This window comes from Macaca thibetana, chromosome 5 (assembly GCF_024542745.1).
Source record: "Macaca thibetana thibetana isolate TM-01 chromosome 5, ASM2454274v1, whole genome shotgun sequence".
Classification (NCBI taxonomy): Eukaryota; Metazoa; Chordata; class Mammalia; order Primates; family Cercopithecidae; genus Macaca; species Macaca thibetana.
This window is the reverse complement of record NC_065582.1, coordinates 150,836,633-150,980,811: the sequence shown is the minus strand read 5'-3', so window position 1 is coordinate 150,980,811 and position 144,179 is coordinate 150,836,633.

The following is a 144,179-nucleotide window of genomic DNA, read 5'->3' as shown; positions in this document are numbered from 1 at the left end:
AGAATCTTTGTATTCTTAATTTCCTTAAAAACTACTCATCTAGGCTGGGCGCAGTGACTCACGCCTGTAACCCCACCACTTTGGGAGGCCGAGGTGGGTGAATCACGAGGTCAAGATATCGAGACCATCCTGGCCAATATGGTGAAGCCCCATCTCTACTAAAAATACAAAATAATTCACTGGGCATGGTGGCACAAGCTTGTAGTCCCAGCTACTCGGGAAGATGAGGCAGGAGAATTGCTTGAACCCAGGAGGCAGAGGTTGCAGTGAGACGAGATCGCACCACAGCATTCCATTGGAGCCTGAGTACACAGAGAGAATCCATCTTAAAAAAAAAAAAAAAAGAAACTACCCATCTATTTATTTCTCATGTCTCCTTTCTGAAACGTTACCTTAAGAGTGAAACCCTCCTTGTTCATCTGTTAAAAGTTGTCACTTATCGTGCCTACCTACCTATCAATTACTTGCTTTCTTTTCATCATACTTATAACACCTCGTAGTTTGCTGTATTTATTTGACAACTCCTAATCTACTCCTGCTAAAGCAAAAACTCTCTGTGGGTGGGACTACGGTCTGTAAAAAGGAATGTCACATGTATTATAAATGATCCTGACTCTATGGACATAATTTAAAACACTAAGAGGCTTGGATATGCAGAAGAGAGGCCATAAAAGAAAGTATTGAGAAAGACTTTCTCTGGAGGCTGAACTTGGCTCAGGATTACTTCCTCTCCTGCAAAAGAATTTTAAAAGGCTCAATAATACATATATTAGGAAATCCGCCAGGGAAAAGTAAATGCAAGATGCACAAGTTAAAATTCTTAAGGTCTGAGGTTTCATTTAGAAGAAGAAGTCTTCATACCTGGAAAGGGGCTTTCAAATTAAGAAGAGTTTTGGGGTTAAAAGATATGTGTACAAAATGAGATAAAACTTGTTTTCCACGGTACATATTGCTATGTATGCACTTACTAAATATTTATTATACTCATTATTTATTTCATTGTAGTGATAAAATTCTATAACAAGATTTAGGTATGCAATTGTAAATTCTTCAATAGTAAATTGAAAAACATTGATTTTTAAAGAGAAAACTATATGTGTCATAAAACTTTATTTATTTTACAGAAGCATATTTTCTAAAATTACAAATCTATATTGCTGGATTCATTGTTCTCATATTTTCTTTCTTTTTTGAAAAATATACTTTAAGTTCTGGGATGCACGTGCAGAACCTGCAGGTTTGTTAAATATGCATATATGTGCCATGGTGGTTTGCTGCACCTACAACCTGTCATCTACATTAGGTATTTCTCCTAAGGCTATCTCTCCCCTTACTCCCAACCCCCCACCTTTTCAAAGTAGCTAATATCATGTGCATGGCTAGATGTCCGTAAAGACATCATGAGGTAGCAATATGAATGTAATAAACAATATGCACTGAACATATAAGCCTTTAAAAGAAATAAATTAGCTCAACTTTAAAACTCACAATTTTGCACAGGCACACAAATCAATACACTCTTTTCATCAAAATATCTTTATCATAACAAGTCTCCATTTAAATTTTTCTCAGAATTCTAAACTGATTTAAAACATTTACCAATTAAATCTCATGAAACTCTTCCAAGAAAGATTACATAGTAATAATGCTGACAGTTAAGAACTACAAATCTCTTGGCACAAATGACTCCACTAACTCAATGCACGGAGAGAGTTCACCAAACTTTAGCATGGTTTCTATTGTCCCACGACCACGTTCCTAGGATAATCCAAGCCCCCTCTTAAAATGCCTGCCTGAGAAAGTTTAGTGCTGCTTTTATGATTCAACTTGATTGGCCCAGAAGGTGCCTAGATATTTGGTCAAATATTCTGGATATGTCTGTGAGGGTGGTTTTGGATGAGGTTAACATTTAAATCAGTAGACTAGACTGAAGAAAGTATATTTCCCTCCCTAATGTGAGTAGTGGGACTCATCCAAGCAGTTGAAGACCTGAATAGAACAACAACAAACCAACCCTGACCCTCCCATGAGTAAGAGGAGAGTCCTCCTGACTGACTGCCTTGAGCTATGACATCGACCTAGTCTGCCTTCAGACTGAAACTGAAACAGGTCTTTTTGGGTCTCAGGCCTTCTGGCGTTCAGCCTAGAACTTACACCATCAATTCTCACAGGTCTTTAGCTTGCCATGTGCAGATCTTGGAACTTCCTAGCATTCATAATCATGTCAGCTGACAGTTGATTTCTTACATTATACCTCATATATATATATATATATATATATCCATTCATATTATAATATATATTCGATTGGTTCTTTTATTCTCTTTTCTCTGGAAAACTCTGACAAACACAGCTGCCAAAATAACTTACTGTTTGTTCCAGACAAAACCTATATATAGGCCTCTGGCCTTTCTTTTCTTAGAGCAGATACTTTAGAAAACTTGTAATTATAAATCCTTTCTCTGTCCTTTTAAGATATAAATTTCCTACTACCTACACATTATCTCCTCAAGGACCTGGGAGTCATCTCTTTAAAATGCAATAATCCAGGAAGATAGTTCTTCTATCTCTCAGTTCCTCTGAGAAAGTAAACCATAACAAACTCAGATGGCCCAGTCACATTGACCAACCCACTTTAACACCCTTTAATACTTTTCTTTTAGCACACAGGAACATTTAAAAAGTCTCTCACCATTTGTTTTGGTGGAATTTAGCCCAATTTACACTGACATTTTTCTCCCCTACTACAGTGGTCCCAGTGAAATCTGTCTCGCATTTTTAAAAAGTATCTAGTGATTTTTTTTTACACTGCTCAGTCCCTCTATCAAGCAGACATTGACCTTGGAAACGTGGTTAATAACATAAAAGGCAATGCAAAGTTATTCACAATTATTTTCAGCCTGCTGAACAAGGTCCCTCACATTTTCATTTTACAATGAGTGCCATGTATTATGAAGCTGGTCCTGAGAGTAACAGAAATTGTAATAGTACTGGTAGTACTGGGAGTGGCAGGAGGAGTACAGGGAAGAAGAGGAGGAGTGGCAGCAAAAGCTATTCACTTTATTAAACAATTTGTTAAACAATTGTTCTGGAACATGCTCTGGTCTAAGTGTTTTATTGGTAACAGCTTATTCAATCTACAAACAGTGGTAAGATACTATACAAATACAAATTCTTTTTACTGTTGAAAAACTAAGGCAACTACTCTAAGTGACAGATCTGACATAGGGAGACAATAGTAAAAATAGAATAGACAAAAAACAGATGAAAAAGGGTAGAAATAGAATCGAAAGGAAATAATAAAAGATTCAATTTAAAAGAAGATTCCATAACAAGTATGTTTTCTTGTTTTGTTTTATCTTCTTTTTGAATTAGGTAATTAAGTGGGTGGTGGAATAATAATTGAGATGGTCTTGAAGAATAAGATAAGCTTAACTTTATTAAACTGAATTTATACTAAGATGTCTAACAGATAGTTGGACATATAAGCCAGTGCTCAACAGAAAAGTGGATGCTGAGGAAAGAAATTAGGAAGAGGCTAGTAAGATGGTATTTGAAGCCAGAGGAATATATGAAATTCAGAAATGGGAAAAGAGGCCAAAGAAATAAACAAGGCCCCATTTAAAGATCTAGGAGAAGAGTCAGGAGTGGTGATTGAAAAATGGTATTTCTTTTTGAGGTTTACAGTGTTATTTAAGTTCAGAGAAAAAGTTTAAGTAAGCAAGTTTTCAAGAGTTCTAAATGTTGTAGAGAGCTCAAGGAGCAACGAGGGATTAACGAGAACAAAATATTGGAGTTAAGAATAAACACCAGTGACTATCAAGAGAGCAATTTCAGTGTAGTCAGAGGCATAAGCCAGGTTGCAAATGTTTACAAAGGCAAGAGAGGGAAGGTTGTTTGTTCTTTTCAGATATTTGAAATTGAAGAAGAAGAATAGGTGGGAGAGCAGAAAAAGTGGAGCCAAGAAAATGAATTTATAGGATCAGAAAGGTTTTGTCTTAATTAAATAATAAAGTGATAGACTTGAAAAGGCCAGAGGGCATTACTTATCGAGAACTGGTTACCCAATTCTCCAATAAGGAAGGACACCCCTTCCTTATTGCAATCTTTTGATCCCCCTTTTTATTCTCAACTCTTCAGGTAGCCATGAATCTTGTGGACTTGGCATTATTAGATGTTTTGGGTTGCGACTGTTTCAAACACATAATTTTAGCAGTTGGCTTTACCTTTCTGTATCTCATCTTCTAACTACAAAATTAATATAATCATAATAGGCTTTGCCTGGTCTGCCTCATAGGCTCACTCACTCAGAGTGTCCAAAGAGGAAACGTTTGTGAGATAGATTATAAAATGTTTAGGTAACATTTAAAAACTAAAATGTAATTATATAGACAGTTTTCTAATTAGTGACATTATTATTGTTTACTTTTTGCTCTTTAGAAGAATTCCCAAGGATAGCCTTGAGAGTTCTCTTCACTGTTCACCTTTAAGTGTCTGCCTGAAATTCAACCCCGACTGCATCTGGCAACATAGGAACTTCATTGTTTTTTCTTCTGTTTGATTATGCCCACAACCTAACACAATCTGAGTAGAAAAGAAGCAAAACTGCTAGCAAAATAGCTTTGGGTCACTTCTAATAAAAGTGGCTTATCATTGTTCATTATGTACATGAACTGCACCTTTATTTCCATTACTCAGGAATCCATTCGGATTTTTAAAGCTACTGTGTGCAATGGTTATCATATGATTATATGTGGCATCCATTTTTCTTCCTACTATATTCCCTTTTTACAATCTATAAGAGTCGTAAACTTGGAGGATTTTATTGGAAAGTCAAGGTGGCAGAGTTATGGAAATGACTCAGAAATTATGCTTCCCTGCCGCAACAATGTTGATTTACTTGTAATGCTAAACATACTCCACTAAGTCATACACAGCTCTTGGGAGAGGGTTGACTAATTAGCTCAGTGACTTATCCGCCCACATGCTCTGCTGATTCTGATACATTAAAACATTTTATTAGCTTGCAAGGTCAGAAAATCTTACTGCGTGGGTAGTATTTCTAAAAATGTAATGGCAATAGCCTGATGTTGGATCCTTTGCATCTGTAGATTGGCAATAAATCTTCAAAGATGAATAAACTCATATACTTATTTCTCAGGACTTTGCACATAGAGGTCTCAAGAAAGCCTGCAATGTTTAAAAAGAAATAATCATTGTCAAAATCAGATAATAAACTATTCATTTTGGGGGGTGTATTAGTCTATTCTCATGCTGCTATAAAGAACTGCACGAGACCGGGTAATTTATAAAAGAAAGAGGTTTAATTGACTCACAGTTCAGTATGGCTGGGGAGGCCTCAAGAAACCTACAATCATGGTGGAAGGGGAAGCAAACACATCCTTTTTCACATCACGGCAAGAAGTGCCAAGCAAAAGGGAAAAAGCTGCTTATACAACCATCTGATCTTGGCAGAACTCACTATCAAGAGAACAGCATGGAGGTAACCACCCCCATGATTCAATTACCTGCCAACAGGTCCCTCACCAGACTCATGGGGATTATGGTAACTACAATTCAAGATGAGATTTGGATGGAAACCAGACAAACCATATTGGTGGGAATAAATTGAGTTGTCTACTTGCATTGAATCTTTAGCAGGTAGAAAACACACAACTGAAAATTTAATTTTCAACATCACCATCTGTAATCACCAGTTTAGCACAAGTATTGCATTAAATTAGACTACTGTGGTCCATTTGAGCTGAGCGAATTACATACATCTTTTGATTTCCCAGCAATGGTTAAATCCTACCGTCAGTGTACTATATTCTTTGCATATAAAAGATGGCAATATTTATTTCTAAACAGATAATTGCCTTCTCTGCTAATCACTTATAATGCTTCACACTTCTGATTAGCTCTTTTTTTAACAACAAAACTTACTGAAACAAAAATTCTGTGGGACAGAGGAAAAAAGTAGAAATCAAAATAAAGTCATAGGGCAAATAAACAGTTAAGTGGGTTATTTTGTATGCAATCATAATAAATAAATTTGAAGCAGAAAATATTTAAGGGCTACATTTTGCAATCTTTCAATAAGTATTATGTGCTAAATAATATACCTTATGAGAGTACACAATGAGCTTTTTAAAAAAATTTGGATGCAAGTTATCACTTTTCACTTACTTTCTATAATCTAAACACTCTATGAAAAATATATAAAAATATGTGAACATGAGTAAAATGCAGAAACAATGAGTTATTAATTGCTTTTTCTTTCTTTTTTTTTTTTATTTTTTATTTTTATTTTTATTGAGACAGAGTCCCACACTGTCACCTGGGCTGGATTGCAGTGGCACTATGTCAGCTCAGTGCAACCTCTGCCTCCCGGGTTCACGTGATTCTCCTGCCTCAGCCTCCCAAAAAGCTGGGATTACAGGGGCCCGCCACCACACTTAGCTATTTATTTTTCTGTATTTATAGTAGAGATGGGGTTTCAACATGTTGGCCAACCTGGTCTCTAACTCCTGACCTCGTGATACGCCCACTTCGGCCTCTCAAAGTGCTGGGATTACAGGCATGAGCCACCACACCTGTCCTATTAATTGCTTTTAAAAGTTATTCATAAGATTGTGATAATTCTGTGAATAAATTCAATTCATTCCCCAAATCCTGGTCATTAGACATTTTCCTATGGCCAGTAATCACACTTTTACTGCCTTTTCTAATGTTTCCTCATTCTGCTATCTTGCATTCATAGAAAAATGAAGCAGATAATTTTATGTGTATATATATTCTTTTAAATTGTGCAATTTTGACAACAAATTATGGGTCACGAGGTGTGACGCACAAGAAGATTGCAGGTAATGAGAATGTCATAAAACTGAGTTCAAATGTAGGTTCTGCTAGAAAACTAGCTAAGTAACTTTGAGGACATGTCATCTAGATCAGCCTCAAATTTTTGAGCTGTTATTTAATAAGATTGAGTTAAATGATCACTCACATTCCATCTACCTCAAAAACTCCATGTTCTACATCCACTGACATGCAGAATTTCAGCACATTTGCAAACAAAATGTGGATGCATTAGTGCTGCATTAAATACTTACACAAAAAAAGGAGTAAAAGTCCTGCAGATGGGTAAAAATGCAAAGTCCAAAAAGGAAAACCAAGTAGCAATCAATATTTCCAAGGCCTATATCTCCTTTCTGGTACTTACTCACACCTTGCCGCAATTCCCAACCAAGTTAATAGATATGAACTGAAGATCACTATGTTCTAGTACACGATACTGTAATATCTATCTAAAAATACTTTTCCACTCCTGAAAATATTCCGTCTTATACCCATATAAATTTAGAAATGACAAATAGAAAACAATAATTATTCTCAAATGCAAAACGGCAAACAGTTTGAAAAATGGCCTAAACAAAGAATACACACACACACACACACACACACACACACACACACACACACACACACACACACCCCTGTGTCCTTAAGGACCTCGGAGTCTATTCTGATAATTATCCACTTACACAAAAATGTACACTAACAGTGATGAGAAAGTAGCAGCACAGAAGAAGGAGATGTTGCTCTGGAGTAGAAAAGAAAGTTTGCAGGTCCCCGATGGTCAATGACTTATGTTTTGTTCAAGCACGTAGTATAACAGCCATCCATTTCACTAGGATTTAAAGAATAAATATATTCAGTACAATGCCAGTTTACTATTTATGAGGGTTTGGCCACCTGTCAAGCTCCTTTATGGAAACCTAGCTCCACAAGAAGCTTCAAGAATAGCTTCTGCCTACACTAGGCAGGTCTGTGAGAAGTAAACTAGATATTCACCTCTGTATGACCGGGAGAAAACAATCAAAACAGAAGAAACATAACTCCTATTCCTATTTTCAAATCTCACTTGAATGCATGTAATGTAATTGATGAAACCAAATTTGCATTCAGAATCCTAGCTGCTAATATAGATGATTATAGTTTTCCAGCATCTGTGGTCAAAGGAGAATGGAATGGTCATCTACATAGCAATTTCCCAGCTACCATTCCGGAAAACAGATCCTAAAAGAAAATGACATGGGAGAGTCAGAGCTTTAACCTCTTCCTTCTTCCCACATAAAGTTTCTCTCATGTTTTTCAACAGCTGGTCAAATTCTGTTCTTGTCTTTCACACATTCGCATCAATATTCTACCTCTGCAGCAGTACTGTATATCAGGGGCAGGGCTTGGGATGTGCAGTCAGGGAGAAAACAGACTTGATCTCCCACTGGTGGTGTTTTTCACTTTCCTTTAAACTTTTTTTTTTCAGTTTGAAAACTGAGAACTCCTATTATTCCTATTGTTTACCTTTCTCTTTCCACTCTCATTGTTTGATATGTTTAGTGTGGTCTCCCTGTATGAGAAATTGTCACCAATCCAGTTATACGGGGATTTGTGCATTTTTCAATGGCCCCCTTGTCATTCTTTGATTAAAAGTGATTGCTCTCAAAGTTCAATGTTGTGACCACAGAGGAAGATCCAGTCAGCTCTGAACCAGGAAAGCTGAAGAATGTTGACAGAGAAGGCTCATGGGAAGGGAGGACACCTCAAATCAAAGGTGTTTAATAACAAGTGGCTAAATAAATGAGTAATAAAACCTGGATTCGTATTATAAGGAGGAACTAAGAGTTTCTTTATGTTTCCTTCAGTATTTAGTATATGTCAACTTGTGTAGTCATTCCTCAGCTCTTAATATAATACCTAGTGACTGATTAGCACTTAATAAAAGTAAGTTTAAAAATAGTGACTGTGAATGATCATTAAAAACAGGAACAAATTTGTTTTACTTGTGGGTGGAGTATAAATGAGATCTTGACTTTGGGATTTAAGGATGGAATAAACTCATCATGAAGTGTTATAACTAATTCTCTCTCTATGTCTCTGATTCTCTGCCAACTTGAACTTCAGATGTGCAGTAACCACTCATTCAGATGGAGTAACCATTGCTAAATAAACAAGAACACAAAAATGAAATAAACAAAAGGCAAAAATCCACAACAACAAATTTAACTACTTGCTGAGAAGCAAAAAATTACCAAGAGTTGGCAGTAGCTGACACTGTAAACTTGTTGATGTTACTATTATTTACAACAATCTACAATATATAGAAAAATGTTAATTTTTAAGAAAGAACTGAAATATATGAATTTATATTCTGTAGTCTGTAGCAATAAATGAGTGATATAAATTAAAAGATGAAAATTAATCAAAAGAACACAATTCCTTAAAAAATTGAAAAATATCAGTTACTTTGGCCCTCTAAAATCAGAATGAACAAAACACCAGAAAAGCACACTGCAAAAAACACTCTACCGGCCTGTCTTAAATTAATCTAATTATTTTATTCTCTTTTATTTTTCCCCTGGCTCAGTCATTAGTAGATGTTATCTTTGCCTATGGTGGGTATTGTTGATATCACTGTTTACAGTAAAGTTTTTTCTCTTAACGAGCATAAACAATTTATTCCAATATGATTTTTAAAATTTTCTCTATAGATAGTCAGAAAATCAGAAGCAGAAGCCAAATGTTACTGACAGAAAATATAAAGGAAAAAAGGCCAGTAGATTTTATAAGGAATTTTATAACTAAGTTGAGCATAAAAATAAAACATTAATGAATCTGACAATATCATTCTAAAAGAAGTAGACAACATGTCTGGCTCTAAAAGACCAACATAAAATATATTTTTCCTTATAATATTTCATAGTTTTCCTACAAAAGATAAACTCAAAGACAGTAAAATTTTAAAAGCTGAATTTCATTATATTCTTAAATTCTCTGTTGAAAATATTTTATATCAATGCAATGAGTTAATAGCATCTCCTTTAAAGTTTTCAACTTCTCAAAAGTACATTCAGGTCTTTCCTTGCCTTCAATGAAATAGGTCACTGAAGTTCTTTAAACTTAGTATTTTAGAGTTTTAGCCCACTAAGTACACTGTGCTAGAGTGTACTATGTATGGATATCCGGGAGTCTGTGAAATTCCAAAGTTAGTTGGAAATATTAATGTGTATTTGTATATGTGTATATTTTAAGAGAGGAGATCAAGGGTCTCAAAGATACTAGGACAGGGGGTGTGTGTGTGTGTGTGTGTGTGTGTATACAAAAAGATTGTGAGGGATTGGCTCCCATAATTATGGAATCTGAAAAGTCTCACCAGCTGCATCTGTAATCTGGACACCCAGGAAAGCCAGTAGTGTAATTCCAATCCAAGTTCAAAAGCCTGAAAACAAGAGACCTAATGGTCCTAGTCCAGGGGCAGAAGACTGATACAGCTTAAGCAGACAGGCTGAAAGAAAAAAATTCAACTTTCCTCTGCCTTTTGTTCTATTCATGCCTCATCCAACTGGATGATGCCCACCCATGGTGGGTAGGACAGTCTTTTCTACCAAATTAAATGCTAATCTCTTCTGGAAACATTCTCACAGACACACTAAAAAATAATGCTTAGGCACTCCTTAGCCCTGTCAAGTTAACACATAAAATTAACCATAACAATGTCTATAACACAAAAAACATTAAGAATCATTGAACAGTTTTTCAACTATACTTGCTTCTCTGAAGACTGAGTCACTTGATCTATTTTCTTTTAATCAAAAAAATCAGGTGATATATCTATACTCTTCCTCATGTGATTTCATTTACACTCATTGCCTGATTTTTAGTTTTGCCTTTAGTCATTTTCTCTTCTAATTATGCACACGCTTTTAAAATTTCAGCTGTCATCTTGGTTTTAGGTACTATTTTTCTAATGTTAAATCCTCTCTCTTTTTCTCAAACTCTGGCCTCTTTCATGAGCAAAAAAAAAAAAAAAAAATGCAGAATTACCTTTTACATATATTTACTGGCTCTTTATTCTCTTTTTGAGACGGAGTCTCGCTCTGTCTCCCAGGCTGGAGTGCAGTGGCATGATCTCAGCTCACTGCAAGCTCTGCCTCCCGGGTGGGTGCAATCTCCGCCTCCCGGGTTCACACCATTCTTCTGCCTCAGCCTCCTGAGTAGCTGGGACTACAGGCGCCCTCTCACCACGCCCGGCTAATTTTTTGTATTTTTTAGTAGAGATGCGATTTCACTGTGTTAGCCAGGATGGTCTCGATCTCCCGACCTTGTAATCCACTCGCCTCAGCATCCCAAAGTACTGGGATTACAGGTGTGAGCCACCGCACCCGGCCTTTCACTGGGTCTTTCTAAATAAACATTAAAATTCACCTACCCAAATTCCACCATGACTGCTTCATTCCCTGTAACAGGTAATGTCTCAATCCATTCAGTTTCTCAAGGTCAGCACTAAATCATGCCACCTTCTTCTTCTTTTTTGGAATGTGATATTTAGAAAAAAAGTTTGCTGAGTAAATGTTTCTTGGATTTGCTCCCTCTCTACATTGTCAACATCTAACTTCAAGCTCTTGACAATGCTACCATAAGAAACTTCCTCTTGAGTCTTCTCTCTTCTAAACCTACTCTGTTTTTCTTCTTCTTTTTTTTTTTTTTTTTTTTTGAGACGGAGTCTCGCTCTGTCGCCCAGGCTGGAGTGCAGTGGCCGGATCTCAGCTCACTGCAAGCTCCGCCTCCCGGGTTCACGCCATTCTCCTGGCTCAGCCTCCCGAGTAGCTGGGACTACAGGCGCCCGCCACCTCGCCTGGCTAGTTTTTTTGTATTTTTCAGTAGAGACGGGGTTTCACTGTGTTAGCCAGGATGGTCTCGATCTCCTGACCTCATGATCCACCCGTCTCGGCCTCCCAAAGTGCTGGGATTACTGACTTGAGCCACCGCGCCCGGCCTGTTTTTCTTCTAATGTCAATAGAATTAATTTCCTCCAAAGCAAATTTACTGATAAAGCATTGTTTTCTAGCTATCTTTAACTTCTAGTACTTAACCACACTGTAGTAGTTTTTTTATGTGAATATTTGTTTACCTCATTAGATAGTAATATTCAGTGTCTCATTTATCTTTCTAGTGGCTTACCTGGGCCAGCTAACAAATAATGTATACATAGAACTGTAGAAGAAATGATTGTCTGCCAAAATGTGTGCTTTCCCTTCCATATGGTTAATTTGTTGCTGAGAGATAGTTGCCTAAAGGTGGACTACGTTTCCCAGCTCCTATACAATGCAGGGGACTAGTTCTCGGCGGTGAAAGTTTAGCAGAAGTGGTATATAAATTCTAGAGCAGGAATTTTAACAACTTCATATTTTCTACTTTTGCTTTTGCCTTCCCCTTGCTGAATACAGAGTATTCCAAGGCACTGGAGAAAGAAGCAGCAAAAATATAGAACAGGTCTGTGTTCCTAAAGAACAATGTGGAAGTGAGCTACCTTTTCTGCCAGAAACACACTCACTGGAAAACGTAAGTGAGAATAAGTTTCTACTGCATTAGGGTATATTTGTTTAAGGTGCTGCAGTATCTAGTTATCCCAACTAGTATCACTAGGTAGTCAATAAAACATTTTGAAATGAATGTTTATAACCTACCTACAGATAATACAGTTGTGCAAGTGTGAAGACAGGAAAAAGGAAAGGATACCTCTTTTGCATTTCCCAAAATACTGTGGTACATTATGATTCAGGATTCGTTATATGTTATGTCCTTCAAATACAGAAGAAAATAATTATAGCATATTCCTTTGAAACATAATCCAAAATTTTCATTTTTATAAAATTTATCCATTTTAATAGTTTTTTTTATGTTAGCAGTAAATCAAAGTACTGTTTTGTTCAAGAAATAAATAAAAAATAATACAAATAATTAAAGACAGTACGGAAAATATTGACAACTAATTAAGGCATTGATAGCATTTGGATGAATGCCTAGTTAAAACTATCCAAAAAAAAAAAAAAAAAAAAAAAAAAGCCTAAGCTATTTGAGCAACCAAAATATGTACATTACTTCTTCATATAAATCTGTGTATCTTGGGGTTGTTTAGTTTGCCCAATTTATATGTCATTTTTTCCCATTTTTTTGTAGTCATTCAATTTATTTCATTAAAATTGAATTAGTGGGAAAAGAAAATTTAATCAAGAAGTTTTCCCTCCAGCACTCTTTCCCATAATGCATTAGAAATTTGTGAGATAAGATTTCTTAAAAATATCTGAGATGGTAATGAATGCGGAGATCTGTGTAGAACTGAGTTTTACATAGATATATTCATTTTGGTCTTTTTGAATATAATGCAATACATGGTCATAGTCCAATAATTACTCATATTTGTTGATCTTGTATCTGCAGAAGTTTAAAGTCTGTTGTCTACTTTCTCTTTGATAGTCAAAATGTGACTCATGGACCAACTGCAACAACATTTCCTGGAACTAACTGAAAATGCAGAATCTCAAGTTTCACCTCAGTTGTTTTGTATAGATGTTAATATTTGAGAAGCACTGCTTGAGGTGACAAAGAAGAAAAACTCAATGGACTGATGAGAGTTCTAAAGAAATTTTACTGCTACAAAATAATGATTTCTAGGGGTTAAATAAAACATTTCTTTAAATTGGGTTTTTTTTTGTGAATAACAAAAATAACAAATAACATAATTAATTATTTGCCCCATTGGCCTTTCAGAATTAGCATTAAGTTTCAGGAAAAGTAGGCAGGATTTTCTTCTTTGGGCTTTATATCAGTTGAGATGATTCCAACTAAAAGGAGTAGCAAAAAAGCACACCTGTGGTATTTTAGCTAGGAAGACAATCCTGAGAGTACAAATTAAGGCAGGTCTTTGAGGTGACTTAATCCAACATCTCTGGCTCCGTTTTGCTGGAGGTCTTCTTGACTTTTATCCTCCTCTTGGTGTAGCTTCATCTAAAAGCTAGTAAGAAACAGCAGAAAAAGTGACAGTTCTTGTGCATGGCAAAATCATATCTGGAAGAAATGAGATGGTCTTTCCCTGTGGCAAAAAATTAAGAATGGAAAAGTATTTCCCCAGAACTTCCCAACAAGTTTCTTCTTGCATTTTATTGGTTGGTGAGGATAACATGCTTCTTCCAAAATCAACTGCTGCCAACAAAGCAATGTGATTCATTCATTGGCTTAGATGAGAGTTCCTGAAAAAAAATGATTGTTGGGGCGAATGAAAGTACCTTTATTGCCCCGTTTTCTTGGAAAAACCCCTCCTCCTCCTTCTCAGGTTTCTATTTAATAAGGAAGGAGAGACATGAATGCTGAGAAGCCAAGCATAATATTTATCAAATTTATATTTCTTTTATTAGATTTTTCATAATTGTATCTTTCTCGTTTTGCTCATCTAGTCACATTGTCACATGGCCTTTTGACACTTCTTCTCATAAAAATGATGGCTTAAACGTCATGACACTTGTCCTCAATTTCCTCACTGTCCCAATTATGTCCAAGGCTCTACCCCTAGCTCTTTGGAGGAATGAATCTCTTTTTGTTTTTATTTGTTTTGTTGTTGCTTCTCTCAGCATAATTACTACACAAGAAGGTCTGCTGAGGCCATCAATGTAAGATAATCTACATGCCCAGAAACATCTATCATCTGCATTTCCCACTGCAGAAGAATGCTCTGATAGAGGGGAATCAGCTATTAAATAAGCTGAGGCCAATACGTAACATACCTGGTGAGGTGAGATGGGTTCTGTTGCATTTTAGATGACCAGCTTGTTTGTGCTCCCTCCAATTATTGAAAAATACTTTACATTGAATAATACCAAAACAACCTAACAATCCTATCTTCTCTTTTAGGTATAAATCTGTCACACAGAAGACAAAGAACATAATTGAAGCACAGCCTCAGATTTTTCTGAAATCTCCCTCAAACTCTAGAGTCAAGAAAACGAGTTTGTTTGTAACAGGACGGCTGCAGAGACAATTTTGTTGCTGTTGATATCTTCCTCTCTGTCAGTAAACTAGGACTTGTATTTGCTTGCTTAAGCATATGGCATAGAGTAGGCCTTCAAAATACATTTGTTCAGTAGAAGAATTCTGATCTTGAGGAAAATGGCTGACAGTTTCATGTATTTTTTAAATGATCTGTGAATTTTGCCTTAAAAATAATGATCATTGCTACATCCTCTCAACTATGATCAGAAGCTAGTAACAACTCAGTAAAGAATTTTTATGGTATACGTCTATCTTCCTCGCACCAAAATTACTTTTTTCTTTTATTTTATGACTTAGAATTAATCATAAGTTTGATGAACAAACCCTAAACAATAAGTGAAGATATTAATTATGAAAGAGTTTGAGCATGTCAATTTTCACTGAAATTTGCCTGATACGAGTAAAGAGTAACGGCTTGTAAGTGAAGACTATATATCATATATGTGTCCTTTGTATTTAATATATGTAAATGAAATGTCTAATAAATTGCTGATAACCACAGTGCTTCAAAATATCAGAAAATTGTTTCCTCTTTGAGATGTGATCATTCCTCCATCTCTCCCGATGCTCTTAGCTTTTCCCTGCTCAGTCAATGTGTTTCCCCTGGAAAGTTTTCCCACTATACAAGTCCATAGTATTATGTGTGTGGGAGTGGGTATTTCCATAGCCCTTAGTGACTAGATATTTGTCTCTAATGGTTTTGTGGAATTTAAGTTATATCTGAAATCTTCTTTTGCAGATATAACTTCAATTCCTCAAGAGCATTGTGAAATCCACATACTTCCTTATATCCCACACAGGTGGGAGCATAGGATAAGTACTTAATTTTAAAAAGTTGATTTTTAAAAACTAACCAAAATTTTCATTTTCATTCCTTTATCTCTAACTAAATGTTACATTTTAAAAATATGGTAAAAATTATTAGATTTTAAAACGATCTGTTCCACCTTAAAATAACCTCTTTATTTCTAACCTTAACCCTCTGATGACATGATTCAGTGATGACAAATCTCTAGCTCTCGTGTTGTATGATTATTATTCTGCTTCCTCTAGTGTCCAATCTACTAGTAGTGACAGCAATAATTTGATAAACGTATCTAACTACTATATGCTTTTTCCAATGCTATTTTATGAAAACACCTCCAACAGTTCCCAAGTCAAGTGAACCTATTAAAGATACTTAAATTATGCGTATTATATTTCAAAATATGAAAATATAAATAGAACCCCACTATGGCACAGCTCATTACTAATGCAGATCTCATAGCAAAACAGCATCCCTTGAAATACCAAAATCCCATAAAATAAAATAACGAAAGACAAGACATTTACGCAGCAAATAGCCTCATCCCTTAAAAAAGCAGTATAAAGTGTTAAATGTGAGGTAGAACTGGTACTACCAAAATTTTGTTCTTTAGAGCCCTAATCTAAAAGCCATTAGTAATGATACCTTTAAAAATGTGGTGTTTATGGAAGACTGGGAAATGTTTGAGCTAAATTTCTCTGAGTGGATTCACTTAGTATATTCCTTCCTGAGATGTACACAGAAAGGAAACTGTCTTAAATAGGTTTAAAATTTTGGAATAAAACTTTCTAATGTATTCCTGCACAAAGGAATATTTTCATGGAAATCCTATTAACTAGTAGAGGTGTTTTGAGGGACATTGACTGGGGAAATCCTGAGGTAAGTAAAAGGAATTTGAATAGAAAACCAAGAGAGCTAATTTCTATTCTTAGCTAAGTAGCTCCAGGGCTTAGGAATTCATGCAATTACAGAAGGACATACCATGCACGTTTAGTTCCAATTAAAATAGAATCATAAATGCATTTCATCTGAGAATTAAAAAAATATAATGCTGATATTTCTGTTTGTATGTGTTCAGCTTCAATAGCAGCAAACCAATTTCAAATGCTTATCCTGAGGCTTGAACCATGATCACAACGGTTTTACCAAACCAGGACATGTTCTTTTTTCTTTTCTCTGCTTTGTCTTCTGCCGTGTAGAGCTCCTCTCATGGTCTCAAAATGCTTTCTCCAGCTATTAGGATGCATAAGTTCATCTTTCATATTCTGTGAATATGGGAGAGTATCTTTATTTAAAAATAGTCAGCAAATTGTGAGATGTTTTTCCAATTAGATTAAGTCATATGCCTTCTATAAGGTAATCACATTGGCCACAGAATGGAACGCACTGATAGGGTTTATCCTAGCTCACAGGTTCTACTCCTGAGAACAGGAATGCAATTAGGTACCTCCATGTTATAAGGGTCTTTTTAATGACAAATGAGATTTTGATGAATGGAAAAGGATGACATGGATACACAGGTGGAAAAAAATGTATCCTCTTTACTAAAGGAAAATGCAAGGAATATTAAAATTTATAAAATTATAAACTCATAAACCTGTACACATACATTTGTTTATAAATTTATAAAGTGATACAAGCTTTAAGAGAGAAGGGTAATAAATAAAAACAACCAAGTGAGCCTAACTTAATTATTGAAAACATACACATGAATACTTGTCATTGCTATTAGAAATGTCTTTTGGAAAAACTGTTGTCCTTCTTTTGTAAGTTAATCAAATCACTCTCTTATAAAAAACTAATTTGTGTTTTCTGGAAGACATCATAATCCCTATAGAAATTGGATAATTACTGATTTTTATCTGAAATTTAATTCAGGACATAGTTCCAGACGGTAAAAACACAACTATCAAATGAGATGGGAAACTGTCTACTATTTTTTCACAGGCTTAAGAAAGCACACTTGATTTTTCCAATCAAATGTTAGTTTCAGACTTTGGGCAGCCACTTATTAACTGTACATTAGTTGTCAGTATCACATTAAATAAAGAGACATGCACGTTTTTGAATTGAGAAATGTCAACACCTAACAGAGGTTGAATGTTAACAATAAGAGAAATTTTACTTATGTAAATTCAACAAACACAACACAGCATTTATATATTGAATGACACCATATAGAAAATAACAAAGAATTTTGAAAGATATATCTCTTTTGTTTCAAGAAATGAAAATAATAAACAGTGCTTATTTATGCAGTTTGTCATTCTTATAGGAAGAGGTCAATAGTATGAGTTCCAGGAAATTGCGAACTTTCTGATAATACATATCTTTAAAACCTAGATGAAAGAACACCCTACTCCTTTTCTTACCAGTGAGGTACGAGCCTAGAGATAGTTCCTGGTGGTAGGAGAGCCTGGCTTAGCCATTCAGTCTTTCACAGAGACAGTTGATATGGTGCCAATTATAAGTAAAGCGCTATACTCATTTGGCAGTAAGCACCCCCCAACTTCTTTCAATCACAATGCAGCTTTACGCCCTTCTTAGTTAGAAATTCTCAAAATAACTACTTTGAAAATTATTATAGCACAATGCATTTTTTAATACTTTTTGTTTCTTAGCCTGAATACAAAGAATCCTGAGAAAGTCTGTTCTGAATGTTCCAGTCCAATTTATTTTCTGATCTCTGTATGACTCAACTCTGGGCCATGCCAGTCTGAGACTCAGTCAAATGCTGGAAAAGCTTCTTCTGGACTAAAGCACTTCAATGACATCTGTTAAAAAGAACTACATTAGAAGACCTTTATGTTCTGTAAACTGCAATGAAAGCGGAATTATTTTCAACTTACTGTATCTACTTTGATGGTGGGTTGGAGTGTCACATACCATATTTAACCTAACACAGCAATTTGTATTCAGCACTGTGCTAAGTGTACTAAGGTCAGAGAATAAATGAAAATGCTATTTTCAAGGAGTCTGCACCCTGGGGTGACAATGTTACAAAGTGAAAATATGACAAACAATAAAAATAGTAAAAATGCTCAATTGTACAGTTCGGGAGAGCTACAGGCATACTAGGCTACAAGAGTCACAAAAAGGTTCATAAGAAAAAAAAAACAGACTGACTTTTATCATTAGGCACAATTGCAGCATAATTTCCCTACTATTGCTTTCCTTGCCCCCACCCCACCATCCCATCTTTATTTTGCATTGTCTACATAATTTAGCAAAGTGACAGACACATACAAGATGCTCCATGAGTGATTGTAGCATGGATAGTGATTAGGAACACCTGATATATGTGTCTATTTGAGGGTTAAACATTTTTCTACCAATAAAATAATTGTGCATTTTCTCATATCTCCAGCAATCAATGAAATGTAATCATAATTATGACTGTGTTCTCATTCTATGGTCTAACAATGTTTATGATATATTCTACAAATCCTCCTTCAAACTCAGATGCAATCTTAATAATAAACAGTATAAGCACCAACGATTAATTAGGAAGATGAAAGAAATATTATCTCTTCAGAAAAATTCTGTCTAATTTTGGATAGAAATCCTGTCTAAAAATGCTATTTCTCTTCATGGAAATATTTCTCTACTTGGAAGGTTCTAATTAACATTAACAAGCAGATTCTGTGTCAAGTTGTTATGATGAAAACAGGGCAAAAATACATTTTTTTTTCTTTTCTACAGAAAGAGGATAGGCATGCTTTCCTTGTTACCATGATGGAAATGTGTCCGATATTCCTGTTTGTGTACTAACCATAACATATTTCAATGTTATCCAGAATTGGGTGATCCTTCAACTGTGTGATAAGCCCATTCTGTTTGTGCATATGAGCATGTTAAAGAAATGACTAATATAAATCAATGGAGAATGAATTAAACAATAACATAGCAGGTAAGCTAGTCATTTAAATTCCCTAGAATAGCTCCCAGTGAGTTGTCCATCATTCACTGTTCTTTGCAGTTAAGTGAAATATTACAGTAAGCATCTTATTTTTAAGGAATATCAATTTTCCTTTACAAACATATTTTATTTTAAAAAGAGCAATAGTTTGTGATATATGAATAATAAAAATACCAGTATCATCTCCACTTTGCCTTCTGTTTTTCTTCTACATATGAATATGAGAATAATTTGCATGAAAATAAGAGGAGACTAAAATTATTATGCATCATAATTTTCTAAGAGCACTCTTTGGTTTTCAGATTTAGATTTAAAAGCAATAAGCAGAGAGTGTAGATAAAAACAAATAGGTAATTTTCTACATCTCTTGTCTTAGTACATTCCTGCTGCTATAACAATATACCTTAAGCTGGTTAATTTAAAAACAACATATATTGATTGCTTACAATTATGGAGTCTGAGAAGTCCAAGATCAAGCTGCTGACAGGTTCAGTGTCTGATGAGGGTGGTTTGTCTGTTTTCAGATGGTGCTTTGAACACTGTGTCCAGAGAAGAAGAGTGCTGTATCCCCACATGTCAGAAGGGAAAATATCCTACCTAGTTTTCTCCAGTTCTTTTATAAGGTTACTAATTTGATTCATAAAAGCTCCACATTCATGACTGAATCACTTCCTAAAGTCCTCACCTCTTAAGACTTTCACATTGGCAACTCAGTTTCAACACATGAATTTTGAGAGGCATGTTCAGATCACGGCACCTCTTCAGCACAGAGCTATTCTGTTCTTGAATTTGGTTGCTTCATATTATGAAGATTTCAAAACTTTACTCGTTTAATTGATGTTTGAAATACTCCTTTTGCAAAAGTTTGTTTCGAAAGATAAGGATTTGGGCTCTTCCTTCTAAAGACAGTTTTAAAGTTTGCACAGGTATCAAAATTGTTCAGTTTGAGAAGGAAATTTCTGATCAGGAGTTCACCAGTTTTGCTCTAATGTCACCTTTTCTGATATTTCTAGGAATTGGGTTTCATGGCTTGACAGCACTAAACAAAAGTGACATAAAATGTAAACTAGTTCAACCATTATGGAAAACAGTATGGCGATTCCTCAAGGATCTAGAACTCGATGTACCATATGACCCAGCCATCCCATTACTGGGTATATACCCAAAGGATTATAAATTATGCTGCTATAAAGACACATGCACACGTATGTTTATTGCAGCACTATTCACAATAGCAAAGACTTGGAATCAACCCAAATGTCCATCAGTGACAGATTGGATTAAGAAAATGTGGCACATATACACCATGAAATACTATGCAGCCATCAAAAAGGATGAGTTTGCGTCCTTTGTAGGGACATGGATGCAGCTGGAAACCATCATTCTTAGCAAACTATCACAAGAACAGAAAACCAAACACCGCATGTTCTCACTCATAGGTGGGAACTGAACAATGAGATCACTTGGACTCAGGAAGGGGAACATCACACACAGGGGCCTATCATGGGGAGGAGGGAGGGGGGAGGGATTGCATTGGGAGTTATACCTGATGTAAATGACGAGTTGATGGGTGCAGCACACCAACATGGCACAAATATACATATGTAACAAACCTGCACGTTATGCACATGTACCCTACAACTTAAAGTATAATAATAATAAATAAATTAAAAAAAAAAATTCGAAATGAGAAGGTCACAGTTTGTAATGCACTCTTCCATACAGCGTGAGACTCGGTTCCTTTCGTTATTTGTATAGTTTTTCCTGCATATAACCTTCAGAGCTCAAACCAGTTGAACTTTCAGGTTTTGCTGATATTTTTTAGAAGAATTGTGTGGAGACTTTTTTCTCATACTAGAAGGCCAAGGAGTTTATTTTCTTTATAGTATTTTTTTAAACATTTTTTCTTTTTTTGTTACAGACTGGGTAGAGGCGTTCCATTGAGTAGTTAAAAGTTTAGACAAAAGTTAGCCATCAGTGACAAAGTTTCTTGTAGATTTTTGATTCTATTCTATCGTTCACCAGAAAATAGCTTTGTAAGTTTTCACTCCAGCTATTGAAAAGGAAATTTACAAATTTCCTAGGACAAGCAACAATAATAACTAATATTCACATATATATATGTGGGTGTGTGTGTTGTGAAATTTACAAATACTTTCATAGTCTGTATTTTATACAAAAACATAATTACCACAGAACTTTTGCTGCAATAGGTATTATTACAATCCTCATTTTACATATGAGCATGTTAAAACTCAAAGGAAAACCTGACCAAGTTCACAAACTGATAAATGAAAGAGCTAGGAATGAATCCAAACTTTTTATATTCCAAGTTTTCAAAGTTTTCCACTCCAACCCAGGCCTTTCATGAAGTCAACTTATCCTTGTGAAATGACTTTCTTACAATATATTAAACTTGAATTGCTAGTTTAGCACTTTTTATCACTGTTAGTATCAGTGAATATGTGCTAAGTTGTATCCACAGTCTGTAACATACACACATACACACAATTATTAAGGACTCTTTAAATGTAGATACAAGTACAGCTACAAAAACACTTGTTTTAAGAATAGGAGTCTTGGTTACAGAACAAGAGAGCCCTCAGTCATTAAAATACTAAATGTCATGTTTTATTATGTAACACTTTCATATCAAAACATTCCTGATCATAGCCCAATAAAACTCCGGGCATCTTCCTCTGAATTATTCAGTCTTTACTGTTTTTTTTTTTTTTTTTGCTCTGAACTGGAGGGTAAAGCATAATTCAACAACTAATTAGATGTGGTCTTCTATTTCTCTCTTATGCTTCATAAGTTTTTCATCTTTCTGACTAGATTATAAGTACCTTGAAAGAAGAGGTTGTCAATAACTCTTTTTTTATATTCTAAAGATTATTTAGTATAGATCATGGTGCGTGTTAGTATCTAAGTAAACATGTATAATTTGTCATATCACTAAATAAAGTATTTTAATGATCTTTTGTCAGTTATTATAAACAGATGATAAAGTATGGTTTTAAGTCACTCTCCTTGATGGTTTATTACCTGTAATTTAATCTATAGCCAACCATATTCTCTAGATATATGTGGTCCATCCCACCATAAAACATCTTGTACCAAAAATATACTAACGTGGAACTGTAACTTAATATAAACTAGTTTCTTTTACTTACATGAGAAATCAGTCTTATAATGAAAATCCACTCCTGACATATCTTAGACATGTTGTGGAGCACATAGGGACTACAGTTGCGTTTGAAAGTTTGAAAGAGGCTACATTCAAAGGGAATAATGCTGGGAAAGGGAGTCTGCTTTTCCTTCATTGTTGAATGCCCAACTGAATCAATTAGGATATTTTTGTTGCAAATGATAGAATGCACAATTAAAACTGCTTTAAGACATGTACTGATTTGTCTGTATTTCTAAAAAAAAGTCCAGAAGTAGAGCTAGTTTCACATATGGTTACTCCATTTCCCACACTATCTCTGTTCCACTCTAAGAATGGAATTTATTCTCAAGCAGACTTTGGTCATGACAGCAAAACTGTTGTACATTTTCAGGCATGACAAATGTACAACATGGTATTCTCCCACCAAATAGAATGAGGTTTGGACAGATAATACAATCTTTCAACTGATTCCTGTGCTTAGGGAAACACCAGAAGCTGATTGCCTTGGAGAGATGGGATTCTTGGCTGATTAGTGAGTACAAATTAGAAATCAGTCCCAATCTGAGGTTCAGTTCAATTCCAACCACAATTCAGAAGTACGAATGTTGGAGAAAAAAACTCACAATGACTTCTACAAATACCAAAAAACTGATCATTTCCATAAATAGATCATAGACTTTCACATAGGTTAGTTAATAGTAACCTCAATAAATAATGATATTGTGAATAACAAAGAATAACTCTGAGGCGTGAATATTTATTTATTTATTTTTAATTTTATTTTAGACTTGGGAGTACACATGCAGATTTGTTACAAGGGTATAATGGGAGACTTTGAGTCTGGGGTATGAATGATCCCATCACCTCGGTAATGAGCATAGAACCCTTGCCCCTTTCTTGGAGTTCCCACTGTCTATTGTTGCCATCTTTATGTCCCGGTGTGCGCAATGTTTAGCTCCCACTGATAACTAAAAACATGCAATATTATGATTTCTGTTTCTGCGTTAATTTGCTTAGGATAATGGCCTCCAGCTGTATCCATGCTGCTGCAATGATATGATTTCTTTCATTTTTATGGCTGTGTTGTAATCCATGGTATATATGTACCATTTTTTCTGTATCCAGTCTACCATTTATAGGTGCCTGAGATGATTCCCCTGATAAGCATATGAGTGCAGCTGTCTTTTTAGAAGAATGATTTATTTCCCTTTGGGTATATACCCCGTAACGGGATCACTGAGTCCAATGGTAATTTTATGTTTAGTTCTTTGGTAAGTATCCAAACTGGTTTCTATAATGGCTGAACTATAGAAATTTTTTGCATTCCTACCAACAGTGAATAAGTGTTCCCTTTTCTTCTCAACTTCACTAACACCTGTTATTTATTTACTTTTTAGTAATAGCCATTTCAACTCTATAAGATGGTATCTCATTGTGGTTTTGATTTGCATTTCTGATGACTAGTGATGTTTAAAATTTTTACATACATTTTTTGGCCACTTGGGTGTCTTCTTTTCAGAAATGTCTGTTCATTTCCTTTGCCCACTCTTACATGGGATTATTTGTATTTTGCTCAATGATTTCAGTCTGTAGAATCTGGATATTTGTCTGATGCATAGTTTCAAATATTTTCTCCCCTTCTCTCTATTGTCTCATTACTCTCTTGATAGTTTCTTTTGCCGTGCAGAAGTTCTTTAGTTTAATTAAATTCTATTTGTCTGTATTTTATTTTGTTGCATTTGCTTTTGGGATCTTCGTCATAAATTCTTCACCTAGGCCAATGTCTAGAGGAGTATGTGCCAGGTTTTCTCCTAGGATTTTATAGTTTGAGGTTTACATTTAAGTCTTTAAGCCATCTTGAGTTAATTTTTGTATATAGTTAAAAGACCGAAGTCCAAGTCATTATTCTGCATATGATTAGCCAGTTTTCTTTGAAACATTTATTGAATAAGGCGTCTCTTCCCCACTGTTATTTTTGTTGACTTTGTCAAATATCAGTTGGTTGTACATATGCAGCTTTATTTCAGGTGTCTCAATGCTGTTCCATCAGTCTATGTGTTTATTTTTGTAACAGTACAATGCTGTGCTGTTAACTATAGTCTCCTAGTAGAGTTTCAAGAAGAAGTTTGATAACATGATGCCTGTTGCTTTATTATTTTTGCTTATGATTGCCTTAGCTACTTGAGCTCTTTTTTTTTTTTTTGGTTCCTTATGAAGTTTAGAATTTTTTATTTCTGTGGGGAAAAAAGGCATTGGTAATTTGATAGAAATAATATTGAATCTGTAGATTGCTGTAGATTTTACATTTTAATAATACTGGTTTTTCCAATCCATGAGCATGGAATGCTTTTTCCATTTGTTTTTGTCATCTGTGATTTATTTCAGCAATGTTTTGTAGTTCTACTTGTAGAGTTCTTTCACATCCTTCATTAGATGTTTTCCTAGGTATTTTATTTTTGCTTGTGTGTGGCTGCTGTAAATGGGATTGCATTCTTGATTTGATTCTCAGTTTGAAAATTATTGGTGTATAGATATGTTACGGTTTTGCACGTTGATTTTATATTCTGAGATTTACTGACATTGCTAATCATGTCTTGGAGACTTTTCATAGAATCTTTAGGGTTTTCTAGGTGTAGAATTATGTATCGAACAAAGAGAGATAATTTAACTTTCTCTCTTCTTATTTGGATGTCTTTTATTTCTTTCTCTTGCCTGACTGCTTTGGTTATTATGTTGAATAGGAGTGGTGAGAATGGGCATCTTTGTCTTGTTCTACTTGTTAAAGGAGTTGCTGCCCACTTTTTCCCATTCAGGATAATATTTGCTGTAGGTTTGTCATAGATTTCTCTTAATATTTGGAGCTATATTCCTTTGGTGTCTAGCTTGTGGAGGGTTTTTATCATGAAGGGATGTTGGATTTTATCAAATGTATTTTTTTCTGCATCTATTGAGTAGTTGATACAGTTTTCTTTTTATTTTTGTTTATGTGGTGAATCATTTTTTATTGCTTTTTGTATAGTGAAACACCTTTGCAGCCCATGAATCAAGCCCACTTGATCATGGCAAATTAACTTCTTGATGTGCTGCTTAATTTAGTTTGTTAGCATTTTCTTGAGGATTTTTGTGCCAATGGTCATCAGGGATATATTTTTTGTTGTTGTGTCTTTGTCTGATTTTACTATCAGAATGATGCTGGTTTAATAGAATGAGAGAGGAATCTGTACTCCTCAATTTTTTTGGAATAGTTTCAGTAGGATTGGTACCAGCTCTTTTTATACCTGGTATAATTTGGCTGTGAATTCATGTGGTCTAGGGATTTTTAGGATGTATTGCTAAGCTTTTTTTTTTAAATTACTGATTCTATTTTATTACATTTATTGGTCTGTTCAGAATATCTATTTCTTCTTGGCTCAATCTTGGAATGTTGCATGTTTACAGGAATTTATCTATTTCCTTTAGATTTTCTAGCTTTGAGTGCATAGTAATCCTTGAGGATATTTTTGTATTTCCTTGGGATCAATTGTGATGTCATCTGTGTCATTTCTGATTATGCTTATTTGAGTCTTCTCTCATTTTTTCTTTGTTAATCTAGCTAGCAGTCTATCAATCTTATTTATCCTTTCAAAGAATCCACTTTTTGTTTCATTGATTCTTTGTACTTTTTTTTTCAGTCCAATTTCATTTAGTTCTGCTCTGATTTTAGTTATTTCTTTCTTCTACTAGCTTTGCATTTAATTTGTTCTTGTTTCTCTAGTTCCTTTAGGTGCCAAGGTAGAATGTTAATTTGAGATTTTTCTGTCTCCTTGATGTAGATATTTAGCACTACAAACCACCCTCTTAGAACTGTTTTTGCTGTATCCTAGAAAATTTTGCATATTGAGTCTCCATTTTAATTTGTTTTGAGAATTTTTTTTTTATTTTTGCCTTAATTTTATTGTTTACCCAGAAGTTATTCAAGAGCAAGTTATTTAATTTCCAAGCATCTGTGTGGTTTTAAGAGTTTGGTATTGATTTCTATTTTCATTCTACTGTGGTCCAAGGTGATGCTTTATATGATTTTAATTTTTTTTGAATGTATTGAGACTTCCATTCTAACCAAGCATGTGGTCAACCACAGACTATTTTCCATGTGCAGATGAGATAAGTGCATATTCTTTGGTTGTTGGGTGGATTATTCTATAGCTGTCTATTAGGTCCCATTGGCCAAGTGTTCAATTACAGTCCAGAATTTCTTTGTTATTTTTCAAAGACATGATTATCCTATGCTTCACACTTTAAAATTTGAAAGTATGAGGCACTTTATTCATAATAATGATAGTAATATCAGAGATAATCTCAAAAACTATCAGTGATAAGAATTTTAAAAATTCAATTGAATATAAACATTTCTAAAGTAAATATTTATTTTAATTAATTAATTATAATCAAGAAATGATATGCCCATTTTGTACTTGAAGAGACTGTGGTTGAGTGTGACTGAGTGACTTGCCAAAGTTCATGCAGCTAAAACTGGGAGCAAAATAACACAGACACAGACATTGTAAATCTAAATATTCTTTTAATCTATTACATCAGACATAATAACTGCATAAAAAGCAGAAGCTAAAGTATAACTCTAAAATATTTAAAGTTTTGACAATAGGATAAGAATAAAAAGGAACAAATACAAAATGCATCACTTATCTATCACCGCTCTTGGATTCTACATTAAACTTCATTATGTCGTTTTCTACTCAAGAACAAGGAAATGAAAGCAGGTAAATATCAGCCTTTTGATTTAGTATAAGGTTGAGAATGAAGGAAGGGAAAAAATAGATGAGAAAAGATACCTATCACCACTCATGAGGAGGATTTTTTAAGGTGGTGATGCTGATCATTTGCTTTCTGGCTACAGATATATGTACAAATGGAAATGGGTTGGGTTTATATCAAAGCAAGAAAAGTATCTTAACTCCTGTTAAGAGACAGAAAATTATCAGTTTCTACACATGTGCAGGTTCTCTATCCTTCATGCTGCAGTTTCCTGTTTCCACGACCTCCCTCCTACCTGAATATCTTAAAGTTCTTTCAGTTTTTCTCTCTTGACAGAGTCAGTCCCAGCAGCAAACGTGGTTTACTTCTTTCCCATCTTAAAATAAAAATGTTCCTCACCCACTATCCTATTCCAGCTACTGACTTTTTTCCCCTGCATTCCTTGTATATAACCATTGCTTTTAATTTTTCTCCACCCATCTTGTTTTGAACCTTGCATATAAGACCAGAGACTCTAATATTCCACTGCAACTATGTGTCTCATGCATTTCTTCCCTTCTCAATCTCCTTTCTTAGTATCTCTTCATTGCCCCAATAACTATGGATTAATATGACTTTATTCACACTCAGCAAACACTTCTATTCCTTTGTTATGCTTATTTCCTTATTCTAACTTAGGGATGCTTATCAAACTCAGCCCATTACTTTAAATATCACCTATGTACTAATTACTTCAATGTTTTTATCTATACCCAGGGACTAGTCCCTGAAATCCAAGCACATAAATTCAACTACCAACATTTGTTCTATGATGTCCACATTCCTGACATCCTCACCTACCTCCAAACTTGCTCTTCCCACAATCTATTCCTATGTCAATAAATGGGAACTTTATTCTTTGATAATTCCGTCTATTAGCAAACCTTCTTAGTTCTTTAGGACAAAAATAGCTATTAATTCTGCTTTGAATGTTCATCCAGAGACATATAGTATAGCCTGGTCATTTACCTCCTTATGTCTCTTCTTAAATGTCACCTTTCAGTGAGACTTTCCTTGATCATAAAGCAATTAATATTGCTAAGAAAAAAAAAAGTGTTACTTGCTTGTTTATTATTGACTTCTTCCAGTTATAATGTAAATGCCATGAAAAAACTATATACTTCTTTTTTGTTTTTCTCCTTTTGTATTCTGTTTCCAGAATAATGTCTGTCATGTAGTAGATTTTCAGTAAATATTTTTGAATAAATATACAATTATATCTCTGTAATACTGAAATTTTTTATGTGTTTTTTTTTTTTATTTTTAGGGTTTGGTTATAGAAAGTTCCTTGTAGATTGCTGATCTTATAGCTCTACAGCTTACAGTACAAGGCACTGAATAAAACAACTGTTTGATTCATATTTAGAGAATGTAAGGAAGATGAAATTGAGGGAAAAGAGACTAGAAAGAGAATAATTTTAACTAGAATATAGGCCATTGCTTGTGCTTTAAATCCAATATAGGGTTATAGGTTACCAAAGAATAACCTTGTTTATATAAATAAAACTTTAAAATTTCATAGTCTGTTTATGCAAATAGTCAATGTGATCATGATTAGTACTCTACAGCTGGTTTGACTATATTATTTACTGTCTAAGCCAGGATACCTTTAAGTTCTAAAACGAACTTTTAATTATTTAAAATAATTAAAACTATATACTTTTGAAATACTTACTTTTTACTGAAAACGTGTTGTATTATATTGGTAAGCTTATGTAATACTTCTGCTTAAAATTTTTTTTAGAGGCTGGACACAATGGCTCACACCTGTACTCCTAGCACTTTGAGAGGCTGAGGTGGGGCAGTTGGCCTGAGCTCAGGAATTCGAGACCAGCCTGGGCAACATGATGTAACCCTGGCTCTATTAAAATACAAAAACTTCTCCAGGTATGGCGGCACATGCCTATGGTCCCACCTACTTGGGAGGCTGAGGCATGGGAATTGCTTGAACCTGGGAGTTGGAGGTTGCAGTGAGCCAAGATCGTGCTGCCCTTTCATACCTGTGAAAGCAGAGATGGAAGGAAGGAGGATGTAGACAAAGCAAAACTCTGAGAAAGTCTAGGATAGACTGCTGGAGTCACCAAGCAAAAGTCACCCATTAGAGGATCCTGCATTGAGAAGAAATGACCCAGTTCTAATCACCCAAATGGGCTTAGTTATTGACTGGTGTGTTAGTCCGCTTGGGCTGCTATAACAACATATCACAGACTGGGTGGCTCAAACAACATTTATTTCTCATAGTATGGAGGATGAGAAATCCAAGATCAAGATGCTGACCAATTTGGTTCCTGGTGAAGACTCTCTTCCTGGCTTAGAGATAGCTACCTTCTCCCTGTATTCTCATATAGCAGACGGAGGGGGGAGAGAGACACAGAGAGAGGGAGGGAGGGGAGAGGGGGGGAGAGAGAGAGAGAGAGAGAGAGAGAGAGAGAGAGAGAGAGAGAGAGAGCGCACTCTGGTGCTTCAACTTACAAAGACACTAGTTATATCAAATCAGGGTCCTACTATTAGGATTTTATTTAAATATATGTATCTCTGTATAGGTCTTATCTCCAAATATAGTAAAATTGAGGGTAAAGGTTTGAACATATAAATTTGGGGACTGGGGAGACACAATCCCATCTGTAGCAGCTGGGTTATCTCAGTGACCTCAGCATGAAAAACACACCAGATCCATAGGTGTGTCAGCTGAAGGCTGTGAAACACCTACACTCCTTGAAGCAGTTTCTCTCAGAGACAGCAGTGAGTGGTCTGAACTCTTTTCACTAAAAGTGCTGAAGCATCTGTAAACAGAGAGTCAATACACTCGATGGACAATATTCTAAATTCTACTTTTGTATTAAAATGTATAAACATTTTATTTGCAAAATTTTCATGGTTAATACTCCTTGCCTCCATTCAGAGTAGCTTTTGTTGACAAATATATTTAATAAGACAAATTCATCAAATAAATTACATTTCATCAAAGTTAGATTTATAAAATTTTCATACAGACACAGAATATAAACAAACCTGCACGTTGTGCACGTGTACCCTAGAATTTAAAGTATAATAAAAAATTCATCTAATTAAAAATAAGAGTTCTATAAAAGACACTTTCCATAGGTCCAGATATTTCAAAGTGCAATTATAGAATTCCAAAAATAAATTTTACACATGATTTCAGGTGTCATCAGTTAATTTGCAGTTCCTGCTTTCATATTTTATGCAAAAATGTCAATGCCTTTCTGTTAATAAGCTTTGTTTTTAACAACTACATATTGCTTGATTCATTCAATACTATAACAAAAGATCCCCAAATTATTTTGACCGAAATGCAAACCAAATTTAAAAGATATGTTAAAATGTCTAATATCATTTTAGTACATAGGTTTTGCTGAGTTATTCTATATTCTGTTTATAAGCCTTTCTAAAAGTCAAATATTTGTAAAAACATGTTGATGGCCATCACCAAAGAAAGCGCCTGCTTTCATGCAGACATACTATTTTGCATTACACACCAGCTTTGTTTTAAAAAATGAGTAGTTCACCTGTTCTGTATGTGTATTTATGTGTGTGTAGTATCATGACCTTGTCAATCTTGACAACTATAGCTTCTATGTTGATTGGTTGTATATCATGTTTTGTTTGGAGACAACTATAAATTATATGTATACCTCAACCAATTCAAAGTACATTTCTGCTCCATAGGAGTCTTAATTTATTAAAGACATTGCTTTCCAGCATGATAAGTTGTTCAAATAAAAAATGGATCCTTATTATCACTGTTAAAGCAAATAATTTAAGAGAAATTGCAATAACAACATATGTTTCATCTTCAACACAATGGAATTCAAATATATATTCCTTGAATTGAAAAATCAAATCATTGTTAAAATTGTTAGCTGATGTTAATTAGACGTATCTAATGACATATGTAAACTTGGCAGCATTTAATTGTTTATAAAATTAGTTATGAAGCCACTAAATTCTTCTAATAATGTAACAAAGACATTAATATGTATACTCGCTCACTTTGTTATAAATGTACAAGATATTTGGAATTCTAAATTACCAAATTGTGTTTAGAAAAACAGTCTTCTGATTAAAATGAAAAGTCATGGTTCTTAAAAATGATGTTAACAAGAGCTGATGAGGTTGTATCTTTTTTGAGCACAGTTTTCTGTAACTTGCGAACATGGCACTGATGCTTCCTCACAGATTTGTTTCTTTTGAATTTCATGTGATTGGCAACATCACTATGATCAAATGGTGGGTGGTAAATGTCAAAAAATATTTTTGCAAGTTGCATATTCATCTTGAAAAACAGCAATTCAGTATCTTAACATATGACTAAAAATGCATTTCATTTGTATTTAGTTCAGTACTGCTGAAAGGGACATTGAGTTAAAAAAATTTTAAGTGTTACCAAAAAGTAAATAATAGCCACTTGATTCGCGCCACACAAAATCCCTCTAGCAAGAACATTCAGACTGGCTGGGTGCGGTGACTCATGCCTGTAATCCCAGCATTTTGTGAGGCCATGGTAGGTAGATCACTTGAGGTCAGGAGTTCAAGGCCAGCCCGGCCAATGTGGTGAAACCCTGTCTGTACTAAAAAAATACAAAAAATTAGTTGGGCCTGGTGGTGCGTGCCTGTAATCCCAGTGACTTTGCAAGCTATGGCAGGAGAATCGCTTGAACCCAGGATGACAAGACAACTTGGTCCCTATTGGTCCCTATCTTATGCACATATTTCAGGAGTACTAAACATATCATTATTTCCCATGTTTAATGTTGACGCTATTAGTTGGCAGTCTTCCTGAGTCTCTCAAGCCAAGCATGTACTATGACACAGCTAGCTGGTATAGTGGCAAACAAGAACATGAGCATCAAACACTTCACCTACTGCTACCCCGAGTTGGGAGTTAGCTGACTCTAGCTTCCTTCTTGTGTCTGAATTCATTTCATGGCATCCAGAAGTGTCTGGCAGGCTGCCCCGAGTAGGAGGTATTGGTCATATTACACCTGGGAAAGCATTAGGAAAAGACAGGGAAGCTATCTCAGTTTTGTTATGTTTTTCACATTTAACTATATTTAAAGTGAGTTTCCTGTTCACAACACATACTTTTCCACACAGTGCTAGAAAACACGACAGAAAAAGCCAGAAGTACAAAATGAACACTAACCAAATGTATCCTGGTTTATTTTAATACAAACAGTAATACTACCTTAAAATATGGAATATTTGGAACAAATGCCAGGATAACAAGCCCAAAACAATAATTATGGTCCCTTCACTTTACTGCGGCAGTAGCTGTTTGAGATCACCCTTCATTTTTTTCATTCTTTTATTCTTCAGCTGGTAATAGGCCCAACTCTTTTATTATAAATGTAAGCATGGGGCCCAAACCCGGCCAATCACAATCACCAGGGATGGTAATGTTATTCTTGCTAGGTCAGTCAGAATCTTCCATGAGACTTCGTGTTACAGTTATTGGGAAAGACTATCCAGTCCCATGAGGTTGACAGTAGGGGAGAGACAGAGCCGGGGAGAGCTAACATTATTTGAATCCTGAATCCAGTCTTGACTGGCCCTAGTTTCCAGGATGAAAAATGATGTGTGATTTCATGTTACAACTAGTTTGTATTTGGTCTTTTTGCATTTTGAAATGACACCTAAATACAAATAAAGAGCTATAATTCCCCCTTTTGCAAGTAAAGTTACTAAAAAAATGGGAATAAAAATAGATTCCAGCATACATTTCCTGGTAAACTGAATTTATATAAACAGAACACTTTTTTTCTAGTTTATGTGTTTTATAAAATCAAGTACATACAACTAAAATAAATAGATCATTTCTTAGAACAAAATAATAAACTCAGTAAAACTTTAAAATTACTTTAAATTAATAACTTTCTGGAAAACATTAAATTTTTGAAATATTAAGAATCCTTGAACGTCCTTCAATAATGTTTTCAAAACGAACGTGCCTCAAGTATACTATGTATCACATTGTAGCTCTCTGTCCAGTACACTGCTGTCATTACAGAGATAGCAATGTCTAAATCTTTAACTAACAAAATAATTTGGTTATGACTAGGGATATTATTTTGGGAGTTCCAGCATATGCTAGGTCTTTAGATTCCATTAGTTGATCGTTTTTTATCTCTTGAATTCATTGCTATAGCAGAGATGTGAGTAGTTATGAATTATGACTGGATAAGTGAAACTGTCACCATACTTGTTCAATTGCTCCTATGATGGTATCTAGATGATACTAGATTATAATCAGCATCAAGGGAATTTTTGAAATGAACAACAAATCATTATGATTATCTGGAAGAGACTGTTCACATATGAATACAGTCTGTTCCTTTACCACGGCAATGGTGGGAATGTTTATGTGTTCATTCTATGGCTAAAAGTTTGGCAGCTTTGTGCAACAAATTGTAAAGCCAAGCACTTCTCTCCTTTCCATCTTCCCACTCTAATTTACTGCATTCATTAAGTTACCAGTAGCAGCAATGAGCAAGCTTCTAGAAAAGTGAAACATGCTACAGGACAGTATCCCCAGTTTACCACACTTAGATCCTGGGTTGGCAGATTGTTTCATCTCACATATCAACTGCGCTCACCCGGGTGGTGGTGCCATCACGATAGGATAGTCAAGCCATATCTGATCTCAAAAGAAAGTGTGTCGTCATTGAATAGAAATTCTACTCTGGATAAATGAGGAAGGAAACAGCAAAAAAAAAAAAAAAAAAGAAGAAAAAAAAAAAACTGTCGTATACTCTACCTATACTTTACCTAGAGGACTCACTCCTGAGATATTTCCACAAGTTTAATTCTTAACTAATGTGTTTCAATATCCTTGGGTAGGAGGACACTCATAAATCCAAGGCTTAAAATATCCATTGATTCCTCATTTAATTCAGTCTAATACCTACTGGTAACGTGTACTTGTCAAGTGTGGGGTTACTGCCAGATATTATTCCATGATAGGAGACACAAGAATGGACTGCAGATTGGCTGAATCCTGGACTGACTAAGAGATGCTCTAAGAAAATTGAAGTTCATGTCGCTTTGTCTTTCAATAAAGAAAGACAATTGCTGCAAAAGGTTTTGTTTTGTTTTGTGTTTTTGAGACGGAGTCTTGCTCTGTCGCCCAGGCAGGAGTGAAGTGGCGCTATCTCTGTTCAGTGAAAGCTCCGCCCCCCGGGTTCACGCCATTCTCTTGCCTCAGCCTCCCGAGTAGCTGGGACCTCAGGCACCCGGACCGCGCCCGGCTAATTTTTTGTATTTTTAGTAGAGACGGGTTTTATCATGTTAGCCAGGATGGTCTCAATCTCCTGACCTCGTGATCCACCCACCTCAGCCTCCCCAAAGTACTGGGATTATAGGCATGAGCCACCGTGCCCGGCCTGCAAAGAGTTTTTGCAGCAATTATTTTCCCCTGAAGGGTAAGTACATATGAGACCATTATGGTAATATAAGCAGGAGTTACAAAATGTTAGGAAAATATTTCTTAAAAAAAAAAAAAAAAAAAAAACACTGAAAGAATGAACATCAGAGAAGCTTTCCACACTCTCACCTTTAAGCAAGATAGATTATTCATAGCTGCTTACACCTGTGGGGGAAGTTTAGGACGTTTTCCTTTCTGAGAGTGCTCTGTATTACCACTGGGTTTACTAACCCTAAATTTTATATCCTTTGCTATTTAAAAAAAACTCACTCACTGTTTTTGCCTGTACCCATCAATGCAATCACCATCTTATTGTGACAAATGGAAATGGGACAAAAAGCCATATTTTTTCCATCATCTTTCCAAAAATATTTAATTTGTTCTCTAGAAAGCAAATACAATAAAAATATAAAAGTTAAAATAAATAAGAAAACCAAAATATATTTCAAGATGTGTTAATATATAATTAAGAAAATGATGCAAAAGATACAGTATTCTTCTTAGCAACAGGCATCAAATTTGGCTTCCAGTTTTCAAAGTTGTGTCAAAGCAAAAATTGTACCAGACAAAGTTAAGCAGGATGGGAAGAATTTATTCAAGTTGTAGCAACAGTGGAGAGAGACTGAACTCAACTCCTCCATGAAACAAAGGTTGAAAGTGTTTTCAGCAGTGGGATGAGCTAGTAGAAAAGTACCAGAGAACTTTACAAGAGAGGTTGGCCAATGGGATATGTGGAACACATTGAGTTATTCCTGAGTTTGCAAGTATGTTTCTCTGTGATCAGGCCATCTGCATTTGCCAAATGATATTCATAGAAATTAGGCATCTAAACTCCCAAAGAATTGAGAGATAGACCATCTCCTTTAATATTTATATTTCAAAGAGATAGTTCCAGGTCCTGCAAAAAGACATTCTCTGGTTTATAAACTGTCAACGGTTGGGAGAAGACTTATGCACATTAAAAGGACAGAGAAAGAATTTATAATTGCAGCAGAGGAATGACCTAAAGGTGAAACTTATAATTAATAGAGAAGCAGACCATAAACATTTGGTATATTTGCAGCCTGGCTGTGTGTTAGAGAAGGAAAGAACATTCTCAGGAGAGGAATTCAAGTATACTGCAGAGCAACCACTTGCTAGAAGCATTAGCACAGATAAAAGGGAGCCAGATGCTAATAGTCAAGACAATTGGAAGAAAGCCCCCCAAGGGTGGTTCAGAAACCTTTAAGGCTGTCCCTGTCATCACAGGCCCAGAGGCCTAGAAGGACAGAAACGTTTTGGGAGAATGGACCCAGACAACTGTAACCATGGCTTGAAAGATACTAGGCACTGCTGCTGCTCCAGAAAATGAAAGCTATAAGCCTGGATGGCTTTCAGTGTCTGGAGTTGGTTCCTTCTGGTGGGTTCGTGGTCTCACTAACTTCAAGAATGAAGCCGCAGATCTTTGCAGTGAGTGTTAGAGCTCCTGAAGATGACATGGACCCAAAGAGTGAGTGGTAGCAAGGTTTATTGTGAAGAGTGAAAGAACAAAGCTTCCACAGCGTGGAAGGGGACCTGAGCAGGTTGCCGCTGCTGGCTGGGGGTTACCAGTTTTTATTCTTATTGGCCCTCCTGTGTTCCATTTCTGTGCTATCAAAGTACCCTTTTTCTCAATCCTCCCTGTGACTGGCTACTTTTAGGATCCTGCTGATTGGTGCGTTTTACAGAGCACTGATTGGTGCATTTTACAATCCTCTTGCTAGCTACAGAGCGCTGATTGGTGCATTTTTACAGAGTGCTGATGGGTGCATTTTACAATCCTCTTGTAAGAAAGAAAAGTTATCCAAGTCCCCACTCTACCCAGGAAGTCCAGCTGACTTTGCCTCTCAATCCTCTCCTATACAGAACACCCTAACTGCTGTTGGGAATTGGGCAATGACCATTCTAGCTAATTCCTGCTGGATGGGGCAAAGGAGTGGCCCTGCAGTTGTAGCGTCCTCCACAAGAGAGCTCTCTAGGCCAAAGGGCCAGTGAGTGGGTCCAGGGATCCTCAGTAGAAGTTGTGAGTTGAGCTCATTTGGGGTTCCATTTGTAAGACCATCTGTAGCTTGATGGCCTCAATCCTGTAGGAAACAAATTTGACAAGGAGGTTAAAAATACAGGGCCAAAAGGCGAGTAACAGCCAGATGAGATGGTTGTTGCAGGACTTAGAAAGGGGAGAAGCCATGTCGCCCAGCTCCAGAGGTTGGTATAAGAGTTTGAAAGGCGTTGTCTGATTTCAGAAGCCTTTTCCTGTAGGTACCGTCTCTTACTATCCCTGACTGGTTAGTGTAAAAGCAACACTCTTCCCCTAAGAAGATGCAAAGTCCTCCTTTCTCAGCAGTGAGGAGGTCTAGGCTTCAGCAGTTTTGGAGAGTCACTGCCACCAAAGTGTCTATTTGGGTTTGTAGAGTAAGGATAGATTTTGTTATTTCTTGCAAATTGTCTGAGAAATCCTTTGACAGTGTGTGTAGTAGGATAATGAAGTAGATAAACTGGCTATTCTGGTTCCTGTAGCAGTGGCCATTCCTAACCCTATAAATAGGAGTATCAGTTGTATGGCCCTGTGCTGACTGACTCGAGCTTTGAGGGGCACTGATAGGATCTGATTTCCTTGGGCAATGTCAATGTTGGGACTTAGGAAGACTAAGGTGCAGATGCCTGTCCAGTTGGTGGGGAGGCAGATATAGGTTGAAATTCCACATAAGAAGAATATGCCTTGGCTGGGTAGACGGAACTGGCTGTGTATATTAAAAAGGTGTGTGAGTTTGTTGTTTTCATTTCCCCATACTCCTAGAGTGTTTGCCAAGATAGATCCAGTGAGTGGCTGGAAAGGGGTGTTGGGAGCAAACTGAGTGGCTCCCTGTGTTCTATCTTCCCATTAGGGGAAAAAACATTTTTTATCTAGTAGGAGCCATTCAAGAGACTGATTGAAAGAGAGGATGAGAAGGCATTCACTAGTGGTGGGGTGCTGCTTCAGAGGGTCCCAGGGTGAATGGTCATGCAGGGAGTATGTTTGCTATTATAGAACCCGGACTGTTTGTTAAGCAGGGAGGAGGTGATGATTTTGGCGGGCCGTGAGAAGTGGACAAGCCGTTTGAATGGAGCTGTTTGGGTGACTTGGAAGTTACTATGATCAGCTGGGGCTTGAAGTTGTAGGGTGTAATTACAATGATGGGATAGTAGGTGCCCCAGGGCAGGCCTGATAACAGGTTGCGTTGGATGCATAAAGGGGCTTGGGAAGTTAAGATGGTATTTGTGGTTACAGGGCCATGTGTGAACTTTGCATTGCTCATGTAATAGGTGAGGTTGGAAATGTAAGAGTGTAAAAGCTGGATTGTGCATCCTGTTTGGGTATTTTTAGTCCTATCAGAGATGGGGAAGTCAGCTAACAATTGTATATTTGGAAATTGTAAAGGATCTTTTCCTTCATAATGGGGGTGATAGGTTAAGTTAGTAATTAGGACTTTAACCACTTCCTGACCCTTCTCTGTCTTGCAAGGGAAGGCTTCTATCCAATTTGAAAAGGTATCAACACAGACCAACAAGTATTGAAATCCCCTTGACTTAGGCATATGGGTGAAGTCTAACTGCCAGTCCTCTCCAGGATAGTGCCCTATTCTTTCTTTCCCCAGAGTGGCCTTATGATGGACCAAGGTATTATTCCTTTGGCACACCTCACAGGCTTTGACTACTTGTCTGATGGTCTGGAGGAGATTTGGCCCTGTAAACAGGGATTTGGCCATTTGATGAGTGTTCTCAATACCCATATGAAAAGTTTGGTGGAGGGTCTTAAGTATTTTCCACTGGCTGACTTTGGGTATGAGTATCTTTCCCTCTTCTGTCATTAACCACCCTGAGGGGAGAAAACTATGCCCCTGTGAGAGTCCCCGTTCTGTTTTGGTTGGGAAATACTGGGGCTTAATCTCTTGGAGAGGGCTGTTCAATATCAAGGGTCCTTCCATAGGTATTTCTAATAGGAGGTTCCTCCTGGCAGCAATATTGGCCTCAGCATCTACCCAACAGTTTCCTTCTGCTTTTTCTCCTTCACGTTTTCGATGGCTTTGGCAATGTAAGACTGTCAACTCCTTGGATTTTTGCACTGCGTGCAATAACTTCATGATTTCCTTGTGGTACTTAATGGGGATCCTTCCAGAGGTTAGGAACTCTCTGTCTTTTCATATTTCATCATGGGTATATAGAATTAGATAAGCATATTTTCTATCTATATACACACTTATTCTTTTTCCCTTTCCCAGTTCTAAGGCGTGGGTAAGTGTCACTAGTTCTGCTAACTTGGTGCTGGTCCCTGGGGGGAAGAGGCTTACTTTCAAGCACTATTACATCACTAACTATGGCATAACCTGCCCTTTGTATCCCATTTTCCACAGATGAACTTCTATCAATATATAGGTTAAGGTCAGGATTAGCTAAGGGGACTTCTAAGAGATCCTCTCGGGTGGCATAAGTCTGGGCTACAATTTGTTGGCAGTCATGCTCAATTGGTTCCCCATCCTCTGGGAGAAAAATAGCAGAGTTGAGGGCTGTACATATTCATATTTGAAGCACCAGTCCCTCAAGGAGTAGCACCTGGTATCTCAGCAGGCAGTTGTCTGATAACCATAAACTTCCTTTGGCACCTAGTATGCCATTTACATCATGAGTAGTCCAGACAGTGAGATCCTTTCCTTCTATTATTTTGATAGCCTCTGATACTAAGATGGCCACCGCCACAACTACCCACAAACAGTGAGGCCAGCCTTTTACTACCACATCAGTTTCCTTACTTAGGTATGCCACTGGTTGTGGGGTTGTCCTGCGAGTCTGAGTAAGCACTCCAAGAGCTATTCCCGCTGTCTGTGGCATATAAAGAGAAGTTTTGTCCTGTGGGAAGGCTTAAGGCTGGGGCTTGTACTAGGGCCTGCTTTAAGGTTTTGAAGGCTGTTTCTGCCTCTGGTTCCCATTCTACTAGGTGAATATTTGCCCTCTGGGTTTCCTTGATTAGAATATAGAGTGGCCTAGCCATGTTGCTGTATCCAGGGATCCATAGTCAGCAAAAGCCAGTGATCCCAAAGAACCCCCCAACAACTGTTTTAATGTCTTAGGGTGAGCATAAGCCAGTATAGGCTGTATTCATTCCTTGTAAAGGGCCCTGGTTCCTCTGGCTAAGATTAGGCCTAGATATTTGGCTTTTTGTAGGCAAGGCTAGGCCTTCAAGTTAGACACCTTGTACCGTTGATTAGCTAGAAAGTTCGAGAGATCTAGAGTAGCCTGCTGGCATGAGGCTTCCAAACTTGTAGCCAAAAGTAAATCATCCACATACTGAAGGACCAGAGTGCCTGGACTTGAGAAGTGGCCTAGATCTGGGGCCAGTACCTGACCAAACAGATGAAGGCTGTCCCTAAACCCTTGGGGCAAGGCCATTCACGTAAGTTGGGACCTGTGGCCTGTGGGACCCTCAAAGGCAAAGAGAAACTGGAAGTCAGAGTTCAGGGATATGCAGAAGAAGGCATCCTTGAGGTCCAGAACACTGATCCATTCTGCTTCCTGTGGTATTTGAGAGAAGCAGGGTATAGGGATTGGGTACAACTGGATATAGAGGAATTACTGCTTCATTGATGAGTCTAATATCTTGCACTAGTCTCCACTGACTATTCGGTTTTTGGACTCCTAGAAATGGGGTGTTGCAGAGACTGGTGCATTTTCTTACAAAGCCTTGAGCTTTTAAATGTCTAACAATATCCTATAATCCTTTATGAGTTTCAGGCCTTAAGGGATATTGCCTTTGATAAGGAAAAGTGGTGGGGTATTTTATCCTGAATTGGACTGGGTGGGCATATTTTGCCCTCCAAATTGTACTTCCAATGCCCAGACTTCAAGGTTGATTCCCTCCTCAAATAGAGGACAACAAATGGGTAACTTGTTCCCCATATTCATGTCAATAATAGCTCCAGCTTTGGCTAATATGTCCCTCCCTAATAAGGGTGTGGAACTTTCAGGCATAACAAGAATGGCATGTGAAAAGAACAAAGACTCCCATTTACAACTAAGAAGGTGGGAGAAATATCTGGTTACAGACTGTCCCAGGATTTTGGTGGTAATGGACCTTGAGGACAACCGTATGGGGCAGGAGATTAACACTGAAAAGACCATACCAGTGTCCAGGAGGAAGTCAATTTCCTGGCCCCCAATAACCCTAAACTTACCCAGGGCTCAGTGAGGATAATGACATGAGCTGGCACTTGCCCTGGGCACCCTCAGTCCTCTTGTTGGATCATCTGGTTGGGGGCTCCTGGACCAGAGAACCTTTGTCCTCTGGGGCAGTGCACATTCCAGTGACTGCCTTGGCATAGTGGACATGGGCGAGAAGGCAGCTTGTTTCTCATTGGACAATCTTTTTTAAGGTGTCCTTGCAAACCGCACTGATAACAAGCCCTACTGGGTGATTGTCCTGCTCCATTTTCTGTCCTCTCTGAACCAAGGTTTGCTTGTCTGAGGGCCATGACTAAGGCTGCAGCCTTCCTCTGATCTCACTTTTCTTTTTTGGCCTGTTCCTCTTGGTCCCTATTATAGAACACCAAGGTTGCCAGGTTTAATAATGCCTCCAGATCTTGTTCAGGGCCCAGGGCTCGCCTTTGGAACTTTCTCCTGATATCTGTGGCTGATTGGGTCATAAACTTATCTTTTAGGAACAATTGATTCTTGAAGGAGTTGGGTGACAGGGGAGTATATTTGATTAAGGTCTCCCGTAGCTGCTCGAGAAAGACGGAATGATTTTCTTCCTTTCCCTGAAGTACAGTGGACATCACCGAATAATTCACGGGCTTTTTCTTAATCCTCTTTAGTCCTTCTAGAGCACAGGTCAACAGAAGTTTGTGACTCCAGTCCCCATGATCTGAGTCTAGGTCCCAGTGGGGATCAATACTTGGGATGACTTGCTGTCCAGTAGGGAATTTGTCCCTTTCTTCAGCTGTCATTCTATCATTTGCTTGACTAAGATACCAGGTATCTCCAAACTCTCGGACGGCAGCTAAAGCTGCATTTTTTTTTTCATTAAAGGCCAGGGTCTGATCTAACAATAGCATGATATCTCTCCAAGTGAGGTCCAAGGTTTGCCCTAGATCCTGTGGGACATCTATATGCCTGTAACGATTATCTGAAAACTTCCCCAGGTCTACCTTGATCTGCTTTAAATCAGAGAGGGAGAAGGGGATATATACCCAGGTTGGGCCAAATTATCCTCCCCCTACAGCTTGAAGGGGATATAACCGATAGCCTGGGGGTTTTTGTAGTCCCTTCTAGATTTCTTTGCTCATTTCCTTCTGGGTGGGGGAGATTAGAGGAGGCTTATCAATTAAGAGGAAGGGGAGCTGTAAGGAGGCTAGGATATAGAGGTAAGCTGAGAGGTCCCCCTGTGGAATGTAAATTGCAACTTTTGCATAGTTTTGGATTATCCTTCAATGAAAAGAAAGTTTGGACATAAAGTATTTCACTCCATTTGCCTTCCCTCTTATAGAAAAGATCAAGCTGCAAGACAGTATTATAATTTATACTTCCCTCAGGTGGCCATTTTTCCCCATCAGAGAGAGAATATTGGGGCCAGGCCATAGTGCAGAAAAAAATAAGGCACTTCTTTTTCAGGGTTTGCAGGTCAAATTAGTCCCAATGACTTAGAATGCATTTCAAGGGTAAGCCTGTTGATGCCTGAGTGTTTGCCATATGAAAGAAAAAGCTGCCCATGTTTGCTTGTTTGTTTGTTTGTTTTCCCTGCCAAAGAACCCACAACAGTCCCTGGACCCTGCTGTTTGGAATAGTTGTGCTCACCGAACCAACAGTGGAAACACTAGTTTTCCTCCTAGATCACAAAGAGGACTGAAGAAGGTCAGATTTAGTGGCCCTTACTGATGCATTCTCAAAAACCTGTTAGGGTCCTAAGCATTTTCTCCAACAGAGATAAGGTATTGGGACCTTATCCTTGTCCTATAAAGATGATATGCCTCAAAATGGAGTGGAGGGCCTTACCCTGAGGGACGGAAGGGATCTCCAGGGTTGGAATAGAGACGCCTTTTGTCCTCACTTCTCATCATATGAATAGGAAAGATATCCCCCAAAAGGATATCCTAGCTTCCAGAATACCCTTTGTTAGGCCTGTTAGTCTGAGGAGGGATCCTAAAATTCCAAATGGTCTCCCCACTCCGATGGGGCTTCAGGCAAAAATTATGTCTTTCTGAATGGAGAGCCTGGGTGCCTAAAGAAGGGAACAGAGTTCCAATATTTAAGCTAGGAATCATTCTTATAGAAGAAACTAGAAGGGCACCAGAGACAGGGAGTGGTTTTCAGAAGTGGGACTAGCCTCAAAGAAGAGAGGCAGGAGGAAGTTTTTCTGACAGGTGTTAGGACACAGTAGACAAGGGTCCAGATAGAATAGATGGATGAGTCTCTCTTGGGCGATGTAACTTTGAGAGTTCCACTCATGGCTGCAGGGTCAACCAACTGTTTGTCAGGACCCTGGAGTTGAATGGCTTTCCTCTCTGTTGACCCTCGGCTCAGCCCAGAAACACAGGAAAGGCAGAAGCTGGTTCCAGGTAAACTAATGTTCCCAACTCTGAAGAGTCAGGGTTTGTTAGAGAGTCCTTTCCCAAAAGCCTGGCATGCATGTCTTTAGTCTGGCTGCCATGCTAGTCGCTTTTAACTGGCTGACAGGTGTCCAGTTAAAAGCGTTTAATTCTGAATTCTAGCCCCTGAATTCTAAGGAAAAATAGGACAGAATAGCAAGTGAAAGGGGTCTGATGGTACTCATCAAGTGGCAAAATCCTGGACAATCCCCCAAGATGTTGTGTCCAGAGTTGGTTCCTTCTGGTGGGTTCGTGGTCTCATTGACTTCAAGAAAAAAGCCACGGACCTTCGCAGTGAGTGTTCCACCTCTTAAAGGTAGCATGGACCCAAAGAGTCACTCAAAGAGTGAGCAGTAGCAAGGTTTATTGTGAAGAACAAAAGAACAAAGCTTCCACAGTGTCAAAGGGGACACAAGCAGGTTGCCGCTGCTGGCTGGGTGTTGCCAGCTTTTATTCCTGTATTGGCTCCTCCCATGTTTTGTTTCTGTCCTATCAGAGTGCCCTTTTTTCAATCATCCCTGCCATTGGCTACTTTTAAGATCCTGCTGATTGGTGTGTTTTGCCAAGTGCTGTGCTCTTGTAAGACACAAAAGTTATCCAAGTCCCCACTTGACCCAGGAAGTCCAGTTGGCTTCACCTCTCGACATTATGTTAGATCTGCAGGAGCCCAGAATGCAAGAGTGGTGGAGACTTGGCAGCTTTCATCTAGATTTCAGAGGATGAATCAGAAAGCCTGTATGCCCAGACAGAAGCCTGCTGCAGGGTTAGAGCCCCACAGAAAGCCTTTGGTAAGGCAATGCTGAGCTGAAATGTGGTGTTGGGGCTCCCACAGAGAGTTCCCACCAGGATAGTTCCTAGGGAAGCTATGGAAATGAGGCCACTGGCCTCCAGACTCCAGAATGATAGAGCTACCAGGAAAATACAATCTCAGTCTAGAAAAGCCACAGGTGACCAGGAGTGGGGGCTCACACCTGTAATACCAGCACTTTGGGAGACCAAGGTAGGCAGATCAGTTGAGGTCAGCAATTTGAGACCAGCTTGGCCAACGTGGTGAAACCTTTTCTCTACACACACACACACACACACACACACACACACACACAAAAGCAAAAATTATCTGGGTGGGTGGCAGGTGCCTGTAATCCCAGCTAACCAGGAAGCTGAGGCAGAAGAATCACTTGAACACTTGAACCCAGGAAGCAGAGTTTGCAGTGAGGCGAGATAGCACCACTGCACTCTAGTCTGGGAAACAGAAAGAGACTCCATCAAAAAAAAAAAAGAAAGAAAGAAAAGAAAAGCCAAATGCATTGGATGCCAACCTGTGAAAGCACCCACGTTGAAACAGCACCAGAAAAGCCATAGGAACAGGGCTGCCCTAGGCATTGAGAACCGACCACTCAACATCAGTGTAGCCAAGATGGAGGATATGGAATCAGTGGAATTTTTTTTTGGAGTTTTCAGGTTTAATATCTTCCCTGCTGAGTGGGGTCTCTAACCCCTTTGTTTTGGCCGAATTCTCCATTTCAAAATAGGAATGGTTATGTGATGCCTGTACAATCATTGTATCTTGGTTATAAATAACTCATTTTTGATTTCACAGGCTCATACCTGTAAGAAACTTGCCTTGAGTTTCAGAAGAGACTTAGGACTTTGGACTTTTGAGATAATTCTGGAACAAGTTAAGACTTGTGGGGACTATTGAGAAAAAATGATTGTGAGAATAAACACACTAAGGCACATGGATACTGCAAATATGTTTGCAATACCTGCTCTGCCCCAAGGATACTACGCAAATATTGTCTCATTTATTCCTCACAAAACTGATGGGCTTAATTTCTTTAAGTAATTTTTGACTCTTTAAAGGTACAGAAATAGTTGTAATACTTTATTTTAGATACTTTAAAGGCTTGGCATGGTTAAATCACTTGACTTAATTTATATACTATTACATAGTCAGTAAATGGCACTTGGATTTGGAACTACAGTCTGCAGACTCTAAATCTGCTTGATTCTTTTTACCATATTGGGCTAAAGTTATCCAATAAAATAGGGGTCCTAAAATTATATAATTTTAGAAGAAGGCTGGTAATATAAATATGGGATGTTGGCCATGTATAAGACAAACGATGGGCTATAAGAAATATTCTATTTTCGCTCTGACACAGAAAGAAGAACAATAGCACAAGTGCTCTAATAACAATTGACAACGGGCCTCAGTATTAGGGTGCAATAGGGATTGGTAGGAACTTTGATGAACCACAGGGAAGGTGACCTCAACTCAGTCAATAAATACTATGTTCAAAAAAAAGATCCACTGATATCAAAACTTCTGATGTTTTTTCAAGAAAAGTGTTATCCACACATATAAGTGGAATCTCTCAGTTCTAATTAAGAATGAGATATAAATACTGTGTAGGCCAACACTGTATGAGTCAAACAAAATACATCTGTGGACCATCTGTGGCCCTCTAGCTGCCAGTTTGCAACCTCTGATAGGAAAACATACTCAGTATAACACTTAAATGTGTTAAGGGCAAACACAGCACAGGGAGCCAAGAGAGGAAGGAATGGGATAAAAGAGTAAAATGTTTCCAAATGAATTTATTCTTCTTCTCTATTCTTTTTTCCATTATTTGAAAAACAGTATATAAAGCAATGAGGAATACCTTTAAAGGGGAAGGTAAACCCTGTTCAACAGACTGTTTAATAAATTAAGAATCATTGTATCATACTTAGATATATTTTTAAAATGTGTACTCCATTCTAGAAAGTATAGCTAAACAAAAACTGATATAGTGGAATTATCCTGTTATTTAATGTTTTCGGTAATTTCATTTCAAATTTAGACAAAATTATAGAAATGGTCTGTGTAACTCGAAGATTCCAAGTTGACTTTAAATGACATGGGTGTTTTTCTCAGGCTGATTGTACTGCAGATAAATTTATGTAGGTATACAGATGTAAAAGAAGTAAATGTATACACACACACACACACACACACACACACATACACACAGAGAAAGGTTACCCTCCAACAAATTTTTAACATTTAATCCTGTCATATTCACATGGTACTTAAAACTTTAAATGTACGATTCTGGCATTGTATATTCTATACAATTTAATATATGAGACAGTGTGATATCCTATAACAAATTTAAAATTAGGATACAAATGTAGATGGGCGCATGGAATAACAAAAAGAACATGAAACAATGATTTTTTTCTGCTGTTGTTCACACTCTGCCTTTTAAGTCCGATCATAAACTCCATAGTGGGCTCTGTATTGTTATTGAGATTATATTCTACCAATAATATTCATTGGAATTCTAGCTGCAAAGAATAGGTAAAATATATGTCCCAGAATTTCAAGTTTTTGAGAAAACATTTGCTTTATGGATGAAAAACCAACTTTGCTCTTAGGTTTAGGGAGAAATGAAGCAGACTCATATCTTGGCTCTGAATTATTTGTGAAAAAAATCATGCTTATGGTCTCAAGATGGCAGAACTACATTACAGTGTAAAAATAAAGCTAGCAGTGCATTTTCTTTTCCATGAAGACAGAAAATATGTAAGCATCCTGGTTTCCAGTTTTCCTTTTATGAAAATAATAGCTCAATGCTACTTCAAGGTTATATTATTTAAAAGATATACTGTATGTGCAAACAGAGTGCCTGTGAAACTTTTCAAAACATATGTCTAAAACAGAGCTGTTTAGTTTGACAGAGTTTCAAATGCCAAGAGATTGTGTTGAATGCAAAATCAAGTTCTGAAAGTGATGAGCTGAAAGGTAGTTGGATGGGATTGAATCTTGACAAGGTTCAGCACTTCTTTGTCTCAAGATGACAATCAACACATCCAAGATTCCTCTCAAGGTTTTCTAAGTGTTGCCTTGGGACTGTCCATTGAGAAGCTTTTTGGTCTAATGCTTATATACTACACAAGGTAAAATATACAAGGTAAATCTTTGTATATTTTTTAGTCACAAGTACTATATCATTGTGCAATGTATTACATAGATGAAATAATTGAACACTCAAATTCTAAGAGATGAAAAATGCGCCAAAGTGTTTCATTTCATTGAATACACTGATATGTATACTCTGATAGTGGCCATAGGTGTGCTCATTAGTGAAAGCTGGATAGAGAATGCGAAAATGTACAAAGCATAATCCAGCCACACTTTGAATGGACTTCAGAAAAACAGAATCCTTTCCTGTGTTTCACTCTCCTGTAACTCCAGAACCTACCAGTAGGCTAGGAAAATAGTTAAACCTTAATATAGACTGGTATATAGATAAAGAAATGATTGACACACACACAAATCATAATTTAAGATGTGTTATGTGCACATAAAAGATCTAGGGGAACTGATTTCTAATCAGCATTGATAGGCCTGCGGGTAACAAGCCAAAAAAGTGTTGAATCTGACTCCAGGGATGTGAGGCCAAGGAATGCCCAGCAGCCACACCTCCAAATTCAGAATCTGTCATTACTTCATTTCCAAATACCTCATCAAGAAGCATAGATTAAGATGTCAATGTTACTTTATATTTAGGCCTTAAGTTTGCTCTGTTAGCAAAAAATAGAGTAATACAATTTCCATATGAAAAGGAGGACTAGCCACATTGCTCATTGCTCATTGCTCTAGCTAGAGATGTCTAGACTGTGCACCATTCTCTGAATTTTCCTTGGCTCCCACCAGGTCCACATTCTTTTGTCAGAACATGAGGATGTAATTTTTTAGCTTACCTACTAGATAGTCCTGGAACTCTAATCTATGAAGTCCTAGGATGCCCTGAATCATGCCAGAATAGACATAGATGAATGGACCTTTGTCCCATTAAACTAGAATATGATCTGTTTCATTGTTTTGCACAGTAAATGTGTGATGGAAGGAATAAAAGGGAGAGAGCAAGGGAGGCAGGGGAAGGAAGAAAGAGGAAAGGCAGAAAAATAATTACATGAATTGGTTGAACCAATCACTACAAAACACACTTTTTGCAAATATTGTGTTATCATGTATTTAGTAAGAAATTTAATTTGATATATAAGGTAGAGTGCTATCCTATGAAGAGTTTAGGATTAAGATTTATTTGTTTATTCCCAGGTCTTCTTGTTGGCTACCTGTGAGAATTTAGAAAACTTAATGTCTCTGAATGCCAGCATTCTCATTAACTTGATAAATATAAGCATATCCATCTGAAAACATTGTTGAGGGAATTAAAGAAACTCATCTATGTGAAAGAGATGGGCTGGCATCTCACCAACATGCATCTCTCATTTGTGTATAATATTGAAAATCCAAAACTTCTCAATTTATTTGACTTCCATAAATTTTCCACTTATGACTTCATATCTAGACCAATTTGTACCTCAAGTCTCTGAAGCCCAATTATGGAGGATGAAAGCTAAGGATATGGGCTTGAAATATAATCAAATTCTCTTAAACTACATTATAAATGGTGAAACAGCAGCAAAAACACACCCACTCTGACCACAGGCATCTAATCATCCTTGAAGATAACGAGATTTACCTGGGAAGTTTATCTGGCCCAATAAAGCAATTTTTCTCCAGCTAAGTGTAAGGAATTACATCCATTAGTAAGTAATCTGTAAAAAGAGAAACAATTTAAGTTGCGATGTCTGATTACTAGAGCTATGCTAATCTTTCAATTCCCAACTCCGTCTGCTTTACAACGGCATCTCCTTTTGCTCCATATCTGTTTCTCTGTGAAAAAGGAAAAGTGTTCTTTACCATGCTTTTTTTCTTCCCTCAGCCAGTGCCAAAGATCAAACATCCTGATTTCTCTTGCAATTTAATGCCACTTCTCTTGTTTCCCATACCTATTTGGTCTACTTCTATAAAAGGATGTAATTGCCTACGTAGTTGGATATGAGTGGTTTTGAGGGACAGTCCCTCTGTAATCATGACATTAAAATATTGTTTAAAAAATTAAGCATAGAAAATTATATTTTGTATAGATGAGAGTAATTTTTTTAGCTAAATTTGTTGCAGAGTAACTCCACTGTATATTAGCTTTTGTGAAAGTTTAAAGAAAATGAGCAAAGACCAATTGAACCTCAGACAAAATTGAACCTGAGATATAAGTACTGGAGACTAGAACTGGCAACACAAAACATCAATCAACCCCAGGACAGCCTAACATTTAATAAACTATTGACATTGATGCTCATACGAGATTTCCAGGTTCATAATTAAACAAACAAAAACTGAGCTGAGATGATGCCACACCGGGATCCTTAATTATAACTTTCCCTTTCTGAGGTCAAACAAAACATAGTAGTTTAGAACAACCATTATGTTTTTGAAGTCTTACATTTTAATTCTAGCTTCACCAGGTACTAGCTGAGAGACCTCGGTCAAGTGATTTGATCTAAAATCTTAGTTACTCATATGAAAAATAATGATCCTAATGGTAACTTTCTTATAAGACTGTTGTAAAAATAGAATTAAACAAAACATAATAAAGTGTTTGGTGATTTAAGTGAGCAGGTTAATTATAGACAGACTGTTTCTTGGTGAATTAGGTTAAAGGAATGAGAAAGAACTATTTCCAATGTGGGGGCATATCTACCATTCAAATTAGAGAGTTTATGTGGAGAGTTTTTATCCCTGGTTCATAGTATCATCAACCATATCAAGTAGGAGACAAGCTTTTCTAAATCCTTTTTCTATTTCATAGCAGAACAACCAGTTCATACCAGTTTCTTTAGACAGGGTACAATGGATCAAACTGTACCATTTCAAAATTAAAATATTGAGGTTATAACTCCTAGTACCTTAAAATGTGACCTTATTTAGAAATATGGAGTAGGGTTGGTCCCTAATTCCACATAAGTGGCTCCTTATAAAAAGAGGTATTTGGAGATAGGCATGCACAGAGGAAGATGAAGGCAGAGAAAGTGATGCAGAAGTCAAGGATCACCCAAGATTGCCAGCAAATCTTCAGAGGCTGGGGGAGAGGCTTGGGACAGTTCCTTCCCTCACTGCCCTCAGGAAGAATCAGCCCTACCACAGCTTCATCTCAGATTTCTCTCCGGGACTGAGAGACAACAAATTTCTACGTAGTTCAGGTACTTTCTTATAGCAGCTCTAGAACGTCCTATGTAGAGTATAACTTTCATCTTAATTGAAAGCAACTTGTATTGGCCTAGAATTATTCTGCTTTTTAACATACATTGCCCATCTCTACTCTCATTTATTAGTAACATTTCAACTCTCAGAAAGTATATGTATCAGTCAACATCCCAGTAAGCAACAGGCAACATTCACAGCTGAGATTTTTGTGAAAATGAAAGATCTGTCTACAAGAGGTATAGACAAGGCTAAGGAAAACCACAGATAAGTTGAGACACCCAAGAAGTAGCAATAGCAATCAGCTGATACCACCCCCCACCCCCAGCACTGATAGAGAAAGAAGAGAAAATGGAATCACTAAAGCCTAGGTCATAATGTAAATGTTACCAGGCAGAAGCCACCCCTTAGCAAGGCATGGCCAGAACCACATTGAATCAGAAATACAGCTGTAGGAAAAAAATACTCTGAGCTACAGGAGTCTCCCATTCGCTAATACCAACCAGAAACTAGAGGGAAAAGAGTTCCAGGTGATGCAGATCATAGGAGTAAGCCTTCCTGGGAACAGAGCAAGACAGAGCTGGGCAGAGAACAGATCTGAGGGCAAAGGGAAGAGAACAGGAACCAATGTCCATTATGACCCTTGGGGCTATAAGTAATAAATTGCCAAATTAAAAGTGTATTAAGCAAAATTTAATTAATTTTTTTTATTTATAGAAAATGTTTGATTATAGAAAATTTCAGAGTTGGTTTAGCAGCTCGACCATACTCAGGTAACTAGGAACTATTGTGGTGCTAAATTTCAAGAGTCTCCTAATATTTTCTCATGATTGAAGAAGACTCGCATTTCCAAACATCACATCATTACACAAGTGAGCACAACTACAAAAAGGAGACAGTTAGTGAGCTTTCTCCCTTTCTTTTGAGAGATAGTCTTTCACTCTTTGCCCAGGCTGGAGTACAGTGGCACAATCATAGCTCACAGGAGCCTCAGACTCTTGGGTTCAAGGTCTTTCCGCATCAGCCTCCTGAGTAGCTCAGACTACAAGTGCATGCAACCACAACCAGCTATTTTTTGTATTTTTGGTAGGGACGGGGGTCTCGCTATTTTGCTCAAGCTGGTCTGCAACTCTTGGCCTAAAGCAATTTACTTGCCTCGGCCTCCCAAAGCATTGAGCTTACAGGCATCTCCAGCCCTCAGCTTTTTATTTTACTTCTCTCTTTTTCTAAGTATGGTAATTTTTCCTGGAACAGTCCCCTTTTATCTTATTGGCCACATATGGGTCACAAAACTACCAGGAATCCTAACACTAGCAAAAGGAAATGGAAACATTATGATTGTTTTAAATTAACTATTCATCTCCTGGGTCAAGTGACTCCTTCCTTTAGGAAGAAGCTGACCATATAACCAGCTCAGCTGAGCACAACAGAGGAGGGATTTGCATGAAAAGGCGATCATCGTCATGTTCCCTTATTTCCAAATCCTAAGGATCCTAACTCCACTACACTCTCCCAGTACTGACAGCACCTTCAAAGTCTCCTCTTTCTCTTTCCACAGCTCTGATTCTGCTGAGGTTCCACCTTAACTTTCATCATGAGTCTTAACTTTGCAGCCAGTCACCTTACCTATCACTTAGCCTGTCTGTGCCTCAGTTTACTCATTGAATTGAGACACAGTATGATTTTAAAATGTGATTGAGTCTTTCCTCATCATCATAGTGATACATAGATAAGTGGGAATATATTGAGTCGAGGTAAGCTTCTGCAGTAAGACCAGAGATTTAGCTCAAGAATTAATATCAATATTAATTTTTTAACAAATGAATATTAGTGATAATATAAAAATCATTTCAAAATAAGTGTCAGAAAGCCTGACTTTAACCTCATTTCCTACTTACTTGCAGTGTGACCTTCATTCAGGAAGAAAAGTCTCGTAAACTCTCTGGGCTTATTTCTTCACTATTTAGATGAAGAGGTTAATTTTGAGTTTTAACCTTACAACTACCTCACAGAATATCTATGAGCGGTTTATGATGTTGATTACACTCTGAAATTTAGGATCAATACGTAATGGTAACTAATATTTGTTTAGTGTCAACATATTAAATGCTTCTGGGGTGGAGGTGAGGCAGAATTATTAATTGTCTTTGCTAATTCCCTTAAAGTATGAACTTACACCTCCTTTGAGATTTTTCTCTATTCTTCTTGGTGAATATTAATACGCTAATATACTAACTAGAAATATGACACATGCTCCAGTTTCATAAAGCACAGCTAGCCTAGGTGGTTTATGTTCATTTTCACATAATGAGCCAATCTCCTGACACCAGTTGGTTGCACACTTCTGCAGGTGATCACAATACCCACTGAACAGCAAGAGAGATTCCTGTCTTTAGAAAACGTAAAGTCATAGAGTCACAGCTATTATTTCCACACATGCTCCTCAAATCTGACAGATCCACAGCAGTCAAATTTAAGTCTTTAGTGTCTTGAAAATGTCATCTTCACATTTTCATTTTGGAGAAAAAGCTAACCTTAGAACAGTTTAAATAATTGACTTATATAGGTGCATTTTGTGTTTTAAAAGCATAAGAAAGTTCAAAATGTTCTCAATTACATGTTCTTAAGGTTCTCTGAGTAAATATACCTCCATTTCTGCAGAGTTTATAATACTTTTTAAACTATTAAGTTATCAGATTCCCCAAATTATTCAAGAGAAATATTTCCTTCTTAGATTTGTCCTTAAGAAGATCAAACAATACTTAGTCTCCCTGAGGAAATGACAATTGATCCTTTATTTTCACATGAAACCTACTAACTTTAAACAAGTGGGTAAGTCATTTTAATATTTTCTCATCAGAAATCTACATTAAAAATAAGTATGAGGATAGCTTTAAACATCATTTGGTATTTACAGTAGACAGCTGAGGTGCCATCATTCTCCACAATAAGCTTAGAAATATGTATTCTACATTAGTGGAATATTAGATAAATAGAGTTTTACAAGGTGAGGGAATCTATTTATTACATGTGCTTGTGAGAATACAGCCTATGTAATCTTCAAATGATAAACAATTTTAAAATACTAAAGCATGTGCACTATTTTATCACTGATTTTAGACACATTTAAAAGCCTCTATGTATTCAACCTTTGCCTTCAATAAATTCACTTATTACATACATGATTAGAATTTTTCCTTTGGAGATATTTCTCAAACTTAACCTTTATTTTAAAAAACCTACTACCACCATTAGGGCTATTTAGAGCAAAGAATATACATCTACATCTACTATGATTTGGACTTAATTTATTCACTAGAATCTTTCCTTTCAACCACTTTTCCTTTAGGAAATAGGGTGAGCCTATTATGTCAGAAATATTCTGAATCCTTTGATAAGAGGGACAGATGTGCCTGTTTTATGCATCATGGACTGAGGCTGGAGGTCAAGCTATGAAATTTTCTGTAGTTGGATCAGGTCACTGGTCACTAGTCCTGATGTTGGGAGGGGTAAACAAATAAGATTAGAACTCAGTTTTTTGATTCTCCTTTCAAAACCCTTTTCACATTATTACTCATATGGTTTGGCTCTGAGTCCCCACCAAAATCTCATCTTCAATTGTAATCCCCACATGTCAAGGGAGGGACCTGGAAGGAGGTGGTTGGATCATGGGGGGCGGTTTCCCCCATGCTATTCGCATGGTAGTGAGTGAAGATCTTATGGTTTTAAATGTGTTTGGCAGTTCCCCTTTGCTCTGTTTTACTCTCTCTCTCTCTCTCTCTTTTTCTCCTGCCACCATGTAAGATGTGCCTTGCTTCCCCTTCACCTCCAGCCATGATTGTAAGTTTTCTGAGGCCTCCCTACCCAGGTGGAGCTGTGAGTCAATTAAACCTCTCTCCTTTATAAATTGCCCAGTCTCGGGTTGTTCTTTACAGCAGTGTGAAAATGGACTAACACAATTAGTAATAGAGTTCTTCTGTCTCCCATCTGAAATTATGCTTGTCTTAATGTCCCTTCCTTCTTTGACTTCAAAATGAGTTAGTATTTCAACTCAGGAGGGTAATATTATCTTGTCTGACTGTAATAGAATTAGAACCCTCTTATTGTGTTTTATCATCAAAGACTTGATATGCCAAAGGTAAATCTAAATTGAAACATGGTGAAAGCAATTGTAACAAATGTGGAAGACCCATTGTTTTCCTGAGTGTATCACTAGACATTCAGAATTTATGAGAGAGCAGAACTTGAATAACCTACCATATTATATTTCCAATGAGAACGTTCTACAAAGGAAGATGTCATCTGACACACAACCCACAAAACGATGCTACCAGAGTTTGCCTCTGCCCAAGAAAAATGGAACTATCGCTTCTTCACTTATCCCAGTTATTGTCTCATTCATTCATATACTGCCAGAAAGTGTTCTGAGCACCTTAAGGAGGTACTCTGAATCAGTTCTTTACTCAAGAATAGAGATGACTCATACACTAAGCAAATGTGGGCCCTGAAAATTGTAGTGAGAGGCACAGAGCCTAGTGCAGAGGGAGAATCAGATTATGTGTCCCTGGCCCACCAAGCACATACCACAAAACGCTCCTCACTTGTGCATTTCGAATAGGGGAGAAGGGTATGGGATGGCCCCACCCCTCTGAGTGTGTTTCACATGCACCTCCCTAGCTCTTTTTCTCTTTCCTTTCTCTCCTCACTTTCCAAATTCCTTTTAAAAAATCTGTTTTTGGTATCCTTCAATAAATTGCAAACATCAGTATTTTTTTTCTTTCAAATGTCTTACTAATTTCACATACTTGGTTTTTGTCTTTTGTGGTTTTCCTCTAGCCGGCACCTTTCAGAATTGCCTAAAAATGTGACGTCTGTTCTTATGACTACTTGCTCATTCTGAATAAGCTGAAGTGAGCGTGTCCTCCAGCTTGCTAAGAAGCATGGGAGGGAGAAAACAATGGCAGAGTGACAAAGGGTCTAACGCTTGGCTATGTTTGTTCTTCCTATAAATTCTTGATATTAAAGTCATCTATCCACCAAAAAGGTTGGTTTCTTCCAGAGAACCTTATGTGGCCAATGTAAATCACATTAATATACTAATTATCCACATTGAGTATTCCTTGCAAACTAGTGTACTCTTCTAATGAGCCTATAAGAATATGTATACACTTCTTGACTTGGTCAATATTACATCTTTTCCTCCTTCACTGTCCTCACCAATTCCTGTTGATTTTTTCTAACAAATACTTCTCAAATCCATCTATTTATCTCCATTTGCCCTTTATCTTCTCCACAACTATGGGAGTTCCTCTTAATTTGTTATCCAGTTTCCTCTTACCATGTTACGCTACAACTGTGAAGTCAAGGAAACAATCCTCCAGAATGACAAGTCTACTCAGGATTTTTGACCTCTACAGCAAGAAGTTAGTGTCCACCTACAAAATTTGGGAAAATGTCCATGCAAGATCACTCTCACTTCTGACACCAACTGCAAGTTTGGTAGGTAGCCGAGGTTTCCCAGAGAAGCAGAACCAATAGAGAGTTTGTACACACACACACACACACACACACACACAAACACACAAACACACACAAGAAAAAGAGTGAGAAGGAGAGACAAAGAGAGAAAGCAAGAAGGAGATTTTAAGAAACTAGCTCATACAATTGTGGAGGCTTGGTAAGTCCAAACTCTGAAAGGCAGGCCAGAAGGCTGAAGAGCCATGGTTTGCAATTTAAATCCAAAGAAGTCTGCTAGCAGAATTTATTTTTGCTCAAAGGACGTCAGTGTTTGTGTTATTAGGACCTTCAACTGATAGGATGAGGCCCATTCACATTATGGAAGATAATCTTACTCAAAATTCACCAATTTAAATCTTAATCTCATTCAAAAACCACCTTCACTGAAGTATCCAGAATAATGTTTGACCAAATATTTGGGCATGATGGCACAGCCAAACTGACACACAAAATTAATCATCAAAGGGCTTCACACAAAACCATCCTCACATTCAATAATTTACTAAAAAGGTGCATAGAACTCACATAAACCTATTATACTCACAGCTACATTTATTGTAGGCAAAAGATGTAGAAAATCAGCCAAATGAAGAGTTGAATAAAACAGAGTCTTCTCAGAGTCTCCTTAGAACGTGTTACCCTCTCAGTATTAATGGGTGACAATATGCATGATGTATTGACAACCCAGGATGCTCACATGAGCTTTGAAATCCAGAGTTATAATTAGGGCTTCATTATATAGGCATGACTTATTGATTAACTGCCCATGTTGTTAAAGTCAGTCTCCCTGAAGGTCAGGCTGATACCACATGGCCAAAGGATACCACTATAGGTCCTATCATTATCATAAAACCATCAGATATGGTCCACAAGGACCCAATGTAAATAGCAAAGACAATCCTGTTACTCAGGAAATTCCAAGGATTTAGAGATCAACTGAGAGGAGTCTAGGACAAAGGCCAGACCACTTTTGGGATGAAGCCAATTTCCTTAATACACACTGTTCACCTTCATCCACACTTCACTCCTTCTAATCAATGTTGCTGTTTACACCCGGCTGCCAGACTAATGTATCCTTCATGGTTACCTATTTGTCTCACAGCAAAATGTCATACACAATTTGGTTCCTATTTCATTAGCCTAATTTTGAGTTATGTTCCTGCTTCAGTCTCCCAACCACAGTTATGCTGTCCTCCTTCAGTCCCTTTATCAGAGGACTTTTACAAGGGCTGATTCCTCCACCTTAATTATTCTTTCTCCTTTCTGCTTAGCTAACTAGTACTTCATACCTCTGGTTTATTAGCACTAACTCTAAGTTGTAGTTTTTGATTATATAATTAAAGTTTTCTTTCCCACAAGATCCTCAGCTGCATCAGGCAGTAATCTTTTTCTTTTTTTTTTGGTTTTGCTCCTTATTTTATCCCAGTATTCGGTACATAATAAATATGAATTAATAAATGCTTACTTTACTTGACAATGAAGATGAAGGCATATGCTCAAACTGATTCACCCCAGTTGCAGGAATATGCCTTGATGAATAGACTTATTCTCCCCATCAGCACACAAATATCTGTGGCAAACCCAAGTTCAAAGCTTTGTGCAATACAAATTTGTGTTATAGAAAACATCACTCGTGGGGAAGATATTCAGAGACACCATGCCACACAACTAGAAGTAATAAAGAAATGAGCTCTGTTGTAAATGAAACTGATGTCGATCTTTTATTATTTCAGGTAATAGTAGCTAAACTGTCTGCAATGTTTCATTCAAATACCTATAAATGAACTAATATTATTACATTTAACACTGATTTGAGTTTGCTTTCTGTTTAGGACCGCAGAGCTAGTGAGGCACAAGTCGACAACAAAACTGCCAACAAGAATCCACATGAGATTTGGGTAATGAGTTGGGCTGATCAGAACATTCTCTCATTATTTGTTTGCATACACCCTGGTGTGTCATCTCAGAACACACGTGCAGAGATGAAGAAAGCATGGCCTGGTTGTGTGTTTGCTTCTTTCTTTCCAACACAGATGCTTGGCAGCACTCAGGAGACAGGGCATTGCACTAATACTGTGCCACGTTTGTGTTTGTGTTTATCTTCAAATGCATCTAACTGGTTTGAAGCCATGAATTTTTTGCCCATAATTACAATTACAGCTCTGGGTGACATTGTGGATAGCTTGATATGTTTCTAAAAAGGAAGGAGAGTTTGCTTCTGGGAATTAGTGGGTGAATATAATGATTCTGGAAGCAACAATATGTATCATAAAGAATCCAAATCAATATTATTATGGTGGAACCTGGTATGTTTGTCACTATTTTCTTTTCAAGCAAAAAGAAAAAAATAAAAACTGGGACAAACAGCTAGCACTTGCACAAAAACTAGAATTCCAAGTGCAGAGGTTCTTTCCAAAGACAGTAGAAAATAGAGAACTTAAGGAATATATACAATGAATTCATCACCCAGTGGAGACAAGTTGCATTGCCCATACCTCTAAACCCCCAGAAACATGAATTCTTCTCCAACTCTCTACTTATCTTCCAAGTGCCATACACTTGAAACCCCTTATAAGGAGGAAAGGGCACAGAACTAAACTGAGGATAGATAAAAATTATAAAATTTAGGTATGTAAACCTTTTGGGGAGTTTAAATAGGTACATCTTCAGAATCACTGAAATGTGTGCTTTAAAACTAAATGACATTAATCTGTGCCACATGTCTATTGTATGCTAGGTGCTGACCAGCTCTATTATTTTCTCATTTTGTAGAAAAATAACTGAGCATTGAAAATATTGAATAACCTGTCCAAGGTGGTAAAGAAAGTAATAAATGAAAAGACAAAATACAAAAATAGGTTAGACTTTTTTCTAACCTATTTTTATAGAAATTGACCTATTAAACTGTCCTACCTTTGTATAATTGAATGAGTATGACTTTAGTGCCCAGCTCCGCATCTGATATGTTACATACACAAAATGTTTATTGAATCAATGAAGAAATAAAAGAAAGAATAGTTGGAATAATAGAAAAATACAAGGAGGAAGGATTTAAACTTCTGATAACTTAGAAAAATGACTCCAAAATCAGAATCCCTATTATGCATTTTCCTTCTAATTTTCTATAGCTAATTTATACTGCATTGGAACATTTTAACCAAACCTAAATTTCAAAAAAGCATTTGCAGATGCATGTATGTCATTAAGCATCAAACTTTGTGACATTTACATGAGCCACTACCTTCTTTTTTTACTTTTTTTCAACTTCCTGACTTGGAATTATATTAGAAAAATGGAAATAACTGGACATCTGAGTTTTTCTAGATTTCTAACTTTATTTTTCCGGTGCATATGATAATCTTAAAGTTAAATATCTATTCTATACATTTTTCTTCTAAGCAGTGAAGTAATCCAAAAAGGGAAAAGTCTATTCTCACAGTTGAATGTTAACATAACCTTGTTTATTATTTACATATTTTCTTATGGATAGATCTTTATTCCTTTGGATAAATTGATATCTACGTTTCTGTCTCTCTTCTCTCTCTATTTCTCTATCTCACCTTTATTGTTTTCCACAGAGTAAAGCCAGCTTTGTAATTTAAAATTAGAGAAGCTGTAATTTCTGAACAGAAAACACCAGCATCCTGTGGACCTGACATGTTAGAACACACTTTCCCACTCTTTTTTCTCTCCCAGTCAAACTTCCTTGCCACACTCCCTGTTCAGGAGGGCTTTCCACCTGACTCATGGGTCAACTTGAACTAAGTTTTAAATTAATGCTACCATTTGTAATTTAAATTAGTTCATGGATGCTTTAATCTTTGCCATTCAATGTAGTTTGTGAATGTCTTAACACAAATAAGTGGCTAATGTGACAGCCCCAGGAAGATGAGAGTCTAAAAGGAGTGGTCAGAGAACAGAAGAATGGATCAGAAAAGAGATGCGTTAAATGAACCGATTTCCATCAGAAGAAATACTTTCCTCACAAAAGAAAAGTTATCCCAGAGAATGACATGTGTCAAAACTTCTAAAGCTGGGCAACTTGTGTTTTCTGATAACCCTAGTCTTCCTGCTTTCCCACTAAACTTTAAAATGTTTTTCTTTTCCATTTCTGGAGGCTGTTATAAATCATTTTATAGATCAGGGAAGAAAGAAAAAAAATTACCAGCAGCACTTTTTCAAATATATTAGAAACTATAGAAATTCTCAAGATATGCATCAGTCTAAAGAGTCTAGGAAATTACTTCTCAAAAGTAACCACTTACAAGTGAACATTTGCTTTCCTAAATCACTAAGAACCAACTTTATTGAATCAGATGAAGCAGCTCTTCATTTTTTTCTTGTTGATCAGAATTTCATTAAGTTGTTCTTTAATGCTCCATGACTTCGTTTGCTCTGGATTTACATTACTCAACCATATCCCCTAAGCTTAATTAAATTTGTTTGTTCATGCCTTGAGCACTTTTCTCTGTTCTGCAGCAAAAATAGGTAAAAATCAAGGGACACTCACTCATCTGTGAAGCTGTCAGTCCATCATAACTTGAATATTGATTTGGGGGAAGGTTGTGACATTCCCTAGGTGAGCATGTCAAGTTTGTTGACAGAGAGCTCTCTACTTAATTGAATATGATGTCTGTATGGGAAGTGATGAAGTATGTCAATGATGTGTAAGTTTTCTCTCTCACTGTGTGTGCAGTAGAGGGTAATGATATTCCATCATGTGCTGACCAAACTCCATACGCCTTGTCGTATTACTTCAGTATTTTTTTCCTTTAAAGACCTGGGAGCAATACAGTTATTCATCCAAGAGATGATTATGCATTAAAAAAACTTGAAGCATGAAATATCAGATGGGGATAGTCATAAATGATTTGCCACATGAGTAATAACTTTAATTTGGTCGCTAAACTTACAGCGTAGTTTTACTCATCTGTAATATGGGAGTAATGATCATCCTTCCTGTCATTAACTACTTCTCAGCAGTGTTGTAAAGATTAATTTGTGTTCCTAAATGGTTTTTCAAATGAAAAGTGCAGTGTAAATGTTAGTTTCATAAGCATAGCCCCTCTTGGCAAGTGCTGGCTTTGTCTTTGATTAACATTTAAAATGCTGTATAAGGAATTAAATTTTGCTTGGACAATAACAGAGGAATATTTCTAGTTAGTTTAAAGAGACAGTTAAGTATAATTCAAGACATTACCAAACATAAAACAAAAAGTTTAGCTGCATCAATTTAACAAATATATTGCCTAAATCATTACTTCGTCATTTATAGGTTTCTGATTTAAAAAAAAAAAAAAAAAAAAAAAAAAAAATCTCTGGCTTTCAACCTAACAAATTGCATTGCATTGCACTAGTAAGTTATCCAAATTAGCCTGAAACCATTTCTTCGGCTAATACATGCAAAAACATTCCAAGGTAATATTTTATACTCTGATTTCTCAGGTTTTCATTTGGTTCAGATGTACATTTAAATGATTGCTCACTCAAGTCTCTGGCTATTTCATATCTGGCAAAATTATAGGGTGCAGATTCACATAAAGATGAATAAAAGTAGGAGAAGTAATTTCTTCATGAGTTGGAAACTCTGGTTAAGCATTAACATTGCTCTACTGCTAAGTACAGACAGGATGTTAAGAAGCTGCAGCATCTAAACAGCCTAAGCTTCAACTCCATTTATGAGTGAGGGAATGTCAGTTAATTTTTCTGCCCTCTTGTCAGCTTTGCCTCTGTGAAAATGTTCTTTTCTAACTTTCCTCCTACCTTTCTCTCTGCTCACTCTTTTTTAGTCTTTCTTTTCCTAGATTCTGCTCAAACTGAAGATTTTATACAGTATCTATTTTGGCATTTAAAACACATCCTCCACAACACCTGAGAACTGTCTCTCAACATTGCCACTTGCATGGGCCATAGGCTTCTCAAACTCGTCACGAGAAAAAGTGAACTTAGTCTTTCTCTCACCTCCTGGTCTTTTCCTGCTCTGTCCTAGCAAATGACACCCATATCTTACCAAAGACACCAAGATGTCTTTGAAAATTTCTTATCATTAATTTCTTGAATGCATTTTTATTGACTATTCACTGTATACGACGAGTACTGTGTAATGCATTGAGCAAAATAAAAACAGTTCCTGTTCTCAGGTAGCTCACAGTCTAGCGAGAGAGATATATTTTAATAAGATAATAAGGATAATAGCTAGTCTGGAAGAGGCAATCAATGGGATTTTGTGACAACATTTAAGACCATGGCACCTGGTAAGGCTGAGCTGAGGAAGTGATGACTAAATATAGATCTGAAGATTGGGAAATACATAAAAGAGTGAAAAGAAAGGCGAAGAGGGAGAAAGGGTTGAATAGCGAGGGTATTTCAGACAGAAGAAAGAGCATGTGCCCTTTTCCCCTCATCAAATCAGACCCCAAATCATGGACCTCTAAGCCAGTTCTCTCTAAGGTATCACATGTGCACACCATTTGCAATCTCCACCTCTACCACCTCTTTTACTTTCTATCATCATAGCACTACCTTCATATGCAAGCCACAAATGCTTATATATCCTCAATATGTGTATCTTCCCCCTTCTAGAAATCCTTTAAAATCTCTTATCAAAATCCAGTAGAATTCTGATAGCCTCTTAACTCTCTTTCTCCCTTTACTTCTTCTCTACAAATATTAGTATATTCTGCTCTAAATTCTCTCCTCTTTGACAATGGAAATTCTGATAGTCTCTCAATCTTCAATCTTCTCTAGGTTTGTTAGATGATTAGTTTGTTTTTATTGTCAAAGATGTACAGAATACACATAATTCCTCATACAATGGAGAAGAAAGAGAAGGAAGAATTTCAAATACCGTTACTTATTTTTCTTTAAGTGGAAAGGACACAAGTACATACTTGGTTCTTTTACTTCTTAAAATGGCTCAAATTTAGGTGCATACATTTTCCTACGTATCATGAAGTTGGAAAATATCAATTCTTTATAAAACTTTACTAGTTTTACTTTATGACAAATGGAGAAGATACGTTTTATTATAAAAAAGTATTTTAACCTTCATTTGAACTTAATGTTGGCATGTTATACCTAAGAAGAAAATCCAAACCTCATAAATGAATTACTCTTTCTAAGAAAGTGGACAGAGTTTTGCATTGGAGAAATATAATCCTATCTTACCTCTTCCTATATTCTCCATTTACTACACTAATATTCTGGCTCAGCTTTTGGAAAACACATTGCATATTCTTCCATAAGTCAGGGAAGATGCATAAAAATTCAGAAGCAACCTTTATTCCACTCTAGAGCTTTCAAGATTTTTAAACTATAGGAACTATTTGTGTCCTGAAATTCCACTAGAAACAGGAAAAAATAAACAGTAACAATTTTATAGTTCATGGCATATGTACACTCTCACTTAATTTCCAACAATCAACTGGGATCACTTTCAATATTTTCATTTTATAAAAGAAAATTACAATTCAGAGAAGATAAGAAATTTGTTCCCAGAACTCATATTATTAGTTCAAGAATTAAGACCAGAATTGGTTATCCGTTCTGATGCTGAGTTCCCCTAGGATTAGTCAACAATAGCCTTGGGAGTCATACAGGTTGGAAGTTGATACAGTTTGGATCTGTGTCCCCACCCAACTTTCATAACAAAATGTAATTCCCAGTGTTGCAGGTGGGGACTGGTAGGAGGAAATTACATGGTGGGAGTGGATTTCTCATAAATGTTTTACACCATCCCTCTCAGTACTGTCCTCGTGGTAGCAAGTGAGTTCCCATGAGATCTGGTTGTTTAAAAGTTTGTTGCACCTTCCCCCTCTCTCTCTTGCTCCTTCTCTGGCCATGTGACACCCCTGTTGCCCTTTCACCTCCTGCCATGATTGTAAGTTTCCTGAGGCTTCCCAAAATCCCAAGCAGATGCCAGTATCATGCTTCCTGTATATCCTGCAGAACCATAAGTCAATTAAATCTCTTTTCTGTATAAATTACCCAGTCTCAGGTATTTCTTTATAGCAGTGTGAGAACAGAGTAACACAGAAGTCAGCTGGTTAATTGGCTTTGACTATTACTTTATCTTTGAAAATATCCTACTTGCTGACTAACACATCACATTTTGGGGGCCAATACCTCTAGGAGCCCAATTCCAACATTTTTTTCATTACCATCTAGTTTTCCAATCCATTTAACTGTGCACAATAACCCCTTATAGTCTCACTTTTCCCCATACCTTGTTCAGTTCCATACCCATCATTATAATCGGTATGGCAGAGACAACTAGAAGTCTTCGAAATTTATTATACCCATCTATAGCAACAAATGTGTAGCTGAAAAGCAAGTATCCACCCAGGAATTACTTTCCTTAGGTATACTGGAAGTAAGTGTGGTCATATGATTAGCTCTCTCCAGTAGAATGTGAGGGAATGTAATGTGTCTTACTCTTGAAATGATTTTTTAATTGTTTTTTCTTTTCTTTTCTTCCCCTTGACCTAATTAGAAGCATTAATAAATAAATAAATAAATAAATAAGTCAAGGCCGCTGAATCATCTAATGGGAAAGAGACACTTACCTACCTGATATGTGTATGAGAAATAAATTATTATTTTTTGGTTGAACCATTATGTTAAGAGTCTACTTAGAGCAGTTTAGACTATCTTAGCCAATATATGCCTCCACACGCTTCCCACCTCTCCCTCAGTCATACTGATGTGTCTAGTTCAGTCCATGTTTCTGCTTACTCCTTCTGGGAACTAAACAACTGAGCATATCTCCAGAAAATTAAAAAAAAAAAAAAATTAAAGAAAGGGAACACTAAGTTACCTCACATTACCTGGCCTCTCTTTACATGGTGAAATCTCAGTTTCAGTGCTAGCCCAAAATGTTACTGTATAATTCCAGGAGGTATATCCTCTCTTATTAGCTGACTGCTTCATACCTGCGCTATTCTCAACTTTCAACATTCCTCCCACCACAATTTCACCTGATAATCTTGGTTTACTTTACTGAGAAAATAAAGATGCCAACAGAAAGCTATTACAACCTCCCATCATCAAATCTGTCGGCCTCATTGTATCTGTGCTCAGGTTTTTCATTGCTTTCCCTCCTTGGTAGAACTCTTATTCTCTTACCCAAGCTAACTCACCAATCCATTCAGACACCAGTTCTCTTCAAGGTCACTCATGGATCATGGATTTTACTTTCAACCTTCAACCTAATCAATCTTGTGTGTACATATTATAGGTATTATTATATTAAATATATATTATAACTTGATATAATATATTAATATGTATTTGTAAAATATATACAAATTATTTATATCTTAAAAATTTACCTCTTTTCTCTTTAATTTTCCTTCATATACCTTTTCAATCTTCTGTTCTATTTTAAAGTGAAACACTTCTAATTCTATTCTTCTTCTCTCTTGAATCTGCACCAATTAAAGTCTTATCTCCAACTCCTAGAGTTGTTATTATAAAGGTTATCAATGATTTCCACGTTGGCTAAATCTATTTGTCAATTTTTAATCCACTTCTGCCTTAATCTATCATCTATATTTCCTCACTGCAATATTCTTAAAATGCATTTTTTTTTTGTCATTTGATTTCTTGGATACCATATATTTTTATTGTTTTTTCTTTATATCACTGTCTTCTGTTCCTTACTTTTCTATTCTGTATCTTTATTACTCCTATGTCTAAATATTAGAGTGTCCCAGGAATCTGTCTTTAGATATCTTCCCATCTACACTATCTAACTACTTAAGATTCTTAGATGATCATATCTTGTCCCATGAGTTTAATTACCAATTTGATGCTTAGAAATGCCCAAATTTGCATCTCCAACTAAGAACTGCCTAATGAACTTCTAACTCATTGCCTGTTCAAAATTTTCTCTTTAATACATAATATTCAACACTATAAATCTCAAATTTAGCATATACAAAATATAATTCAACCTTTGCTACAACCTGTTCCTCCTTCAGTCTTCCCCATTCCAGGAAGTGACAACTTCATGTACCTTGTCGTTTAGGCAAAATCCTTTTGGTCTCACCCAGTTTCTTCATTATACCACCAAATCTTGTTAGCTTTACCTTAAAATAAATGCAGAAACAGAATATTTTCCACCATATCCACTGCTCCTGTTTCAGCGCAAGGCAGCACCATCTATTTCCTGGTTTGTTGAAGTAGCTTCCTAACTGTTCTCCCCAATTCTGCCCTCATCTTCTTTAAGCCATGGGTAATATTGTCAAGACATAAATCAGATTATGGTCTTCCCTTGCTTACAACACTTCAGCAGCTTCCCACCACACTCATAGTAAAAGCTTAATTCCTTAAAAGCTTTATATGATCTGGATTTCATAACCACTATGATTTAATCACCTGTTTCCCCCACCATAATTTAGCTCTAGTTTCTCTGGTGTTATTGTCCTTCCTCCAGCAGGCTTGGGTACACTACCATGTCTGGGTTTTACACTTACTGTTTTTTTCTTCTCCTAGAATGCCTTTCCCAGTATATTTATGTGGCTTGGGCTCCAATTTCCTATAAATATCAAGAAAGAGCCAGTGCCTCAAAGATGTTTTTCTTGACCGTCCTACAAAGAAAACCATATACCACTTGATTTCTCTTCCTTCTTTCTTTGTCTTTATAAACATTATTGCTTCCCAACTTTTACTTCTTTCATTTTTGTTCTCTCAACACTACTTTATAAGCCTCATGACAGAAGAACTTTGTATACTGTCTTCATTTTTATATTTCTAGCCCTAAGAACAGCATCTTTCACAGAGGATATACAAAATAGATATCCATTGAGTGAATTAACGATCCTCTAAAACACATTATGAAAGCATCAGGAACAGTATCAACAACCATAAGTGAGGAGTATTGACTTTGTCAAGGGAATTTTTGTCAAAATTTATTCAAAATGCTGTCTTTCTCTAACTACATTTAAATATTATATCAGATTTGGGGGTGGGGAAAAATTCTGAAACAACTCCCTTGATGATTTTGCTATAAATATCTCTCTCCCAGATTTGTGAAACTCTTGAGCTCCCACGAGCTCCACATAGCATAATTGTCTTCATGGAGCTTCACAGTCACCAAAGAGCTACTTTTGACATCAATTAGTGAGACAGAATGAGTTATGAGACCACAGTTAGTATGAAGGTTTAGAGTAAACAGTTAATGCATTATAACTCATCTGGGAGGATGTAGGTAAATGATGGATAGACTCAAAATGCCTAACAAACTACTCTGCTGAAAACTACTGAAAACAGAGATCAGAACAAACCTTAAGCATCCCTGAAGCACCAACATAAGCCAGGAAGTAAGGTTTGAGAAAGTGGATCTATGTAAGCGTACTTTAGTATAGCCATTATAATTCTATGTAAGAAACTCAAGCGGATGGTAAATATAATTTAATTTTCATTTCTGAATTAACTTGGAATATAAAGCTCCACTTCATTGCTCTGCAGAAAATAATCTTATTTCTTTTTGTGTTCTACATCCTGTTATTGAAACTGATTTCAAAATCCTGGGTCTTTGTATAATAACAAGCTATGTGGTAGAGTTGAAATTGAATGATCAATTGAATTCATTACATTTACTCAATGTAACCTGTCAGGCATCAACTAAGGGTTAAATCTTCCTGTTTGGCCAACTCTTAGTGTTCTATAATTTTCAGCTTTTTAGGTCTTGCAGCTCTTCAATCAATCTGGTAAACAGGTAGCATTTTGCAGTTTTAGTAAAAATTCTAATGTGTTGTGGAGAAACATTTCCTAGTCCCACTTCTCTGCTGTTCTTAAACAAATAAGAGTTTATTTGCAACGTGCAGAATATCCTATGCAGCTGTTTTCCTAAACACACTGTGTTCTAGGGCATGCACTTCACTATTGTGTGCATCATCACTATTATGCTGCATTTGTACTTTTCTCAGAATTTCTTAAGGCTATCTAAAGTTAGGACTTTCTAAGTATATTGCGAAGCCATATTCTTGGGGACCCAGCTCTCCTCTGATCTTATATCAAAGATCCTGTGGGATTTACAAAATTCTTTTTTCCTCTAGATCTTTCCTGATTCCCAGATTAGAAACCTTTACAAATCTCAGAGACAAAAAGTTTTGATCTAAGTCATCACTTTTATCATGTTTACCCCAAAATATAATGTCTTCTAAGTCTTCTGTGTCTCCCGACTCTTTATATTCTCATTCTTTTTAAAAAATATATGCATTTCTTCCTTGCCAAAACAGGCACTATCCAAAAATCATCAAAGAGGGTGGATTGGGGATGGTAATAAAAGGGAAAGAAAACTAGTAACAACAGCAAGGTGTACAAATAACATTTCCAAAATGCACTATTTTGTCACATAGAGGAGTATGGAAGATATAACAATGATAACCTGACTTCTTATGCTCCCAAATCTCCCTAAATATTGCCTCCTCATGTGATCAGTGCTTTCCTTGTCATGCCCTCACACTTACCTGGGAGTCTGTATGTATCTTAATGCTGAATTCTTGGAAAAATTCCATACAAATGCGAAAATGAATATCAATAGCCTACTTTTCCTTGGGAAAGAAATAAGAAATTTATATAATAAAATGATAATTTGGGAAATATTTTTAGATGAGATGCTATGGAAGAGTGAGAGATAAACCCGTAGAATAGATATTTGGGAATATACAGGATTTACGCTGCTGCAGATAATAGTATACAGGTCTAAACATCAGACTTAATCTAGTTATGCAAACACAAAGTGAATGGGCCTATGTTAGCCAGCATCAGTAACTCCTATGACTATCACAAAAAAATATTCTCCAAATATAAATGACTTGACACAATAAAAGTTATTTTTCATGCAAAACAAAACATGGATGTTTCTAGCTGGGCTTTGTCCTGGTGACTTGCTACTCAGTGGTCACTCAGCCTCAGGGATCCAGGCCACCTGTATCTTGGATTCCACCATCCTCAATATTCAATCTACAATGTTGATGCATAAGACAAGGATTTTTACTGTGTCAAATTGCAAATGGTACACCCCACTTTCACCCTCATGCCAGTGGAAAGCATCACTTCTGTGGCCCACTTAGATTCAGGGGTTAAAACATGAAGTCCTCTGGTGATGAAATTCTTTGCTGAATGCACAGCGTTATCTGTGCGCCAGGACTTTTATGAGCAACTCTTTGTATGACAGAAAGACAGGGTAGAGCCTTTAATAAAAATTAACTCTCCTGGTGGCAACAGTAACATCAAACTAAAGGCTAGATTGCCAGTGAATAAAGCATTAAAATGACTGATGGCCAGGAATTTGCCTTGCTTGTCATTTCCACCCCTTGCTGATAATAACAACATCTTGGAACATGAAAGTATAATGGGCAGCAACTTGCCAATAAGTATTAAGTGTCAAAGGAATAGAAATCAGATAAAAGGACAGGCTCAAACCAGTAGCCTAGGTTTAAATTCTAAGCCCTCAAAAACAAACTTGTCTGGAAGAACCATATATTCAACTCCTGATTAAATTTTTCTTGATGTTGTTTTTGTTTATTTGAGAAGGAGGCTCAATTTGTCAACCAGGTTGGATTGCAGTGGCGTGATCTCAGCTAACTGCCACCTCTGCCTCCCCGGTTTAAGTGATTCTCGTGCCTCAGCCTCCCAAGTAGCTGGGATTACAGGTGCCCACCACCACACCTGGCTAATTTTTTGTATGTTTTATAGAGATGGCATTTCCCCATGTTGGCTAGGCTGGTCTCAAAATTCTGACCTCAGGTGATCCACCTGCCTTGGCCTCCCAAAGTGCTGGGATTACGAGTATGAGCCACCGCTCCCGGTCCAAATGTATTTTTATTTGAGAGATTCTCCCATCTTTTATGAACTTTCCCACCATGCTCTATGACCATCACCATACACAACGACACACACACACACAAACATACACACACACAAGCACACACAAAGATAGTGGAAGAAGGAAGTCCAGGTTTGTGGGAAAGAGTAAAGACAAAAAATTAGGAGGTGTGGACTTTTTCAAGTAACACTTAGAAATGGAAAGAAAAATAGCAATGAATTTTTTAAAAATCAAAACAAAAAAATCCAAGAGTTTATTCTTCAGATTTTTATTCTTGGATTTAAATTTAGCTTTTAAAATGTTCCTGCTCTAACAGTTTTGACATTTAAAACAATAAAGAACTTTTACAAAGTTAAATGTTTTCTGATACATTTTAGGCACCCTGTGTGTTTTGTGAATGTCATAACGCATTAAGTCCCCTTCACAGATGTGCAATTTTATCCTCTTACTGTGGCTCTTAATGCAGTGAGTGCTTCAGGGAGCACAAGGTAGTGCCTGGGGGCCTGGTAAGGAGTGCTCAAATCCTTACAGTTGGGTTTGAATTTTAATACTGTTTCATTAAGAAAAAGCCTGTCAATTAGTGTGGTATTGACTCTCTTTTATTTTGTTTTTACAAGACCCATTTCTCAAAAATTTTCATCCATAAAATATAGTCTTTTAGTTAGAAATGTGTTTAAAAATTAATACCTGAAAAACAGCATTTTATCATATTGCTTTCATTATATGACATAACCAAGTGTGTTGCTAGGCAACTAGCTACAGCTTTTGGAAAACTACATACTTTATAATAGATTACTTCAGAGGCACCTTTTCAAAACAAATAGAATAGAGTTATCTAAAAGCATCTTCTGAAATCCTGTATAGAAAATGGCTTTTTAAAAAAGCCAACATCTCCAAAACTAAGAAAGGGTTGTTCCTATTATATAGGCACTGCAGTTTTCGACAGTTTTCACTTAGTAAAAAGAGAGGAGAGAGAGGAGAAGAAAACGTATCTTAAATTCCTGTCTGCAAGCATCCAATCTGCTAATGAAAATATTCACTGTAAATTATTCATTATATTCAATTTGTATTTGAATATTTCTTTGGTGAGAAAAAAACTACAATCATTTGAAAGGACTTAACTAATGAAAAATAGGCTAAAATAAATTTTTAAAAAGTGAATTGCTAGTGCCCTGATTCTGGCTACTGGTTTCCTGACTGCTCGCTTACATACAGAAGTGATTATCTAACTTAAAAGAAACAACTTATGATGATTAACATGAGTCAGTAATCGTTTAATTTGGTATGAAGGGCATTATTGCATTTGATAAAAGTTTTGAATACATAACATCTGAAGTCTTTCAAATTTGTGGCTCTATAAAATGTTATATTTTATTCTTTCACAGGATATTTAAAATGGTAAAATAATCCATATTAGCTGTAGAAATTCTGGGAAACATACAAAAGAAAAGATTTGTCACTTACTATATCAAAATATAGAAAATAATTGTAATTAATTAACTTGTAATTCATTGCAAGTACAATTGTAATTGCTATTAATATTATAACATAATATTTTTGGACTTTTTCTATATATTAATTTGCATTGTTTTGTTTTCATTGTTCTATTCACCAAAATCATACTTAACTATATATATAACTATATAACTATATATAACTATATATACATAACTATATACTATATACTATAACTATAGTTATAGTATAACTATATACTATATATAACTACATGTAACTATCTATAACTATATATAAAACTATATATAGTTTTATATATATAGTTTTGTATATATAGTTATATATACATATATAGTTATATATATATACACATATAGTTATATATATATATAGTTTTGTAGCTTACCTATTTAAATTAACATTATATTGTGGCCACTTTTTTATGTGTATCACTTTTTTGAAATATATTATGGAGTAACCGAGTGACTGCTCACCATATGCCTATACTGTAATTTATTTAGTTATTCCACTATAGCTAAAGTTTCCCACCAATTTTTCATTATTATAAATAATGCTGAAATGAATGTCCTTATTCATAAATCATGATCCATATCTCTGTTGATTTCCTTAGGGTATGTGGCTGCAAGTGAATTTACTGAATCAAAGAGTACACATTGTTTTAAGGCTAAACATACATATTTCCAAGTTATTTTTCATAAATCAAAAAAGAGAAAGTTTACTTTCTTAAAAGTCCAACAACAAAAGGTGGAAGGGATAGCAAAATTTTATTGACAAAGAAAATTACTAAGTGCTTTGCCAGTTTGGGGAGAAGGGGAGAAATAGCGAATTACATATTGTGATTTTAGTGAAACTATTTTTTTAAATATTTATTGTCTTGTTTGTGCATTTGGGTCCTTTGTTTTTCAATTAAAGGATTCATCCTTTCATTTTTCTAATAATTTCATAAGTTTTTAGTCTACACTTATTGAGGTGGCATTCTTCATAGAGCTAGTGTCAATTTGGACTTTTCTCAGTGTAATAAAATGAAGATTTAAAGATGTTGAAAAAGACCTGGTTAGGTCTTTCATATCTCATGTTAGAAACAGCTATCTACTGTTGGCTATCCAGCCAAAAATCATGTTTTAGAACCTTCCTTACTTCTAATTGTTTTCTCATTTTTAGTACTAATTTGTTCCCCCTTCTGCCAGTTGGATGGCAATGATGAGGGACTTTCAAGGATGGCAGAGTGATAAGACAGAAAGTGTTCTAGTGTCTGCATCACCAAGTGAAAGAGTGGCAACCAATGACAAATAGCACCCTCATTAGATTGCCGTTTGTGGGAAAAATAAGATTCTAGAGTTATGTCTCCATTCAAAATCAACAGAATATACATTCTTCTCATCATCACATGGCACTTACTCTAAAATTGATCACATAATCAGAAATAAAACACTCCTCAGCAAATGCAAAAAAAACTAAAAATAAAGCAGTCTCTTGAACCACAGTACAATCAAATTTGAAATCAAGACTACTAAGAAATTCACTCAAAACTACAATTACACAGAAATTGAGTAACCTGCTCCTGAATAACTTTTGGGCAAGTAATTAATTCAAGGCAGAAATCAAGAAGTTCTTTGAAACTAATGAGATCAAAGATACAACATACCAGAATCTCTGGAACACAGCTAAGGCAATGTTAACAGGAAAGTTTATAGCACTAAATGTCCACATGGGAAAACTAGAAATATCTCAAATTAACAACCGAACATGGACTAGAGAATCAAGAGCAAACAAATTGCACAGCTAGCAGAAGACAAGAAATGGCCAAAATCAGAACAGAACTCAAGGGGATGCAGACAAGAAAAACCATCTAAAACCCAGAAGTTCATTTTTTGAAAAAATAAAATAAAATAAAGAGACCACTAGCTAAACTAATAAAGAGAAAAGGAGATTCAAATAAAACACCATCAGAAATGATAAGTGGGATGATACCACTGACCCCACAGAAATACAAACAATTATCAGAGAATATTATACACAACTCTGTGCATATAAACTAGAAAATCTAGAAGAATTGGTTAAATTCCTAGACACATAGACCCTCTCAAGACCGAACAAGGAAGAAATTGAATCCCTGAACACACCAATAACCAGTTCTGAAATTAAAGCAGTAATAAAAAGCTTACCAACCAAAAAAAAAAAAAAAAAAAAAAAAAAAAACTAGCTGAATTCTACAAGATGTACAAAGAAGAGCTTGTACCATTCATACTGAAACCATTGCAAAAAATTTAGGAGGAGAGACTCCTCCTTAACTAATTCTATGAGGCCAGCATCATCCTGATACCAAAACCTGGCAGAGATACAAGACAAAAAGAAAATTTCAGGCCAATACCCTTGATGAACATCAATGCAAAAATCCTCACCAAAATACTGACAAACCTAATCCAGCAGCACATCAAAAAGTTTATCCACCACAATCAAGTAAGTTTCATCCCCGTGATGCAAGGTTGGTTCACCATACACAAATCAATAAATGTGATTCATCACATAAATAGAACTGATGACAAAAACCACCTGATTATCTCAATAGATGCAGAAATGACTTTCAATAAATTCAACATCCCTTCATGTTAAAAACTCTCAATAAACTACGTATTGAAGGAACATAACTCAAAGTAATAAGAGCCATATATGACAAACCCACAGCCAACATTTTACTGAATAGGCAAAAGCTGAAAGCATTTCCCTTGAAACTGGCACAAGATCAGGATGCCCTCTCTCACCATTCCTATTCAAAATAGTATTGGAAGTTCTGGCCAGAGTAATCAAGCAAGATAAAAAGTAAAGGACATTCAAACAGGAAGAGAGGAAATCAAACTATCCCTGTTCACAGATGGCATATCCTATATCTAAAAAACCCCATAGCCTCAGCTCAAAAGCTTCTTAAGCTGATAAGCACTTTCAGCAAAGTCTCAGGATATAAAATCAATATGCAAAAATTACTAGCATTCCTATACACCAACAACAGTCAAATTAAGAGCCAAATCACAAATGAACTCCCATTCATAATTGCCAAAAAAGAAAAAAATACCTATGAATACAGCTAACAAAGTAAGTGAAAGATCTGTACAACAAGAACTACAAACCACTACTCAAAGAAATCAGAGATGACACAAACAAATGGAAAAATATTTCATGCTCATAAATAGGAAGAATCAATATTGTGTAAATGACCATACTGCCCATAGCAATTTAGAATTTCAAAGTTATTCCCACTAAACTACCACTGACATTCTCCATGAAATTAGAAAAAGCTATCTTAAACTTTATAGGGAGCAAGAAAAGAGCCTGAATAGCCAAAAGAAATCCTGAACAAAAAGAACAAAGCTGGAGGCATCATGCTACCTGACTTCAAACTATACTACAGGGCTACAGTAACCAAAGCAGCATGGTACTGGTTCAAGAACAGACACATAGAGCAATGGAACTGAATAGAGAACTAGAAATAAGACTGCATATCTAAAACTATCTGATCTTTGACAAACATGATGAAAACAAGCAATGGGAAAAGGATTAACTATTTAAAAGTGGTACTGGGATAACTGGCTAGTCATATGCAAAATACTAAAACTGGACACCTTCCTTATTCCATATTCAAAATTTCACTCAAGATGGATTAAAGACTTGAATGTAAAACCCAAAACTATGAAAACCCTGGAATACAACCTGGGCAATACCATTCAGGACATAGGCACAGACAAAGATTTTATGATGAAGAGGACAAAATCAATTGAATGAAAGCAAATATTGACAAATGAGATCTAATTAAATTCAAGAGCCTCTTCACACAAAATAAACTATCTACAGAGTAAACAGACAACCTACAGAATGGGAGAAAATTTTTGCAATCTATGCATCTGACAAAGTCTAATATTCAGCATCTATAAGGAACTTAAACAAATCTACAAGAAAAAAAAACCATTAAAAAGTGGGCAGAGGACATGAACAGACGTATCTCAAAACAAGACATACATGCGGTCAACAAGTATATGAAAAAAAGCTCAACATCACTGATCATTAGATAAATGCAAATCAAAACCACAATGAGATACCACTCCACACCAGTCAGAATGACTATTACTAAAATGTCAAAAAATAACAGATGCTGGCAAGGTTGTGGAGAAAAAGGAGTGCTTATACACTATTGGTGGAAGTGTAAATTAGTTCAACCATTTTGAAAGACAGTGAGGTGATTCCTCAAAGACCTAAACACCATTTGACCCAGCAATCCCGTTACTGGATATATACCCAAAGAAACATAAATCGTTCTTTTATAAACACACAGACACATGTATGTTCTTTGCAGCACTATTCAGAATAGCAGAGACATGAAATCAACCGAAATGTCCATCATCAATAGACAGGCTTAAAAAATGTGGAACATATACACCATGGAATACTATGTAGCCATAAAAATAAATAAGATCATGTCCTTTACAGGAACATGGATGTAACTGGAGGCCAATATCCTTAGCAAACCAACAAAATAACAGGAAACCAAGTCCTGTGTGTTCTCACTTATAAGTGGGAGCTAAATGATGAGAACACATGGACACATAGAGGGGAACAACACACACTAGGGCCTATTGGAGGGTGAAGGTTGGTAGGAGGAAGAGGATCAGGAAAAATATCCAATAGGTACTAGACTTAATACCTGGGTGATGAAATAATCTATACAAGAAACCTCCATGACACATGTAATTTACCTGCATGACATTCTGGAGTTTTGTATCTTCACAGATTCTTAGGTCTATTTGTTGTAGTAGCTTCGTCTAGTTGACTAATGTACTGCTAATCTTTATTCCCTGAGCAGCATTCATGTAAATACCAGGATTTATTTATCTTGGGCAAAACCAGAATTGTCTACCCATAACCTACGGCCAATCTCTCAAATCACAACCAGATAGCAGCCTCAAAGGAGGAAGGTGTTCTGACTCCTGTATTATTTCCCCTGGGATAGGAAACATTAACCATTGTGACCACAAATCACAAATTTCTTACCTCGTTTCATGTGAGGTCAACAATGATGTCCACTTGTACATTTTTGTTTGTTGGACTCATATGAGACCTTAAAGGAGAGTCAATATTCACTCAAATTTTAAATAGGGAGCAGAAAAGAATGACATCATTTTTATGGAATCTTTGGAGACACTATATGTTCTTGCGCCTATTGTGATTTGTTACCTTCTGGGAACTTTTTAACTCATACACAATAGTCACAATTTTATTTCCCACACCCCTATCAATTGTCCAAGGAAAAGAGAAGAAAAAAAAAAATCAGTTACATAGTAGAGGGAGGATTCTCATTCCTTTGAGATATTTGATTGGTTATTTTCCAGAACAAATGGGAGCTGTGCTAAGCTGTATATAAATGTTTACCTGACAGCTGCATTTAAAAACAAACAAAAGACAAAAAAACTGTGCTGAGCTTTGTAAGTGTTTTGATTCCTAGACCCCAAATCTAAATTATTTTACCAAAACTCTGAGATGAAGCTTAGGGATACATATATTTAATAACTTGCCCAGATTATTCTAATGTGCATTTATTATTTAAAAATTATTATTTAAAAATGATTTATTAAAAATTAATGCTTCATTATTTAAAAAATTATCAAGTAATTAATAAATTATTGACTTCTATTTATTGAAAAGTCATTTTACTCTATTTTTATTAAAATAATCTTGTTATGAATTAATTATAATATTTCCCTTCAAATCTCCTCTTGTAGAGATCTATTGACAAACTTCTCACTACACTTTATTGTATTTTCAGTAATTGTTTCTATATTCCTTTTTTCTGGTTTTGGTGTTCATCACATTTTTCAAATCTACATCATCAACTTCCCTTCTTGAGAAATTTATTTTGTTGCCTGTTCTCATTAGCTAGATATATCTTCAAATTATTTTAGTGTGAACTCTTAGGAGGTATAATTTTCATGTCCTTGAATGTCAGCAAATATCTTTCTCCTGCCCTTGCAAATAAATGATGGCTTCTCTGGGGATAGAGTTCTTAGGCCTTAATCTTTTTTTTTTTCTTTTTAAAACTGCTGATGTTGATCTATTGATTTCTGACCCTTAGTGATCAGGAGAAAAAAATATCTAACACCAACCTAATTATATCCTTTGAAGGCAACCTGTCTTTTCTGCTGGATATATGGGGTGTCTATTTTCACTCAATTTGCTTGGTACTCTGTGACCTCTTTTGATCTGATGTCTAAATCTTTCTTCAGATCTGGAAACTTTTTTTTAGTATTTGTTTGATGATTTTTTTGTTTTGTTTTGTTTAATTCTAAGTACCACTATGTTGGTACTTCTCAATCCTTCACCAAACTCCCTCAAATCTTAGTCTCCGCATGGAAACTTTTTTCCTGCAAAATTCAATCAAATGATTATAATCTCTTGTGACATAATGAGATGTGTATTTGGTATCTGCCTCTGGTTCCTGACACAGAGCTCCTAAAACTTTGGTAATTTACTGAGTGATAGGGGTGATAAGAGCATTTTTGTTAACAATATTTGATCTTTGTCCCCGGTTCCTGACAAAAGATCTTCTAAGCCCCTTGGCATCTTTGAAAAGATAAGAGTGTCTTTTGGATTCTAATGAATGTCTATTTGCTGGGGTCTCTAGACAGCTTCAGGATGGAGGTTGCTTGAAGGAAAGACCAAAGCAATGCTGACACTTTCAGTCCCACACACCTATCTCCAAAGAGGGCAGAGGCACTGGAGACTTAGCTAATCACCAATGGCTAATGATTTAATCAGTCATGTCTATGTAATGAAATCTCTATAGAATCTCTCGAAATGATGGGTTGGGAGAGCTCCAGGTTGGTGAACACATTGACATATCAAGAGGATGGCACTCTCCAACTCCACTGTACAGAAGTTCCTGCACTCAAAACACGTTCAGACTTTTCTCTATGTACCAATTAATCTTGCTGTTCATTTTTACACTTCATAATTTTACACCTCATAATATCCTTTGTAATAAACTGGTAACATAAGTAAAATGTTTCTCTCAGTTCTGTGATTCGTTACAACAAATAATAAAATATTGTTAGTAAAAAGTAGGTCATGGGAACCCCAAATCCATAGCCCAGTCAGAAGTAAGTGTTGGTAAGCTGTCATAGAGACAAAAGTGACTCCATCTTAGATGCCAATCCAGCATATTGACATCTGAATAGCCCCAGTCCCATAAACGCCTCCTTGCTTCTACTTTATTTGTAAGAACAAAGAAAATCGGTGTCACCGTACACATTACACTCTGTGACGCACACAGCATTCTTGCCTGTTCTGGAGGATTGCCTTAAATTGTCTTGCTAGAGTACTTATCCCCTTTCCTAATGGGATACAAGCCTTGCATCTGGAGAGTAATGGTGCAGAGATCAATCTGCTTTGCAGCCATGCTTCTGTCTGTAGGATCCCCAAAACAACACCCTATACCAAAAAACTGGATATGTGCGCCTCCTTCTTTGGATTCTCAGCCCTTTTGGTACTTGAGGGTTGCTTTGCTTATACAGCCCTTTCACAGAACAAGTGGCGAATCAGCAAGGAGGGGTGAGGAAACCTAAGTCTGGGTAAGAGGAAGGAACCATCTGCAGGGGATATCCTGAGGGGTGGGGGCGAGGCACGGTTAACTATATAGGGCGGTGTTGCCTGTTTGCTAGATGCCTATGGACTGCTGCATGAGTACGGGGATGCCTTGAAAATGCCAGAGGGTTTAGAAATCTTGTTAGTAAAAAGCCGTATGTCCCTCTGTGATAAGAAAGATCACAAAACATCCACAACAGTGTGTTTGCCACTGTTAGGGGCTGTGCAAGTGGCCACAGAAGCACAGGTAGTGGCTGAGGGGAGTGTAGGAAAGCTGTAGAAAGAATTACCCTTAGAAAGAGCTATGAGAACTTCCACATCTGTTAGTGCCTGATTTGGCAGATAAGCTTTAAACTCAGGAGGCACCATTGGAAACCAGAGCTTGCTGCTTTGTATGGCTGGGAGGGAGAAAGCTGTGCCAGTCAGAAGTGCAGTCTGCCCTTGCCAAACTAGAGTAAGATGCAAAGATCTGAAATTATTGGGAACCAATTAGTGAGTCACATGATGACACAGAGGTTAACTCAGAGGTGGGAGATAATTATCCTCTCCTTTTGAGAGCAAAAATGCTCATGCGCCAGAAAGCAAAAGCCCAACACATGCAGCCCTGGGCAGGATTATTGGGCATAGCAAAAACTTTTAAACAGCTGCTGAGAGAAAGCTTAGTTACATGAATGGTGTGACTATGGGACACCAGCGGGGATGGCATCTCCCTAGCAGGAAGTAAAACTGAACAAATGAGACAGAGTGCCCATCTGGGAGTGGCATGGCCCCCTGGTGGGGAAATTTATGTATGAGCTCTGGAAAGCCATTTCTGATTTTGGAGAAACTAAAAGGGAAGAGAAAAGGTTACTAAGGGAAAAGGGAAAAAAAGGGAAAAAGAAAGTGTGCTGGACTGAAAAAAGGAGGTCAAAAAAAAGACCCAATTAGGATTACTAGGAAACAAATGTGATATGATTTGATCTTAGCTGGAGTAGATAAAACATACACCTACACAGGCAACCAAATGTCATACAAGTGGGTCTTTGGAATACCCTGACTTCCAATTAATAGTTTAGGCCTTTTCCCAGAGCCCCACTAGAGGAGGGAGAAGGAAAAGAAGAAATTCCATGTAGAATGACTTCAATTTCTGAGTTCCAGGGGTAGACTGCTACCCAGTCTAGGTACTAGGGTGGTGCCAAGGTTGCCTCCATGCCAGGGGAATAGGGGGTTAACAGAGACTTCATGTGGAGCTCACAATCTATTGGAATCCAAATAACAAGCAGAGAACTTCTCTTTCATAGATAAAGTGACTTTAGGAATTCACCTTGATTCATGGCAATCCAGACAGACACAGCAAACAGGCAGCAGGTTATCGGTGCCAAGCAATTGAAATGAAACAAACTCCCCTCCTCCTTGGTATCAGGTGGTGGCTCCCAACTTATTATACTGTCTTCATCTCACCTATTCCAGAAAACATCTTGGGTATGGACGTCCTGTTACAGTGCAAGCTACAAACATCTGTGAGAGAATTTTGCCTGTGGATTCCAGCATTAATGGCTATTTTAAGAGGGAAGCAATATGTTAACCTGTACCTCTTCCTATTCTATGGCATATGATTAATGTGAAACAGTACCATCTCCTTGGTGGGACAGAATAAATCACAGCCACCTTACAGGAGCTGGGGAAAGTTAATATTATCCAGCCAGCCCAAAGCCCCTTTGAGTCCTGGATGGCCAGTAAGAAAGCCAGATGACACCTGAAGCATGACAGTAGACACATGAACTAAATAAGGAAGTTCCAAAGATACATGCAGCTGGGTCTAATATAACTCAAGTGATAAAGCAAATAATACAAAATACAGGAACTTACCATGCTGTGTTAGATTTGGCCAGTGCCTCCCATAGCATCCCTTTACACACTGACTCACAGGTATTACATTGATGATACTATGCTAACTCCTGAAGACTCGTCATTGTTATGGCAACAGGCAACAGTTTAATGCCTTGTGCATCCTTCTCCAATTTAGAGGATGGGCCATCAGCCTGCCAAAGATCCAGAGCCCAGGGCCAGCCATAAAGTTCCTAGGGGTTACTTGGTTAGGTAAGATATGCCTTATCCTACACACACTCATTGACAAAATACAATTTCTTCCATGCTTAAAACAGTTAAATGGTTACCAAGTTTTCTAGGTATTTTGGGATATTGGCAAGCTTTTATTTCGCATTTAGCTCAATATTTGCATTCCCTATACTGACTAGTAAATAAAGGACCTAGTTGGTGCTGTGATAAAAAACAAGAGGAAGCATTTGAGAAGGCTGAGATATTAGTGGCTCAGGCACAAGTCTTGGGTTCCTCGCTCCCTAGATTACCAGTCTCTTGCGATATGACCATAAGCCCTGATGAGATTAGTTGAGCACTCGGACAAGTCTAACATGGGAAAACAGTTCCGCTAGGATTCTGGCCACAACTATGGAAGGGTGCTGAAACCCACTATTCCTCTATTGAACAACAGGTCCTGTGGATATACAAGGACTTATAGAAAGTTTATCAGAAAGTTGAATCCATAACTGCTACTTTGCCAGTAACAGTGAAGACTGTCTCCCTATCAAGAGCTGAATAGAAGGGAACTTTGTTCCTTCCATTCAGTTCCTTCAGGCTGGCCTCAACCATTGCCCAAGGCTCCACTTTACAAAAGAGGCATGAACACCTGCAACAACATATTATCCAGCCAGCTCAAAGCCCCTTTGAGTCCTGGATGGCCAGTAAGAAAGCCAGATGACACCTGAAGCATGACAGTAGACACATGAACTAAATAAGGAGGTTCCAAAGATACATGCAGCTGTGTCTACTATAACTCAAGTGCCCTCTCCACGAGTCGCTTTGGAGATGAATTGCAGTAGAAAAGCAGACCAGCGCTGCCCTTATTGTGGAGCTCCCACAGGAGAAGCCTCCAATGGTACACAAAGACATGGTCCGGCCCCCATTCCTGAAAACTCTTGTTACTCAGATGGGTAGAGCCTATGTGCCCCTTGTGTATGGGGGGCAGTAGCTGTACAATCGCAGACAGATACCCTCTGGTTTGAGATGGGAATGCAGCAATGCAGCCAGTGGGCAGAACTCTGAGATGCATGGCTGGTTTGTACCCAAGAGCTGTGGCCTATAGTTCTCTGCACAGGCACTATGGCAGTATTTAAGGGTCTTGCAACATGGCTTGCCCAAAGGGCCCGAGATGACTAACATGTATTTAAGAAACCCTTATGGGGAGCTGCCATGTGAAAAAATCATTTGGGAAGGCTACAAGAACATGTGGTGAGCCTAATTTTGTATCATGCTTTAGCACATTGGCTAGATTCATCCCCTGGTAACATGGAGGCTGATTCCCTAGCAAAAATTAGAACACTGGCTCCCTGGCAATCCTCTGAACTAGCTGATTGGGTACATAAGCCTAGTGGGAACTGCATTGTTTGCATACTTTGCATGGGTGGCCAAAGGTTTTGCCTCAAGCCATTAGAAACCCCAACTCAATTGAGGTGAATATAGGGCTGGCACCACACCAACAACATGGGACCACCACAGAGGAGGGCCTCTTAACCACAGTGGTAACGAAGGACCAACCAGATGCATTTCTACCTGAAGTGATAAAAGATCAATAGCAAATATTATCAATTATTTGGGATGTCTCAAGGCTTTGAGGGAGGGGAGGGGATACTTGAATGGAGATTAGACTGGCAACACCCCCCAGGTTGGATAGGGTATTTCTTGTCAGAGAGTAAAGAATTCCCCGGCCAACTAAAGTGGTCTCCATTGATCCTGTTTGAGTCTGGGCCAAAACGCTCCACATACCAGTACACTGAAACATAGCTCCTTTTAAAAGGCACTCTGATCAGCCATTTGACATGACTCTTTGCAGCCCCTGTCACCTTAAAAATATCACTGGCACCTTCACCCCTCAGGTAAATTGTTTGGTGTGTACCCCCAGCCCATAATCAGGCTGCCTCTGTCACAACTAACAGAGATGACACTACAGTCATCTTGTCTGATGGAGAAGAATTGCCCCACCAAGTGCCTACTAAACGCTGGTATTTTCTCCCATAGTCTTCTGCTTCTGTTACTGCTCTGCCCTATAACAGGTCTCTTTGTTTGAGCCTGGGGAACATGGTGGAAAAAGACATTATTAATTCTTATAGTCTTACACTTGGCATGAGTATCATTGCCTGTTATTGTTTACATTGTTGCTTTGCCCCTGCTTGCAAGTAGAAGCCAAATTGATGCAATGTGCGCATGCTATTGAAATGACTACAGCACCACTCCTTTCAGGAGGTATAGGGACTGTTGCAGAAGAGCTAGGTGCCTGAGATTGTAAGACCCAGATTAGAGGGTTGAAGTGCAGAGACAAAAGTGACTACATCTTGCTCCATCTTGAATGCTAATCCACCATGTTAACTTCTGATTAGCTCCAGTTTCATGAATACCTTCAGATTTCTACTTCATTTACTCCCCCTAGGGTAAGAACAAAGCATGCTTGATGTTTTCATACATATTGTAGGCTATGATGCACATAGAATTCTTCCCTTTTTTGGTGGGTGACCTTTAATTGTCTCGCTGGAGCAAATTTACTGTTTCCCTATGGTATGTGGAGTATACCATATGGGTCTGCAGAGTAACAGTGCAGAGATTTATCTGCCTTGTGGCTGCCCAAGACAATACTGTTGTCTGTAAGTTTCCCAGTAAAACACTGTTTACCGACAAACTGGATTTGTCTTCTTCTTCTTTGGTTTTCAGCTCCTTTGGCATCTGGGGTCCCTTTGCATGGTATGGCCCTTTCACAGAACACATGAGGATCCAAATACTTGTGATTGGTGTCTGAAGTTGAGGGCAGTTTTTGAAACTGAGCCCTTAACTTGTGGGGTCTGTGCTAACTATGGGTACTTATTTTATCAGAATCAAATTAAATTGTAGGACACCCAGCTGGTGTCCACAGAGAATTTTTAAATTGCTTGGTGTGGAAAACCTACACATTTGGGTATCAAAGTGCTATGAGGAGAGTAGCAGTTTTCCTCTTGCCTCCATTAAAAAATTTGTCATAATAGTTTTCACAAGAATACTTTATTTTCTGATCTTAATGTTTTTTTCTTTTTTAATGTTAATATTCTAGATTTTATTGCAAATAAAAATTAACTAATTCATTTATTAGGCTCCTCGTATTATTTTTAGTAAATTCACTCTGTATCTACTCTGTTCAATAGATTTGCCTCCAATTTTTATTTTTCTGTTTTGTTTTTGTTTTTGTTTTTGTTTTTTGTAGAGACAGAGTCTTGCTCTGTCGCCCAGGCTGGAGTGCAGTGGCACTATCTCAGCTCACTGCAACCTCCACCTCCTGGGTTCAAGTAATTCTCCTGCTTCAGCTTCCCAAGTAGCTGGGACTACAGGCGCATGTCGCCACGCCGGGCTAACATCTTTTGTATTTTAGTAGAGACAGGATTTCACCGTGTTGCCCAGGCTGGTCTCAAACTCCTGAGATCAGGCAATCCACCTGCCTCAGCCTCCCAAAGTGCTAGGATTACAGGCGTGAGCCACCGCGCCCAGCCTGCCTCCAGTTTGTGCTGTCCAATCATCCTAAAATTATATTATGTATTTACTGTACTCAAGTTTAATTTCTTTACCTTATTTGTTTTTTACTCAATTCAGCAGATGTACTGCCTCTTTTATAACTTACAAGCCTGTCTTAACAAAAGCCAGATGCATGAAGTTCCTGATTTTCCCCATGCTAAAAACAAACACTCCATTTTGAGCCATTATGAAAGCATGTACATTACCCTTTTTAATGTTTATATTGATTATTTTAGTAATATTTCCAATAAACATAAAACAATGTTTAATAATAATCTCTGAGAAACTTCTTTGAATTTTTGACAGTAATGGACAAGGCATTATGGGTAAAATTTGATGGACTGAGATGAAGACCTGAGCATTGCAGAATTTTTTATGTTCAGTTACCAACTACTTTATTCAAACTTAAAAAAAAAAAATCGGCACTCCGTAATTCCTCACTTTCCTGTATAATGGTTTTTAGAATTTACATGAAGGATGTTGCTTACATATGCTAATTTTTATTAGCATTTGTAATTGAAAAATAATACTCTGCAAGTACTATTTTTCTAAATATTTACTATTATTAAATTCTATTTTAAATCTGAAGATCACATTTAGGACAGGTATGTAGACCCCTGAATGGAAGTACCAGATGGGGTCAACAGTGAGTGCTTGGTGTATGATTTACTTACTGCCTGTTGCTCAAGTTTTCTAATATTAATTATATCTGCCAAAACTATCTCTATATAGGTCAGGCTTCTCCAGAAAAATGAAATCAATAGGCTGAGAGTGTGTGTGTGTGTGTGTGTGTGTGTGTGTGTGTGTGTGTAGAATAAGATTTATTGTAAGACATTGTCTCACATTATTATGGAGGCTGACAAGTCCCAAATTGCCATGTAGGTTAGGAAGTGGAGACCCAGGAGACTGAAGGTTACCGATAAGTCCAAAGATATTTTGCCAGAGAATTTACACAAAGAGGCTGTTTTGTTGTTGTTGTTCTGTTCAGGTATTCAGCTGATTGGATGAGACCCACTTCATAATGGAGGGCAATAAACTTTAAGTTTACCAATTTAAATATCAATGTCATAAAAAGCATACTTTAAGTTGACACATAAAATTCATCACCATAATATTGTATGGGAAAAATCACTATATAGAGTCCAAAGACTTAGGTTCAAATCCTAGTTCTATGACATGTTATATGATCTTTGTCAACTCAGTTAACCAGTTTGAGTCTTCACATAGTTTTGTATAAAATAAAAGTTATAATATCTATTGAATTGTTGTGAGGATAAAATAACACTGAAACATAGAATGCAGGATAAAACTGAATAAAAAATCAGAGTTTGAAATTTTTTCTGCAATACAAAAAAAAAAGAAAAAGTACAAGTTGATTTCTGGAGGATATGGAAAAAGAATAGGTAAGGGAAACATGATATTAGTTGACTTTCCATAAGTTTCCATTATACTCTCTCACTTAGTTAATTTTACGTTAATCAGCAAGGCAATTTCTAAATGAGGCACTGGGTACTAGTTAAGAAAAGTGTTATGAAAATAGATCTGGAATAGTGTTTGATATGCTTTGGCTGTGTCTCTGCCCAAATCTCATCTTCTTGAATTCCCATGTGTTGTGGGAGGAACCCACTGGGAGGTAATTGAATCATAGGGGCGAGTCTTTCCAGTGTTGTTCTGGTAATAGTGAGTAAGTCTCACAAGATCTGGTGGTTTTAAAAAAGGAAGTTTGCTTGCAAAAGCTCTCTTCTCTTGCCATGTGAGATGTGCCTTTCACCTTCTACCAAGACTGTGAAGCCTTGGAAGTGTAAGTCCAATAAACCTCTTTCTTGTGTAAATTGCCCAGTCTTGGGCATGTCTTCATCAGCAGTGTGAAAACAGAGTAAATTGGTACCAGTAGAGTGGGTCGCTGATGAAAAGATACTCGAAAATGTGGAACTGATTATGAAACTGGGTAACAGGCAGAGACTAGAACAGATTGGAGGGCTCAGAACAAGACAGGAGAAAATGCAGGACAGTTTGGAACGCCCTAGAGACTTGTCGAATGACTTTAGCCAGAATGTTGATAATGATATGGACAATGAAATCCAGGCTGAGGTGGTCTAAGATAGAGGTGAGGAACTTGTTGGGAACTGGAGCAAATGTGACTCTTGTTATCATTTTGCAAAGAAACTGGTGGCATTTTGCCCTTGCTCTAGAGATTTGTGGAACTAAACTTAAGAGGGATGATTTAGGGTGTCTGGTGGAAGAAATTTCTAAGCAGCAAAACATTAAAGAGGTGACTTGGAGGCTGTTAAAAGCATGCAGTTTTAAGAGGGAAATGTGGCATAAAATTTTGGAAAATTTGCATCCTGACAATGCAATAGAAAATAAAATCGCATTTTCTGAGCAGAAATTCAAACTGGCTGCAGAAATTTGCATAAGTAACAAGGAGCCTAATGTTAATCACCAAGACAATGGGGAAAATGTCTCCAGGGTGTGTCAGAGACCTTTGCAGCAGCTGCTTCCATCACAGGCCCAGAGATTTAGGAGGAAAAAATGGTTTCCTAGGGTGAATCCAACATCCCTATGCCTTGTACAGTCTAGGAACTTGGTGCCCTACATTCCAGCCACTCCAGCTGTGACAAAAAGTGGCCCAGGTACAGCTTAGGCTGTTGTTTCAGAGGGTGGAAGCTTCAAGCCTGGGAAACTTCACATGTGGTTTCAGCCTGCAGATGCACAGTAGTCAAGAACTGAGGTTTGGGAACCTCTGCCTAGATTTCAGAGGATGTATGGAAACACTTAGATGCACAGGCAGAAGTTTCCTGTAGGGACAAGGCCCTCATGGAGAACCTCTGCTAGGGCAGTGCAGAAGGAAAATGTGGCATCAGAGTCCGCAAACAGAGTTCCTACTGGGACACCATCTAGTGGAACTTTGAGAAGAGGACTACTGTCCTCCAGTGGTAGATGCACAGACAACTGGCACCATGTCCCTGGAAAAGCCAAAGACATTCAATGCCAGCACATGAAAGCAGCCAGGAGGGGGCTATACCCTGCAAAGTCACAGGGGTGGAGCTGTCCAAGGCCATGGGAGCCCACCTGTTGCATCAGCGTGCTCTGGAGGTGAGACATGGAGTCAAAGGAGATCATTTTGAAGCATTAAGATGTTACTGCCCCACTGGATTTTAGACTTGCTTGGGGCCTGTAGCCCCTTTGTTTTGGCCAATTTCTCCCATTTGGAATGGCTGTATTTACCCAATGCCTGTACACCCATTGTGTCTAGGTAGTAACCAACTTGCTTTTGATCTTATAGGCTCATAGACAGAAGGGACTTGCCTTGTCTCAGATGAGACTTCAGACTGCGGACTTTTGAGCCAATGCTGAAATGAGTTAAGACTTTGGGGGACTGTTGGGAAGGCATGATTGGTTTTGAAATGTGAGGACATAAGATTTTGGAGGGGTCACAGGTGGAATAATACAGTTTGGCTGTTTCCCCACACAAATCTCATCTTGAATTCCCATATGTTGTGGGAGTGACCTGTGGGAGGTATTTGAATCATGGGGACAAGTCTTTCCTGTGCTGTTCTCATGATAGTGAATAAATATCATGAGATCTGATGGTTTTAAATAGGGGAGTTTGCCTGCACAAGCTCACTTCTCTCGTCTGCCACCATGTGCGATGTGCCTTTCACATTCCACCATGATTGTGAGGTTTCCCCAGCTACATAGAACTGTAAGTCCAATAAATTTCTTTCTTTTGTAAATTGCCCAGTCTCAGGTATGTCTTTATCAGCAGCATGAAAACAAACTAATACAGTGTTCAAATCCCAGCACTTACAGATACATGCAACCAGTAATGAGCCATTTAACTCCTCTAAGCCCCAACCCCCTCATCTATAAAAGCAGAAATAATAAGTGCTTGTCCTCCATAGAGTTTTCATGAAGATTTATATGATAATGCATAGAAGCACTTGTCAAAATGCCTACTGTATAGAAAGAGTTTAGTAGGTGGTAACTCTTTTCATTACTGTAATAAATATTAATAGTTAGGCCTTGTCTTCTTGGTCTATGAAATAAACAATTGCACAACACATACATCTATTAAAATACTAGATAAACATTGAAAAATTATAAGCCAGTAATTCTGATATTTTTATTTTCCAAGAGTCATTTTATATAAAATCTAAAATGTGATAAAAGCAAATACGAGATATTCATTGTTATTGGATTTCAGCACCTCATGGGAAATTTTGCTTAAATCTGCACAACCTCTCCACTGTCAGCCTCTATTGAATTTCAAGAAAGTTTTTTTTTTTTTTATTAACTTTGTTTCTGAAGTTTACTAATAAATAGATTAAAGAGCCTAAATCAAAAATATGGCATTCTCAGGGGCAAGATTCTAAAAAGACGTGAAATCAAGTTTAAACTGTGCTTTTAACAATTTCCTGTTGACAATAAGACTTTACATTTAACTTATTTTAACTGTCAATACTTGGTGTTAATACACGTGTGTTTGTGAGGAGGAAGAATAATTTGGCATTAGGTTAATAAATGATTGGAAGTCAAATCTGATCATGTTAAGTTACTAAAGTTACAAAACAAAGACAGAAATTTCAGCATGCAAAATTGAGCTTAAATCCACAATTAAAATGGAAAAATGATTAACAAACATATCATACGTAATGTTTATAAACCTTTTCAAAAGGTTTGGCTATGCAGAGAACAAACGTATAGTGGAAATAGACCTCTTATCTCTAGAAAACACATTTGTTAGGCTTAGAAACAAGATATAAATTATGTATACCATTGCTGCAATGAAAAAAAACACAATTGTTGCTTGAAAATTTCATTAAATTGTAAATAAATTGGAGTTAACCCCTGAGTTGATTACTTATCTCAGGCATGTGGGGAATGCTTGCCTGATGAACAGAATACAGGTAGGCAGTATTTTGACATTTTATCCAATTTGAACATGGAAATCATATGTATGAGGGGTGGAGGTGCATAATAGAACTAGTTAAAAAGAAGTTCCTAAACCAACACCTATGCAAAAAGAATCAAGTAGAAATTGGAGGAATAATATTTGTGTATTTTCTTTCAATAAATCAAGCAGCAAAGCACCAAATGATCTGATGTGTTGGCTCTAGAGATCTGATGTGAACCAAAAAAGCTGTCAGTTTGAAAATTGATTATAAGATACTTGAAATCACATCAAAAATGAAAAAGAAGAGATGGCAATTATCTGGAATCTTGGGTCAGCCTTGGATCTAATTTATCACAAGCATCTAGCTGTGTGAAACAATTAAAAGGGATTTTATATTTTTTTATTTCATCTTCATCTTATAAAAATATGGTTGCCTATTTTTTGAATAACTAAAATCAGAGTGCTACAGTGATAATCTCCTTATGCCCTGAAAAACATAGAAGATAACTGCCCCAATGAAAAGAGCTTGTGTTAAGTCACCTACTAAAACAATCACATAGGGATTTGTTCCTAAAGTGGCAGAGCATAGAATTATATCAGACACTCAGACATACAGTATAAAGATGTAGTCTTGGCCACCAATTTCTGATACATTTTTCTATCTCCTTTGTTGCCAGGATACAAGGCCTCTGTGTAATCTCTGGACACCCGCATTAATACATTACAGTTCTTACCTTAGTCCTGCTTTTCTCCTTCAGGTTGATCCCGTCCAAGAGGGTCTCTCCTCTTTGTCCTCTTACTGAGTCCCAGTTAGTCTGAATAGAACCTTAATCTGTTTGGTACTGGAGCTCTCCCATAATGCATAATCTGGAAGCTGAGGATTCTCCCTCTTGCTTATCCTAATTCCCAAATTGAAGAATTGCCTTAAACCTCTACTCCTTCCAAAATTAACGGTACATATCCAGACAAGTCAATTTTCCAAGCGTCTTCTTCCTATTCTGTTCTACTGTGATTAGATGATATGGACCTGTATCCTGTATCCATAGGTCCATATCATCTAATCATAGTAGGATAGAATACAGAAATGATAGATGTAAATCTGGAGTCTGCTATTTTTTTTGTAGAACTTCTTGTCCTTTTTTCATTCCCTTCTCTCATTTTTCCAATTTCCTATTGCATCTAAACCAGCTCTACCTTTTGTTCCTCAAATGTGCCTTGAATGTCTTTCATCTAAGGTCACCTCAGTGTACCTTTGCTCCTTGTTCATTTATTCGCTAGAAATTCTGTCACTTTTCTCCCCCACTGATTCACTTAATTTTATGTAACAACTCTGCAAAGCACTTACTACCTGCTACAGTTTGAGAGTTGAGTGTATCTCATAAAATTCATGAATTGGAAATTTGGTCCCTAGTGTGGCAGTGTTGGGAAGCAGGGCCTTTAAGATGTGATTAGGTCATTAAGGTGGATTAATGTCACTCTTTAGAGACTGTGCTAATTCTCCTGGGAGTGAGCGAGTTCTCGCTCCCGCAGAACTGAAATAGTTACCACAAGGGAGGGTTATACGTCAAAGCCATCACCCATGTTTTTCCTCCTTCACACATGTTCACCCTTACTTCCACTTTTCTGCCATGACACAGTATGAAAGCCCTTGCCAGAAGCTACCACTATGCCTTGGACTTCCCCGTCCTAGAACCACGAACCAACTAAACTATTTTCTTTATAAATTACCAGGTTTCAGGTATTTTATCATAGCAACAGAATCATATCAAGATATTGCCTTCCTAGAATTATTACAGCACTATGTAATCTTGTTGTATACCTTTTCCTGTATATTTTCTAATCGAAATCAAGCATCAAAAGGTTGACTTTCAAATGCAGGCATTCATCTATAATCTTTTTGAAGACAGGTGTCTTGTGTTACAATCAGGTATTAACTTTCTGTTTTTACTGTGCACTGCATGTAGGTGACAATAATGTCTAAAATGAACTTCTATAAATTTCTTCACAAATGAGTAGTATGTGAAAGCAACACTGAAGATAAATTAATTTTCCAAAGAAAACTTTAATTTTAAAACTGTATTTTTCTGTTACTAACACTGAAACTAATGTTATAAATCCCCAAGACAAAAATTAAAAGTCTCTCATTTGTCTAAAACTCTCATTTTGCTTAATTTACCTTAAGTTACTTATGTAAAAAAAAAAGGAAAAATGCTAAACACATTAAAAACTAAACAGGTAAAAATAAGCTTTTAATTTTAACCAATAGTACACATTTACCTTGTTCTATTTGCATACTCGAACATTTTATTATTAAAATTATGTCACAAAGGGAATCTACTAAATGACCATTGAGGCAATTCTTCACTGAAAGTTTATGATTCTACAACATAAAGCACGATTAATTAATAGTTATTAACAGTAATTGTCATTATCTCATAACCAACACAGCATGCTTATTTACTGGGGAAATAAAACACAAAGTAGGAGAAGAATGACTCTAGGCAAAAAACACATTTGCTCATGTTAAAATGGCTGGGAAGAAGATACACGTTGAGGTCTATGTGACCATTCAGAACACTGTCTCCAAAATTTGTTGGCATTGTGGGTATTTCTAGTAAGTCATAGCTACTCAATCAAGCAGGCAAAATATGTAATGGGTGTATCTAAAACAGATAGAATTTGAGTCAAGCTGTCGCATAGTCCTTATCGTGGCAGTTCTCATCATGAAGTAAGAATTCACTAGCCATCAGACTTGTACTCAGGAGTGGGGTCCTAATACCTAGGAGGAAAAATACCTGGTCATAGTAAGGTAAGAATTCAGAAAACAAAGAAGACTTCTAACAACTGTCAGAGATAGGCAGCAAGAGATAAAACTTAGAAAGAAAGAATAATACTGAATTCTGAATCTTGAAGGATAATCAGTATTATTTTCTTATTCATCATTGACTAAGGTCTGGAATTAGGACAATTAATCAAGGCTCAACTATAGGGACCCACAACCTTAGAATAAAGAGACACCAGGACAGGGAAAAATATAATTTTATTCAGAAATATTGCCTTTGGGATATCATTTCTGTTGGGAAATATCCACTTAATTTTTCTTTAAACTTAATGTGATTTGGAAGCTGACATTCAGATTTTCTTGATAAAAGTGAATTGTGTTTCGTGTTGACAGTTGTAACATTAATTTTTCAAGAAGTGTTTTTCAACTATTGATCAGATTTCAGTGGAAGAGAAGTCAGGTTTCCTATATATAAACCTACATTTTTATGAACATCGTGGTTTCCGTTTTGTGTTGTTAGTTGTTTATAGCAATTTACTTTGAAATCTTTGAAGATTTAACAGATTTTGTCCTTTTAAAGTTTTTTCACTTCTGATTTTGTCACATCAAACATGTTAGAAAATGTTAATAAAAGATGAATATTTCATTTTAAGTCTTCTGTTTCACTGCAAAAACATAATACATACTTTAGAGTGAAGCATCAACTAATACAATATTTTGAGTGTCCTGACAACATCAAGACTGAAGATTTTATTGTCGGAAAAAAAAAAAAAAGCATAGTAATCTATCATCAAGAAATCGAAGTTCTTACCCTGATATATTATATTGGGCGAGACGCTTCCCTTCTCTGTGTTTAACTTCTTTTTGGTGGTAAAAGAATACCCATTTCCTGCCTGGCCCGATCACAATGTTGTGGTGAAATGTATATGAGATATTAAAAAATGACTTAAAAAGATAAACAGAAAGTTTTTGCTATTATGAGAAATCTACTCACCTTAACACTGAATGCTATGAAAGAAGCTGCAGAGAACACCACCTCTCAGCAATATATATAGTTAGAATTGTACTTTTTGCTGACTCTAAGGGATCCATGCTTTGCTATGGCATAGAACAAAGAACTCAGTACTGAAGTTGTGGTCTAGGCAAAAACAAATTCACCACTCTACTTTGCTTCTTTGTTTTTTATCTGTGTTCCTGTTGTCACCTGTCTTACCTATGTAAAGACTATCTATAATAGAAAACTCTTCCTTTTGAACCCACAGAAGATATCAACAATTGACCCCAGAATTCATTGCCTTTGAGTCCAGTATCAGAATTCTTCAAAACAAGACATAACATATGACTATTGACAATAAACAGAAATTTACATGCAAGACAAAGACTACTTGCTACTCTTGAGCTAGAACTTCAGTCATTTCTAATCTTCCAGTCATATGGATACCTTTTAAGACTGGCCTCCTGGGGTAATGCCTTTGCTGCAGAATTCACGTTCTTAATGAAAACGGGGATTTGAACTGGTTGAATAGGTTGTTTCCATCTTGTAGTGGAGAATGATTAGCAAAGTAAAATTAAAAACAATTAGCTTCAGCACATCACAATGATCTCTTCTTGTTCTGATCATCTGCAGAGAAAATTCGCAGGCATAATTTTCCAGTAAAAGAAAACCACAGAGATTAACAATAAAAATGAGGTGTACAGATTCTGATTATGTATCTTTTACTCTGAGTGCAGGCTGCAGGGAATTGGTAGGAGGCCCAGGATACATATGGTAATAAAGGGCAGAGGAACTCAGCTCATGGAAGTAAAATTTAAAGCTCTGAGTCAATAGCTGTGTAAAGATGAAAGAGGATTATATCGTGGAATGAGGAATACTTAGCTAAGAACATTATGTTCATCTCTTAGGGAAAAGATTTTCCCTTTTTAGATTTCAAGCACAGCTTACTTAAAAATATCAGAGTGAATACTATAGCCCAGTAAGAGATAAATGCAGGAGAAGGGCGTGTTCCACTTATTTATTGCTGTATAACAACCCACTCCAAAACTCAGTGAATACAACAGCAACCATTGTATTGCATTTCATTGACTGATAAGCCCGGATTTGGGCAGGGCATGGCTGGGTAATTCTTCTATTCCCTTTTATCATACTTTAGTTGGCATGAACAGGGTCATTCAGTGGAATTCAACTGTTGCCTGGGTGAATCTGGAGAGCACAATACTGCTGGGTTGGCTGGAAGGCTGGGCTCACTTGGGCACCTCTCTTTCTCTCCATATTGTCTCAGAGACTCTGTACATGTCTTTCCAGCAAAATAGTTGAACAACTTGTGTGATGGCTTCCGGTTTCCTAAAAACTGGGTCCAGAAAATGACCCAGCATTGTATCTCATACATTGTAATGGTCAATCCCTCACAGAGCTTACTCAAATTCAATGGAGGGGACTGGCTGGGCAGGGTGGTTCACATCTGTAATAACCATGCTTTGAGTGGCTGAGGGGGAGAATCACTGAGGCTGGGAGTTCAAGACCAGCCTGAGCAACATAACTAGACACCATCTCTTCAAAAATAAATATAGAAATAGATACATAGATAGATACAACTGTTGTTTTTTTTGTTTTTCTTTTCTAAACAGGGCAATAGACTCCATTTCTCATTGAAGGAATCTCAGAAAAAAATGTGACCATTTTTAACTGCCACATAAGTAGGATTTTTTGGAGCACCTCTTTTTGTCTCATCCTTTGGAAATCACATCCCAGTCCTCAGAAAAGTTGCCGTTCTGTTGTTGCTTTTGTTCTTTTTAAGAAACCCATAAGAAGATTACTTAATTTAATAATAAGATGCTCTATGTTAAGCTTCTTATTTCAGCCAGTCTGTCTGTCTCTCCACATTATCACCCCATAACTTCCTAAACCAAAGTAATTTGTTTTAAAAGTGCCAGTGATCTAGGCTGACTTTCTGGTAAACATTAATATTATGTGAGAATGATTTGAAAAAGAGCTCCCTAGACCAGAGACAGTAAGATATGGTTTCTATTTTTAGATCTATTATGACTTAGAATGAACCTTTTAGCCTCTCTGATTCTTGTTTTGATAATAAGCTCTTCACACTCTAAACCTTAGAAATATGGCTAGTAATAAGGTCATGTATATTAAAGTCTTTTGACTTTTATGTATGAAGAAGTATTATGATTGGAATCATCAAAATTCCAATTTCAAACATTACTGGTTAATATATGCAACTTCAAAAAATAAGTTAAAATGTCCAAATGGGAAAATGCATTAAAAAAACTGTCAAGCATGATGTAGTCTTCATGTTTTTGTCTTATTGTTTCCAGCTCTGTAATTTCTTTTTGATTCATTGCATTCCTTTACGTTATCATGTCCTGCTGGTGTCCCAGGATCTCATTTTTTCCAAGGTTATGCCAACATACCTTATTTTGTTTACTCTTGACTTATTTTACTTATCCTATCTTACAAAATGAAAACTCTTACATGTAGCAACTTAGTTTTCAGTTTAATAATTAAGTCATCGGGGGGAGAGATTGCATTGGGAGTTATACCTGATGTAAATGACGAGTTGATGGGTGCTGACGAGTTGATGGGTGCAGCACACCAACAGGGCACAAGTATATATATGTAATAAACCTGCACATTATGCACATGTACCCTAGAACTTAAAGTATAATAATAATAACAATAAATAAAAATAAAAATAAATAAATAAATAGAAAAAAAATTAAGTCATAACTATTTTCTTGCATTGAAGGTGACAATTATTTCTTTTCCATAGTTGTTTTTATGCACATAATAAAATTTTATTTAACAAACACATTTTCTTTAATTAATAAGATTGAGAAGGAAATGGCAGAAACTGATGTTCCAAGGCATGGTATTACTATCAATTCACTGTAGACACATCCAGCAAAAATGATTACTTGGAAAGTTTTTTAAAATGTTGTTTAAAAATTAGATAAATATTTTTATATAACAATTATTTTTCTTGAGTGTTTCTTTCTGTTTGAAGCTGAAAACACCAAATTCTCCACAGCCAAAATTTCTCAACTTCGTAGGACCCTCATATCTTAGTCTAAGAGATAATGGGATATCTCCCATGGGATGCCTCATTGATGCCTAAATTTAATGGTGGAGAAATGTTGTTATCATTATTGTTCAATTGGACAGGTAGTAGTTGGTTGGATATGTATCATGAAATGATCCTGGAACACTGTCTCTCATTAGGTAATGGCTAGCCCTCTTACTCATTTTAAGTTTGACTCATTTGTCACCCAATAGGACTTATTCTGACCAGGCTTTGTAAAATTAAAACTCATCATGCACATGCACACATTTCAGATCCCTCTTATTCTGCTCTACATTTTCTCTTCTACAGTGGTGCCTAGCAAATTCTAGGATTCTGTATAATTTATTTATTACGTTTTATTGTGTTTTCCTTGTCCTTTCTATAGAAATGGCATGCCATAAATGCAAAAGTCTAGAATTATGGAAGAATTATTAACTATGCTTCATAATCATCAATAGCTTATGCTTTATAAACATATAGTTTCAAATACATATGAATATTATCAAAGGGATATTACATTTATTTGTTTGTTTTTTTCTAATGATTATTTTCATGGCTTCAAAAAAAAAGGGCTCATCCTAGACTTGGCAAAGAAAGTAAACAAAATGATCCTGCAATATCTTAGGCCAGAAAGAAAGTAATCAATCAAATACAAATGAGGTCATATCCATCTAAATCATATACAAACCAATTTGCTGTAACTTTCATCAGTCTGCTCTGAAAGAATTTAAAGGTTCAACAAGAATACTGAATTTGACTTGTGGTTTAAGCTCTGATATCCAAAAAGCTTGGAATTCACCACTCCTATTCTTAAAACTAGAAAAAAGGATACAAACTGAAAATTAATAACTTTTATTGGACCTATCAGAGAGCTGTGGTTACAGAGCAAACTGCTACCAATGTCCAGAGACAGATGAATCCAGAGAGTCCACAACCAAGATCCTTTTATTTATAAAACATCCTCAGGAGCCATGAACTGACAGGGAAATTTAAATGGTAATTCTGACAAATTCCTAGAAGCTGAATGTGGACTAGTGTGAGAATAAAAAATCTCAGTGAACCACAGTCATAGAAAGGTCCTCACACTTTCATGGACAAAACCTTCAGGAACGGCATCAGGACTTTAGGGTAAAGACCAGAGACAGGTCCCCTGCTGGTTCCTGTGTGGGGAAAAGTGGAATCATTGTGAAATATTCTCAAAGCCTTCTCCATAACAAAAACCTACTTTGCAGAGAAAAAGACTACCAGAGCTTCATTCCAGCTGGGAGAAAATCCTTCCTCACACTCCGGTCCCTTTTAGCCTCCAGGAAGGCTATATATATAAGGGGTCGGGGGAGGGCATAATTAGTAGGTGTCAAGGCTTCAAGAAAAATTGATTGGAAATGCTGCAGCCAGAGAAGTGAGAAAAGAGCTGGAGTGAAAAATAAGTATTTCTACTAACAAAACAGTTATGAAGGTCACAGCCCAGAGACACATGTCTATGAAAAGACTGAGACTTAATCATATAATACAGAACCTTTCCCCTTCCTAGCATCTTGCCACCACAGCAATAGGGCACCATCATAAGAGAGTTAATTACAGCTATAAGAGCTGCAAGGCACAGGCTCTCTCATGGAAAGAGTATGTAACCCAAAGTTAAGATGAGTGGTATATGCCAGAACACAAGAGAGATTTGAAAGCTCTGGCACCTGTAGTCACGGAAAGCATTAAACAGCCAATTCCCCACCTAGATCTTTAGCGTGAGGTTAACATAAATCCTCACACTAAAAATCTATTTAGCTCAGTTTCTTTTACCCAGTACATGTCTAGCTTTCAATAAAAAAATCATAAAGCACCACAAAAGGCAAGTAAAAATATAATATGAAGGGATAAAGCAAGCATCAGAATCAAACTCAGATATGACACAGATATTAGAATTATCAGACATGGCGTTTAGAATACCTATGATTTGTGCATGAAGAGTTCTAATGAAAAAAGTAGACCATGTGCAAGAACAGACTAGTAATGTAAGCACAGAGGCAGCAAATCTTCGAAAGTCTCAAAAGTAAATGCTAAAATTTTTAAATTTGTAACAGAAATGAAGAATGCCTCACATTGCCATCAGTAGAACACGAAGAAAAAATTCATGAGTTTGAGGTTATGTTGAAATGCAAAAAGGAAAGGGAGTTTAAAAAAAGATCAGAGCATCCAAAAACTATGGAACAATTTCATGAAGTATAATATACATATAATCAGAATTTCAGGGGAGAAGACATAGAGAAAAAAGTAGAAGAAATATTTGAAGTAATCATGGTGGAGAACTTTCCAAAAATAATGGCAGACATGAAATCACAGATCCAAGAAACTCAGAGAATACCAAATCAGCAAATGCCAACAAAACTATACGTAATCGTAGCATTGTCAATCTGCAGACAAATAAAGACAAAGAAAAATTCTTAATAAAAAAAGGAGAAACAATATCTTATCTACAGAGGAAATTATGCAGGTAAGAAGAAAGTAAAGAAGAATATTTAAAGAGTTTAAGAAACATACACACATACATAAATATAACTTATAATTCTATATCCAGCAAAATTATCTTCAAAACTGAAGGAAAAAAGACTTCTGCAGACAAAAACTAAGATAATTTATTAACACCAGATCTGCCTTGCAAGAAATGTTAAAATAATACTGAATTCAAACAATTAAGTCACATTAACGTATGAAACCCATGGATTCAAAATGAGTCCCCTTACACACATACATACAGACATATGGGTCTCCACTGAAAGTTCCTAAGGTATGAACTCATTATTTTGAAAACTTAGCAATAAAGGGAACAAACCAATTATTTATACTACCTTGCCTGAACAAACTCTATTTCAAGATGAGAAAATAGATGAGGTATAAACATTCTTTTTTAAAGAAGCTCTTCAGCTAATAAATGCAAAAGACCCAATAGAAATGTAAAATTATCAGCTTGTACCACCTAATGAAATAATGGAGTTTGACAATAATGATCCAGTAAAACCACTGAATAGAATTTGACGAGGAATTTTGTGAAAAAGGATCATTTAGCATTGTTAGAACTCATCAGCTGAGGCATCCCTAAAAGTCAGACATTATTATATTATGTAACTTTTGATATGTTATTATAGGAAAAATGTTTGTTTCCCCCACTAATTGAATCTAAATCTAATCAAACGTCTAGATCTAAGTACCAGTTTTGAAGTGACATGGGTGACAGAAGAATAAGATAAATGACATCACTAGAAGCAATAAGCCAGCTTTAAGTTATGCTACAAAGAAAAATGACCTGATATATTCAACAAACAATGACATAAAAAAAAAGAAATATATGTACGTTATTTGGATCCTGATCTTAGCAAATTAACTTTAAAATAACAGCTTTGAGACAATTAGGTCAATATAAATGTGGATGATTATTAATTGAATTAAAGAATTAGTTTCAACCCTGTGTAATAATATAATATGAGTTTGTCTTAAAAGACTCTCGTCAGTAAGATGCAGGATGAAGAACTTCTGCCAGCAATTACATGGTATGTGGGATTAAAAAAAATACTTTGGCTTAAGGAAACAAAGAAAGTGAGAAAAGTATGGTCAATGAAACAAGACTGTCAAAATTTTAACAGTTGTTGTAGCTAGATTATCGTTATATGTGGAGAGTCACTTTTCTGCTTTATTTTTTGTACGTTAAAAATGTTCATAATAAAAGGTTTTCTAGGTGATTATTTTAATAAGAAACTTGGAGTAGTTATTGATTTAATAAGAGTTTAAGGGTCAACATACAACTCACATATGGAGGCAAAAGGCTGGTTGCCTTATAGCACTGAGAAGCCTGAAAATGAAGGCAGCAAATTTTACCCTTTTATAATATGTGAATATTTGAGAGCTTGAAACAGCCATAACATGTTATCCATGTATACAGTTTAGTTGAAAATTACATGTGAAATTCACCAAAATAAGAAAGTTCATGCCCTTCTTTAATTAGTACCTTTCTTGAAGGAGAAAACTAACTTAATAAGAGATCACTAATTAAAGATGTGATACTTTTTTAAGCTTTACTCCAGGTACTGGCAATTATCTGGGATATAACGGAGAAGAAATGGCCTGGGTGCCTATAACAAAAAAGAAGGTATATAGTAACTGATTCCAAAGGGTAATTATAGACTATTAAAGAAGAGGTTTTTATTTAACATTTCATTTTAAAAATAAAGTATTATTTTCTATAAATTAATTAGGAAAAACACATTTCATAAGTCAGAGTAAAAAAAAAAAATTCTGAAGACAGTTATGAGCTTCCCTGATCAGAATATAAAACAAATTCAGGACACATAGAATTACTGACATTACTGATCATCCTAAAGTATTCAGAAAATAAAGCTGGAAATTCTTGTGATAAATTTAAGCAAAATGTTATGAAGATGTATCCCAGAGAAAAGATAAACAAGAAAACCTATAAAATAACTTACCTAATAAACATCCTAGAAGTCCATATTGAACAAGACCAGGTTAAAATGAACAAATTATTTCACATGCTTTCTAATTTATAGTGAAAAAGTCAGAGACTCTAATACAACTAGAATCTATGAGAAGAAAGGGTATATATATACACACATATATTATATATGTAAAATAAAACATACATGGCTGACTTTCTAAAACAAATGGCATAATTAGAGGGTAATTTAATAAATTTTGCTGCATCTTCCTTAGTGTTATCTGTAAGATAAAATTGTGCCCAATACAGACTTTCATTTGAATTTTTTTAGTTGTGAAAAGTCTCAACATATTCGTAGTTTCAAGAGTGGGAAGAATAATCAATCCATTTCTTGGTGCCTACTTGTAAAGCCTAAAATGCTCAGTCATCGAGAGTAAAAACAACTGTTCCAATACAATTCAAGTAACATTTTAATTGGGTCCATAAAAGTGAGGCAAAAAAAGCATACAAAAGATTTATTAATGTTTTTCTGTAGTGTTTCTCACATGCTCACCCTGATCCAGCCTTATTATGAGCAGATAATTATGAAGTTTTCATTCCAATATAAATCTCTTTGAAATCCTTAGGGTCAGAAGGAGAATGGAATCACAGAAGAGAAAAATTCATTCAGGGATTGGAAAGAGAAAGAAAGGTGGTGGGTTATTTTTGTTTGTTTGTTTGTTTTGACCCATAATACTTTTTACTCCAGACTGTAAACATCAGATGTTATTTATTTAATAATTCATATTTTGCTTCACTCTAAAAACTATTTGAGGCAGGACATTACATATCTCTGCTTTGAAACAATCCTGGAAAAAGCTTCATTTTGAAGAGCAAAGAGCTAAAAGATAAGAAGGAACTTTTACAAGGTCAGAAATAAAATCAGAGCTGAGCCCAGCAATATTCAGAGATTTTCAGTCTTTCTATTTCTTGTTCCTAATTCTGAATTTTTCACTGGAAGGTCCAAAGTGATTCATTTTTTTTTTCACCTTTTGGAAAATATTTTCTGGGCTAGAATGTGAGCCCTAAGTGATTTCTTATAAAGGTTGAGTGTTTCATAGTTTGAACTGCCTGAAACAATTAAATATATATTAATTGAATAAGTTATAAATCATGCTTCTCAAATATTATTTTTTTTAGATTGAAAAGAGCTGAATGATAGTATGGAGATCTTATTAAGTAAAAACTAAGATTAAGTTTCAGCTTAATAAAACAGTTTACAGTATTAGTAAGTACTCAAAAAGTACATTAAATACTGTTCTATATATGTGTTTATATATATGTGTGTGTATATATATACATATGCACCTACACTTATTTCTTTGTTCATTCATTCTTTTTTCCTTTCCTTCTATCAAACTTTTATCTTGGTCAACTCATATTTTAAATTGTTGAACACTATTAAACAGAAATAAACAAAGCTGGAAAGCAGAGATACGTATAGGCAGCCCAACCTTCAGATCATGCTTCTTGTTCTGGTTTGGAGCTTTCCTCCTCATTTTTCTCTATTTGCATTTGGCTTACTTTTATAACAACTCAGTTCTGCATTTTGAATAATTTTGTTACATTCACTAGTATTTCATGCTTGTGTCTTACACAACATGTTGATGAGTTTTATATCTTGAAGTATTTCTGGTTACCTAGGCTGGCACTGTTTTTCTAACTCCATAAAGTCACTCTATGAAGAAAACTTTGGTAGAATTCTTTCCACATGAATGTCAAAACTACTCTATTAATCTATGCACTACATATCTATAGTACTCCCCCTTATTCCAAGACCCCTCACTCTCCACAGCGAATCCTTGAAACAATGAATAGTACGGAACCCTATGCTCACTATGATTTTTCCTCTGCACATGTACCTATGATAAAGTTTAATTTACAAATTAGGCACAGTAAGAGATTAAAAACCATAACCAATAATAAAATAGAACAATTATGACAATATACTGTTCATAATTTCACAGTTACTTTTGTTCTTGCTCTAGTTCTTAGCAACCTCAGCACACTATTTTTTTTTCTTTTCTTAGTAAGTTGAGAATGTTCACCTTTCACTTAAAATAAGCACTTTACAGATTCTCTTTGGCATGTCCTAATTGCCAGCATCACCACTCTTGCTCTTTGAGACCATTATGAAGTGAAATAAAGGTGACTTGAACACCAGCACTGCATACCCAACAGTTGATCTGATAACAGAAGGCTTCTAAGTGACTCAGGGGCAGGTTAGTGTACACAGCATGAGTGCACCGGACAAAAGTTTATTCACATCCTGGAACAGGCACCAGATGACATTACGCTACTCAGAAAGGCAAACAATTTAAAATATATGAGTTATTCGCTGAAGAATTTTTTCATTTAATATTTTTGCACCACAGTTGATCACAAGTAACTGAAACCGTGGAAAGCAAAGTCAACTATCAGGAAGGACTATGGTATAGTCTATGTATTATGCTCTATACAGTTATATATCTATAATATGAAGATTGTCTTCAAGGGTGAGTTCATTTCTATTATCCATCATCTGAAAAAGGGATTGCCATTCATACTGGAAAATTAAGAGCTGCGGGCAAGCTTTAGATAACAATAGAAGGGTTAATCTCACTTTTCTATACTCTCCAAGTATAGCTAAGAAGGTGCCCCTCCATGCTACAGGTTAAAATGGCAGTGGCCAAAAGCGAGAAAGCAAGAGACATCAGCATGACCTGACTCTTTCTTGAGATTCCATGCCTCAAAAGATAAAGCTAATAAGTCTAGGAGTGCAAATCTCTTTTTATACATATATTGTTTAGATTTCTAATGGCCTCGCTCTTTAATTTCTTCATACTACTAGATGGTATTTAGTTAAACCTGTTTGGAAGTGCCAGTCTTTCTCAGCTTTGCTGAAAGACATGAAGGAAATGGATCATGCAATTTAAGGCAAAACAATTCTGGAAAACTCCAAAAAGAAATGGCATCCAGAGGAACAGTGCTGGTACCCCATGGTCAGTTATTCTGATCCATAGTGAGTTCCTTCAGGTAACTGCCTGTGAGGTTCTAGATTGAACATCACTTAAAGCAAGTGAAATGTCCTTACATGTGCACATGTACCACAGAACTTAAAGTACAATACAAAAAAAAAATACAATGGCTCAAAGACTCAATACAGGAAGATAGTCCAGACGTATAAACATCTAGGCATGACATATAAACATATGTCTAGTGAAACATAAAAATCTAGTTATGACATATTATATACTGTGGCATCCAAGAAAAAAATTAGATGGTTGGCCTGTCTGAAGTCCAAAGCCAAGACAATTTCAAAAAGAAGCCAAAAAAGAACAACTGTCAGTGTGTCCCCAACTCTACCCAAGTGGCGGTGAAGGGTACTGTCCTGAACATACTCACAGGGTCAGCAAGAACATCCTAGAGAGTACTAGGTGGGTCATCTGCCTCTGATCTGCTCCCTTGCTCTAATCCAAGCTTACTTATCAACTTCCAGAGTATAAATTGATTTATTGATAGACTTTCCACCAGGTGGATTTGAATTCTGCCCCGAGATGTTGGTACAAGTACTAGGATCTTCTTGTCAGCTACTTATCATGAGAAAGTACCCCCTAAGTATGTGACTTACACATTAATCTTTCATGAGTTTTGTTTTAATGAGTCATGGCTAGTTTCTAACTCACTCTGAGTGTAAGTTACTTTAGACCTCCATGTCAAAAGTTGAGACTTGAAAACCACAAAGATACAACTGCACAAAATAGGGGCTGCTCCAGTGGCTCAGCAGTCTCCACCTCTGACAGTTGTATTCCTCTTTGACTTTCACAGCGTATGTCAAAGCCACATTTATGTACATCAATATTCACATTCTGAGCAGAATGATAGTTAAGTATAGAGAAGAAATAAATGACATAAATTACCTGCTATTAAGAAAAAGCATCACAGTTGTAACTCGCAACTTGAGGAGTTGAACATGAAACAAAAATAGGAGAGAGTGGCAGAGAAGGAAATCTTGAACATAGTGACATTTCTCAAGAAATAAGTGCAGACATAATCTGAACATACTTCAACAATTTTAAATACAAATAAAATAAGAAGTCAAATGTATTAGTGCTGCTTGACAATTCTATGGTGAAATGAAGTTTCTTGCTACATGGAAATATTATCCCTTCTGTTTTGCTCACTCCTTCATAGAGTTCAGATTCATGATTCCAGGGATAGGCAGTATTCATCAGTGTTTTGACAGCAGGAGATAACAGACATTAGGTGAATATTTCCCTCAAAAGAAATGTAAGAATGAGTCTAGACATTATTTTCTCAGAGTTGCTTCTAATTTCACGTGCAATCAAGTTGCCCTTGGCAACTCAGGGAAAGTTAGCTTATCTCCCTGAGTTCAGCATAAACAAAAATCTAGTCAAGTCTTCACATGAAATGTGTATTATTTGGCTGAAAGAGCAGATATCCACATTTTGTTCTAAAGCATGAGATCCAGTTGCCAAGCTAATACACAAGGGTGATGGAAAAGAGAGCTGAATATTCTTTTTAAAGTTCTATGTAGTTTAAAATATGAATTCTTATATGAGACTAATTTTTATTTTGACATAATTATTTATATTCCTTTCAAACTAGGTGTGACAACTGATGATGACAACAGAACAGGGTACCCCAGGAGTGGATGAGTGTTACAATCATCAAGCCGCACTGCATTCTCAGTAATTTCACTGTCACTCTGATTTTCACTGCCTGGGATGCTAACGATTTCTGATGCCAGTAGGCCCGCTAGGCTGTGAGGAAACCACTGTGCTCGGTAATATTTGGGAAGAATTTCTGTGAGATTTTTCAGAAAGCAAATGGAGACTTCCCAGAGGCAAGCAAATTTTAAACTACTGAGACTCTAAAGAAGACATTTAACATTAGTAAAAATGACTTCAGTAGAAGGCAGGTGGAAGAAATAAATACATGAGGCTTCATTAGCTTGATGAAAAATGGCCAGAACTTGCAGAAGAAAACAATGATTTGAGAAAGTGAGACTCATAGTATTTGGCTCTTATTATAATTTTCTTCTACTCATATTTAGTTTTATTTAAGCCCAAATCAAGAAAAGAAAGACTTTCCTTGAAATTTGAAACTGGAATCAGAATGATAAGATTCTATTCCCAAGTACTACAACTGCGTACGGCCTTTGCATCTCTTTGAAATTTTGGTTGAACTTTATCACCATCATTTAGTAGACAAATGTAGGTTATAAGAAGTACATATTTTGAATTTTGTGCAAACTTTTTGCAAATGAGATACCTTTGAATTCCAGCTTTATGAATGAAATAATAAATTCTTAGTCAAATAAATTGTTCCATTTCAGTCTGAGCAATAGAGTGAGATACTCAGACTCAAAAAAAAAAGTTCCTGAGCCTAGCGGTACATCAGAATAACCTGGCTAAGCTTTTTTTTTTTTTTTTTTTTTTTTTTTCGAGACAGAGTCTCGCTCTGTCGCCCAGGCTGGAGTGCAGTGGCGCGATCTCGGCTCACTGCAAGCTCCGCCTCCCGGGTTCACGCCATTCTCCTGCCTCAGCCTCCCGAGTAGCTGGGACTACAGGCGCCCACAACCGCGCCCGGCTAATTTTTTGTATTTTTAGTAGAGACGGGGTTTCACCGTGGTCTCGATCTCCTGACCTTGTGATCCGCCCGCCTCGGCCTCCCAAAGTGCTGGGATTACAGGCGTGAGCCACCGCGCCCGGCGACCTGGCCAAGCTTTAAAAAATACAGCTTCTTGGGTCTCACCCCAGGTTTATTGAAAAGCAGTAATCCACAAGAAACACCTAGAATCTATAATTTTCAAAAGCTCCCATAGAGAATCTCAGGTAGTTATTCCCGGCCTGCCGACTTGTATTTGAGACCCAATGGTTAAGCTATACTCATAAAGAAAGAAAAGCTATTATGTACTGAGCATCTACTACCAGGTACTAACTAGATGCTTCAAAATGCTATTATAATGATTCTTCTTAATGCAGGGACACTGTAGTGTATTGAATAGTGTCCCCCAATATTCTTATCCAATCAGACCCTGACAATGTAACCATTTTGGAAATAAGGTATTTGCAGATGTAATTGAAATGAAATTACACTAGATGAGGATGGAAGCTAAATCTAATGACTGATGTACATATCGGAAGAGGAGAGGGCACACATACATGTAAAAAGAGGAGACAGACAGAGAGAAGAAAGCCATGAGAAGACGGAGGCAGAGACTGGAGTGATGCAGCTACAAGCCAAGGAACACCAAGGACTGCCCAGAGTCACTAGAAGCTAGAAGTGTCAAGAAAGGAATTTTCCAGAGAGCCTTTAGAGGGAACATGGTCCTTCTGATACATTGATTTCAGACCTCTAGCCTCCAAAACAGGGAAAAAGTACACTTCTCTTGTTTTAAGTCACTCAGTTTGTGGAAGTTTGTTATGGCACCCCTAGCAAACTAATATAGACACAGAGACTCAGAGAAGTTCAGCAATCTGCCTGAGTTATTCAGATAGAAGGTGATGACGCAGGGTTTCAAATTCTGGCCCCATTGATTTCAAAACACGTGAACTAAAACAACATTGGCAGAGTTCCATAGACCAGGATTCGAGCAGCATTTGGTCAAAGTGGGGTTCCTAGATGGCCTAGAGATCACCCGGGGACCTTATTAAAAAGGCGTGTACCTTGATTCTATCTGGAATTACTCCATGAAGAAGTTTTGCAAGCTGGACCTAAGAACCTACTTTTAGCAGGTATCTCAGGAAATCGTCACTCATATTAAAGTTTGACATCACTGACTAGAGAGCTGGAAATATTTAATGCGACATTTTTTGCTTTTTCATTAAAGTATATCCTGAACATATGAAACAAATAAATAAAATGACAAATGTTATTAGAGAAATTAATGTCATGAAGTCAACATGTACTTCATTTCAAACCTTTTTTACATAAAACTGGGATACTAAGGAAAATGTACATAACGAACATTCATACCTCCCCCATATATGAAGCTGATCACGTTCCATTCTTTTCTAAACCTTGAAGAAGACAAGCAGATATTACACCTATTTTTATATCATAGGAGAGGAGGCTAAGACTGGAGCCTCAGAGAAATTTACAAATCACTCTCCTGTGGCTTATTGCTAGAGCATGACATTATTTTCTGTCTAGACATTACCAAAAAATTTAGTTGGGAATTAAGATGAAAATAACATGGGTGGGAGAAGTGTGATCTCACTTACTTTCACAGGAAAGCGGAGAGAAAGATAACAGAAAAAGGATATGTTGTTTTTTAAAGCCATGGAAAGAAAAGTAGAAAACAAGTGTGTGAGAAGCCAAAGAGCAGAACTTTATGTTAAAGAGAACTTCAAAACACCCTGGAAAGCATAGAAACTCAGGCTATCAGATGTGAACGATTTTTATCCGAGCATACTCAAAGCTATTCATTAGTTTCTAAACCTTCATATTCATTTAGACTGTGGTTTTCTTGGAGATTTCATTCTATCAACAACGTTAACTGGACTAAGAAGGACAAATGAACTAAAGAATTTATATTCCCCATCTAGACGATAAAGAAAAAGAAAAGTGACGATTTTTCTCTGAAGTAGCCTCTTGTACTAACTTTTCTCTCACAGAAATATTATTTCTATTTTTTGACCCTGAAGATGCAGTTAAAAATGTTTTCATTTTAATCAAAAGGCATCTTCTAGGGCAATTGTGTGTGTGTATGGTATGACTTGACTTGTCTTTTTTTAAAGCACATCATAGCTGTTTAAAAGTTGTGTTTGTGTGCATGTGTATGTGTGTGTATTTGGCTTTCTCAATTTGCTTTCAGAAAATGTAAACTAGAAGGAAATTTTTTTTTAAAGCAGTTACCAAAAAACCTTAACAGAAAGGAAAAATAGGAAAAGAGTGGGACAGAAAGAAAAAAAAGGTAGATGATGAAATGTACTAAGGCACAAATAACTTGGTGAGGATCTGTTTTAATCTGAATTAAAAATGTACTTGGCTTATTTATTCTTTATGATGTAATAACAACACATTTTAAATCCAAGGCACCTAAGAGATGAGAATTAATCAATCCAAGCTCTTATTCATCCTAAAATAAATAACAATAAAGCTTTACTGGAAAAACTGATGATTACAAAGTACTTGGGAATCGATATTGAAGGTAAGTTGAGATCCAAAACAATTCCTTATTATGAAACTCAGTTTACTTGTTAGGACATTTCATTGTAAATTTAGACTCAACCATGAGTAACTTGGATCATAATACAGATCAGAGTTCATGTTTAGTTCTTCTCCTCATTGTACAGAAATTCCGAGCAGCATTTGACCAGGTTGAACATGCGACTAGGTTTCTGGGGTACCTCAAACAAATTGGCAATATCTTCCTTCTTAGGCTCTATCTTCTTGATCTCCTTTACTGGTTTTACCTCTTGAATAAATATAATACCAAGCGGTCCAGAACTTGATACAAGCTTTTTTTTTTTTTTTTTTAATCCTATATTTATATTCTTTCCTTGAGAAAACTCATCTGTTTCTATTATTCGTAATATCATAAATGCTGGTATATCCACCTACCAATATGCCATTTCTACTTAGTTACATATTGAACGCTTTTAATGTCACATGGCTAAAACATCACCCTGTATTTTTCCTTCCAAATTCATTGTCCAAAGACTTCCCTAGGAAATGGTACCACTATCTCTGCAATTATACAGAACAAAAGCCTGCAGCTTTCTTGATTCTTCCCTTTTTGTCACATCCCTAACCTTCCCACATGGAAGGTGAGTCGCTCTTCTTCTGTAATATAACCCAAATTTCACTCCTGGATGCCAACCATCTTCTCTTTTCTCCTGATATAAAACAACCGACTTGTAACTGCTCTAACAGCCCTCATAATCACCAGCCACCACATCCCAAACTTTATTCTTCATACAGAAGTCAGAGTGAACCAAATCACATGACATCCAAATTTTATTTTAAAAGTTTTAGGTAAATAACTTACTTATTATGTAAGCTACAATTGTGTTACTTACTTGTTATGTAAGTAACAAATAAACTGAGTTTCAGAAGTAAGAAGTAAAAATACTATAAATAATAGTAAAGAAAGAACACTATTATTTTATTTATTAATTGATTTTTAATTGAAAAATAATATTTTTAAATACTTATAAGGTACAGTGTGTCATTTTTATCTATGTATAGGTAGATTAAATCAAGCTAATTAGCATATTCATCACCTCCCCAACTTATTATTTAACAAAACATTTTCTTTACTTAGTATATAATGTCTTAAAAATCTAGGTATATCTTTAATATCATCTGCCTCTGTTCTACCTTTATTTATAATCACTCAATTTATGCTTAAAAGTTTTGATTTCTTGAACACTTCAAGCTTATTTCTATTTTTAGTATTTGTATTTTAGCATTTACATTTAGTATTTTTGTGATCTCTAAATTTCTTCCTCCTTTTTATCATTCTTGTCTCAAATCAAGTATCACTTCCTTAGAAAATTTTCACCAACCACCTTTAATAAAGCATGTCACTTTCAATACTCTATTCCATATTACACTGTTTTATCTTCTAGATAGCTTTTATCATTATCTGATATTACCCCATTTCTTGCTAACCTGTTTGCTTTTTTGTCTTGTACTGTTGAATGTAAATTCCTTGAGAACAAGGACCTGGCCTTGTTCATAGCTACTTTCCAGTGTCTAGGACAGTATTTGGCACATAATAGGTTCTCAATAAATATCTGATTGATTTATTCCAGAAAAAAAAAAAAACATATTTTAACAGTGTGGAACTAAAACAGACATAGAAACACAGACACTGCTCATGTTTTTATTGGCATTGCATTAAAGTTTCAATTTGCTTAAGGGGGAAAAAAATGTCATTTCTAGTGTTGACTTCTATTCTTTTTATCTATTCCAAACAAACTCAGAATTGTTTCCGTAGTTATTCAAGTGTTCTTAGTTACTTACATTAATCTTTCTTGGGCTTCTACATGTGGAAGTCTGCTACAGTGTACATTGGTATTTTATTGTTGTAAATGAAGACTGATTTTTACTGCACTATTTATCTATCTGGCTAATAGGAATATTATTGTTTCTCATGAAGGAGAAAAGGATTGAAGCTTACCTTACAGGGCAGTATGGATTAACTCCTTTGTTTTTATTAGTTTTGTTTTTTAAGAATCAAACGACATAATGTAGATAGAGTGGTTTTATAAACTGTAAAGGGTTACATGAATGGTAGTTTATATAATAACTATGAACTATAAATTATTGTTTTCCTTATATCAGTGCTGTCTATAATTGATGATATTTTCATTATTTATTTTAAAATATTATTCCTTATTTTGACAGTTTGCATGTACAGCATAAAATATGTGCCTCGTTTTGACATTATACGTGCCATATATTATGTTGGAGATAACGATGGTGGAGAATTTAAAACGTTTACTAATTCTAAACCATGCTCATTCAGCTATCTCAGCATAGAAATTCTTTGTGTTCTCTTCTACACCTTCTCAAGTGGCAACTCCTCTGTGAAGCCTTCCCCAACTCTGCTTTTCCAGAGTACATACACATGCTATTCTTTACCTTGTTTCAACTGCACTTAGATGATAGAAGGTAATGTTTGTTCCCACAGAAACTTAAAACAATATAGTCAACCATTACATAGTACCTATCCCATGTCATACACAATGTCGACCCATTTTACATGATTTATCTTCATATCATCTTCACAAAAATCATATAAGGTAGATACTCTTTGTTTTTCTTTTTACAAATAAGGAGATTTGCCGGGCGCGGTGGCTCACGCCTGTAATCCCAGCACTTTGGGAGGCCGAGACGGGCGGATCACAAGGTCAGCAGATCAAGACCACGGTGAAACCCCGTCTCTACTAAAAATACAAAAAATTAGCCGAGCGCGGTGGCGGGCGCCTGTAGTCCCAGCTACTCAGGAGGCTGAGGCGGCAGAATGGCGTGAACCCGGGAGGCGGAGCTTGCGGTGAGCCAATATCGCGCCACTGCACTCCAGCCAAGGGAACAGAGCAAGACTCCAACTTAAAAAAAAAAAAAAAAAAAAAAAAAAAAAAAAAGAGGAGATTAAAGCAGAATAAAATATAATTTGACCTGTGTCCCACCTCTAGTAAGTAGCAGAAGCAGGGTGTGAGTTTGTTTCCTTTCCCTGCCTAGCTCCTCTCTATAATTCAATGGAGTAATGAAACTTCCTAAATACAAAAGTCATGTCACATTAATAGAAGCCTAATATTCAGAAAGGTGGCAGTGATAATAGTCCAATCTGTGCAGCTCATTCATTCATTAATGCTTTCAAGAAATGTTTATGAGAATACACTAGGCATTGTGCTTGACACCCATGACACAGAGATCAGGTAGCGTAAGTCATTGACTTCCTTAATTTGTTCATGAGAAAAGGTATGGGGAGAGGCACTTGGAGTGAAGAAGAATCAGATCATTTCTAAAATGTGATGTATTTTTACTCTATTTGCGGACTGTATCTTAAGAAAAAACTAATGCAGTGGTACATAATAAATGAGGAAAAGTCACAATTTAAAGAAAATTCAGAACCAATGCATACAAGAAATGAATGAAATAAGAGAGTCTACTGAGCCATTTAGCCTGGAAAAGAAAGAAGACTGAAGTGTTCTCATATCTAGGTAGTTTTGGAAGGCAGAACTAGTAGTTCTACAGGGAGAAAGACATGCAGTAACAGAATTAGGTTCAGAATGAAGTACAAATTTTTAATAAAGTCATTTTACATTGCAATAAGCTACTTATGTTAAATTCCCTGTCATTGGAGTGGTTAAACCTAAGAAAGAACAACTTATTATTCGGAGAACTTGTAGAAAGTCTTTCTATATCAGATTAGAAAGCTCATCTCCACTAGATGACTTCTTCAGTCTATTCTGAACTAAAATCTATTCTGCTGTAAATAGATGGAGAACAACAGGATAGACTGTCAGAAACTGTGTAAGATCTGGGATTCACTGTTTCATGGATGCTGTCAGAGAAAAAAAAAAAAAACTAAATGAGCAACAAAAGGCTTTATTGCTCATGGCAAAAGCAGTAGCCAGATCTTTATGCCTGTTTGCATAAATTCCCTATGTTCCCCAAGTCCCAAGGTGGTGACATCAAGAATCCATGACAATTGCTTTCATTGGATGGGTAGAATGCTGAGCTTGGTGTCATCACCACTTTCATGGTAACTGAAAGTAAACCTACTCGTTGCCCGATGGAGACAGTACCTCATCCCTCAAGGTTAAGGGTTGCAAACAAAACAAGGTTGAGAGAAGGCTCAGATGGTCCAGGCTTTGCATTCTTGGAATACACAGCAAGAATATGCAGGGACACTCAGGGCTTATGCTGGATTGTCTCTCTCAACACAGACTAAAAAGTCATTGGAAATTGAGATTCCTTGGGTATGCCAGAGTCTCTGATTACCAAAGAAAGCAGATAACAGGGAGGAAAGATATTTCAATGACACAGCTCCTAGTTAAAAGAATCTCCAAACAGAGATAGATGAGATAAAAACAGTTTGCTTCTAAACCTATTGAATCCAGATGGAAGTTACATATGTCATCAACCTTCTTGTTTGTATGCCAAAAGAACTAACCTATTTGGTGCAGGCTTATTTATAAGGTTTCTAATGGCAAGAAGCACCCATTTTTCAAGTTCAGAATTGCCCAAATCAGCTCTTTCCTATGCAGGAATTTTCATTAGATTTTTTTTAAAAAAAGGGAAAAACAGACTCCTACTGCTTTCAAGACGATAAAAATTTCTGTTCAAACATGAGTAGATGAATCAACATTGCCACCTAGTGGAATAATTCATTTTTCCAGCAACATAAAATTATATTTTCTACAGCTCTATCTGCTTTGTCCTTGGGTTTTGTGAGCAAAGATGAGCTGTTTAAACCCCTACTTCAATCAGTCTGTTTTAAAGAATTAAACTTTCCTTTTGTTCCTTCTTAAAAATTCATTTTTATGCACAAATTGTATCCAATGTAAATTGTGTAAATGGGAACAGTTTCTAAAATAGAACTTTAAGGGATGCTGGTCAAAACTTAAAGTTTAAAAGCTTACCACTTTTTGCTGTTGTAAAAGCAAGAAAAGCAAGGTCATTACTTTTGTTACATCAGAATTTAAAGTTGAATTTGTGTGTGTTTAAAGGTATATTTATATACATAAATATTTTTAATATTGATCACTCTAAAAAGTCACAGTGACTGTAATTACTGTAATTATGAGTCACAAACAGATTTTTCAAGGACTTTCTGCCTTTTTAAGGTTTTATTAATGACCTTTTACATTTAATTTTTTTAATTAAAGTACTTAATTATTGAAGCTGGAAATAAAGCAAGGAATTTTAAAAAATAACATTTTAACAACCTTTTTAGAACAAAGAATTAGACAAAATTGTAGAACAGTACCAGAAATGTGTTACATTCTAGTCAGTGGGCATTTGTGAAAAGCCACTACAGATACTACAGAAATAAAGACCACTTCTATAATTCCACTTTCCAGTAGTTTTCATAATCTTGTTGGTATCATGGTCAAATTTTTCAGGTGAAATGGAAGACAGAAAAATGAAACACTCAGAGAAATCAAAATGAATTTGAGTCTCTTTCCATTGACTCTAAAATCCCATTGTTTTTCCCTTGAATAAAGCAGTAAAACCAAGTGATTATGATCATGAACTCTGCAATAATGTTTGTAGGGTAGAATTATATAAAATGGTGTTTGAGTTTTTTTCTGTAAATCAAAATAAGTCAAATATTGACAGTTTCATATGGCTCTGCCTGTATATTAAAATCTTAACTTCATATGTAACTATAACATTTTCATTAGGGAAGTTGATCTACCTCAGTAAACCTTAACCTCCTCATGATTTCAATAGGAATAATAATACATATCCCAGTAGATGGTTATGAGAAATCAGTCTCAGGCAGTGCTTAACAACTACCCAATCTTTAGTGAGCATGCAATGAATGACTGCTGTCATTAATAGCTACTTTTCAAAATGTACATTTGGCTACTACAGAAAAAGGCTTATTAGCTGACTGTCAACAATTAAAATATGTAAATGGTAAATTAGAAAATCACTTTCTAACTGCCTCTTTGTGAGTTGCTTTCTGATTTTTAGAGTTTCTGTCTAAGCCTTCTTCATGTACTTACTCTTCTGTACTTCATGTACTCACTCATCATGTATCCACCCTTTTAAAATTTATTTTTCTAACCAGTTAGAAGAGACACAATCAATTTCTTTCACTAGAGCCTCTGAAGGATGAGTTGCCACTTGGTGGTTGTTTCTGCTGTTCTAGTCTTCTTTGACTTAGTCACGAACAAGAGGACAGATAATGTTAAAACTTATGCCCTCTTTAATGTGGAAGCATATTCCACTACTATGTACTTCTCCTCTGTCCTGGTATCTCAGTTCTACTCTATATTTGTGAGTCCCAGTTAAAATAAAAACATAATTTCATTGAGTTCTACTGTGTTATATACTTCCTTCTGATATACTCATTATTTTCCCATGATCTCTCTAAAGACAATGATTTTTTTTAATCCACAAAGGAAGTGGTGCCATTTCATGATTAAAGGCATAGGGTCTAAAGTTAGGTTGTATAAGATAAAAACTAAGCTTGAACAGGTCTTAGGTATGTGATCAAAGGCAAGTTGCTTACCACCTTTAATTCCTTTATCTGTGAAATGGGAATAATGATAGAATTTGTCTAACAGAGTTGTGGTCAGAAACATAATATACTTGCCTGGACTAGACTGAGTCCTCAAGAAATGTTAGTTATTATTAATTCAGGAGTCTTGTTCTGAGAGTTTCAGGCATTCAGAAGTTCAGAGAGAAAGTAATTCAAAGCATTCCTTCTTTTATTCTAATGCTTGAGTTGTACTAACTACCTCATGACATGAAAAGGTAAAGGTTGATATGGTTTCACTTTCCATGAAATTTACAATTGGGGGCATTTTGTCAGCAAAATTGAGAATTAGAACTATTTTCAATTATCACAGATGTGTCCCAGGAACAAATGGACACAAAGGAAAAAGAGAGTGTCTGTCTGAGGAACTTCCTCACCATGAGGATGCTGAGATTCTTCAGGAGGTCCCCAGGCTCATTCAGTGCCATGGACAAGAGAGCTTCCTTTGAGCCTAGTCCCAGGAAGAGTAATGCTGTGAGTGTTCACTGTGTGCCAGCCAGTTTGTGTTCTATTTTCATTTTTTTCAGAATATTTCATAAGGTTGGCACATTTATAAGTAAATAAATTAATTTTCAGAAAGATTGAATGACATGGCTAAGACCACCACAATAAAAAATACTAGGTCAAGAATCTGAACTCAGGTCAACTTAGCTCCTAAGGCACACATGCCTGACCTTTTCTTGAAGGCTACGTGTGGTGGAAGGTACAGTCAGCTTGAGGTTAATTATAAGCAAATGTTGCAGATACTGGAATTGTGGCATCACTAGAATGGAGAGCAGAGATGCCCCATATTATGAGTAAGAAGAACAATGGTTTATTAGGGAGAAAAAAAAGAAGTTTATAGAATTGGAAAGTGTAGGATAGGCTACCACAAAACCCAACAGGTCTGTATGAAGCCTGATGGGCCTGGGTGCAGGCAATATGGACAAGCTTTCTCCACCTTTCTTATGTCTTGCCCTTTGTCAAGCTTTTTTGAACCTGCATGCCATTCACCAGGGCAGAAACTGCGCCATTCAGATGTGCCAGCTTTGCATAACAAGATGTTCTCAGAATGCAGCTCAACTTACTCATTTCTAAAAAGATGGAACAATACTTGCCTTACCACATCCAGGGAAAATTCAGTGAGGTGGCATGCATGCAATGCCTATCCAAAAGACTGATACATAACAGATGTTTGATACATGCTAGTTCAGTGTATTTCAGACTACAGATTGTAAAGTCAATTTCCTGGTTTACAACCAGACACTGGAATGGAAAGGAATAGATCAGAGTGTGCCGTAATTAATAAGAATAAGACTTGTTCCTGAATCTTCTTTAAGATACATGTATGACATATACATATGTATGTTTGAACTACAATAAAACATTTATTTATCATGAGTAGCAATTAAAATTTTGCAAGACCCTGCACTGTCTCACCTTCTCCTTAACACATTTCTAACTAATATAACCCATAGTAAGGATTGACTAAGCCTGAAATCATTTATTCAGAAGTTTACAGGTTGGCCTTATGTTTTCCATTCTTGTTTCATGTGTTAATTTCATTCCACCTAAAATACTTTGCAAGTGCGTTTATTACGTAGCATTTATATCCCCCAATTATTATTATTTGTTCATATGCATTTACTCCCTCTACATTTAAAGGATGAGGACCTCTCACTATTTCTTTACTCTTTTCTAACATTGCTAAGAGGACAATGATTTGTTGCTATTGTTGTTAATAAGAAAAACATCAATTAAAAATCTATAATTTTCCTGAAGTAATGTGATAATATTTAGATGTTCTTGGTAGAGCTTTTAAACTTTCCTTAATTATATTAAAATTACAAAACTACTGAGGAAAAAAAATGGGAAGAAAAGAAATGGGCCTGGACTTGGAAGAAATGTGGTTTCCAGATAGGACTGCTATTCCTAAAAAGGTAACCTCTTGAAAGTCATATTCTCTCTCTTGGCTATAGTTGCCACCTTTTCAATGCAATTGTGAAAGTACCGGATTTTAAAAGTCTCTTCCAAATTTAATGTTTCTGATTTTGTTGGTAATCCTGTATGGCAGAAAAGCATATTCAATGTGAATGACAGTAAGCAAAAGACAGATCCACAATTGAGACTCTTAACTCTATAGTTATTTTTTAATCTTTCAATCTAAATTTTAATATAATACAGACTACAAATTTTGAGTAAAGAACCAAAAGCATTCAAAACAACACTGCTTTGAGGAATAAAGGAACAATTCTGAGCACCAGTTTTAGTAAACTAGAAAAAATAGGAAGAAAAAATGACAAGTGAATCTTGCTTGCTTATCAGCTTTTGGTTTCATCAAGCGGCTGAAATGAATCTTTTTTGTAATTCTAAATGATTATTATTTATATAGTAATGCACTAGAATTATTGTTCTTAACTGGTTTTAACAGTGCCCAGAAAATGGTTAGGTATTTAATAGGTGTTCATTTGATATTCAAAAAAATCCCATACTGTATAAGAGACAGTGCTTTCCATTGTAAAGATGAGAAAACCAAGGTTTATACAAATATATCTCAAAACTTTGTATCTTTTATGGAATTGAAAATATAATGAAATATATGTGAGACAAATAAAAAGATACTAATTATGAATGTCAGACAAATTGAGTATGAGCTCCAAAATCAGAAATGGATTAGGGTTTAAAGCAAATTCTTAGATTATAAACTTCCGTTGGAATTTTACAAACATTCAGTTCAGTATTTTTGTCCTTCTTGGTTTGTTTTGGATTTGTTCATTTACATTGGTATAGGGTCTCTGAGGTATTAATGAGGAAAGATTTATGGCATCTACCTTTTAACAATAAAATATCCTTATTAAGTGGTCAGCATATAAATGAAACATGAAGTAATGATCAGGAATTAGAGATAATTCCTAAATTTCTTATGTCTTCTCTCTAATTGCATCACCAACAAGCAGCATTCACTTTTTAGTACTGTCTTTGAAATCCTTACCATTTCTGTGTATCTGGGATAGAAGCTACAGTAGAAATTTAAAAATTGCACTAAGCAGAGTTGGTCTCATGAGTGATCTGACAGACCAAGCATGCACTAGTGTCCTGTGTCTAGCACCAAAGCGTGCAGGGGCTCATTGGCTTGCTGCCAAGATAAGATTACTTGAAATCACCCCTGACTGGCTAAAGGTAGTACAGTCATTTGGAAAACAAACGGAGCAGTCTCTTTTAATTCAAAAGTATCTCCCATATTGCTTTGAGCATTTAAAATGATGCAATTGTAAAACATACTTATTTAGGTTTGCTTTTTTTCTTTTTAAGAGAGTGAATGTCTTTGTATTTCTTTGAAGACCTTAATAAGTAGTGACTTCAGTTCATTGTCATAGTCAGCAGATTTTACATTTAACCTTCCAGTTTAGGATCTCTACAAGTCATTACATTGTAAAGCATCAATAGTATATTGATTTCAAATTCAAATGTCATATGGGTCCTCATCACCAGATAAGGGCTGCAATTATTTATATGTTATTTCACACCAAATGAACAATTGACAACAAGAATCCATTAACAACTAATAATCGATGAAATTTCTTGCTTTAAATCACAAGGTTAGAAAAATCTATTACATATTTAAAGTACTTTAAAGTAATCTAAGTCTATTTATTATGATCAATGTGGTCATGGAAGTATTCACATCATAGGGAATGTTTTGTCCTGATTTATACATTTGAAGGGAAATGGAAATTATGTCATAAAGTTCTAATCATCTCACAGGCTTTTAAAAATTTGCCAAGACTTTCATATACAGATGCTGATCTGAGCAATAATATTGACTTTTCATTTACCTGAAGGGAAATAAGACTGATGGAGTAAAGGCAAAGGATGAATAGAACAGGGACAAATCTCTGTGGTCTTTGAAATAGAAGGAAAATAGACAAAATAGGAAGAAAGCTATGTTTCCATAGTATTAACTATTTCACTTCAATTTCACAGTCATGCCATGTGTCAGCAAGTGCACTAGTTACTGGGAATTGACAATAACAGCAAAAGAGGCAAAACAGGAAAACTTGAATAGCAAAGGTGAAAGCACTGTCAGCAATATGAAGTGTGACTTCATCTTGGAGAAGAGTCACAGCAAAGCAGGTGACCAAATTTGTGATCATTTTCTATAAGAGTTATGAGTGGAATTATATCTCCCCTAAAATGCATATGTTGAAGTCCTAAACCCCAATAACCCAGAATGTGAGCTTATTAGGACATAGGATTGTTGCAAATACAAGTCATTAAATGAGGATGAGGTCATACTGTTGTAAGATGGGCTCCTAATCCAATATGATTAGTGTCGTTAGAAGAAGACAAGCCTACTGGGAGAAGTTCAGGTGAAGATGAAGGCAGACATCAGGGTAATTGAGGAAAAAAAAGAATGCCAAAGATTGATCACACACCAGCAAAAACTAGAACAAAGGCCCAGGACAGATCTTTCCCTAGCCCCATCAGAGGGAACAAGGGCCTGCTAACACCTTAATCTTGGCCTTCTGGCCCCCAAATTATGAGAAAATAACAATTTCTGTTTAAATAATTCTGTGTGTTGCATTGATACAGCCACCCTGAGAAACTGATACAATAATCATGATATAGTGATATTCAAAAGTATTGTATTTACTGTTTTGACAAATGCAATCTACATGCCAGGTTGCCTTTGGGAAAGCAGGTAAAAGAGTGGCAGAGAAGCTGTGGTGCAAGTGGAACAATACTAAGAAACAGGAACAAAGAATAAAATTATTATTTCAATGGTTCTCATTCAAAGTCACCCAGGTTCATTTCTTAATCACTTACCTATTTTTAATTTCTATATATGGTTCCCCTTGCCCTCTCCTGGGGGGCCACATTTCTCACCTCAGTAACACTTGAGGTTTTCATCATAGGTCCAACCTGCAGAAGATAAAGTGAGTACACAGTATGTACAACTAATTTTTCCCTGACTGAATAGTCCAAAATGAAAAGTACGGCTTCATAAGGAACCAAAATGAGCCTTTGATGAAACAATTAGAAATGGGCCTAAGTCTTGCCACTATTACTACTTACTTGATGTGGATTAATTACCTTCCTCAAATGGCATAAAAGAACTCAGAGCTTATATAAATATCACAACGTTCTCAGGAAGTGAACCTTTTTAAATACATTAGACTTAAAGAATATAATAGATGGAAAGAAGAAACTTGGCTCATAATTGTAGGATTACATAGAAAGTGTCTTTTAGGAGCAATTGCTCCATTTTCAGGTTTTAGTTGGCCAGATTTGCAATTTTTTCCCCTAGGGGAGGTACATGGTGAAATTTCTGATGAAATGGCAGATTAAAAAGAAATCAAGTGACCCAATTGATGATCCTACTTTAGGAAAATTACTCCTACACTTTCATTCCATTATGGTCAGTTTCTCAACAGGAAAAGCTGAGACAGACGGCAAGTGCCATTGCTTTTGCAAAGTACTTCCCTGAATTGTATTATTTCAGAGATTGTGTTTCTGGTTCAACTTCCTTATGTTGCAGATGAGGAAACTCTAAGATTTTTTGGTGTTTTTATATGCCTTAATCAAGGTTACTCAGGGAGTAACAAAGTGAGAACACCAGTTTTTCTTATACCTGTCTAATATATGATCATTAGAGCAAAAAATGGTGATCACCATTACTGGTGTTGCCACCCTCTTATTCTGTTCCCTTCACAGTCATTGACATGAAAATACTGAAGATATTAAAAGCAAAAATAAGTACTTTTTCTCATTGCATCTTAAAGGTATGTTCTCTACTTCCCAAGTTCTTAAATTACACAACAGATCATCATATGGGCTACAGGTTCACTGTTGTCCAAGTCATCCAAACATTATATATTGCCTGTGCCCTACAATCTATATTGCAACACTTAGTTCAATCATAAATAACTATGATAAGTGTCATCAACTTACTTCAGAAGTAGGTTTCAAGTTATAATTTTGCATTTTTGTTAAATCTTTTACATTTGTATTATTCTGTTTCTGTGTCTTCTTTTAAAGTATATTTTAATAGTATGATATCAAGTAGGAAAAATATTAATAGCAATAGTAAAGTGTGATATGTCAACCCAACAAGGCTTGACAAACATAAGGTATAGAAATATAATGTTGCTTATTTTGGTCTTATATGTGTTTAATAATTTTTATTTCCTCCAGTATCTTAAGCATTTGAAGCAGAGAAATGAGTTGTTTTAGTGTCAACCATAATTAGCTGTGACACGTGTCACAACTCAACAGAAATTAAGATATTATCCAAAGGGGATCTGTTCACTTTATGGTGCATATTATAAGCACTGGAGGATTGATTGTATTTTAGGTATTTGTTTAATTTCATTACATCTTTTATCTAGAGACTTTATGAAGATAAAAGAAAGAATTGACATACTATAGACCTGTTTACTACAAACTATAGATGATGATCAGTATGTTTTCTGATAATATATTTTTAATTATCATCTCATTAAGGAATTAACAAATTCAATTTTCCATGCATAACATAAAGGCTAGCCTATGGTGTGTCACTTGGAAGTAGTGAAGTGGTAAAATCCAGCAAAAGAGACCACGAGGCGTGAAGGAGTCAAGTTGATATAATTTAGGGAAAAAAATTCTTACAGATCAACTAGAACTTGTGGAGAAAGATAAAAGACTTGCAATCTTTTAAACACAAGAGTAAAAAGAGCCCAAACTAAGAGGAGATTTGAGTTAGAGTGAATTAGAGTTTGACCTAGAGCTAAAGTTAGAACTAGTGTTAGAGCTGGCATTAGTGTTGAGTTATAGTTAGAGTTCCAGGTCAAATCTATCCTGCTCCTGTTCATTTTCAGATGCCAGAGACTAGAAGAACCACAAGTCAGAAACAACCAGTCTCTAGACAACACACTACAGGTAATACATACCAGTTAAATCCAGATCTCACTTTTCAGTAGCTTGCTGTTCACCACTAAGGTTCTAAACATCAGTATATTTATCTCTAACAAACACGGCAGCTGCTAGTTTCTTGCCCCTTTAGAAATGGTGCTGCTTCCTGACAGCCTCACCCTGGACACTGCATGGGCCTGTCCTCTGGTCTGTCTTAGCTCTGAGTACACTGGGCAGCTGTCTCATTGTTGGAGATTTTTGCATCATTTCATCACTGTTGTACCTACACTATAAGAAATAAAAGGCATATAGTTGGGTTGGTGGATGTTCTCTGTAGAAAAATGTTTCCCTGGCAGGGCGCCATGGCTCATGCCTGTAATCCCAGCACTTTGGGAGACAGAGGTGGGCAGATCACAAGGTCAAGAGATTGAGACCATCCTGGTTAACATGGCGAAACCCCGTCTCTACTAAAAATACAAAAAAATTAGCCAGGCGCGGTGGCGGACACCTGTAGTCCCAGCTACTCAGGAGGCTGAGGTGGGACAATGGCATGAACCCGGGAGGCAGAGCTTGCAGTGAGCCGAGATTGGGCCACTGCACTCCAGCCTGGGTGACAGAGAGACTCCGTCTCAAAAATATATAAATAAATAAATAAAAATTGTTTAAAAAAATAGAAAAATGATTCCCTAATCAGGATCTAAGCTGAGAATACCTTTTCCAGTGGGAATCCTTTCTACAATGCACCACTAAAAATCCAACCCCAGCTGCCTCACCTCTTGTTTTACTCTTTAAAATTCCACTGGGTTTCAAGAGGAAAAAAACACGTGAAGTAAAACAGAAAACAATAAAAATAAAACCTACTATTAGATTGTTTTCTCACCAGATCTGATAACCTAAGAAGGACTCATCACTTTTGTTGTTTTTCAGCCAGGAATGCATAACCTGAATCAAATCATGAGGAAATACCAGACAAACCCAAATTAAGAAACATTCTATAAAATAATGGCATGGATTATTCAAAAATGGCAATGTCATGAAAGGCAAAGAAAAACTAAGGAACTTTTCCACATTGAAGGAGACTAAACAGACATGATATCTAAATTTGATATGTGGTCTTGGACCTTATTCTTGGTGGTACAAAGGTATCAAAGGTATTACTGGGACAAAAATCAGAATACGACTCATAGAATTAAGTACCAGTATTAATTTTTTATACTACATAACTGTACAGTCCTTTTGTAAGAGAATATCCATGGTCCTAGGAAATACTAACTGAAATGTTACGGGACAAAAGACCATGATACACAAAAACTACTCCCAAATATGTTTGTTTGGAAGAGTTAAATTGTTTTTGAAATTATTAAATGTAGGAGGATTTAACAGACATTATGAGATTTTGTGTATATTTTTGGTACATCTGAATACATTGTTTATTTTAAATTTTTATGTTAATCAGTTTCAAACTTTCAGAGAAGTTACAAGAATAATACAGAAATCTTACACATACACACACATACACAAAGGGGAAAAATCAAGTTTAAAAAGATACTACCTCTTTGGGGCAATTATACAGCATTTAACAAAAACATAAAATAAATTCATGTAGTTATTTGGCCACTGAGAGAATGAAAGAGACATGATCCCAATAAATATCTGTTTGCCATATCATTTACATCCGACATTAAAATTAGAGTGGAAAGTTGAGTGTATTGATAACTATGCTTTCATGGTAAGTTATTCTTGTTGCACTAGAGTATGACTGAACTTGTTAAGAGAAAACAAACAAGAACAGATTTATAATGACAAAACTGATTATAACTCCTTCTGGATAGGTAAAATATTCACTGTTAGACAGGCGTCACAGGTGTCATTTCTTTGGAAAATAAAGAGTAAAACAGATAAAAGCATCATCCATACTCAGCAGTACCTAAATGTTATGATTGAGTTATTTCTAACTAAATCTTCATTTTGTTTTTTTGTCTTTCATATCCCACTTTGAATCCTCCTAGTGGAACCCAGCTGAGCTCAGTCAGACATTCAAGGTTGAAGGTGCCTACCAGACAGGCTTAACTATTTTCTATATATCTTAGTAAATACTAAAAAGGTTACTATATTAAAATTGTTGATGAGTAGGAATTAAAAGCATCCTTCCTCGGGTGTAAGCCAGCAGGTGATATTTCTGAAGATGAGACGATCTGGCAATAATCATAAATACTGAAGCTATTGCTCTTATAAGTTAGTGTACATTGCCAGAATGAATTATTTAATGAATTTTACTGCTGAATACCTTAAATAGCATTCAACTTAGACAGTGATGTGCTTTCTAGTTAAGGAAAGCATCTAACACAAACATATTCATGTTTTAACTACTAAAATCCAATATATTACTTCGCATTAACAATCATATATCTCAACCATAAAATTCACCTTCTGTGACTACTTGTTAAAATCTAATCCTCCACTACTTTTCTCATGCCTCTTTCTAAGAGGACATGATTGTGTTTATTAAATAGTGGTAGCCTTACTCCCAAGAGTAGCAGTGCTGTGCTATGTAAAGAGACTGTCAAAACATTTGGAGAAATACATTATTTCTCTGGATTTACAATGGAAAAACAAAACTAAATTTTTAAAAGATAAAATCAATACATTAAATAGTTGAATGCAAAACATCTATAATGTTTTTACCCATATATGTTGATGTGATTATGATGATGATAATTTTCCTGCTATGAAGTTCATTGATCCCAAACAATGAAATTCAATTATACCTCATTTCAGAACAAAAGGAACCTACTGAATCAGACATAGTAACTAACAGAATTGAGGGAGAAGAGGAAATGAGGAAGAGATGAGCCTTAACAAGGAGTAAAGTTAGAGAACCAGGAATCCAAAGAGTAGTGACTAAAAGCATCTTCGGTATTCTTTCGTCTGAATGACTAAGCTAAGTTTAAAGGAGAAAAGAAAAGATAATGTGAACAGTTTAGCTATCCTCAAATAAAGGACCTTAGATCAACAAGAAATGAGACTTATTCTGAGTTATATTCAGAAGGAAGAATATAACTCAGTGGGGAAATTTTTGTCTAATGACATTACTGAGAGCCAACTTTCAACTCTGTAACAATTAGAATCACTCTTAAAAAAGGTCAAGGTCAGGCTCGGTGCCTCATACCTATAATCTTAGCACTGTAGGAGGCTGAGGCCGGCGGATCACTTGAGGTCAGGAGTTTGAGACCAGCCTGGCAACATGGTGAAATCCCATCCCTGCTAAAAATACAGAAATTATCCGGGTGTGGTGACGCATGCCTATAATAACAGCTACTCAGGAGGCTGAGGCAGGATAATTCCTTGAACTGGGAGGCAGAAGTTGTGGTGCATGGAAATCACATCAGTTCATTCCAGCCTGAGTGAAAGACTCTGTCTCAAAAAAAAAAAGAGGTCAAAACACTCTTCATAGATGTGTCCAGAGAGCAACTAGGTGACAACCATGTAACCCATCAGGCATGGAACAAAGGTAATGTCTACCTTGGTTGTCAGTTGACCAGGTGACTTCCCAGACCCTTTTCAACTTAAGATTCTGTGATTTTCCCCTTGAGGACAAAATAATTTTCTGTCTCAAAAAATATTTTGCCTAGAAAATATGTCCAAAGCCCAAATGTAGATGCTTATGGAACTGCTATAAAGGGTTATTTCTCTTATTTCAAAAGATATTATTCTAGAATTTAAAAAACACTATTAACTTTCAAAATTCCCAAATTAGTCTAGAATTTCTACATTTAAAACCCAAAGCTGGGTATATTGTATTAGTGTACTTTTTCATCTAATTGCTCTGCTTATTAGTATTAATTGCCAACTGCAGAACATCTGGGTATCCGGGTCTGAAACTATGGATTTGGAATATGTTAAAACTACGTATTAGACATACATTATAAAAATTAATCTCTAAAAATGTGGTTCTTTTGAATTAAATTATTTTTGCACATAACGAAGTAGATTCTATGGTACAGGTTTAATAAAGGTCTACCCTCTTTCTGAAAAAGCTTTTATCATCTCACCTTTAGAGTCTTCTGCAATATAAATCATGCAAAAAATTAACAAAGATTATATATTTTAAAAATTCTTTGCAAGTATTTTGATATGTACTTTCAGTGAGAAAATATACATTTACCAAAAAAATCTTGCCTATGGCAAAATAAATGTAAGCACTCATTTGTAGCTCATTGGCTTATATTATTTACAAAGAGCAAAACTCAACTGTTTCTGCCTCACAGAGATACACATGTGTGTGCACGCATGTGCACGCACACACACACACACAGTAATATACTGGGTGACTAAACATAAAAGTTTTACTAAATATCATTTAAAAGTCAAGAAATTAATCAAAGCATACAGTTAATGAACATTGGCTCCAAGAACTAAGAGTTTCTAGAGAACTGGTAGAAAGAAAAGATACAAGTTAGTTGTAAAATTAAAAGACAATGTTGACTTCAATGTTCTCATTTTAAAATAAAAATATGGCCAGATCGGTAGAAATAATAAATGGAGGAAAGGGTGTAAAATTCATTAGAAATTTTCTCAAAGGAGGTGGCAAGATTTCTTTGAAAAATCAAACTCCTAACAGAGCATGGTAGATTTACTTTATTTTTAGTTCCAAATCTGTTATGAAGAAAGAGTTCCAGGGAAGAGAAATATAAATGGCAGCACCAGACCTCCAAAACACTGCAGACTTCTAACACCTCCAGGAATTGCAGTTGTCTCTTCCGCCTACAGATTTCAATCATCCCTGCAGCCTCAGTCTTCAACCATCTGAGGACAACCCATCAATATAACTGATAACAAACCCAATCTGTGTTCTGTAAGGGAAAGTTAATAGTGAACATATTCAGAATACCATTTATCCCAGAAGACACATTGACATTCTAGAGTTCAGAAATATGGTTTCTTTTCACATTACTTTCATTGTGAAAAATTGTTGACTATTTTGGAGTTTAGCTTTTTGATTGCAATTTGAATGATGAATTAATAGTAACTACTGGAAGGCATCTAGAGGTTGTGTAGGTGAATGAAGCACTGATAATGTGTTACTCAAATCAATCCATTGTGTTATAAAGCAAACCCTTTTGTCCCTGTATGTTTTGTCTCGAGATAATAATAATACATATGTATTACTTACTATAACAATCTATTTATATCATATAACAAAATATTAATATAAGATCTATTGATAAAACTAATATTAGTATATTGATACCTTATTTTGATGTTTCTTATAGCTTTAATAAACTGAAAATAAAATACAGTATAGAATTTTTTTGTAAAAAAGGCAAAACAATCCTATGTTATTCTACACTAAAATCACTGCTTCAAAAGAAAAACTTTGATGGATTAGAAGCAAATAGTGTATGATATGTATATTGTGCTGTTACTCACATAGACATTAATACAATAATGCAATGAGCCCAGAGTGGTGAGCCAAATGAATGAGTTAAGAGCATAGACTTTGGAGCCAGATTTACTTGACTTAAATCCTGTATTTAATTAAAGTTGAATTGTTTATTGCAATGTAGCCTTGAGCAAGTCTCTTATTTCATCTATCCAATATGTAAATATTGAATGATATAGTAGTGATATTACTAGGATTGTAAAAAATACAATGATTAAAATATATGTTACGTACTAGAAAACACTTCAAGCATGTTATCGTAGACAAATAAATATTTGCTGTTAAATTGTATGCTTGTACATATACACAGACACAAACATGTTCTTTTTCAACCCTACACTACACATATATTAACTAAAATTGCCATGGGAGTTATTTGTAAACAGAGATCCATTGTGAAAACAGAAATGCTTATGGAAACAGAAGGCTGGAGTTCAGTTCCCAGCATCAGCACTTTGTTCCCATTGTGCTGCAATTTATTGGGTATTTTAAATGAGCACTCCCCTTACCAATTATTATTTTCAGCTAATTTATCTATATTCCATAAGTACAGTATTTGTATGCTTCATAAGTTCCAAACAAATTTCTTTGGTTTACCATGGATCTTGTACTTTATTCTTGAGTATACATTTTGTAATGTCTATGGCTATTTTCAATACTAGAGCAGTAAGACAAAAATTTAAATGTGTATTTATTCTTTAAACAATTGTAGAAATTTTATTTTAGGATTTTGTGTGGGAAATAATGAGGGGAAAGCACTGAAATTTAGACATTTTATTCTTTACATCATATTCATTTAGACTTTGAATCTCACAATATATCAGGGCTTGTAGTCATTAGAAGTCTAAGTGTGTTGAAATATAAGAGTAAAGAATATTCTGTAGATCTCCTTTTTTAAAACCTAGGTTAAAGATGTTAGTGTAATGGAATAAACAAACAGGCAAACAAAAAGCAGTGACTACTGTTAAATGTATGTACTTCCCAACATTATTCCCATGTTTTTATTCCGCCTTCTATACATATGTATTTTCACATATGTGTTCACACACAGATACACAAAGCTAGTGAACCTGTGGTGCATATTACATTGAGAAAATATCTAATCTGTTGAACTTAAAGATATAATCCAGGAGAAAGTTAGGTTTTCTTAATGACTTCTCTTTGTCTCTTTCATTTTCTTAATATGTAATATATTGAATAGATATTTAAACATTTAATATATTGAAACTATAATGAAGAGTGTTTGCTATGAGAAAAGAGGGAGGACAGACAAGAGAAAAGAATGGCTAGAATAAGCAGCAGGACTGAGATACTCAGAGATGAGACAGAGAGATGGAGGTTTACATATTCTGTAATCAATAATTATGTGTGTCCTAGACCCTATTTGCTACACTCCCACAAAGTCTAGAACAAATAGGGTATTAGTCTGTTCTCACACTGCTATGAAGAAATATTAAAGACTGGGTAATTTATGAAGGAATGAGGTTTAATTGACTCACAGTTCCACTTTGCTGGAGAGGCCTCAGGAAACTTGTAATCTTTGCCTTAGAAGGCAAAGGAGAAGCAGGCACTTTCTTCACAGGGTGGCAGGATGGAGTGAGTGCACGCAGGGGAAATGCTAGACTCTTATATAACCATTAGATCTCATGGTAACTCAATCACTATCATGAGAGCAGCATGGGGAAAACTGCCCCATGATCTGATTACTCCACCTGTCCTACCCTTGACTTATGGGAATTCTGGAGTTTACAATTTGAGGTGAGATTTGGGTTAGGACACAGGGCCAAACAATATCAGTGTGCCCTTGACCCCTCCGAAATCTTACATCTTCTCACATTTCAATATGAATTATGCCTTCCCAACAGTCCCCAAAGTCTTAAGTCATTTCAGCATTAACTAAAAAGTCCATAGTCCAAAGTCTCATCTGAGACAAGGCAAGTCCCTTCTGCCTCTGAGCCTATAAAATCAAAAGCAAGTTACTTACTAGCCAGACACAATGGGTGTACAAGCATTGGGTAAATGCAGCCATTACAGGTGGGAGAAATTGGCCAAATCAAAGGGGCTACAGGACACATGCAAGTCCAAAATCCAATAGGGAAGTCATTAAACAATAAAGTTCCAAAATGATCTCCTCCTTTGACTTCATGTCTCACATCCAAGCTATGCTGATGCAATAATGGGCTCCCATGGCCTTGGGAAGCTCCATTCCTGTGGTTTTGCAGGGTACAGTCTCCCTTCAATCTGTTTTCACAGACTGGCATTGAGTATCTGCAGCTTATCCAGGCACACAGTGCAAGCTGCCAGTGTATCTACCATTATGGGGTTTGGGGGACAGAAGCCCTCTTTTCACAGCTCCACTAGCCATACCCCAGTGGGAACTCTCTCTGGGGGTTCCAACCCCACATTTTCCTTCTGTGCTGCCCTAGAAGAGGTTCTCCATGAGGGCTCCACCCCTGCAGCAAACTTCTGCCTGTATTCAGGCATTTTGATACATCCTGTGAAATGTAGGCAGAGGTTAGAGTACCCACAGGCTCAACATCATGTGGAACTTGCCAAGGCTTGGGGCTTTCACCTTCTGAAACAATGGGCTGAGCTGTACCTTGGCTCATCTTAGCCATGGCTGGAGCTGAAGCAGCAAGGATATAGAGCACTATGTCCTGAGGCTGCACAGAGCACGAGGGCCCTGGTCCCAGCCCACAAAACCATGTTTTCCTCCTAGGCCTCCAGGCCTGTGATGGGAGGCACTGCTGCCAAGGTCTCTGACATGCCCTGGAGACATTTTCCCCATTGTCTTGGTGATTAGCATTTGGCTCCTGGTTACTGATGCAAATTTCTGCAGCCAGTTTGAATTTCTCCCCAGAAAATGAGGTTTTCTTTCCTATTCATCATCAGGCTGCAAATTTTCCAAACTTTTATGCTCTGTCACCTCTTGAATGCTTTGCTGTTTAGAAATGTCTTCCTCCAGATATGCTAAATTATTTCTCTCCAATTCAAAGTTCCACAGATCTCTAGGGCAGAAGCAAAAAGCCACCAGTCTCTTTGCTAAAGCATAGCAAGAGTGAACTTTACTCCAGTTCCCAACAAGTTTCTCATTTCCATCTGAGACCACTAGGCCTGGATTTCATTGTCTGTAGCACTATCAGCATTTTGGTCAGAACCATTCAACAAGTCCCTAGGAAGTTTCAAACTTTCCCACATCTTCCTATCTTCTTCTGAGTCCCCCAAACTGTTCCAACCTCTGCCTGTTACCCTGTTCCAAAGTCACTTCTACATTCTCAGGTATCTTACAGCAATACCCCACTCCTGATATCAATTTCTGTATTAGTCTGTTTTCACACTGCTATGAAGAAATACCCAAGGCTAGGTAATTTTTAAAAGAAAGACGTTTAAATGACTCACATTCCCATGTTGCTGTGGAGGTCCCAGGAAACTTAAAATCATGTTGGAAGGCAAAGGAGAAGGGCAGCAGGACAGAGTGAGTGCAAGCAGGGCAAATGCCAGATGTTTATGTAACCATCATGAGAACTCAATCGCTATCATGCGAACAGTATGGGAGAACCCCATTCCCCGCCATGATCCAATTACCTTCACCTCATCCCACCCTTGACATGGGGAGATTATGGGGATTACAATTTGAGGTGATATTTGGGTGGGGACCCACAGCCAAAGCATATCAAATACCACCTAAGAGAAATAATTTAATCCTGAGGTACATGGACTACCAACCTTCCCAAGATTTTTGTGCCCCAAGTTGAACAAAAGCAGCAGGGTAGCAGTCATCCAAATGCATTAGGCAGTGCAGGGTAATAGGCTCCTTGACAAGAAACTCTGTGGGTATAAAAACCAGTACCTAAGAGACCTCAATGTTTTGACACTGTGTAAGACATGGGATTATTTTATCTTATTCTAAGTAATAAATGTCACCATGAAGATTATAACTAAAATTTCCCCATATTAGTGAAATGAAGATCAACATCAAATTTAATTGAATAAAAATGTTAAAATATGCATAAAGACTTCTATTTTCAGCTCTAGTATGTAAAGACCTCAGTAATTTTTGTTCTGAAGCTTACAATAATAAAAGTCTAGATAAACTGAAAATTATCACTTTATTTGGATTTATAAAAGAGCTGAGTTTGCAGGGCAAACAACCATCATAAAAATTTGAAAGACAGATGAATCAAGAAAATCACAGCAAAGACCTGATTACCTGGAACAAAAGCCACTGGAGCCATAAAATGATGTTAAAGATAAATGCTTATTTTGAAAAATTGCTAGAGGTTGCATGTAGACTACCATGAGATTTAAAAACTAAAACCAGAGTAAAAATAGGTAGATCCCAAAACTTTCGTTGTAAGGTTCAGAAATGTAACCAAAAATGAATCCAGAAAATCACAGCAGAGACCTGATTACCTGGAATAAAAACCACTGGAGCCATAAAATGATGCTAAAGATAAATGGTAATTTTAAAAAATTGCTAGAGGCTGCATGTAGACTAGCATGAGATTTCAAAACTAAAACCAGAGTGAAAATAGGTAGATCCCAAAACTTTTGTAGGAAAGTTCAGAAATGTAACCAGGTACTCACAGTGAAGATTCTAAAAAGACCACTTCTAAGCTCTGACTAAAGGAGAAGAAGGGTATTTATTGAGAAATGTACCCAGAGCCTTCTCCATAACAAAAGCTTAGTATTCAGAAGGAAAAATCTTACCATAACCCTCTACCAGACCATGTGAGGTTATTCCTTTCACTCCAGCTCCCTTTAACCTTTTGAAAGTCTCAATTATTGGAGAGTGGAGATTATAGATTAATCCCCTGTTTGCACAATGTACTACCACACTAACATAACTCTAGTATAACAACAGTGGATTAAAGCTAAAAGATCTACATGACACAGGTTCTGACTGAGAAGAAGTACATAGTGAAGGCCAAAGTCAAGAGGACACCTGAAAACAAGAGGAATTCAAAGCCTCTAGCACCTATTGTTACAGCAAACACCAAACACAACCCAACTTCTTACCACCTTAATGTAAATTCTCAAGTTTAAGCCTGTTTATCTCAGTTCCTTTTGCCAGATAACATGTCTGTCTTTCAGTTAAAAAAACAACGACAACAACAAAAAGCATGACTCATGCCAAAAGGCGGGTAAAAACATAATATGAAGAAACAAAGAAAGTATCAGAACCAGATTCAGATATGAAGCAAATGTTGGAATTATCAGACAAGAAATTTACATTGTCTAATGTTCATGTGTTAAGGGATATAATGGAAAAAAATAGACCACATACAAGAGCAGATGTGTAATGAAATCACAGAAACAGAAAATCTAAGATGCAAAAATAAGTGCTAGATATAAAAACATTGTTATAAAAAATCTTTGGTGGTCTTAATATAATCAAAACCGATTAGAAAAAAAAAATCTCAAAGAGATGTTAATAGAAACTTACCACACTGAATTGCAAAAAGAAAAAAAGAAAGACAAAAACAGCAAAAGCATCCAAGAACTCTGAGACATTATTAAAAGATCTTTTCATAACTGGAAAAGTGGAAGCAGAAAAATAGAGAACAGAGCAGAAGGAAAAATGTTTAAGACAATAATTGGCCAAGAACTTTTCAAAATTATTGAAATACACAAAATAAGATTGAATAGCCCAGAGAACACCAAGCATAACAAATGCAAATAAAACACAATTTCGGCCAGGTGCGGTGGCTCAGGCCTGTAATCCCAGCACTTTGAAAGGCCGAGACGGGCAGATCATGAGGTCAGGAGATCGAGACAATCTCGACTAACAGGATGAAACTTCATCTCTACTAAAAACACAAAAAGATTAGCCAGGCGTAGTGGCAGATGCCTGTAGTCCCAGCTACTCGGGAGGTTGAGGCAGGAGAACGGCATGATCTCGGGAGGCAGAGCTTGCAGTGAGCCGAGATCGCGCCACTGCACTCCAGCCTGGGCGACAGAGCGAGACTCCATCTAAATAAATAAATAAATAAATAAATAAATAAATAAATAACAATACAATTTCATCTAGGAATATCATATTCAAGACAACCAAAGGAAAAATTATGACAGAAGCTGGAGCGTAGGCTGAACTCTTACCTCTAGAGCAATGAGGATAAGAGTCACTTTGGATTTCCCATCAGGAACCATGCAAGCAGGAAGTGAGTTTATATAAACAAATGTGTGGGTGCGTGTGTGTGCATTCTCAATTTTTATTTTATGTTAAAGGGGTACATGTGCAGATTTGTAAATTGCATGTAGCTGGGGTTTGGTTTCCAAATGATTTCATCACATAGGCAGTGAGCAGAATACCCAATAGGTAGTTTTTTGACTCTCACCCAATTCCCACCCTCCTCTTTAAGAAGTCTCCAGTGTTTGCCAGGCACAGTGGCTCATGTCTGTAATCCTAGCACTTTGAGAGGCCAAGGCAGGCAGATCACGAGGTCAGGAGATCAAGACCATTTTGGTTAACACGGTGAAACGCCGCCTCTACTAAAAATACAAAAAATTAGCCAGGCGTGTTGGCGGGTGCCTGTAGTCTCAGCTACTTGGGAGGTTGAGGCAGGAGAATGGTGGGAACCTGTGAGGCGGAGCTTGCAATGAGTCAAGATGGCACCACTGCACTCCAGCCTGGGTGACAGAGCAAGACTCCGTCTGGAAGGAAGGAAGGAAGGAAGGAAGGAAGGAAGGAAGGAAGGAAGGAAATTTCCAGTGTCTACTGTTTCCATCTTTGTGTCAGTGTGTACTCAATGTTTAGCTCCCACTTATAAGCGAGAACACGCAGTATTTGGTTATCTTTCCAGCATTAATTCACCTAGAATAATGGTGTCTCACTCAATCATGTTGCTGCAGAGGACAACATTTTGTATTTTTTATGACTGCATAGTATTCCATGGTGTATATATACACCACATTTTCTTCATCCATTCTACTATTGATGGGCATCTAAGCTGATTCCACGTCTTTGTTACTATGAATATTGCTGTGATGAACCTACATGTGCATGGATCTTTTCGATAGAATGATTTATACTCCTTTGGGTACATACCCAGCAATGGAACTGCTGGGCCAAATGGTAGTTCCATTTAATTATTTGAGAAACCTCCAAACTGCTTTCCACAGTGACTGAACTAATTTACATTCCCACTAAAAGTATACAAACTTTTCTTTTTCTCTGCAACCTCACTAGCATCTGTAACTTTTTGACTTTTTCATAGTAGCCATTCTGAGGGGTGTGAAATGGTATCTCATTGTGGTTTTTATTTGAATTTCTCTAATAATTAGTGATAATAAACACTTTTTCATATGCTTGTTGGATGTGTGTATTTCTTCTTTTGATAAGTGTGTGTTCATTTCTTTTGCTCATTTTTTAATGGGGTTGTTTGGTTTTTGCTTATTGATTTACTGAAGATCCTTACAGATTCTGGATATTAGGTCTTTGTCAGATATAAAGTTTGTGAATATTTTCTCCCATTGTGTAGGTTGTCTGCTCTGTTGATAGTTTCTTTTGCTGTGCAGAAGCTCTTCAGTTTAATCAGATTCCACTTGTCTATTTTTGTTTTTGTTGCAATTGCTGTTGGAGACTTCATCTGAAATCTTTGCCAAGGCCTGTATCCAGAATGGCATTTCCTAGATTTTCTTCTATGTTTTTATTGTTTTAGGACTAATGTGTAAGTCTTTAATTCATCTCCAGGTGACTTTTGTATGTAGTGAAAGGAAGTGTTCCAGTTTCAATCTCCTACATAGGTTCACCAGTTATTCCAGCACTTCTACTGAATAAGGGAACCCTTTCCCCATTGCTCGTTATTGTTGACTTTGCTGAAGATTAGATGGTTGTAGGAGTGCAGCTTTATTTCTGAGTCCTCTGTCCTGTTACATTGGACTGCATATCTGGTTTTGTACCAGTATTATGCTATTTTGGTTTCTGTATCTTTGTGGTATAGTTTAAAATCAGGTAGTATGGTACCTCCATCTTTGTTATTTTTGTACAGGATTGCTTTAGCTATTTGAGCACTTTTTTTTTGGTTCCATATGAATTTTAGAATAGTTTTTTTTTCTGAAAATATGAGAAAAATGATACTGGTAGTTTTATAGAAATAACATTGAATGTGTAAATTGCTTTTGGCAGTATGGCCAATTCAACAATATTAATCCTTGCTATCCACGAGCATGGAATTTTTTTTGTGTGTGTGTGTGTGATCTCTGATTTCTTTGAGCAGCATTTTGTAATTCTCATTGTAGAGATCTTTCACCTCTCTGGATAGTTGTATCCCTAGGTATTTTGGCTATTTATTTTCTCCTGTTAGCTTTGCAGTTGGTTTACTCTTCTTTTTCTAGTTCCTGTGGGTGTGATGTTAGATTACTAATGTGAGATCTAAGTTCTTGATGCAGTGCTATAAACTTTCCTCTTAACACTGCTGTAGCAGTGTCCCAGAGATTCTGGTACATTATATCTTTGTTTTCATTTGTTACAAATTTATTTGTTATTTCTGCCTTAATTTCATTTTTCACCCAAATATCTTTCAGTAGCAAATTGTTTAATTTCCATGTGATTGTGTGATTTTGAGCAATTTTCTTAATATTGATTTCTTTTTTTACTGTGCTGTGGTCCAAGAATTTGGTTGGTATGATTTAGTTTTTTTTTAAAATTTATTGAGGATTGCTTTATGGCTGAGTATATGGTTCATCTTAGATTATGTGCTATGTGAAGGTGAGAAGAATGTATATTCTGTTGTTCTTAGGTGGAATATTCTCTAGATGTTCATTTGATGCATTTTGTAAACTGTTGGGATTAACTCCTATCTTTGTTGGTTTCATGTCTTTGTGATCTGTCAAACACTTTCAGTGGGGTATTGAGGTCTTCCACTATTACTGTGTGGCTGCCTAACTCTCTTTGCAGTTCTCTAAGAAGAATTTGTTTTGTGAATCTGGGTGCTTCTATGTTGGGTGCTTATATAATTAGGATAGTTAAGTCTTCTTACTGAATTGAACTGTTTACCATTATGTAATGCCCTTTTTTGTACATTTAGTTATTGTTGATTTACAGTGATTGGTCAGAAATAAGCAAAGTAATACCTGCTGTTTTATGTTTTCTTTCTGCTTCACAGATCTTTCTCCATCCCTTTACTTTAAGCCTATGCTTGTCATTGTATGTAAGATGGGTCTCTTGAAGACAGCAAACAATTAGATCTTGCCACTGTGCCTTTTAAGTATGGTGTGAAGTCCGTTTACATTCTAAGTCAGTATTGATATGTGAGTATTTGATCCTGTCATTGTGTTGTTAGCTATTTGTTATGTATATTTGATTGCATAGTTGCTTTATAGCTTAATACATAGTTAAGTACATAAATGCACTTAATTTGTTTATTTATTTTGAGATGGAGTCTCACTTTGTCTCCAGGCTGGAGTGCAGTGGCATGATGTCAGCTCACTGCAACCTTTCACTCCTGAGTTCAAGCAATTCTCCTGCCTCAGCCTCCTGAGTAGCTAGGACTACAGGTGAATGCTACCATGCCCAACTAATTTTTTTTTTTTTTTTTTTTTTTTTGCTTTTTGTATTTTTAGTAGACACAGGGTTTCAACATGTTGGCCAGGATGGTCTCCATCTCTTGACCTCATGATCCACGCACCTTGGCCTCCCAAAGTGCTGGGTTTACAGGGTGAGCCACCACACCTGGCAAATTCACTAAATTTAAATGTGTTTTGTGGTAGCAGGTATTGTTCTTTTGTTTTCATATTTAGTACTCCCTTAAGGATCTCTTTCTAGGCACATCTGGTGGTAACAAATTCTTTTAATGTTTACCTGTCTGAAAAGGATTTTATTTTTCCTCTGCTTATGAAGATTAGTCTGACTGGATATAAAATTCTTAATTGGAATTTCTTTTCATTAAGGATGCCAAAAATAGTCCCCAATCTCTTCTGGCTTGTAAGGTTTCTGCTGAAAGGTCTGCTATTAGCCTGGTGGTCTTTCTTTTGTAGATAACCTGTTCCTTCTCCCTAGTTACCTTTAGGATGTTGTCTTTTGTGTTGACCTTGGAGAATCTGATAACTATGTGTCCTGAGGATGGTCTTCTTATATATTTTTTCACAGGGGTTCTCTGAATTTCCTGAATTTGCATGTCTATCTGTCTAGCAAGATTAGGGAAACTTTTGTGAACAATATCCCCAAATATGTTTTCCAAGTTGCTTGCTTTCTCTCTTATATCTTCAGGAATTCTAAAGGGTGGTAGATTTAGTCTCTTGCCACAATCCCATATTTCTTGGAGGTTTGCCCATTTAAAATTTTTTTCTCCTTTTTTGTCTTTCTGTATGATTTGAAGAAGCAATCTTCATGCTCTGAAATTCTTCTGTTTGTTCAATTCTGTTGTCAATGCTTCCAATGGCATTATGAAATTCCTATAGTAAATTTTTCATCTTTATAAGTTCAGTTTGGTACTTTCTTTAAATGGCTATTACATCTTTTAACTTTTGGATCAATATACTGCTTTCCTTGGATTGGGTTTCAACCTTCTCCTGTATCTGATTGAACTTCCTTGCCATCCAGATTCTGAATTCTATGTCTTTCACTTCAGCCACTTCCATCTGGTTAGGATCTATTGCTGGGGAACCATTACAGTTATTTTGAGGTAAGAAGACACTCTGACTTTTGAGGTAAGAAGACACTCTGGCTTTGAGAATTGCTAGATACTTCTAGTTTTTCTCCACTGTGTAGTCTGATGTTCCTTTTATCTTTGAACTTTCTGTCTTCTGGATGGAGCTTTTTGCTTTTATTTTCTTTGATACCCTTGAGGGTTTGATTGTGGCATAAGTTGAGTTTAGTCAGTTGGCATTTTTTCTGGATGCTTTCAGGGGCCAAGGCTCAACTCATCAGTCCTGGGTTATGTGCTCTATCCTAGGGTGCTGGGACAAGGACCACAGCTTTGTTCTCTTGTCCCTTGAGGTCAAGCACCTGCTGCACTGGAGAGGCCAAGGTATTGTCAGTGTACTAGCAACAACACTCTGACAGGGACTGCCAGCAAAAGCACTGCAGTGGGCAGGCTGGGGGTCCATAACAGTTTGTGTACTAATGGGGTAGTGGATGTTTGCAGGCACACTCGCAGGGTGGCAGGGATTTACACACACATGCATGGTGGGGGTTGGTGGAGAAAGGCTGCAGGCAGGTGAAGGCTGTGGCCAGATGCAGGTTGGATGAGGTTTGATATGGTTTGGCTGTGTCCCCACTCACATCTTATTTTGAATTCCAACATATTTTTGGCATGGCTGTATTTACCCAATGCCTGTACCCCCATTGTATCTAGGGTGTAACTAATTTGCTTTTGATTTTACAGGCTCATAGGTGGAAGGGACTTGCCTTGTCTCAGATGAGATGTTGGACTGTGGACTTTTGAGTTAATACTAAAATTAGTTAAGACTGGGGGATTGTTGGGAAGGCATGATTGGTTCAGAAATGTGAGGACATGAGATTTGGGAGGGGCCAGGGGTGAAATAACATGGTTTGGTCATGTCCCCACCCAAATCTCATCTTGAATCCCCACATGTTGTGGGAGCGACCCCATGGGATGTAACTGAATCATGGGGGTAGGTCTTTCCCATGCGGTTCCTTATAGTAAATGTCTCACAAGATCTGTCAGTGTAATAAGGGGGAGTTTACCTACCCAATCTCTCTCTTTGCCTAATACCATCCATTTAAGTCTTGACTTTCTCCTCATTGCCTTCCATCATGATTGTGAGGCTTCCCCAGCAACGTGGAACTGTAAGTCTATTAAACCCGTTTTCCTTTATAAATTACCCAGGTTCCAGTATGTCTTTATCGACAGTGTGAAAACAGACTAATACAAGTTTCATCTGAAAAAAGCACCCAATGTGGAGACAGGGTCTACTAGAGAAAGAGATATAGTGGTGGGTGCTGGCAAGCATTGTAGTAGGATAGCTGAGGCTGCCTTGCAAGAGGGTTCAACTAGGCAGAAACCCTGCCAGTAGACAGTGGGGTGTTCAGATTAGACTAGCCCATTTCCTGAAGCCTCCCCAGCAATGCGCATCTAAGAGTCAATTAAATCTCTTTCCTTTATAAATTACTCAGTCTCAGGTATTTTATTAATAGCAGCGTGAGAATGGACAAATACAGGAGGGCAATTTATAGTGTTGCAGATCTAAAATCTATAACCTACATTCGTACTTTAGGAAACTGGAGAAAGGACAGCAATATGAGCCTAAAGTAACAAGAAGAAAAGAAATAATAAAATATAGCACAGAAACCAATGAAATGTAAGACACAAAAACAATAGAGAAAAATTGATGAAACAACAGTACACTTTTTGAAATGATCAACAAAATTAAAAACATTATAGTAAAGCTAACCAAGAAAAAAACCAAAATTACTAATACCAAAAATGAAACAAGAATCATCACTATATATCTCAGTGACATTAAAAGAATAATAAGAACATACTGTGAACAACTTTGTGGCCATAAATTTGGTAACTTAAATAGAATGGACAAGTTTCTTAAAAGAAACATGCTACTAAATTCACATGGGAGAAGTAGATAACTTGAATATTTCTATATATAACAAAAGTATAGAATCAATCATCCATTATCAGCTTTCCCCTCCAGAGTGGAACGTTTGTTGCAATTGATGACCCTACATTAACAATGTCACCCAAAGTTCACAGTATTACATTTGGTGTTGTACATTGGTATTGTACATTCTTTGAGTTTTGACAAATATATAATGATATGTATTATAATATCATACAGTATAGTTTCACTGCCATAAAAATCTTGTGTGCTTTGACGATTCATCTCTCCCTCCCCTTATCCCATAGCAACTACTGATCCTTTTACCATATCTATGGTTTTTGCCTTTCCCAGAATTCCATATGGTTAGAATCAAATGGTATGTGACTTCTTTTGCTTACTAATACACAAGGGATCTTCAAAAAGCTCATGTAACGTGTGTATTATAAAAAAAGACTCTGCACAGATATCAAATGTTTTGGACCAAAATAGACTTGTACTAACTTGTAATAACGTTGTTGAGCAGGATCTGGTTTCAGGAAATACAAAGGATAAAACATCGGTTTGAAAAGAGCCCCTGTCAGCGGACCATAAATTTTGCTAATATTGAAGCAATAACCAACATCAAATTTATGGTGAAGCCTGGGTGGAAGAGTGATAAAATCATTAGCGGATTATGAAAAGTTTATTGAGACAATGCCCCAAATAAATCAGCAGTTTACAAATGAACAACTTATTCTAAAATGTGATGGGGCAATATTGAAGTAGAAGATTGTAGAGGTAGATTATTCACATCAATTTGCAAGCAAAAAAGTTAATCTTGTTCATGTTCTATTTGAAGAAAATTAACAATTTATAGCACAAACAATAGTCAATACCATAGGCATCTCCATCAGTTAAGCTTACAAAATTTTAACTGAAAAATTAAATGTGAGGAAATTTTCTACTTGATCGCTGGCAAAACCATTGCACTGAAATCAGCTGCAGACAGGAGCAGAGCATACAGTAGAAATTTCAAACAAGTCAGATCAAGCTCCTGAAACATTTCTTCAGGACCTCAAAGAATTGTAATGAGAGATAAAACATGGCTTTACCAGTGTGATCTTGAAGAAAAATCACAATCCAAGCAATGGCTAACAAGAGGTGGAAGTCATTCAGACAAAGCAAAAGTCAATTGGTCAAGAGCAAAGTTCATAGCCATAGTTTTTTTGGGATGCTCAAAACATTTGGTTGTTGACGTTCTGCAAGGTCCAAGAACAAAATATCTGCTTATTATGAGGGAGGGGCTTTGAGACAGACAAAGCTTTAACAGAACAATGCCTGGAAAACCTTAACCAGAATCCTTTACCACAACAATGCTCCTGCTCATTCCTCTCATCAAACAAGAGCAATTTTCCAAGAGTTTTGATGGGAAGTCATTAGGCATCCACTTTATGGTCCCGATTTGTCTCCTTCTAACTTTGTTTTGTTTCATAATCTGAAAACAATTTCTAAAAGGCACTCATTTATTTTTCCAGTTAATAATGTAAGAGAGACTACATTGATGTGGTTTCATTCCCATGACCCTCAGTTCTTTAGGGGTGGACTAAATGGCTGGTATCATTGTTTACAAAGGTATCTTGATCTTGATGAAGCTTAGGCTGACAAATAAAGCTTATATTTTTATTTTTATCTCTTAATTCCATTTACTCCATGTACTTTTTGAAGTCTCTTTGTACATTTTTTCTCCATGTCTTTTCATGGCCGAATAGCTCATTTCTTTCCAGTTTTAAGTAATATTCCTTCACATGAATGCGTCACACTTTATTTATTCAATCACTCACATGAGAACAGCTTGGCTGCTTTCAAGTTTCAGTAATTATTAATAAAGCTGCTATAAATACCTGTGTGCAGGTTTCTGTGTAGACACAAGCTTTCTCCTCCTTTGGGTGAATACCAAAAGGTGCAATTGCTGGATCATATGTTAAGAGTGTATTTTGCTTTGTAAGAAACAGCCAAACTGTCTTCCAAGGTGGCTATACCCTTTTACATTTCTACCAGCAATGAGTGAGAGTTCCAGTTGTTCTACATTCTTGCCATGTAGAACAATTTTGAATTTTGGCCATTATAATCAGTGTGTAGTGGCATTAAGTTGTTATTTTTATCTGTAATTCCCTGACGACATATGATGTGTAATATCTTTTCAGAGTTGATGAGTTTTTAAGTATGGCATCTGATCCATGAAGAAAAATGGATAGACTTTATTAAAATTGAAAACTGCCACTGTGCAAAACACACTATTTAGAATCAAAAGAAAAACTGGGAGAAGATATTTCACAACACATATTTGAAAAATATTTGTATCCACAATATGCAAAGAAATTATAAAAATCAAAAATAAGAAAAGGACTAAATTTTAAAATAAGCAAAATATCTGACTGGATACCTCACTAACAAAGATATACAAATGACAAGCATACAGAAATGTTCAACATGGTTCATTCTTAGGAGATTGCAAATTAAAACAAGAATATGTTACCACTACACAACTATTCGAATGGCTAAAACTTAAAAATTGACCATACTAACTGCCAATGAAGATATGAAGCTAAAGGAACTCTCCCTTACTGCTGCTGGGAATAAAAAATAGTAAAGCTGCTTTGAAAGCCAATCTGGTAGTCTCTTACAAAGCTACATATAGTCTTACCCTACAATCCAGCAGTCATACTCCTTAGTATTTACCCAACTGATTTGAAAACTTATGCCCACACAAAACCTGCACACAAACGTTTACAGTAGTTTTATGCATAATTTCCCAAACATGGAAGTAACCAAAATGTCCTTCTATATGATAAGCAAAATCGACAAACCTGTCTTACCTCCATACAACGGAATGTTTTTCAGCAATTTTAAAAAATGAGCTATCAAGCCATGGTGAAACAGAGATGAATCTTAAGTACACATTGCTAAGTGAAATAAACCAGTCTGCAAAATGGTTTATTTTTGGAATCATACACACAGTGTATGATTCCAATTATGTGAAATTCTGGAAAGGGCAATCTGTAGAGATAGTAAATAGTTCAGTGGTTGCCAAGAATTCAAGCTGGTGGGACATGGGGAGGTTGAATGGGTGAAGCACAGGACATGTTTGCACTGCACTCTAACTGGTAAAGTAGTTTTCCAGAGAGAATAGGTTAACAATTGAAACCACAATACATTTATACTGAAATTGAGCTAAGTATATAAATCATGGATGTTAGGAGCCAGATTTCTCACTGTTGGGGGTAAGAGTTAACGGGTAAGCAAGCATAGGAAGCTAGAATGTTCATGCGGTAATGTAATGTAGTGGAAGACATCAGTGGGGACTCATGTTTAGCTTCATACCATTACTTTCAATGGCAAAACCTGCATTTACTTTTGCACCAACATGTTAGATATAGATAGTTGCATACAGAAATATTTGTAGTTAGGTGTATATGTTAGGCTGATTTGCATGCATATATTTGCTTTTTCTATCAGCTGGAAGCCCTAGAAGCAACCACTTCTTAGTAGCAAGGAGCACACCAAGTGCCCAGAATAAAAGGAATCATGGCTTCTTGGAAAAATGGCTG